The following is a 144,179-nucleotide window of genomic DNA, read 5'->3' as shown; positions in this document are numbered from 1 at the left end:
TGTTGTTAGTACCGCCCTTATTTGTTGTTTTCGAAATTTTTGTCAAAGCAACTAATTTGTACTATTTGGAAATGAAAGTTCATTGGGGCATACTTTATATCTATAAAGTCAAGACTTTATTTGATTGACTCTTTGAACTCGGTAGCCTTCATATAAATTACATAATGTTTACAAAATGCCTTACACTTCCGAGTTTTTTTTTCCAGCAGTAATTGTATCTTCTTATAGGCTTGAATTGAGTCTATGGTTGATAGCTCGTTTGGCAAATTAATCAAACTTACATAATCTTTCGACAGTATAAAGCATTTAAAGAAGCCTCTCACTTTGACAATAAATAAATAAAATACAATAAGTTTGTAAACCCAGTATTGATTCAAAACTAAAGGGATGCTTTGGCTTGGATCGGGAGAGTTGGTATGTGATAAGTGTCTGGAACCGTTCGTTAGAAAGATGGTTTTGAACTAGACTAACTATATTAATCAACCAATCAATCAATCAATTAATCAAAGGTCATTTGTACAGCGCCAAAACCAAGAGTTTGTTCTAAGGCGCTGAGGTACAGTTGAATGGTTAGTAAGCCTGCTGGAACAGTTTAGCTTTAAGGAGTGTCTTGAATGAGGTGAGTGAGCCTGTATAGGAAGCTTATTCCACATTTTGAGTGATCTCTTTGCAAAAGTAAAAGAGTACCTTTCACTTATACACATATAAATAAAAACGACAGTTTACTAACATACTGTAGCAATTACTTGTATTTTTACAAGCTACTGCATGAGGAGCTTGAGATTTTACTTGAACAACAGTGTTGCATATATGGCTCGGTATCGGGTCAGTATTAAAGTGTTATTTTTCCCTTGGTCTAATGATCCAACGATAAATGTTACTTATAAATTTGTTGTGTACTTTAATTGCTCTAAAAGAACCAATCTCTGGAGCGCTGGCGTGGAGAGGCTGGCTGTTTCCTCATCATAGCCACTGCCGCCATCAAAAAAATTGACTAAGTGGAAACTTAATGCGCCGTAGCACCTTGTAAACCCCTATAAGGTGCTAACTAATTGGGTCTCAAAACTCATCACTGCAATTACCTATCTTTCTGAAAGTTTGCATATTCTCAGCGCCTTGAGTACCTTGTTTGGTAGATACGTGCGCTATATAAGACTTCGATATTATATTATTATTATTATTACTCTAAATCTAGATTACGCATGAATTTATATTGATTTATTGACCAAAATGGGGTGTGAAAACCCTTTTTCTTACTTTACTAATTGGTTTCCTCTTTCCCTGATTATCCAGTCCCTGTTACGTAGGAAGATGTTTTCAAATAAATGAAATCTAAATTTATTTATTCCTTTCTTTACAACGCATGTCCTTGTCCAATTTTACTTCTCTTATTGTGTTTTCGTTGTTGTAAAACACAATGTTTTAAGTACAATTTCTAGCTTTTGCTAATAATAATAAATAAAACACATTCTCGAATTGATGCAGTTAAGACACATTTTTTTGTTCACTTCTATCAATGCCTTGGTTTATTGTTTGACAACTTCAGCTATTCAAATCATTATACTAAAGTAGATATCCAGACCGTGCAAGTTAAGACACAATTATATACAAATAATTCAAATAATGTAATCAAATAATCATTAAACTAATTTTACTCGCATGATTGCCATTTCTTAACTCAAAAACATCAATTAACACAGAGTGCCGTCCTTAACTGACCTCCAGTTCCCGCCGTAACCCCCAGTATCCCGACGGCTTTAAACTCACTGAACACTTTCAAAAGGATAGCATAAAATCAAGAATATACCAGCGCTCAAGAGGTCACGCTCCTGCACAAGGGCTCCATAAACCCCAATCCCTTGCCAGAGGGATTTACGTCTGAATAGGCAATGCGAGAACAAAAGTAGTCTGAGAGGGTTATTAGGTTTGTCAATTGTTAAGGGATTACCCTTAGTTGCAATGTATTAACAACATACTAGTGCTTGTCCAATTGATCATAGACTCGAATGAATGCAATTTAAACACAATGTTTTGTTCACCTTATCAATGAAATGGTTTATTGTTTGACAACTTTGGCTTTTCAAATCATTATGCTTAAGAAGATCTTCAGACCATGCAAGTTCAGGGCGTATTTGAAAACGTTTAAACTAATTTTATTCACACGATTGCCCTTGCTTTGCACACAAAACACATAATCAGACAAAATGCGGTAAACATAGTAATACGAGTCAATATATTCGAAAACATTCGAAAACGAGCAAAACTTGCACGGTCCATGACAATAAAAATCTATTGTATTATGCATTAAACGTCAGGTGTGTGTATATCGATAAGCTGAAAACAAATGTTTGTTTAGCAAAAAAAATATATATATTATAGAGCTAAGTGTTTGTGTACATTTCAAATTGACCTATTGCATATCAGTTCTCATGAGTGCCAGCATTTTGAAGAATAAGCCATTGTTTTTGGCCAGATTTACTGTTCTTGTTAATACACTAGACACAATTGTCAATTTTCAAATACCAGTCTTCTCAGTTGGTGTACTATGCATAAAATAACAAACCTGTGGAAGTTTGAGCTCGATTAGTCGTTGGAGTTGCGAGGTAACAATTAAAGAAAAAACACCCTTGTCACACGAAGTTGTGTGCTTTTAGATGCTTGATTTTCGAGACCTCAAATTCTAAATCTATGTCTCGAAATCAAATTCGTTGAAAATTACTTCTTTTTCGAAAACTACGTGACTTCAGAGGGAGCAGTTTCTCACAATGTTTTATACCACCAAAAGCTTTTCATTACTCATTGCTAAGTAAGGTTTTGTGCTAATATTATTTATTTTGAGTAAATGCCAATAGTGTCCAGTGCCTTTAAGATAAAGATGCATTTGAACAAGTTTTTGTGTACCACTCCTCCGTTACGCTGTAACATCATTCAGCAAACAGTGTGCTTTTAATTCACAACAGCAACAAACGTCAGCCTCATCATTATGTACCATCAAACTAGTTGGTAAAGAGGTGGCTAACAATGTAAAACGTCTTGTCAATATTACGTAACGCATTATTTTCCATCGTTCTCAATAAGGTCATGGATGAGGTCAACGTTTACTAGTGATTAATAGAAGTGTTTATTTTGTTTTGCATGTATCTAAGGCTAACACAGAACAATAAAAATCTTAGAGTAAGACAATAAAGTAAGATTAAAAAGTAAAACCTTTATCAAACTTCCATTCTTAAACAATCCGACAACAACACATGCTTAAAACTGCAGTCCGCATAGTTTGACATCCGCTGCATAAATTTAAACCACTTACATTCGTTTCCTTAAAACAAAGTGTTGTGTTGCACTGATATCCGCCTTCATTTCTTCTGATCCATGTATTGTCTAAACCTGTTGAGGTTATGTTAAATGCTATCAAAAAGTATTGTTTTTAATTAAAATTAAAACTAACAAGTAAATTATTTTGACAAAATGAGCAATTTATAAGAGAACCATCTACTTAAAGGAACACGTTGCCTTGGATCGGTCGAGTTGGTCTTTGAAAAGCATTTGTAACCGTTTTTTATAAAATGCATATGGGTAGAAAGATATTGAAAAAGTAGAATACAATGATCCACACAAACATGCCTCGAAATTGCGTGGTTTTCCTTTTAACTCGTCGACTAACACGTCGGCCATTTATGGCGGTCAAAATTTTGACTCCCATAAATGGCCGACCATGTTAGTTCGCACAGTAGAAGGAAAACCACGCAATTTCGAGGCAAACTTGTGTGGATCATTGTATTCTACTTTTAAAACATCTTTCCAACCATATGCATTTTATAAAAAACGGTTACAAACGCTTTTGTTTTGACCAACTCGTCCGATCCAAGGCAACGTGTTCCTTTAAAAAATAGCTTTCCTAAACACTTTCGCAGAACAACTGTTTGAATAAGCAGTTCACCTTATATTTGATATCCACCGCATCAAATTCAAACCACACCTTGAGTATTCCAAAAAGCAGTTTTGCCATTAATAATATACTCTGTATTCGGGAGGCTAATCAGACAAGACCTGAATTGCGCAGGACGCGGCTACAGCGTGTCAGAGAACCAGGCATGCAAGGGCCCATTTGGCAGCCGCATTAACCCATTAAGACCACTGGTACAGAGCACAGCCAGATATCAAAAGCGTTTGATTTTTTCAGAGGGAGGAAAACCGGATGGTCTGGAAAACCCTCGTGGCACAGTAGAGGACCACCGCACAACTCCTGCAGCCGATTTCACGAAACACTAGGATCTCGAGTTAGGACGAGTAACCCGTCCTGAAATAGGATGGGTGTATAATGCGTCCTACGTATTTGGATACGGAACGTTTACTGGTCCTAAGTCCTAAGATTAATCCTAAGTTAGGAAGAGTTTGGTGAAATCGACGGCTGGCCGGGTATCGAGCCTTGGTGAGAGGAGAGCGCTTTACGCACCAGCCAACCATGCTCCCTAGATACGGTACTGCTCTTTGCAAAACTTATACTCATCCGTTTGTTTGTTTGTTTCCCTGACTGGGTTAATTTCCAACAAGTCTGCTTTTAATAATTAAACACAGCAACATTTGAGTATTACAGACAACAGTTTTACTGTTGTACTGCTCCTTGCAATAATTTATTCTCATCCGTTTGTTTGTTTCCCTGACTGGGTTCATTTCGATAGTCGTCCAACAAGTCTGCTTTTCATAATTTAACACAGATAAGCATACGAATATTCCAACTAGGTGTAATTTAAAAGGACAAACTTTCGTCATTATTATCTTTCTTCAACATTCCGACAACAACAAATTTGGAAATTTTCAGTGGTATTGATACTTGCATTCATTTCTTCGGATCCATATTTGTTTTCTTCTTTTTTTAATCTAAACTTTACACAGGCAAATAATTACACGATAATAAAAATTCAGTATCTTACGATGAACAACCTTCTTCAACATACACTCTGCCAACAACAGCAACATTTGAGTATTACAGACAACAGTTTTACTGTTGTACTGCTCCTTGCAATAATTTATTCTCATCCGTTTGTTTGTTTCCCTGACTGGGTTCATTTCGATAGTCGTCCAACAAGTCTGCTTTTCATAATTTAACACAGGTGTAATTTAAAGGGACCAACTTTCGTCATAATTATCTTTTTCTTCAAATTCCGCCAAGAACAAATTTGGAAATTTTCAGTCGTATTGATCCTTGCATTCATTTCTTCGGATCCATATATATAAATATATATTTTTTTTTTACACTTAACACAGGCAAATAATTTCACGATAAATACAATTCAGTATCTTACAATTGAACAACCTTCTTGCACATACACTCTGCCAACAACAGCAAAATTTGAGTATTACAGGAAACAGTTTTACTGTTGTACTGCTCCTTGCAAAAATTGCTTCAACATTTTGTGTTTCCCCGGATGAGTTCATTTGTATTGTCATCAAACAAAAAATTCCTGTTCTTAATATCACACAGATTAGTAAACTTATAATACAATTCATATTATTTAAAAAGAATAACTTTCTTCAAAATGTACTTTCTTAAACACTCCGACAACAACAGATGCTTGAATTACCAGTTACACTTATCGGATACTCGCTTCATCAAACTTAAACCGTACTTGAAGTATTCAAAAACATGCTTGTTTGCTGCCTAATTGATCTTTGCAATCACTTCTTCGTAAAAAAAATTTTGCGGTGATAAGTACTTTTTTTTTATTGAATCTTATTCTTAAGAAATGCTCATTTGCAGTTTTCCATTCCTGTTAAAAACGACACAAATTCTGGCCCTTTTTAATGCATTTGTTGACTTTGTTTATGTTTTACACATCTAAGCAACAGTACAAACCAATGTACCATTGTCACTACGATCATTTTACACTAAAACGAAGCACATTAAAGGCAAACAAAAACATCACAAACAAAACAGAAAAACGGATACAACCAAGCAAAACAGACCTGCATGCCCAGCCTTAAAACACACCTAATTTAGTAAAGTACACAAATTGAAATGAAATGTCGAAAGCTAGAACTGTGGCAAATCATTTAAGTGTTATAGGGTAGCAAGCAACTGAATTAGTGTATATGAAGAAATTACAAACAATCCAAACAAAGAACAGACAAACACACTCAGTCGCACAACATCTGTAAACAGTACTGTCCAGTATTGTCGTGTTTAACACAACTTATATATAAAATAACAAACCTGTGAAAATTTAGGCTCAAGCGGTCATCGGAGTCGGGAGGAAAATAACGTTGAAACCCACCCTTGTTTCCGCACGTTTCGCCGTGTCGTGACATGTGTTTAAAAACATTTAAAAAGGTGATAATTTTAAATAGTAATGTAATGTTTTACTCCAAATTTTTTAACTATGTAACTGTTCATGTAATTTTGCTGCTGGCAGCGAATTGAATAGAATTTAAATAAACCATTGAATAAAAAAAAAAATAGAATAATAAGTGTTTTCATGTTTTATGTAAATCTGTGATCTTCACGATTTTTGTTTCTTACCAATTATGTAACGTTCCTTTAATTGTTTTTGTCACGTCATGTCCAACAACTATGTTACAAGCGAGCATCTGCTACCTCTAAATAGTTTATGTTTGTGTTTTGTCAATTGTATTTTACTTCGTCCAAAAAGTAATTAAAAGGGTTACGAAACTTGCCGTATTTTCATGGTACATTTCTTCAGTGAGTATCCTCGTTCTTTCCATGTGACCCACTCAATTCCTTTTGTACCGGAAATTTCTTCCTGGGGAAAGTATTTACCGTTCAGATGAGCATATTGGCAGTAACCAAACCACCATGCACCTTCATTTGACTGGGCACAATCGTTATGTTTGTGATCATCATTGTCATTATCTTTCGTTGAGAATGCTTTGCCATTATGATATGCCATTGAATCACCTGCTGTACTCCGATTATCGTAGGAACCAACATGGAGAGTGTTTATGTCTCCAGTAACAGCAAACTCACCATAAGAAGCCCAAGCTGTGTTGGACTCCCAATCTTCCATATCTACTCTGAGCTCCCATTGACCTGACCCAGTAAGGTCACGCAGTTTATCATTCCCCAACCAGAACTCATTCTGCAGATCACCAAACCCGGTTTGGTATTCGGCCCAGGTACGGTAAAAGTCAACAGAGCCATCTTGTCTCCTCTGGATCACGGTCCAGCCTCCTCCATCTGTCTCCATGTCACTGAAATCCTGTATCCCATCAGTCAGACTTGTAGGAAAGCTGCAATCGTCACGGTAACCAGCTTGATGCATCTTCTTACAACTGATGTTACTTTTACTGCTGGGTGCTGACAACGAAGTGTTGTTCACATTGTCATCATAGTAAACACTTCCTTGCATCTTCACAAAGTCATCTGGGTTGTAAGCTCTGGTGGCATTATTCAAAACACATACACGTTTTGTGATGTGATAGTTGAGTGAGCCACAGCTTGGGTTCATAGAGCATTCTCGCCCACAGATCACGGGTGAAGATACAATCTTCCGTTGAAATACGTGACTCAGTAACGCACGGTTTTCAGCCAAGTAGAACGTTTCCATGAACCGTTGTTGCTTTGCACATTGACAAAATTGTAACATCAAAATCGAAAACAAAATCGTGACAAAAACTTGCATGATGAACGTTACTGGTTATTCTCAATTCTCATAAATCTCAGTACAAAAGTCACTGGCGGTTAATCTTTGATTCAATTTAATGAATCCAACTAATTGAATCAATGGCAGCAACCACCTTTTGAATGCAGTAAACTCAGCAACACCGTATCCAAAGCAGTGAGATTTGAACGAACTAATGTTCGTGGATTTTTAAACTGGCAATACTTTACAGTAGAAAAAAAGTCAAACGACTGTTAATATTGGATTCAATGTAACCACTCAAACGAACCAACTCTGTAATTGCAGACAATTGTGTTGCAGTAAGCCCAACTCATCGACATCACCCTTCCATGTGTTCTCAGCAGTGAAATGAAAATGAGCGACCAAACCGTACAAACAGCAACATCAACTGTGGCGGGTTCTGATTGGGTGTTCTATTCTCGGTCTAGTTCGTTTAGTTACGTAGGTAGTGCATTTAGAATCAATAACACTTTCGCCCACTTGGCAATTTTGTGTTTGTAATTATTACGGCCCTTGGTCGGTACTCAACATCTATAGTGAGGGTAAATATCATTATCAAGACCTTCAAGTTGCGACGGTCGAGTGGACCACAATCGATACCAACAACTAAACAATATAGGCCTTGCGCAAGTCTCATATACGTTTTGCTATTTAAGTGCATTTTAGTTAAAAAATCTCCACACGACTTTGAGTTTACAGGCTGTCATGATGGAAATACAGCAACACACCCAGCCTGCATCGAACCACCGGGCCAGGTGTCGCAGAGTGGACCCTTCCGCCACTCTACTCAGACTAATATCATACACAAAACACAGACACAAGAATGGAACACAGTGATACCAGATTAGAAATAATAAAGAAACTACAATTTAATAGAAGTACCCCACAATAATTTAGCTTTAACAATCTTCCAGTTTTGCACCTTTACATTCTCCACAGCTTAGGGCAATCCGTACAATATGAATTTCATGCATAAGTAAATAAGTTTACATTCAGACTTTAATACAATGAAAGTTCCCCTAAATAAAAACACAAACAGCAGAAAGGCGACATAGACTTTGTAGTATTGCTAAATGAGTCTTGAGAATAAGTTCGCTCAGAAGAGTGGACCCCGTCCCCTTGTCACCATCGGTAGCCCCACGTAAGTCGTCCCGCTGAAGGTTGACCATGCCCCAGAGGACCGTTCAGACCAAGTTTGGTTTAGCTTCACGGGAACTTCTGTAAACGTTACATTAGGAAGCCCTTTACTACAAACAATTCTATTTAAACCCGGTAAAGCTACGGCTTCACAAATTTCACAATGGCCATACCCAAAAGATCAATTAAACAACAACAATATGCTTATACAACGAAAGTTTATCGATGAATCTTTTAGGCAAACAATAATCAACTCTTTAGGCAGACAATAGTCAATGGCTGCATGCATTTTAGAACAAGGGACATTTAGTGAATAACCCATGGCTTGATTAAATCCCAGTACAATTAGTTTACAAGTTACTCACAATGCCTTTGGCTTCGACACCGTTTATCATTGGGTCCGAGATTCCCGGGAGGATTTGCGTTGCTGATGGGCCTTAAAACACCCGCCGGACCCCTACCCATGATAGACGGGTCGACACGACACAGCCTCAACGCTGGCTTAGCTGTCCGCTGGTTCACACCCAAACAGTACCCTTCTCAGAACCCGCAACGCAAATCTCAACCACAATATAAAATTCCTTTGGTTTTATAGTGCGCTCTACGAAACCCATTACAAAAGCAGCCCAAATGCTTGACGGGACATTCCAACCATAGTGATCCAAACAATTGTCGCCCCTCCCATGTTATGCCTATAACAATGCACATTAACTATCCGCCATTTAAAGAAGTAATTTTCCCACATACTGTTAGTGTTACACCAGGGCTGGGCCAGGCCTTGCTAGACCTGGCAAGGGTTGGGCCAGCCGCGCCAACTTTGGACCATGCTGGGCCAAGGCTGGCATCGCTGTCTAAATTTATCAGGTATTGGCCCAGCCGCGCCCTCCTTGGACCAATGCTGGGCCAGGTCTAGCATCGCTGTCAAAATGTATCGGGTAGTGGCCCACCCGCACCAACCTTGGACCAATGCTGGGCCAGGGCTGGCATCGCTGTCTAAAATTATCAGGTATTGCCAGCTGTGGGCTGGAGTTTGGCCAGTCTTGGAACCCAGTGATTTTTTGTTCGTAGAGTAAGTGTGTTAAAAAAAATATATAAAATAAAACAGAACACGGGTACAGAGTGTAATTTTTCATTTTAGGTCAATTTATTTATAGCTCCGACAGTGACTTGAGTTCTGGATAATGATTATTATTAATTAACATCGGTTTACATAGCAAATACTCCTTTTTACAAGATATAATGCGGTCCCCGGCCACGTTTTTTTTTTTTTCCTAGGACGAACGTGTGCAATTAAAATAAAATGGGCGTGTTTTTGCCCCAAAAAACACTCTCGCGCATGCACGAACTTTAGTGATGACCGCAAGGGACATTGGGCCACTGGTGGTGGTACGTGGAATGAAAATAGTTGTGGTAAGTAGTAGTGTTACAGGAACGCCGACCGCATTTGGGTAGAGCAACGCGCCTACCGCAGAAAACGCCTACCGCATTTGGGTAGAGCAACACTGTGATTGCTGTACCCAGGTTGCCGAGCAATCGGTGGATTGTGGGGTGTGTTTGTGGTTATTGCCACGAAGTGGTGGGACAAAGGCGAGCCACGGAGTCACGAGTCGGCCGGCTCACGGCAGTATTGGGATAGGCCCGAAGGGTCGACGCGTAAACATGATGCGAGGCATCATGTTGCGCGGGGTAGGACACCGCAAGTAGTTGTCTCACGACAGTGTAACGGAGGGCAAACCGTTATCGTTTGCCCGCAGTTGTGACGGAGCGCCGAAGTCAATACCCCGCAGCACAAACGAGACGCAAACGTCTCGTTTGTATTTCCACGAAGTGCAAACAAAGGGGTCGATTCCTCTACGTCTGACAAGACGTAGCGGAAGAGATAAAATGGTGGGTGTCCTTTGTCCTTAGTCCAGCTCTGTCGTTTTGGGTTTAATCGAATATGTCTGCCCCACCTCGTTATGGAACACGTCCGAATACGTTTCTATTTGTACATGTTTATATCTATGTCTCATTTAATGGCAAAACGTTGGGTCGAGTATTTACTTATTAAATATATGTATTTTATATAGCACTCAGTCTGTACCGTGTGACCTTTGCAGCGTCACCCTAAGGTAGGCAAGAGTCGCGCGTGGGTGGTTTCTTTGTTGAGTTGTACCGTGTGGCCTTTGCAGCGTCACCCTAAGGTAGGCAGGAGACGCGCATGGGTGGTTTAAATACTGTGTGTGTACATTACAGTAATAGTATCATAATTGAATATAGTTAGATACTTTATTGGAAAATACGAAGGGTGCCGATTTTACAGAAGCAATTTAGCGTTGCAACCAAAGACCGACGATATATAAACAAGGTTTTTTTTTTTTTTTTTTTTTTTTATATATATTACACATACAATGATCTAAACTTTTGACGACAACACCGTTTACTTTTCATAAATAAGAGCCCCAAAGTGTGGGTACAGCCGAGTTAGCCATCGAGAAAAAGGAATAAATGCTTAGTTTGTTTTGCACTGCGCCCCCCCCCCCCCCCCCCCCCCCGTTTGTTGGTTGGTAAGCCTAAGCAGTTTGCAATACAACATATAATTTTCTATGCGTACGTTTCTGTACGGACTAATAAACTTACGGTGCATATCCGGGATAAAGGTATCTGCAAACGATCATATTACCATCGTTCTCTGCAAAGATTAAACGTTAAATAGAGTTATGGTGTCATAAAAGAATCTAATAATTACTATCCTGATCTGTAATTGCCAGTGGCCTTCACTTCGTGTACAAACAAAAAGACCGGTGCATGGTTTACGTGAAAACCTCAATGACCCTTGGTCACTGAGCCTTATCTGGTAGTTAATAGATGACGTCACAACTGATAGGTCTACCAGCCAAACGTGCCAGTTCTTGTTCCCCATACAGTGGAGCTATCTTTGTTTGTTATAACTCAAAGCCCACATCATGTACCACAATCACTCGGACACGGTATTATGTTCGTGTTTACCTTTGCAAAAAGGGGCTGCAGATAAAACGAGTATACAATGCAGAGGCAGAGTATTTGAAATCAAGTTGGCCAGACCTTCAAGTTGAGATGGTAGTGTGGATCACAAAATCAACACTCACTATGTACTGTTCCCTGTCTAGACAATTCAACTGTAAATGCAACAATGTTCGGTTTTCAGACTAATGATACCGAATTCTTATATATCGCACGAATCTACTAAACTAGGTACTCTAGGCGATGAGTATAATATACACATTTTCAGAATGATAGGTAATTTGTAGCAGCTTATAGTGTTATACAAAGTGACACGGCGCATACAGCAAAGAGTATAAAATGTAGGCTCTATAGGCCCATTCACACGAGCGCTGCAAACGAGGGTCCCGTGCGATTTCATAACATCGATGTTATGAAATCGCAAATTCACGTCGCGTGAATGCTATCTATGTTACGAAATTACCTGGGTCCCGTGTTGTTCATAACACAGATCGAGACCTCCTCCAAAAAATCGCATCGATGTTATAATCACGGGGAGCCATCGTCTGAACCGAATGCCTGCGATCGTAACGAGGGACCGCTGCGTCGACACGTGAAGAACTATGAAGGAAGAAATGGGCGAACTATAGCATGCATATACGGTACATGTACATGTACATACATGAACATGTATATCTGCTCAACGCTGGACTACGATCCGTTTGGCTGGTGGGTTTTGTTGCCGGATGCTAGACCAGCCCAAACCTTGAAGCAAAAACATCGTTCAATCGAATACGTCAGAATACGTCATTTGGCAAAGCTTTTCGATGTTTTAATTCACCATTTGTTATGTCTCATCAATAATTCCATCTCTAAACAACATTTTCATTCAACAATGTAGCGTTTTTAACGTCCAAAAATTTATTTGAATCGTGGAATTTTGTGTTTTTCTTCGACTCGAACATGACTCGACGTTGCTGGGTCGCTGCATTTCAAGACAAGCTCAAACCTTGAAGCAAAAACATCGTTCAATCGCAAGCAGAATACGTCCTTTGGCTAAGCTTTTCGATGTTTTAATTCATTATTTGGTATGTCTCATCAATAATTTCATATCTAAAAAGCATTTTTTATTCAACAATGTAGCATTTTTAACGTCCAACAAGCAACTTGAATCGTGTAATTTTGTGGGGTTTTTTTTCTTTTTTTAGCTTCGAAAATGTAACCCCCTTCCCGCCGGCCGCCGGGATGAGAGTTACGTTATCGCAAATGTTTTTAAAATATTCTATATTTTATCTGACTCAATTGATTTCAATGAAATTGATTTATTTTATTTCTTTTAACTGCAAGGTTTTTGTTTTAGCTCACTTGCTTGTAGACTTTTGTCCATGCAGTAGACCTACCCGAACGAGGGACGTATGTTTATATATTGTGTGTGTGCGTGTCGTGTGAATGCTCGCTAAAAAATGTGTAAAGGTGACAGACGGCTGGCGCCCTTAACAAGGGCCCCGCGTTTGCAGCGCTCGTGTGAAAGGGGCTTTTGTCTATACTCCTTCTTCATGCCTAGACAGAGGATTTGCCTCAAAATTTCAAGACTTTCAAGTTAAAATGGTCATGTGGATCATAAAACCAATGGTCACAATGTACTGTTCCCGGCCAAGACAAATCAGTTGCGAATGCAATTTCTTCAAATCCAGACTGACAACGCTGTTTTCTCTCTCTCTCTTGGCAACCTTGGCAGTAACGATTCTACAATTAAGGATCTCTGTTCGTACTTTATCTCCATGCCTAGGCAGAGTACTCGCTATCATATTACCCAAACCCTCAAGTTGCGATGGTCGCGTGGATCGCAAAATCAATACCCACAATGTACTGTTCCTGGTGTGGCGGTTTCAGTCTTCCGCCGTGTTCAGTTTTCCGGGTGACGTAGTCGGACATATCAGCACGTTGTTCGAACGGTTTTAGCTTTCCGGCGTGTTCAGTTTTCCGGGTGACCTGTCAGATACCGCCGTGAGTACCCTGGCGAGTTCTGTAGTTCTCTCAGCAGTGACCCCAAATTGTTTATTATTACGATTCCTTTCTGTATAGTCACATAATCTCTTGCCCCATCTGTACATGTATTAATGGGTGCAACTTTAGGCAGGTCACACTCTGCTTGCATAAAAAAAAAACCATACGATCCACGCGTTTGCCGCTAGTTGTACTCGACTCGTGGACGCCGCCATGACAGCTACCGAAGGGTAACGGATGACTCAATACGGCACTAAAAATGGACTACTTTCGCTTGCTGTGCGCAGGCATCGCATGACGTAATGCTATTTGGTCATTCGGAAAACTGAACACAGCGGAAAGTTGAAACCGCCATACCGATCTAGACCATTCAGTTGCAAATGCAATATCTTCAAGTCCGAACTAATAACGCTGTTCTCTCTTGATAACATTGACAGTAACGAGTCTACCATTTAGGATCTTTGTTTGTACTTCATCTCCATGCCTAGGCAGAGTATTCGCTATCGTATTACCCAAACCCTTAAGTTGCGATGGTCACGTGGATCGCAAAATCAATACCCACAATGTACTGTTCCCGGTCTAGACCATTCAGTTGCGAATGAAATATCTTCAAATCCGATGGTATACTCTAAGTTTTCGTTTGTACCCCCATATCGATGCTTAGGCAGAGTATTCGCCATCTTATTGCAAAGACCTTCAAGTTTAGTGGTCGTGTGGATCGCAAATTCATTACCCACAATGTTCTTTTCCCGGTCGCGATATTTTTTTGGTTTCAAGCTTAGTTGCGGCAGAAACAACAGGGTGCGCTGTTTGCGGAGGTTTCGTCAAAAAAACATGAATAATGCACGTTGAGCTATTTGTCGCACGTTTTCAATCCACCGCATGCATTGCCGCTTGTGTGTGGCTGATAGTGATAGCATACTGGCTGCTTATGGCAAGCCATATGCCCAATAATTCGATAAACACTGTTTATCACCGATAAACACAGTTTATCGCCGATAAACACAGTTTATCGCCGATAAACACTGTTTTTCGACCGATAAACACTGTTTTTCGACCGATAAACACTGTTTTTCGAGATAAACATCGTTTATCAGTTGATAAACACTGTTTATCGAAAAACTATGTTTATCAAGCGATAAACACAGTTTTTCGAGGTGGTAAATAGAGTTTTTCGATAAACACTGGTTATCAACTGATAAACAACAACGTTTATCAATTGATAAACACTGTTTATCGAAAAACTATGTTTATCAAGCGATAAACACAGTTTTTCGAGGTGGTAAATAGAGTTTTTCGATAAACACTGGTTATCAACTGATAAACAACAACGTTTATCAATTGATAAACACTGTTTATCGAAAAACAATGTTTATCAAGCGATAAACAGAGTTTTTCGAGGTGATAAACTGGCGTCTGCGTGAAACTGTGTTTATCACTTGATAAACACAGTTTTTCTCGATAAACTGTGTTTATCAACTGATAAACACTGTTTGTCGAATTGTTGTACATCTGGCGTCGACGTAAAATTGTGTTTATCGACCGATAAACACTGTTATCGAAAAACTCTGTTTGTAACCTCGAAAAACTGTGTTTATCGCTTGATAAACATAGTTTTTCGATAAACGTTGTTTATCGTCTGATAAACGTTGTTTATCGTCTGATAAACGATGTTTATCTCGAAAACGATGTTTATCTCGAAAAACAGTGTTTATCGGTCGAAAAACAGTGTTTATCAGTGATAAACAGTGTTTATCGGTGATAAACCGTGTTTATCGAATTATTGGGCATTTGGCTTGCCATAGCTGCTACGGAGAGAGGTGTTGTGTGTCGCGTGTTTGACACAGTTAATGTAAATGTACATTTCACTAGCGCACACACATCAACTATGGAGGAGTTTCTTCTCCATTGTGGAAATACACTCCGTTGGGTTTTTCCTTCCTCCCAGTGGCGTAACCAGAGGGGGGCAGGGGGGCCGGCGCCCCCCCCCCCCTCCCCCGCTCAGAACCCTTGCCCCCCCCCCCCTCTTGCCCCCCCCCATATGAAATCAGAGATAAGTATATTCTTATAGGCCTTATATATAAATCGTTTAAGGCTGCATAAAATGCTGCCGTAAAACGGAAAACTTTTATTCATTATCAGTAGGCCCTATGTGGACTATAACATGAAAAATGCGTGGAAACGTGCGCGCGATCGTATTGGCGGTAAATGTTTGTTGTGGTTTTGCGGTTACAGAGAGTGCAGGATGTGACAAAGTTCTGTTAAATACGTGGTGGTCTGAACGCAGACCAATAGCTCCGTAAACACAAAGTCAGATCATGGAGGTAGAAATTTCTACCTCCATGGTCAGATGCACTACAGAGAAATTTACTACAGCACAAAAATGGCCAGCGAAAAAGGTTGCTTAGACCATTTCTTCTCCTTTGAAGCAAGCGGTGCAATTGAGAGGTAGGCCTATTATTTTTAAATATCCGTTTCGTAACTAAAATGTGATTATTAAACACCCACAATTTCGATCCTGTATTTTTGGCTTACACTTGTTACAATAAGGCCGAGTAAAAAAAGAAACATGTTTAGTGTCTGGGTTTCTCAAAAATAAGGAAGGAGGAGGGGCTTTTTATTTTTTATTTCAAGATGGTCGCCATGAATGTCAAATATCAATTGGTTTTTTTCTGCCGCTGAAATACACAAAACATTAATGAAACAGTTTGGTCAAGGCATTCAGACAAGACATTCAGATTTTTTTTTTTTTGCTGAGATCATTTAAAATAACCCTTTTTCAACAAAAAATAGAAAAAAAAATGTGCATAAAAATACTTAAGAAAAAAAAAGAGGTGTCCTGTAAAAAGGAAGCGGGCGGGGACGCTTAACATTTCTATTTTTCTATTTTTACTTGGCCTAATATTATTATGTTTTGGGTATTTACACACCCACAAAGCCTAGTTGAGAATACCGTGTACAACTCTAAATTGGTACTTGTTGACCACAGTTGGTAATTTAATCCTTTTATACAGTCAAAAAGTTTTATCTTATACAAAATGACATGTTCTCTAAGATTTTGTTGTTTTCGCAATCTTTTGTTACATGCTGACTATAGACTGTTTTAGAACTGCATTGGTGTGTATCAACTATATATCAGTTATCATATTTAATAATAATCTTGCACTTCTTTGGCCCCCAAATTTAATCTTTGCCCCCACTTGCCCCACCAAATGAAAATGTCTAGTTACGCCACTGCCAAAAAGTTACATGGGACCAGTTTGGTTCACACCTACACTGGTCCACTGTCATCATCCGCGAGAATAAAGACATGTACTACTTTTTAATAACAAGTGATATCATTGTCATTATCATTATCAAAAGTGTCCACAAAATTTATCAGGTCTTAAAAAAAGTATTTTGTTTGTCTTCAGTATATCCCTACTACATACAACGATATATGTACGCGCAAACTCACATACGCCATTTCGCCAATTATTTGTGTAAGGTATGTGGGCCATTACAAGGTGTCGTTAAACGACCGCGGTAATAATAACAATTTATTGATCTTATATTGCGCTCTCTCCAGGACCAGCCTGTTCGAGGGCGCATGACAGTAAAAATTGCAAAAGATTAAGAAATGACATACAATAAGTGGTAAAAAATCGATGGAACTAGCTGAAACCAAGTCGAATATTCAAATTTTAATTGTATTTTAAAATACAGATCAACGGTGTGCCAGGTAATACACCAAATATTAGTTAAGATTAAAATTATTTTAAAAAACAATACAAAAAAGGGAAAAAGCTGTCAAATTCAATGATAAAAAAGAATTTTAGTAGTGGGTACCAATTTTTACACTGGTTCACGGTGCCACACTAAGTCAACATGACTTTACACGCATACTGCGAGGACAATTTTGCAAGCGTATCGAAATTAAGTTTTCACGAAGAGACATTCAACAAAAGTTTTCACGAAGGGACACGTTCAAACGGCAATATGGGCCACGTATTGATTTTCAGTTTTCACGAAGAGACATTTGACTTTATTAATTAATTACTCCTTAATTAGAAAGTGTATTTAATCAAGCTTGATATGAATGAAAAGCTGAACAAACAAATTTGTCAGAAATAAAAATAAAAAAGTAAAATACTTCAAGAGTAATGGCGAAAACTTACCTTTAAAAAGTGTGCGACTTAAAACTCGATTTTCTCGGGACATTTTTGTTTGTGGTGCATGGTGAAAATTGCCTCTTCGTGAAAACAGTGACGAAGTTGAAAATGACACTTTTCTTAATGCAAGCCCCAACAATGCAGCACAACTTTTGTCTGGCGGTTGATACTTGCATTGAAGCCATTATACTTTCGGTACAGAAACAAAAAATCTCAGATTTACAAATAATTTACAGGGTTTACAGAAGGTAATGGTGAAAAACTTCTCTTGAAATATTATTGTTCCACTAATTGCTTTACTTTTTGAGAAAACATTAAAACAATATCAATTCTTCGATAGCGAGAATTCCGGATTTGTTTGAAAAACAATGCCATGTCATGACACGGCGAAACGCGCGAAAACAAGAGTGGGTTTTCCCGTTATTTTCTCCGATTGAGCCTAAATTTTCACAGGTTTGTTGTGATATACGAAGTGTTGGACTTGGACAATACTGTTTTACCGAAAGTGTCTGGCGGGCCCAATGCAGCAAAATTTTTGCTGGCGGTTGATACTTGCATTAAGAAAAGTGTTATTTGTCATTTCAACTTGGTTTCAGGTGGTTCCTCTGATGTAAACCCAAGGGGTTTGGGGTGTCTGGCGGGCCCAATGCAGCAAACCATTAATTTGTCTGGCGGTTGATACTGCTGGTATTAAGAATGGTGTTTCAATAGGCACAATATGTCATTTCAACTTGGTTTTAGATGATTGCTGGCAGGCCCAATGCAGGCAAATTATGAATCTAGGGCCACAACTTAAATAGCATACACCTTTTCAGCCCTACAGCTGGTGTCGTTATTATTGTATGGGCTCATAAAGTATGAAAAAATACCACAACGACGCGCGGCGGTCGTCCAGGGGCGGAGCTCCAAAAAGGGGAGGTTTTAGCATATTTTAAGAGGCTGTATCTCGGAAACGATATGGAGTATGGATTAAATTTTTGATGTGTGTTTATTTGAGTCATAGTGGAACTGTTAGACGAAGTTTCGTGTAAATCTGAGCTGATTTGACAACTGGGTAATTTCAACCCGTAGGTTTGTACAGTAAACATTTGGGGGAGGGGGTGTCTGGCAGGCCTAATGCAGCAGAAGATTTGTCTGGCGGTTGACATTTTTTACTTACTATTATGTTAATGACTATTTCCACTTTGTTCATGTGGTACCTAGAATCTTTGATTCAGCCCATTATTTTGCCTCTTTGCTGGGGGTCCATGCGCCACACGCAGCAGGGGGTCCCCGGCAAACATCCATAGCCGACTATGTCAGGTTATTCACTAAATGTTCCTGTACTCAAATATTGGTACCTCGTTCCTTTAACCAAAGTGCTCTGGGCTGTCCCGGTCTATCCCTTCATTGCGAGATCAGAGGGAGATGAGATCCCACAAAGGCGATCAAGTGTGAACGCAGATCGAGATCGAGATCGCAATTTAAGCAACTCACATCCGGCCAATGCTGTGTAATCTAACTTCATGGTGCAATGTAAATGGGGATTGTATAAATCGTTTATGTGCACTCTATCGTGAACTGATCCCCGACCCCATAATTTGTATGACACTGGTAACCAACTTCACAACGATTGCTTAACTCACATGCTTTGCGTCCTCCAGAATTATCAGTACCGACCTTTTTTCGAGCATATTTTTTAGCATTCACACATTTTACAGTGTATTTTTGGTATAGGATAATGCCCGAGTTGCGCGCCATTCTTGGGTAAGAATGGCCCGAGGGCGAAGCCCGAGGGCCATTCGTACCCACGAATGGCGCGCACCTCAGGCATTATGCGACTTAACCCACACCTGGGACGTCATGCTATTGTTAAAATCGCTCCATTATTTTGCACAAATGGCGCGATACTGTTTAATTTTTAAGTCAATTGTTTGTATGTATTACGTAAGCTATGGACGAAGACTGACATTTAGGAAATACGCTCGTTCCTTCGATAGTGGTTTTTTCCTGACTCAAAGTAAATTTTGTCAAGTGACAGAAAGTAACGACGATACGGATGATGTTGTAGCCGGCTTGCTTGGTGAGCACTAACTTAATGAGCAATAATTTCAGTTAAATTCCTGTCATTATATAAAGATATTGAAAGAAGCATCTTTGCAAACTTAATTTTTACGGAGTTTACTCACTTACCATGATAAATTAAGCATTTGAGTTAATTTAACAGGTACTGGTTAAAATGAAATTGATTTATCTGTTTTTAAGACATGTTTACATGACTGTTGTATTTATCTAACATTTTTTAATATCTCAGCTAAATCAAAATGTAGCTGTTCACTTGTGTAAAGTCTTTACGATCATTGATAATTACGTAGCTCTAACCTGTGTATGGCGTCAATGACGTCATTTACTTTATTTCATAAATCTGTTTTTATGCACGACTTGCGCAATGGGGACAGTTTCACTCGTTTGCACAATGGGTGAATAGTTCTTTATGGTTGTACCCATCGCGCCATTCGTGCAAAATAATGGAGCGATTTAACAATAGCATAACGTCACAGGTGTGGGTTAATTACAGTTAACATAGGGAAGTTATTGTCAGTTTGGTCAGTTTTGTGTCTGAATTTACGTCGAGTTCCGTTTATTTCAGGGAATATGCGCGCGCACAATCAATGACCTAGCACAGTAACCTTTGCCGTCAGCTGAACTGAACTTCCGTTTAAAGACGCTGTATCGTCATACGCACGAACGAAAAATGCTTGCCAAGCATATTTACCTTTGACACAGTGCGACGATAGCTGTTACATTTACCATCCCCGGAGGGCGTAGTCTAAATATAGATACGTGCTATTGCAATGGCATGGGATTATACGCACGATACGTGCTATTGCAATAGCATGAGTTTATACACACGATACGCGCTATTGCAATGGCATGGGTGTATACACACGATACGCGCTATTGCAATGGCATGGATTTATTACACGTCGATCGTGTTTATCTGTTTCTAGAGCTTTTCGTCGTGTTTTCATGTTTGAGTGTGCGCAACCACCGCACCTTATCCGTAGGGAAAGGACCTGCGGGTGTATTATGCGTTTTTGACGGCGCATCAAAATGGCCATGAAGAAGAGGTGAGGAACAGGAAAGTTACCTGGGCAGTATCGGAATCTGCCAGCAAAAGAAGGAAATCTGTGCAAAACAGAGATTATCAGAAGGAAGTACACAGCAGGCTAGGTCAATCCAGCTGATGCGAATGATGAGTTCCAATCAATGCGAGAGCAGTGTAAATTCATTAACTCAAAACTGTCCCAGTTTGTCAAACATCTGATGACAGTCCTGTCCGCGATCTTGTTTACTTACTACACTGTTCATGTTCTAGATCTACCAGTAGACTTCTACTTGTGGTCAAGACCAGAGTTTACGACTAGAATATTCACCAGAAGGTAGGCTATTAAAGTTTTACTCGCATTTTACTCGCTCTCTTCACCTATGTATTAATTTTTGCTTCAGTTCATTGCTTTCGTTAGGTTAGGGGTCCATACTCTCGACAAGCTATGCTTTTTATCGGGCCCCCCTCCACAAGTGATGATATTACGAAAATAATGTTTAAATATTCCTTCTTTTTTGTTTTAAAGTGGATTAAAGAATTAATTATAATGAAACGGGCTTCTTATTGATCCTGGGTTTTTTTAAGAAAGAGCTTGGTTTCGGGGTTTTTTATTATAACTTTTTTGTACTAAAGAATATGCCTGCAAAATAGCTGGAAAGGTCTCATTGATTAAGTTTGTTTTCATTATAAAAAAATAAAATCTAAATAAACGGTTAATAAGGCCTATGTTTTCACACAGCATGGTCGTCACAGGCATGCAACTGTAACTTAAACAAAAAGGAGGAAATTACAAAATGTCACAAAATTTTGTACGATATTTTTCAATTGAAAGTACTGAGAATAAAAAAAAATTATATCAGCTGATGTAGTTGCATGCCTGACATCAGTGTGAAAACCCTTTTCTCCCTGGCATAGTCTAGGGACCCTCTAGAAAAAAATAAACAATACAACTGAAAATGGAGGGGAAAAACTTGGAAGAATAAATAAATGCCTTGTCGTGTAAACAAACGGTATCATAATTTATACTCATGGTCATACCATAAATGTGTTGTGTTTAATTTCACTTTTCAGTGATCAAGATAGTCTACTGGTGTCATCAACGCCAATAAAGAAAACCACAGCAAAGAGACTGTTTGGACCCATGGAGAAAGGAATGTCACTAGACCATGCAGACATTAACTCAGAACGGTTAGTAATAAAGTTGTCAAAGGTACAATCTTTCTGAAGGTTCTATGAAGAAGGGATGGCATTCAAGGACCTTGCAACTTGTCTTGTTTTATATATACTAAGGCTACTTGTGAACTGATCAACCACAACGACCGTGAATGCACAAAATAGATAATGGCCTGACGTTTCAACCCAGTCTAATTTCGAAGGCTAAATGCATACACTGTTAATTTTGTTTCTGAACAGACACAATAATCATAATTTGATGTTTGTTCACAAACGTCACTCATACAGGTTAAACAAGTCTAGTATCAAAAACAAAAATGGGCATGACAGGTTGTTTTTGAAAGAACATTTATTGTAACAATTAGGATGCCTTTTATTCCAAATTACGACTAAACAGAAAAACAGTTAAAACTTTTAACTTGCCAATAAATAGACAGAAAATGCCTTGCCTTTATGCACTGCAAAAACTGGGGTGTAAAAAATTAACACCAATGTATTTTCACTTTATTGAGACCCTAAAAATAACCCAAATTAAAGGAACACGTTGCCTTGGATCAGTCGAGTTGTTCTTTGAAAAGCGTAACCGTTTGTAATAAAAAGCATATGGTTAGAAAAATGATTCAAAAGTAGAATACAATGATCCACACAAATTTGCCTCGAAATTGCAAGGTTTTCCTTTTACTTTGCGAATTAACACGGTCGGCCATTTATGGGAGAAATTTGACGCCCACAGATGGCCGACTGTGTTAGTCGATGAGGTAAAAGGATAACCACCCAATTTCGCGTAATACTAGTGTGGATCATTATATTCTACTTTTAAAATATCTTTCTAATCATAATGTATTTTATAACAAACGGTTACAAACACTTTTCAAAGACCAACTCGACCGATCCAAGGGAACAATTGAGTGTTATTTTCATGTTGCTAAACACCCAATGATGTAAACAATAAGTTGTTGTTTGTACATGTATCTTTGTTTGACATTGATCTTGTGTCAATTTTAACACCCAAGTATGTGCGCGTGTATCCTTGAATGTTTCGTAAAAGTAAGCTGTTTCCAAAATCAGTTGTTTTTGTTATATCAACAAACTACACCTCTAGTAACTAAATAAACCTTCCAAAGGATATTCTTAGGAACATACATATTCATTTCAATCAAACTGATTTCAATACATCCTCTTGTAATAAAATTCTTCAATTTTCAAGAGCTCCAGAACACTTTAACTTGTCAAACCAAGGTGTATTTTTCTGATCTCATATTATTATTTCCCTTTCCCAGGTTTCCACAGGTAAAAGAAATGGTCAGCACATCCCAAGCCCAAACCGCAGCCCTGTAGCTACATCACAGATTCGATGGAGAGGATTGCAGCTAAAAGATCATAAGTGGGCGGGGCGGGTACATGGTTATTTATCATAGCATGTCACTTTTTACTTTATCTGATGATAATCCACAACGCATTTCTTTCACCATTGCAAAAGTGCCAGCCCCATCCATAGAAAAACTAGTCTAGGAGAGACTTGATGGGATGAACAAGAAGTAAAGAAATTGGAAATCTCATTCTTTTCACTTTGAAAAACAAAACCACTTGGCGTTACATGGTTTAAAACTATTGCAGGTTAAATATTTTGTAACGTCTGTTTTATAGACACTTTTTGGTAGTTGTTAAAGACCAGTTTTCTCACGTTGAGTATCTCAACATTCATATGCATAAAATGACAAACCTGTGAAAATTTGAACTCAATTGGTCATCAAAGTTGCGGTAAAATAATGGAAGAAAAAAATCCTTGTCACACCAAGTTGTGTGCTTTCATGTCTTGATTTTGAGACCTCAAATTCTAAATCTGAGGTCTCGAAATCACATTTGTGGAAAATTACTTCTTTCTTGGAAACTAAGTTACTTCCGAGGGAGCCGTTTCTCACAATGTTTTACACTACCAACAGCTCTCCATTGCTTGTTACCAAGTTTTTATGCTAACAATTATTTTGAGTAGTTTACCAATAGTGATCATCTTGAAGATTGTTCATATCAGCCAAAATCACAACTATCAGCCAAAATTAACTCCCACTTTAATTTCCTAAATACATATGTACCAAGTGGAAGGTCTCATTTCTGACTTGATCATTAAATTTAACAAGTTGAGGTAAAATGACGTGTTCTTGGATCATTTTCTTGTCTTTTGAGTATGTCCTTGTTATGAATGATACACCTTTGAATTAATGTAATTTCTTTATCCATAGTTTGTTTTTATTAATCTTATTCCTCATTTTGGCTTGACCCATATACATTGATGTGTCAATAGCATACTCAGTACTTCCACCAAATTCTGCGAAAAAAAGCAAGCATGTTACTCGGGTGGGATTCAAACCAATGACCTTTGCAATTCTAGAGCCAATTAGACTAGTTTCTATGACACTGCTCTAGAATTGCAAATAATAATAATATAATAACATGCATTTATATAGCGCTTAATACAAAGTTTCTAAGCGTTGCAAGGGTCATGGCTTCGAATACCACCCAAATAATTTGTCTGTGATGGTTTTTTTTCAAAGAAGTTCCAAAATACAGTGGCTCACACGCATCGGTTTATATGGGTAAAACCACAATAAATATTCATAATCCCTGATGCAAATAAAACATGTTCTAAATCTCATATTGTTGTTATACTTAATATTTTTGTGTGTAAAAAAAATTCACTATGTAGAAACCAGCTACATACAGCTGCTTATAACAACCCTCCTATGTATCGATTGCAAAAATTAATGAGCTGAGCTTATAAATTAGTGTGGAGACACTCATACTAAAATATGCAACAAATAACAAGGGGAACAGATTGTGCGAGTTTTAAAAGTAGTTTGGGTTTGAACAATGGAAAAGTAATTGGAGTGAGACTTGAACCAGCAATCTTAAGATTAGCGTACATGCACTCTAACAAAATGAGCTAGCCAGCACTATGTTGGCTGTGTCCCTATTAATCAATTTCTGATGACAAATAGGGACACCGCCAGCATGGGCTGGATAGCTCAGTTGGTAGAACACTTGTACGTTAATTCAGAGGTCATTGGTTCATGTCTCGCTGCGGTTAATTTCTCTTTTTTTCAAACTCAAGCAATTAAAATATTTTAGAACATGCTGAAAAATTGCAATATTATTTGTAATAAGAGCCTTCGAGGTCTGAACCCAATATAAACACCATTTGGTGCTAGAAACCTATCCCTTATTGATAAAACAAAACACATGGGATGAATCTACGGTTTATAGCACCAAGTCGCTCATGCTGCTAAAAAAAACATGCTGCCTATTATGCTGCATGCTGAAAAACTGTCATTATTGTGGATTTGCTCTGCTGCCAGCATGTCATCCCTGTAATCCATGAGCTGTGTGTGTGTGTGTGTGAGGCACCCATTTCACCTTCTAGTGCAAAACTTATTCTCCTCCAGCAGCGTTATATCCCTGCGATTTCTACATCTGCACCATGGCAATACTTCTTGAGGGGGAGCTTGGGGTTCATGGCTTGTGCTTGTTAGCTGCAGAATGCAATTGACATGCTGCAAGCTGCTGTCTCTACAGCTCTGCGGTTACATTTTCAACCTCCTTGGAAGAGCGTTGAGATATTTCTGAAACGGTTGACACACATTATTGTTATTTACATTCGGGCATATTCATCCTAGGCTGTTTGACAATGTGTTGCTCTTGGGAAAACCAGACAACTGTGATAAGTGTACGATAGCCTTACACCATGTGAAGATCAGCCCTTCCACTATCTAAACTATTTGTTGTTGTTGTTGTTTTCCAAAATTACCAGTATATCATGCCTGCACCTGCTCTAAATGTTTTATTTTATGTATTTATTTTGTATTTGTATATGCCCCTGTAAATATTTCCCTAATTTTTGGTTTGTAATTTTATGGTTTGATTCATAGTGTTTTTATGTGTATAAATATTATTTATTATTCTCCCCCTTGCCTTGCTGTCTTTCTTCATTCAAGTTCAGTTAGTTTTCCATTTACGTAAATATTGTTTTATTTTGATGAAATTCATCTATATATTTTCACAGACTGATTCAGGTACATGCAGCTCCTGTAAACCATATAGACATATTTTAACTTGTATTTGTACAAACAAATAATAAACATTCAGAATACCTTGATATTGCTTTCTCTTCTTGAATTTGTTTCGCACAGCATCAGATTTGCCTGTTCTCCCCTCGCCTTCAGTTGTTTCTGAATCCGACTCCTGAAAAAATACAGAATTTAATTATAGTGCCCTATGTGTTTGCCATAATAAATTGCTGTAAACAAATTGTTTTTGTTTTTTTGTAACATGTTTTCAGATTTACATTTAACTTACACATTTTGGGTAGTAAAAAGCTTCTCTTAAAATGTTACTTGCTGCAAAGTATTGAGGCATTTGGTAAAACAAAGTCACGTTTTAACACATCTCCGTTTTAGCACGCATGTAAAAACGTAATTACCAGTTATGCTATAAATACTAGTATAACTTACTGGTAACATATTTTACATGCTGTAATAATTGTTCGTCTCACCAGGGTATCAGCAAGTATAGTATTGTAAGGGTAGCTATCAGTATTTACCGTATAAGTTTAATGTAAATCTGTAGATTATAGACATTTGTGTTTTGTGTCCTGATCCTACAAGTACAATAAGTACTCAAACCGTTTGCCGTTTTCTCGAGAGAAAATGATGAAAATTCACCCGTTTTCCAGAACGGTGAATAATAACGAAAGTGACAATAAACACGATTGGATCGACTTGGATAAAACTGGGGTAACAGTAACACATAAGGCTAAAATAGTGGTAACGCTTACTTCATTATTGAGATCCCTGTTGTTCCTCACTTCCTTCCGGTCCTTTTGTTTGTCTTGTGCCACACACACTCGCAAAGCTCGTGGGAAAGCTCCCCGTGTTCCACTGTTTTCTGGCAAGTGTTCTTGCAACAAGCACAGAGTGATGGGCTAACCATGAACACTGTATCATCTCCGATTCCGCCATCTTTGTATTCACGACGGACTAACAGAGGGTGTAAGTCACCCTCGCAGAACAGCGTAAACAACTTTTATGAGCGAGAGGGCGCTATTGCAAAAACTGGTTTTTCTTTGACGATAGGGGGCCTTTAACGAGTTGGTCAAAACAAAAGCGTTTGTAACCCTTTTTTATAAAATGCATATGGTTGGAAAGATGTTTTAAAAGTAGAATACAATGATCCGAACAAGTTTGCCTCGAAATTGCGTGGTTTTCCTTCTACTGTGCGACCTAACATGGTCGGCCATTTATGGGAGTCAAATTTTGACCCCCATAAATGGCCGACGTGTTAGTCGACGAGGTAAAAGGAAAACCACGCAATTTCGGGGCATGTTTGTGTGGATCATTGTATTCTACTTTTACAACATCTTTCTACCCATATGCATTTTATAAAAAACGGTTACAAACGCTTTTCAAAGACCAACTCGACCGATCCAAGGCAACGTGTTCCTTTACATTTTGAGACTCTTGGATACAATTACAAGACTCGTGGTTCAAATTTATTTCCAAAGATACATAGGCATTAAAGCTACATTAGTGTTTCTCTCCACTAAAACACAGAGAAAACCACACTTTAAGCAGAATAGGTTGGTCACCGTACTGTTTGGTCTTATTTCGCACATTGCCTTCTCACATGTGGTACACAACTGTTGACTTTCACATCACAAAATAATTACTTTGAAAAAACATAACAACTGTTTACTCAAAATTGGACGGAGAAGTTTAAATGTGAACAAGCTAATACAGTCGTGACCATACCCCGGGCTTACTACGACTGTTGCATTTATGTACTATTGCACTGCGACTGTTGCATGCACGACAAGATGTTTGTCGTGGAGATGCATGGCGCTGGCAGACAAATAAACACTGTCTAACGACTTGCCATCAAGTTCTCTCATCATTGAATAAGACCACTAGTCTACCTATTGCCAGGGTACCAGTCTAGGTCTGCGAGGACAAAAACATGTACTGATTTTACAGAACCAGTGATATCATTGGAAGTATGACGTCAGATGTTCTGCCTATTATATTTCTTACTCCATCTTGGTCCAAAAACCTTCGTTTTCTGATTCTACTTTATTGACCCCACCCCTGAAGAGTGTGGCGAAAAGATCCAAACTTCTCGAGACTCTACAGTAATATAAAAGTGGTTGAAATTTAAACATATACATTGGTTTGATAATAACATATGGGGTTGTCGTACTTTTCATGAATATTGCCGTTGGATAACAACTAATTCAGGTCCAGAAATGATGAGTCATTAGGAAACAATTAGTGCCTCTCGTTAACAGGTACTGCCAATTTCAATGGTGATTGTATTAATATAGAATTTACCCAAATTAGTTTATGGCGGCGTTTTATCTGGAATTAAATGAACGAACCGATTAATTACAAACTCATTAGTCTTGACAGTATCACGCTATGACACGAACTGACATTGAAGCTCAGTTTCTCTATTGAACCCTTGAGTAAACCAAATTAACCGTGCACACGATAGCTTGCGTACAGTTTGGTCTTATTTCTCACATTGGCTTCTCACATACTATTGTAAAGGATGTATTCCCAATATTTTATCTCTAGACTACAATTCCCAAAATATCTTACACTTCAACAGGTGGCCCATATCCTCAGCCTGCCCATGTCCAGTATTAGCCCCCCCCCCCTCACATTCCTGACCACCCACCCTTACCCCCCCCCCTGTTGACCATTACGTCATATCACTTCTAAGTCAATGATGTCACCAATCTTATATTATTTCTGTGTGACATCATTTCTAAATTTAGAGTTCCCCCACCACCAAAATCCTATATAACCTCTGCCCAACTTTCACTCTGGGCCTCGACTACTCCTTCAACTTTCTCTTTACAAGAGACTCGCCTCTCCAACCTACTAGCTAGGTCCAGCACCTCTGTAACAATTGTACTGCTATAAGTCAACTTGAAAATAAACCAAGACCAGACCCAGACATATGTCTCAAGTGTTTTCTTCAGTCGTCGTCACTCTCTATATACTCCAGTCCGCTTGGAACACGTTTCATCTTCTTGTAATTAACCAGTCTTGCCATAATAATCATCTAAATCTCTGCGTTACACTATGAACATAACAACTGTTTCATACTTACTTAAAACAGTAAACATTTTTTTTTTCCGAAATGATAGTCCTCTTCTGTTTAATAGCTTCTGTCCCTCTATTGTCCTTTAAGAATGTTAAGTACATGCTTTACTGTTAAGAGTAGTAGGTTACACACACTCGAAAACCCGTTGGAAAATTGAGAACGTAGTATGGCCCAATGCTGAATCAACACTTAATTCGATATTATAGTTTTTGAAACCACTTGTTCGCAGTGCGAAACATAGAGAAATGAGATCGGTTTTTACTTAACTTCATTCGCTAAATGCCGCGGGCTTGGGTATGTCTACGCATTCAAACCGAGGACTTCGAGAAGGTTATAACAAAAGGGATCCGGAAAAAAAGTCACACCGTGTAAAAAACCAATGGGGCCGTCTGAAAAATAAGCTCACCAAACAATGGGATAACAAAGAGAAGTCCTCGGTTTACACCATAAACACAGCTGCGTGCTCTGGTTGTAGCTTCATAATTGGTTTAATATTATTTTCCCATTATAGTTGTTTTTTTTCTGGTCATTCTCTGAGCGCTTTGCAACCTTAGGAAAAGGCTCTTTACAATAAGGGAATCAATGTGTGGTGAAGAGGTTTTCAACTAGTGGTTTAATTCCAACGAGGCATGGTTCTTGATAATTTTACCGAGACGAAGTCGAGGTAAATTTTCAAGAATGAGGCCTCGGTTTCAACACACTTTGATTCCCATTCATAAATACCTTTTCGGTCAAAAGTCATCAACACTTTTGGTCAAAAAGTAAAATAAATGCAACAATTATAATTATTCAATGATTTCTTTCAACACAACACCCCTCCAGCTATGAAATGGTAAGGCCCTCCGCCGCCCTCGCGTAAACAACTCCTTATAAGGGAATGCTGTGGGCGTCGCGCGTATGCGTGATATTGCACTGTTTCAGCCGTTGCTCTCGACCAATAATAATAATGAAGAAACTGTCTTATTAGCATAGGTGCAAGCTCGCGTGTCACGCCCATGTTATAACACTTTTTACTGGTGTTATACGCCTCTGTTAATATTTATGCATGAGGTACATCACAATGCTAACTCAAACCGAGGTGATGGGGGAAGTGCGCCCATAGCCTCATGTTGGATAAGAATTATGACGTCATGCATAAGTATTAAGAGAGGCGTATATCATCCGTTCAAACAACACGTCTCGTGATGCCCTCTCGACCAATCAGAATGAATAAACTGTCTTAGGTATTTATGAATGATGCTTGTATAACTACATTTAAATGCCACACTCAAATATTAAACATAAATTGTTGATTACGTAACGTGTAGAAACCAAACATGTTAGGGAGGTTTTGCATGGGAACGGGTACGGTTAGTGCGACGGATACGCCATCATTATGACGTCATACGCAACTCGCTATCCGTCTTACGTGCAGATGACATTGATATCCTGCTTGTTACACGTGGGTAGGTTACGGGTAGCTAAACATAGGCGTATGCATATCATTAATACTCACAAACCAAGTAAACAAGTTGCAAACAACTAACATTTAGCCACAAAGGGCGATTCGAAAACGGGTTGTAAACGGGCTCATTCAAGGCCATTTGTTAAAACGTGCGGATCGCCAAAAAAACATGAACTTCATCGAAATAATTATGTACCTATACGGAATTGTCTTCAAATATGCGTAATTTTTGGGAAGAGACAATATTAAATATTATGTAGAATACTATACTAAATGAACACATTGTGCCGACTATTTCCTCTCGTCACAGTTGCTGTGAATGCTGTGATGATGATTGTACCCATATGCCTATTTTACTCCTGCCGATAGTTGGCGCTCTAATGAGACATTTCAACTCAATAATTAAGTTTGTGGGACAAGAACACGCACCCTCGTGTGAAAATCAGATAGTCGGCCACGGTGCGCATTGTTGCAGAAGGCCATCCTGTCATTATATGTATACAGTTTGAACGTTTGAAAAGCGGCGGGTGGCGAGGAGACCACGCAACACTTACCGACTATTTATATCCAATAAACACTAGCTCGTAGAATTCCTACCTATCGTAAGTTACGTGTTTCGCTTGGTTTAATAGGTAGCCTTGAAATCTTGTTGGTAAATGTTCCGTGGTCTCCTCGCCGCCCGCCGTTTTATCATTATTATCTCGCAACATCGACGACCAATTTCAGTTCAAGTTTTTCAAAGGTGTCCATTGTCTTTAAGCATGGGAAGTGATTTTGCAGCTTCTACCATATTCAACAACTTTTGTCTCATGATGTCATGAGGAAGAAACGCCAATCCACAATCCGGAGCCACGACAAGTCGGTCACTGGGGATGAACTGAAGAGCATTCTTTAGCCTCTCGCGTATTTCATCGACTGGTTCTACCTTGCTGCTTGCAATAGTCACTGATCCTAGGATGACTCTAGACATCTTAAAGTGTCGTAACAGACTCAAGTCGTTTCGGCAGTGGGCATCCTCGATGGAAACTGTTAACAAAGAGAATACAACATAATTAACGTATCAAAAGAGCTTGTTTTCGTGTTTTATATCATTTTAAGCAAATTAATGTATACACAAATAAGATGGTTCCATTTTAAATGAACACGTTGCCTTGGATCGGTCGAGTTGGTCTTTGAAAAGCGTTTGTATTCATTTGTTATAAAATGCATAACCATATGCATTTCATAACAAACGGTTACAAGCGCTTTTCAAAGACCAACTCGACCGATCCAAGGCAACGTGTTCCTTTATGATGACGTAACTTGTATACCCATACACCAGCCTGGCGAATACACATATGACTTAACTTGTGTTATAATTATATACTTACATAGCACCATGTAATGGTTGACTAGGTGCTGTGGCGCAATATGCAGACAATCAAACCAAGAACAACGGGCACACCTCGTTACGATAAATGTACTGTGTCCTTATACGTGCATTCACAACACACGGGACCAACGGCTTTACGTGCCGCCCGAAACTCTCTTGATTAAGGACACAAGTCACGACTGGGACTCGAACCCACACTCTGCTTGGCACAATTTCATGGAGCTGCTTAAGCAAACAATTTGTATAAACACGAAAATAGTCTTGGCCAGTAGTCTTTTTTTACTAAGCAAGGATTTGTTGGCCATGAAATTGAGCCCGGATCAAAAACACAAGCGTTTGTACTCGGTTATAGTACCTTCGTCAAATCCTGCTCTGTCGATGGCATCTGCAGTTTGAAAGTATCCATCCGGTTCAGCCTTCATGTAGTTTTCTTGTTCCTTAAAGAACCATCCAATAAGTACATTTGTTACATAAATAAAACACTGATACTTTTTGTATTTCGTACAATAATAATAAAAAAAATATATATATATATATTAAAATTAAAACAATTACTAAATAAATAAATATATGGCGAAATATGGCGAACTGTGTGAAATCAAACTCTGATAGCGCCCACTTTTGGAAAATGCCCCTTCACTTCAGCCCAAGGGGACATAGGCCAGAGATACAGGTCTCATGTTAAAGTTTTAGCTGCAAATTTTCCATGGCCATTTTCGAATCCACGGCTTCAGCTTTTGACTCGGCTTCAGGCTCCATCCTCTCGTCTGAAGCCATAAGCGTGTACGCAAAGAACGAGCATTGTCAAATCCAACGCAGGACAAAGCTAGCCGGAACCGAATCTAGAGCTGAAGCCGTGGTTTCGAAAAGAAACACAGTAGGGTTAAAATCATCAATAAGGCCGTCAATAGAAACTTATGAACGAGCAAGTAGTTTAGTCTCGGAATGAAAACAACTTACATAGTACTGTGGGTAACCGCAACACAGATGTATAGTCTTTGTGACGTCATTCCCAAGACCGTCGATACATTTCGATGCATGTTCAATCCCATAATCCAGACACTTTGTTACATCACGCATAAACACCGGTTCGTCAAGCTGTATGTGTTTGCACCCTAAACAAAACAACATAATGACAAAATAAATATAAAAATGCCTAGCTGTCAGTGTAATTAATATTAAAGAGCATTTCTAGTGGCTCTTAAATATTTTTTTTCTTTCTTTCAATTGGTGGAGTGACAAGAAACGGACAAGATACGAGTCCCTTAACTTAAGCTAAAACTATAACAATTTTCCTCGGAACACTCCCGGCCAAACATCAGACCGTGTGTTGCCGACCATGGCGTCAAGATGTCAATGCATATCATTATCATAGATAAACAGTTTTGACTCTTGGCTAAAAAAGCCGCGCGGAGAGGTGAATTTTGTACTGAACTTTTATTATTAAGTGCAAACTGTCAGCAACAATGTCTATTCGACCATTAAACGGTAATCTCAAGAAAACATAGAGATCATCCTAGAACCGCGGATTGATTTCTTATTTGAGTAGTGTTACAGTTGCCTCTGCAGGTTTTGATGAAAGTGCCTATAGAGTTGGAATAATAATACTTAAATTATTATCAAGTGATACAATATTTTGACATCTACATTTAAAAAGCAAGCACAAAAATGTAAATTATTGTTCAATGCTTACCGGCATCGGCTAGTCCTTTGATGACTTTCTGTATCGCAGTCACCAGGTCTAAGCTGAGTTGTTTTTCATCACTGTAAAACTTGTCTACACAGTACAAAACAACAGATAAACTGAAAGGAAAATAGTATTTGTGGCAGTGTCATGGTCGAGCGGTTAAGAGCACCGGATTCAAGCACTGGTGTTTGATCAGCAGAGTGTGGGTTCGGATCCCGGTCGCGACACTTGCTACATAAAATTGGGGAGGTATAGTGCTTTCTGCTCTACCGGCCAGGCTTCAAATTGATGATACCCAAGCCTACATTCGTATGGACTGTGAAAGGGGTAACCCTGTTTCAGCCCTAGGAGTAGGTGTTAAGGCCACACCTTGAAGTGGCCTTCAGGCCTTGCAATTGTGTGTCAGGCGACTTGCATAAAAAATAAAAAATAAAATAAAAACTGAGGTGGTCCTCGAGACCGACTCAATCTTGCCAATTTTGGTATAATTGTCAGTAAACGGACATAAGAAAGTGCAAGATATCCCAAACTTTTTTCTCTCTTTTTTTTTTTACAAATTCCTGGTTATCTGGTTAAGTTGGGAAACTGCTTGTAATTAGGAAGTGCTGTTTTTACAGCACCGATGACAAATTGTTGTTCTTTTCGAGCGTTTGATATCAAAGCAAGAGACACTCATAGAATGTCAAAAGATAACAAAGAGGTTCTTTAAGGAAATCAACTCATAATGGACTTTAAGGCACTGGCCACTAATGGTAAGTACTCAAAATATTTGTTAGCAAAAAAACTAACTTGGTATTAAACAAGCAAAGGAGAGGTGTTGATAGTATTAAACAAGTAATGCAAAAAAAAATTCTCGTTCAACTTCGATGACCAATATTAAACCCAAATATTCTCAGGTTTGTTATTTTTATGCTTAACGTTGGGATACACCAAGTGAGATTACTGATCTTTGAAAACACCAAAGGTGTCCAGTTCTTTTAAGGACTCAAATAATGTTGTTCCTTTCAAGCTTACTCTGTGTTGTCCCAATAATGGTGAACGGTCCTGGAATAGTTGCCTTCACGGGTTTGGATGAAATCGCCTAAAAAAAATACAATTGTAACTTAACAGTAAAACGTTGTTAAATTATTCCGCATGGGATTAAATATTTTAAAATCTACTTTTAATTAAGAAGTCAAATACGTGCGGAGTTTGTGTTGACCAAGGCTTCTATTCAAGTTGGGATGAAACAATGATATGTGAAATCTTGTCAGAGAATATAGGGTGCGTTCGTTTAGCTTCCCTGGGTCGACCCCGGTGTGTGGCGGTTTTTGTTTCCAGGACGAACGTGGGTAATTATCTGAACACGTTCGTCCTGGAAAAAGAAAACGCCACACACCGGGGTCGACCCGGGGGAAGCTAAACGAACGCACCCGCAACTGGCCAGCTGGTAGTCTGGCTTATACGCTTGTACATTAACAAACAACTATACTAAACAAACAAGGAGCAATGGGTGCGTTCGTTTATCTTCCCTGGGTCGACCACGCGGCGCTCACTCAGGGTGAGCCCCTGACAAGAGCTAAAATCAAACGATCACACTCGCCCTCTCGTGGTGACGGCATGCACCTCAGGTAAACCCCAAGTGACCCACTCCACAAGCAGGGCACTGAGGGCTGACCCAGGTGAGCCCGTCAAAGCTATTCGAACGAACCGGGGCACACCGGGGTCGACCCAAGGAAGCTAAACGAACGAACCCAGTGTTAGTGTCCGAACAATTTAAAACATGCATGATGTCAGGCAAGCAAACGAGGTGCCTGTTGGTCTAGCTAAAGCTATCAAACTTGATTGCTTGCTAGACCAGCGTGCACCTCATTCCATGCCATTCCATGCCATAAGGTCTATTGCATCCAATACAAAACCAACTACATAATTATGTCAATGCTTGTCCTTACCTGGGCTTCAATCCATTTCTTCACAATAATTTCACAAGCGTCACCCGCCTCTGCATTGAATGCAAAACAAACAGTTATTTAATTTATGTTCAAATACGATACAATTGAGGATAGTGGCAGCAGATTTATACCAGGTACTGATATTGTTCTCGGATTCAAAACTCCAGTGGAGTGTGGGTTTTAAGCAAGACAAGACACAAGTAAGACACTGAACCATGATGCTTCGTCCTTCGGACAGGAAGTAAAGCCGTTTTTTTTTTAGTATCAACGCACGTGGAAAAACCCAGTTCACTTGTCGAAAAGAGAAGGGGTTCGCCCGGTGTTCCTTTTTACTGGCTGGATTTGAAGCACATTCCGCCACAAAATCTTGTAAAATCAAGTTACATTTGGGTCATTTAAAGGCAATGGATACTATCGGTAATTACTCAATTAGCATAAAACCTTTCTTGGGGATGATAATTGGGGAGAGGTTGGTTGTATAAAACATTGTGAGAAACGGCTCCCTCTGAAGTGCCATAGTTTTCGAGAAAGAAGTAATTTTCCACGAATTCGATTTCGAGACCTCAGATTTAGAACTTGAGGTCTCGAAATCAACCATCTAAACGCACACAACTTCGTGTTACAAGGGTGTTTTTTCTTTCAGAGTTTTCTCACAACTCCGACGACCAATTGAGCTCAAACTTTCACAGGTTTGTTATTTAATAAATTATGTTGAGATACACCGAGTGAGAGAAGACTGGATTTTGACAATTACCAATAGCGTCCATTGTCTTTAAAGGGTCTATTTAACTTTTGTAGGACAACAAAAACAAAATGTCCACAGATTTACACTAAACTTACACAGTTTGAAGATTATGATAGTAGAAAGCTTCCCTAAAGATATTACGTGCTGAGGTGCTATCGTTTTGGGGAAACGAGTAAAACAATGTCATGAAAATCATTTACGTCTCATGAGACGAAAATTATTTTAATCATTTACAAACTTATTTTCATTACATTGTTTACTCATTTCTCAAAAACTACAGCACATCAGTAAGTAATATTTGAAGGGAAGCCTTCCACTATCATTATCTTCAAACTCTGTAAGTTTAATGTAAATCTATGGACATTTTAAAGGAACGTTACAGAATTGGTACGAAATAAAAGATCGTGAAGATTACAGATTTACACGAAACTTCCACGGTCTAATGATGATGATAGTAGCAAACATCCCTTAAAATATTTATGTCTGAAATTTCATATTTGATGAGAAATAAATAATATAATTTCGCGTTATCAGTTTATCGCTCAGTGAGCGTTTTATTCATTTTTGTTTTGGCATCGCTGCAAAGCAAATGTTGTATTCGTTTTTTTTGTTTTTTTTTACTATTCTCAGGTGACCGAAATAGCCGATCGATCTCAAACTTCTACAGGTTTTTCAGTTTATGTGTATTGTGGATTACATAGGGTGCTTACACTGCCAGCCGTCTTTTTGCTAGCAAAACCAATTCTGTAATTTTCTTTTAAAGGGAAGGTACACGTTTGGTAATTACTCAAAGTAAATATTAACTTAAAAACTGACTTGGTAACGAGCACTTGAGAGCTGTTGATAGTATAAAATATCGTGAGAAACGGCTCCCTCTGAAGTATCGCAGATTAAGAGACGGAGGTAATTTCTCACTCAAATAATAAGACTTCTAGCCAGAAGTCTTTTATTCCTATCCGAAAGCACACAATTTCGCCCAACAAGGGTGTGGTTCTTTTCATCATTTTCTCGCAACTTAGATGACCAGTTGGGCTCACATTTTTACAGGTTTGTTATTTTATGCTTATGTTGGGATACACCAATTCAATTGAGAAGACTGGTCTTTGACAAATACCATTTCTGTAACTTTCCTTAAATAAATACTCAACTAAAGCTATTAAAAAAAAAATCTTGATTTAGCTTTTCTGACAGAACAAGATTGTGATCTTACCTATCGGACCGACTACTTTTGGAAGAACGCCCACGCATGCTCCGTTTCGATAACTGCACTCCTCCAAGTTGTCAAAGCTGATTCCTCTTAAATGACGACTGAAACGAAATAATTCAAATTCATAATGAATTAAACCCTAATTGTTTGTAGCGATTTTCTTTTGCAACAATTGAAGACTGTTTGTTTTCTCGTTCTCGTCTTAGGCTATTGCTTATGGTAGTTCTCAAATGTTTTATAATTATTACTGAAGTTATTATCATTATTTGTATTATTATTGTTGATAATATTATTCTCCCTGTCTGTCTCATCATTTTCTTTCATTGTTCTTGTCTGTCGACCGTACGTTCTTATTCAGGTTTATGTTCTGTTTGTATGTCCATCAGGCATCTCACCACAAGCCTCGGCTTGTGATGCTTCCATGCTTTATTAATAATATATCTCTACTTAGCAACAATGGCGTATTACTTTCATTGTTCTGATGCAAATTCGATGACTAATTGAGCCCGAATTTTCACAAGTTTGTTATTATATCAAATGTTAGAATCGTCAAGTGGGAATACTGGTCTTTGACAAATTACATTTACTCGTTGTACCATATGACACAGTATAGAGTGGCAAACGTTCAATATCCATATTTCACGGTAAAACATGTACGAGAAATATATACGTTATTACATCTTTATTAACCTTGTGCTGTTTCTACTGTTTACCCAACCTTGTATACAACTAAGATTTACATGGGTGTTTGGTTTGGGCTCAATGGGGTGTACCTGTGTATGGCTTATAAGCTTTTCTTCTTAGTGAGCTCCCCTGCAGTATCATAAAAGTGTATTTATTTCCACCTGGCTTAAAACTATTATTTTAAACTTGTACACATTATTGTCTGTGTCATTGTTTACATTGAATTATATGGGTCAATAAACTTTTGATGGGAGGTTAATCTACATGTGGCAATCAGGTTTGTGCGCCATCCAAAGTCCACTGTTTGGAAAAGCAATTATATGGACAAAACTACACTTGTGGACAAGTCATTAAAATAGTCAGTTGCGGTGAAAAGCGATTCCGATCTCGCGACACCGATGGCGATGTCCTCGCGAGACTGCTGGCTCTGCGAGACTACTGCTCTAACGCGGCTGTGCAGTCTATTTTAAAGCCATTATACACTTTCGGAACAGAAAAAAAAAATCACAGATTTATAAATAACTTACAGGGTTTACAGAAGGTAATTGTAAAAGACTTCTCTTGAAATATTATAAGATCGTTTAAGATCCGTGTAAAAGGAAAACCGTGCAATTTCGAGGCATGTTTGTGTGAATCATTGTATTCTACTTTTACAACATCTTTCTATCCATATGCATTTTATAACAAACGGTTGCAAACGCTTTTCAAAGACCAACTCGACTGATCCAAGGCAACGTGTTCCTTTAATGTTCAGCATGAAAAGATGGAAATTGGTTTTCGCTTACCATAAATACCAGACGTAACTCTCTCGGTCCAGCTCACCGTCAGTAACGACATCGATCCCTATATCTGCTTGCTCGTTTAAAACATCAGTCAGAGCTCTGTGGTGGAGCTGCTGGAATCCTGAAAAGGGTGTTGTTTCTTTTTAAAGGCAGTGGACACTATATTGGTAATTACTCAAAATAATTATCATAAAATCTTCTCGGTGAAGAGTGGGGAACGGTTGATGGTATAAATTATTGTGAGAAACCACTCCCTCGGAAGTGCCATAGTTTTCGAGAAAGAAGTAATTTTTGCACGAATTTGATTTTGAGACCTCACATTTAGAACTTGAGGTCTCGAAATCAACCATTGAAATGCACACAACTTCGTGTAGCAAGGGTGTTTTTCCCTTTAATCATTATCTCGCTAGTTTGATGACCGATTGTGCTCAAATTTTCACAGGTTTGTTATTTTATGCATATATTGAGCTACACCAACTGTGAGGCTTGTCTTCGACAATTACCAATGGTGTCCACTGCCTTTAATTAGTGAATATCAATCAATCAAATGCAATTTTATAAAGCGCATAAATCAATGGTTTGCTCGAAAACGCTGCTGAGCCACAGGAGAAATAAATTATGGGATGGATGATAGGCCTCCTGAAACAAGTGGACTTTTATAAGTGTCTTGAACATGTCGAAAGACTGTGCGTCCCTGATGTGCTTTTGGAAGTTTATTCCAGAGTTTGAGCCCGTATACTGAGAAGGCTTTATCAGCAAAAGTGATGTGACTGGTTCTTGGCACTACATAGTATGGTAAACATGAGCCACTTGTGTGTTTCTCCCCCTGATATTGAATTAAGAGCGCAATATTATTAATGTTTCATCATAGTCATGGTCGTCCCCTAGATAAAAACTTCAAGGGATATGTTACCTTGGATCGGGCGAGTCGTTATATGAAAAGCGTTTGAAACATGTTTGTTTAAAATGCATTCCTTTAGAAAGATATTTTAAAAGTAAAATAATAAAATGATCCACACAAATATGCCTCGGAAGGTTTTCTTTGCTGAACTAAACACGGTACGCAATTTTGAGGAGTCAATATTTTGACTCCATCAAATGGCCGACCGTGTTAGTTCGCAAAGTAAAATTAAAACCACGCAGTTTCGAGGCATGTTTTGTGTTGATCATTATATTATACCTTTAAACTATCTTTCTAACCAAATACACTTTATAACAAACGTTACAGTTCGTATGATTATAAACCCAACCTGTGCCCAACTTCGTAAGCAGACAATATTGCTAAACAATTTCCTGCTAAACAGTTAGCAGCAAACCGGTCACAAATTATACATTTGATGTTGTAGTTTGGCTGGTACCATCATTCTGGTAAGCAACAATTTATTATGTTAGTTACTTGTTGCGCTTTGAAGCAGCTCTATTAAATTTGGCCCCCGTGTGCACTAGACCATAACACATTTGGGTTTTGTATTGCTTTTGACCCGAAAAGAACGTGAAGCCACTAACCATTATTGTTGCCATTAAAGGAAACGTCGCCTTGGATCGGTCGAGTTGGTCCTTGAAAAGCGTTCTGTAACCGATTGTTATAAAATTGTTATGGTTAGAAAGATGGTGTAAAAGTAGAATGCAATGATCTACACAAATATGCCTCGAAATTGCGTGGTTTTTTTTTACCTCGTCGACTAACACAGTCGGCCATTTATGGGAGTCAAATTTTTGACTCCCATAAATGGCCGACCGTGTTAGTTCGCGACGTAAAATGAAAGCCGTGCACTTTTTAGGATCATTATATTCTACTTTTATAACATCTTTCTAACCATATACATTTCATAAAAAACGGTTTCAAACACTTTGTGATGACCAACTCGTCCGATCCAAGGCAACGTGTTCCTTTAAACCTGTAGCATTCCTTATGTAGTTGCATTTTGTACACAGGTGATTTAGCGTGTAATTCCCAATGTAATATCCTCATGCACATTCTTAATTGTACACAAGCAATGGGAAGCCCCGTCTTACTCTCAACTGTCAATCACTTTAACCTTACTACCCACAACTCCTTATTTGGGTTATCAACTCGCCACGTCCGACGACCTTCAGCATTGCAGTCTTAATTCATTTCTATACTCCAGCTTTCTATAAAAGCCCAGGATTTTCCTCGTTCAGGGCATGTTATGATGTTGAGAAGTAACAACTCCAGACAATAATTCGATGTACACTCCGAATAAATGTTCCAACCACATTCCAGATATTATGTTCCAGATAATATAGTACTCCATAGACTCAGTACCTCAGTTCTCCTTTTATGATTAATGGCTTAAAAAACCTAATAGTAATTCTAGTGGCATTATTGCGCTACCACATCACATGCTGTAATGTCATCAGTGATTCAGCTGTAAATAAACCAGTTCATGTTGTCAGTAAAGTCAGACTCTTGCAACTTAATTATTGTCTTCCTCGTATGTGATAGGCCAGCACACTCGCCTCATGCGAGGAACGCAACAATACTAAATCAATTAACAATGTGTGTTAGCACTGTATGTACTCATACTTTCCCCAAGTCCTGTGATTTTGTTTATATTATATACCCCTACTGCACATCAAATACGAAGGGTGCGTTTGTTAGCTTCCCTGGGTCGACCCCGGTGTGTGGCGTTTTTTTTTTCCCAGGACGAACGTGGGTAATTATCTGCACATGTTCGTCCTGGGGGAAAAAAAAACACCACACACCGGCGTCGACCCAGTGAAGCTAAACGAACGCACCCACATAGTACACAATACCCTGGCCTTGAAAGAAGGTCATAAGGGTGCACCCATAGATTAGTTATTGTGGAACACGCAAGAGTTTACACACAATATGCACAGTATACCTTACCCGCTGTGCTTTCCGTGATGGCTTTAAACTGTCCATACTTTGCAAACAGTAAACTGGGTTCTTGTACGTCAAACCAGGATGGTACATCAAGGTATGGCGGCTTTGGGTAGCTGCCGATAACTGTAGTTTTGAGCGGCATAGTCACTTGAAGTAGGTGGTTGGTCCTCCGTACGTCCGGTAGCGGATATACTGAAGACTGATGAGCTGGCCGTACAATTGAACCAGTCACACTGCGCCAAAATAGGCAATGGGCGCTCGTTTTAAAAATCAACACTTCAATGTTTAATGTTAATGGTCCAGCGGTACGTTATAAAACAGAACTAAACTTTCTGTCAGCTAAGGGCATATGATTTGGCCAGTAGCTGGCCAATTTGGGACAAATGGTGGAATGCTATAAAAAAGGCCCACTGCAGCAAAAGTTGGGCACAACTCAAGAACTACACAACCAATTTTCTTTTCTTTTTTGTCCAGTTATATATTATATATTAAAATCAGACCAACTATATTCTTTTAAAGGCAAGGTACACGTTTGTTAATCGCCAAAGACAAGTTTTTTCACTTGGTGTATCCGAACATAGGCATAACGTAACAAGCCTGTGAAAATTACAGCTAAATTGGTCGTCGAAGTTGCAAAAAAAGGATGATAGCTAACATTTCCTGGCGAAATGAGCTATATGTGAAGGACAACAGTTTTTATTATGTTCTACAATCCTTGCGAAATTTTCGAGAAGGTGCAACCTATTTTGTATCTGTTTTAATTCTTCTTGATTTTATTTCATCATTTTTGTACTTACTTTTTTTTATTTGTTGATTTTTTTATTAGTTTATTTAATTTTGTAATTATTATGACTATTTGTTGTTATGGTTACTTGTTATTACTAATTGTAACTTCTTATTAAAATTTAGTTGTGTATTGTGTATTACTGTTTTGGTTTTGATTTAGTTCGTGTGGTTGGTGTTTCTGCTCTTGTTTGGCTATGCGGTGTTTTAAATGTTTCTAGGGTAGTTTCTGTCGAGAAAATTTGTGTACTTGCCATGATTTGTGTTTCAATAGAATTGTTCTTGTAGTTGTGATTAGTTACAACCACAACTCGATAGTTCAACCAACTACATTTTGTACTCTCATTGCATGTTGGGGTCGTGTGAAAGCTTGCAAAATCTCTGAATGTTTTCCTCCTGCGTGCTCCGCCCTCAGCCGCACTCTTTTTGTGTTTATTTCTTGCTTTTTGTTTTCTGACCTTTTCAAATAATTTAATTAAGTTAATTTAATTCAACCTTATCTATTATTTTATTTAATTATGTTTTTATTTTCCTTATTTTTTGCTTCTTTATAAAAAAAAAATCCCCGTTAGTGTTCTGTGTTGTGGTATTGTAACTTAATTGTTTTTTGAACCTTGCATTGGTCGAATAAATAATAATAATAATAGTAATAATAATAATAACAATGTGGTGAAACCGCTTTGGTAATTCTGAGGAGTTTTCCGGCACAGTTTCTCAAATGAATTTCTGCCAAGGTGTCGGCATTTCTTTTAAGCTTTTCGACATCCGAAAACTTGTTGTTAAGCACCGACCGACTAAAGGCAACAAGGTTTTAAACAGTTCACTATCTCAGTGGGTGAGAAATTCGCCTTCCGGTCTTTGCCTCCTACTCGCGTTGCGAGACAACGGTCTTTCTACTTACTTTAGTCTGGCGCTCCACGATAGCCAGTCCAGTCACTGTATAGACGATGTGACCTATGTTTACATTCAAACCGCCCTCTGTTGACAAAACACTCTATACGTCATGTTTCGCCGGGCACCGAGTTGCGCATTCACAGTAAGATTGCGTACACTTTCTAGCTAGCTGCCAAAACACAAAGGTTTTGCCCGGCGGTATGCGCGCGAATCATGTTATGGTTTTCGTGTGACGTCAGAGGTCACATCGTCTATAAGTACTCATTTTGGACGATGAGGTCACGCTCCAGTGGGTTACATAACAAATCCATGACTGTTCAGGCTTAAGCGCGTTCCAGCTTAAGAAGGCGTCACGAGAGGTTTAGTAAGTAACGCAGTAGTAAAGCGATAAGAGTGCTTCGAAAAAAAGTTCACAGATCTACAAATAATTTACAGGGTTTACAGAAGGTAGTGGTGAAATATTAGTCAATGCAATGCTTTACTTTTTGAGAAAACAGTAAAACAATATCAATTCTCGTTAACGAGAATTACGGATTTATTTGAAACACATGTCATGACACGGCGAAACGCGCGGACTGAAGGGTGGATTTTCCCGTTAATTTCTCCCGACTCCAATGACCGATTAAGCCCAAATTTTCACAGGTTTGTTATTTGATATACGAAGTGTGGGCCTTAGGCAATACTGTTTACCGAAAGGGTCCAATGGCTTTAAGTCTCACTAAGAGCCAAGTGAACGATTTACGAAGGTTTCATGAATACGGCCCCGGTCATTTGAGCCAATAACACTCCATTAATCTTTGTCAGCCCCCAATAGGGAGTATACTAAACAACCACATTCCAAGTTTCAAGACTCTTCTCAAATATATCTTTTCAAATCATCATAATACATACTTGTTATTTTGTTTCCTCTGAGCGGTGAACAGACTTGATTTTGGAGGTGTGAGGCGCTATAGAAATGCGATTCTGAATATTGTTATGTTCAGCAACATGTGGAAAGAGCTATTTTCCCATTGCTTGATGTACTGGATGTCATCCGTTCTCGTATACATCGGCAATTTATTGGAAGATCTAGCAGTGAATAGAAAGAAAAAAAACATTCCCTTTGGGGAGGCCAGGGTCCCGTAAGCTTCTTTTTTTTTTCTTCTTCCAGGACAGATGAGGCTACTTACCATAACTGTGCGTGTTTTACCTACACTATTCTGTTTCCAAACAGGTCAAATGTGGCCACTTAGCATGCGCCCATTATGGTAATTGGCCGGATCTGTCCTGGTAATAAAAAAATACTCTGCCGGTATGATCCAAACCACACCAACTGTTCTGAAAAGTAAAGTCTTGGTTCCACACTTTCACTCAGCTACTGCAATCCCTCGCTCGCTTCCTCCTCGCCGTGCTTATTACTAACGTCTTGCAACAAGACTACATTTTTCAGAATGTAGTGAGAACGAGTTTGGTGTGATGTGGGTGTGAATAGGGTAAGCCTGTGGGTTGCCACGTCTCGGACACCGATCTCAATTCATGTATATAGACGGATCATTCCAAAATGTTTCCCGGCTGTTTTGAACGCGTTTTGCAATTTTCAAAGGATACTTTCCGAGATGGTGGTCTTCACGGTTGGATTGCTGTGTTGTGTTTATTTACAACCAAAATGGCGGCTAATCTTTTAGTAAACTGCCTGGGTATGATGCTACCTACCCTACAAGAACAATTCATGACTTCGACTTGGTTAATTGGCTGGATGGTTGCTATTGTAGATGCAGCTTCACAATTCTCGGGTAAGCAGTTTATTTCGGTTGAGTTTATTTGGGTAATGATTATCTTCTAAAATCTCCACTGAGTCATGACTTTTATGTCGGTCTGTTGGTAAGTTGAACTCAATTTATGCCCCCACCTACAGAGTTAAAGGAAATTGACACTATTGGTAATGACTCAAAATAATTTTCAGCATACAAACTTACTTGGTAACGAGTAACGGGGTGAGGTTGATGGTATAAGACATTGTGAGAAACGGCTCCCTCTGAAGTAATATTGTTTTCGAGAAAGAAGTAACTTTCCACGAGTTTGATTTCGATACCTCAGATTTAGAACTTGAGGTCTCGAAATTACAACTTCGTGAGAAAAGGGTGTTTTTTCTTGTATTATTATTTCGCAACTTCGATGACCGACTGAGCTGAAATTTTCACAGGTTTGTTATTTTATGCATATGTTGAGATACACCAGAAGACTGGTCTTTGACAATTACCAATAGTGTCCACTGTCGTTAAAGGAATACGTTGCCTTGGATTGGTCAAGTTGGTCGTTGAATGAGCGTTTGAAACATCTTGTTATTAAATGCATATAATATATATGTCAGATGGATAATTTGAACGAAGATTATAATGAACTACAAAACCGTCCCCAGAAATTGCACGGTTTTCATTTAACGTCGCAAGCAAACACGGTCGGCCATTTTATGGAGTCAAAATTTTGACAAAATCAGACATGTTTGTGTGGATCATTATAATATTATACTTACTACCTATCTAACATTATGCATTTCATAACAAACGGGTTTCAAACGCTTTTCAAAGACCAGCTCGCCCGATCCTAAGCAACGTGTCCCTTTAAGCTAGTGGTATACTCAAAAATAATTGTTTTAATACTAACAAGACAGCTGTTGAAAGTATATAATCGTTATTAACAGCTCCCTCTGATGAAGTAATGTTATTTCTAATTCATTGAATAATTTCAACTGAAGCCTTTTATTTTGCATCTGAAGCACCCAAATGAATGCAACTGTGCTTTTTTTTTTTTTTTTCTTCTTTTTACAATATTCTCCTGCTAATTCGATGACCAAATGAGCCCAAATATTCACAGGCTGTAATCTCCAGAACCGTATTGTTCTAACGACAAAAAAAAAATTATATTTCCTAAAAGGCATCCTAGCAACGCCATTAAAAGAGAGATTTGGCGCCAGGACTGTGGTGACAATGAGTGGATTAGTTGCTGGTATCTCCATGATAACTGCGTCATTCCTATCCAGTTTATACGCCATAATATTCACCCTTGCAGGATTTACAGGTAAATACATTTCTGCGTGATGGTTACTTTGTACATATACACATATTGGGTGGCATGGTTGGCTTGTGCGTAAAGCGCTCGCCTCTCACCAAGGTGACCCCGGTTCGATTCCCGGTCGGGGCCATATGTGAGTTGAGTTGTGCGTTGGTTCTCTGCTGTGCCACGAGGGTTTTTCCAGACTATCCGGTTTTCCTCACTCGGGAAAAATCGAACACTTGCGATCTTGGCTGTGCTCCGTGCCCCATAATGGGTTGATGTGGCTGGCAGCTGAATGCGCCCTGGCATGCCTGCTTCTCGAACACGTTTAGCCGCGCAATTCAGCTCTTAGCTGCGAGTAAGGATGATTAGCCCCCAAATTATTACAAAAAAACTGAAAACTTGACGATTACGAAACAAGACCAGACCAATGCTTAAAACGGGAGACTAATGAAAGCCAAAGGCCTAGTTTCATAAAGAGCATGCCTTTCCCCCCCCCCCCCCCTTGAAAAAAAATTGGATTACCAACCAAATTTCTGTGTGTTGCAAACTTGTTACTTGTAATCAATTGTTATTTGCTTATCTTGAAAATGTAAAGAAGAACATTAACTTTGATGGTAATCCTGTTTTTGTCGAGGAAGAAATTTCGTGCTTAGCACTTTTTAGTGCTAAGCAGCTTTGAAACTGGGCCCTGTTCATTCTTGCGAATGAGAACCGAATGTTGTTGACGCTGTAATCTTAAAGCCATGTGACATTTTCTGAACGGAACAAACATTAGAGTTAACAGATTTACAAAAAAAACCTACAGGGCTTACAGAAGGTAATGGTTGAAGACTTCCCTTGAAATATTACTCCATGAAAAGCTTTACTTTTTTAAGGCAATGGACACTATTGGTAATTGTCAAAATTGGTGTATCTTAATTTATGCATAAAATAACAAACCTGTGAAAATTTGAGTTCAATCGGTCATCGAAATTTTGAGATAATAATAAAAGAAAAAACACCTTTGTCAGACGAAGTTGTGTGCGTTTAGGTGGTTGATTTCGAGACCTCAAGTTCTAAATCCGAGGTCTCTACATCAAATTCGTGGAAAATAACTTCTTTCTCGACATCAATATCAATTCTCTGTATCGAGAAAAACGGATTTATTTCAAACACATGTAATAACACGGCGAATCGTGCGGAAACATGGGTGTGTTTGCACGGGTTTTTTTTCTCCCGACTCCGATGACCGATTAAGCCTAAATTTTCACAGGTTTGTTATTTTAAATATAAGTTGTGATACACGAAGTGTGAGCCTTTGAATAATACCGTTTACCGATGTTGTGCGATTGCTTTAACAAACAGAAATGTGACGCAAGAGCTTTCGCTTCGCACAAACCAATCGCAGTAAATATAAACCGGCTTCACAGGCACATGACTATTTAATTAATACTCAAAGTAGATATTAACATATACTTGGAATTCGAGCAATGGAGACCTGCTAATAGTTTTTGAGAAAGAGGTATACTTTGTAATTATTCGAATCTGAGAAAGACCTCAGGCCTGAAGCCTTTCTCAGGGATCGTTCCACAAGGGTGCTTTTTATTTGTTGTTTTATTTCAATTTCAATGACCAATTGAACCAAAGTTGTCACAAATGTTTCCAGTATGCATTATGTTGGGATCGGATACACCAAGTTAGAAACTAAACTTGTCCACAGTTTTTTTTTTTAAAGGCCTGGACACTACTGGTAATTACTCAAAATAATTGTTAGCATAAAAAACTTACTATGTAAACAAGCAATGAAGAGCTGTTGATAGTATAAAACATTGTGAGAAAAGGCTTCCTTTTAGTTTTCGAGAAACAAGTTATTTTCAACTGAAATAATTGAATTTGACTTCGAGACCACAGAATAAAGTTCTGATATCCCGAAATCAAGTATCTTAAAGCACACAACTTCGTATTACAGGGGGTGGTTTTTTTCTTTCTTTCAGTTGAGTTCAAATTGTCACAGGTTTGTTGTTGTGTGCATATATGTGGAGAAGATACACGATTACCAAAGCGCCGTCTGTGTTTACTACGCAAGTCCCGGTAGGGATCAACCGATGTATGACATTGTAGGCCTCAATAGGATATAGGGGTTTGTTTGATAAAATAGGTCGGGGAAAAACTTTCGTTGAATGGTAATAATGGGAGACATTTGGGACGCTTGGTGGCAGCAGACTTACCAGGTAAAATCCATTGTTCTCGGCAAAGTGCGCACGCTCAGAACTACAATTTTATACGGTTTAGTCTGCTACCACCTAGCGTTCCAAAGTTTCCAATTGTACCACTGTGTTGTTTTCCTTAAACAATAGAAACATTCTAATGTATGTCGTATAGGTACTACATCAGCATCTACCTGATGTACTGCATGTTCATACAATGCTTCCATTGGCGTAGCTAACATCAAAAGCTCGTTAAAGGAACACGTTGCCTTGGGTCGGACGAGTTGGTCTATCAAAATGTTTACTCCAACAATTTGCCGACCGTGTTAGCTGACGAGGTAAAAAGAAAACCACGCAATTTTGAGCCTTTTTTGTGTAGATCATTGTATTCTACTTTTACATCATCTTTTCTAACCAATTGCATGTTATACCAAATGGTTACAGAACGCTTTTCAAAGACCAACTCGACCGATTCAATGCAACGTGATTGATGAATGTCTACTGGTGAAACGACTGTGTTTATGTATTAAAGGCAGTGGACACTATCGGTAATTACTCAAAATAATTATTGCCATAAAACCTTTCTTGGTGACGACTAATTGGTAGAGGCTCATGGCATAAAACATTGTGAAAAACGGCTCCCTCTGAAAGCGCCATAGTTTTCGAGAAACAAGTAATTTTCCACGATATTGGTTTCGAGACCTAAGATTTAGAACTTGAGGTCTCGAAATCAACCATCTAAACGCACACAACTTCGTGTGGCAAGGGCTATTTTTCTTTCATTATTATCTCGCTACTTCGCTGACCGCTTGAGCTCAAATTTTCACAGGTTTGTTATTTTATGCATAGGTTGATATACACCAACTTTGAAGGCTTGTTTTTGACCATTACAAATAGTGTCAAATGCCTTTAACGCGCTGATTATGTTTGAATATTCAGGACCAGCTATTGGCATTTCGTTTGTGCTAACGAATCATCTGATCGGATGTTATTTCACTGAATCTATCACAACAGCCTACGCCATGGCTTCCTTGGGCAACTCCTTCGTCTTCATGGCTGCTGTTCCCGTGTTAGAGCTCCTCCTAGATATATACGGCTGGAGGGGAACAATGCTATTACTTGGAGCATCGTTATTACATCTCGCTGTCATTGGAGCTCTGATTCAACCACCTGCCGCTAGAGGGGGTAAATATGTCTATAAGGCAGCTCTCTTAGACAAGGAGCAAGAGACCAGGGACGATGATGTAGTACCAAGCAACTGCTGTGGCTGTTCATGTTTTACCAAAGTCAACTCATTCACTAGGGATACATTCCAGCTTGGATTGTTCTCATCCTTATCATTCTGGCTGGTTATCTCTTCAGTCAGCATGTGGACAATGACGTATAATGCTTGGTTAATCTACTATGTGCAGTACAGTACCGAGTATAAAGAATTCACCATGGAAGATGCATCGCGTTTCCTCGTCGCTTATGGACTCGGGAGAACGGTATCTTGCTTAGTGATTGGTCCGTGTATTCAAACGGTTAATGATGTCAGCACATACACATGGGTTGCTATGGCTTCCCTTCTTCTTGCCATTTATTTTGCTGTCGATCCATGGTTAACATCTTTTTGGTTGATTACTGTGAATGCGTTCGTGTTTGGAAACGCTTTATCGATTGCTGCTATACTCGTAAATGTTGTTGTTAAAGAGACTTTTGGTATTGGACAGATGGGCCACGTACTTGGATGGATGGGAATGGCGACTGGTTTGACTCTACTTTTGTTCTTACATTTTCCAGGTGAGTTCAGTTGTTCGTTTTATGTTTTTTTTTTTTGTTTTTTTTTTTTTGGGGGGGGCGGTTGGGGGGGTCCCCATTTGATATGAAAACAACATTACAGGAACATCAGTTACAAGTAAATAAATTAAATTGTAAATACTAAATAAGAACAAATGGGGGTTGCAACCGGAAGAGGTATTACCCTTCTGTATTCGAGCACCCAAACTGCGGTAAACAAAATGTTGAAGTAAATTAAAGCATCGCTTAATAGTCGTCCGCAGCGAGGATACTACAACCAATTTTCTTGTAAGCACATTATTTATGGTAAATCGTAATTTTGAAAAGTGGAATCGTGTGGTAAAACCATATTTCAATCGTTGAAATCTCGCACCGATGTGTGTAACTGACGTCACTCGAAATCCATAAAATGATTCGCGCGCAAACACCGCCTGGCAAAACTGTTGTGTTTTAAAAGCCAGCTAGAAAGTGTATGCAATCTTACCATAACTACACGTGTTTTTTTGCCCGGCGGAACATGACGTATACAGTGTTTTGTCAACAGAGGGCGGTTTAAAGGTTAATATGTCATGTCGCCTATTACACAGGCTCTAATTGACAGGGCATCGGGGCCCAATTTCATAGAGCTGCTAAGCACAACAAGTTGCAAAGCATGAAGTATCTTCCTTGATAAAAACAATATTATCTTCAAATTTCCCACGTGTTTTTTTTAGGATAAGCAAACAACAGCTAAATACCAATAACAAGCAATATGCAACAAATGGAAATTTGGTTGGTAATCCTGTTTTTATCAAGGAAGAAATTTAATGCTTAGCAAACTGTGTGCATAGCAGCGCTATGAAATTTGGCCATGCTCTACTACAAAAGTCGTGGGTTCGAATCCAACCCAACTATCAAGCCTGTCATTTTCTGTTCTCACAGAACTAGGGGAACTACTCAGACACAACAGTTATTAACCATTTATCTTTGGTTCCTCCGTCGACGCCGGTGTGTGTTAGATCTGAAAATCTTCCCGAGTTCTGTGGGAATAAATCACAGGCATGTTCCTAGGATGAGATTCAAACCCACGACCTTTTGAAATTCACTCATATGCCTGAAATTTTGTTTCTTCACAGAACTCTTGAACGTACAGAGTATCATTCTTGACACATACATCGTTGGATATTGGTTAACAAAAAGTTATTTATCCCCAATTCAATTAAAGTTCTTTAAAGCCAATATATATAAAGAGGGGTGTTGTAAACACATTGACATTTTAAATCAAGTCAGCAAATAACAAGTGAAAAGACGTTAAATTTGTGTTGTCAATAAAGAATATTTATTTTGGTTCTATCTGGGTTGCTCTAAAAATCAAAGAAGTGGTGGCAGACTTTCAAAAATGGATTTCGTTAAAACTTTGCACAAGTGAAGGCCATCAACCAAAATGAAAAAATAAAGCATAAGTTTTGCGTTTACACTTTCGTTGCCATGGCAACGGTCAAAAGTAGAAAATTACCATATTTCACCTAATTTAGCTCTTTTTACGTGTAAAAATTACCCAAAGTTGGGGGCTCCACTGTGTAAAAACCAAATAGTGGACCTACCTCTCAGCTGGATGCGATAAATATGCATCAAAAATCTTTCCAAAAATGCATTTGACAAAAGTACAGTTAATTGTGAATGGAAGATTCCATTATTTCAAAAAGGGGTGTTTTGAGAAAAAGTCAATTTGGGAAATACAGGGGGTTGCTAAAATTGTCAGAAGTCCCAAAGTGGCATATTTAGGAAAGTTTCGCTTCCAGGCATGAAAGATAAGATACTGGTCTGTAAGAATTTCAAAAAAAAAATTGGTATTTATTGTACTGGGGAGCAGTGCTGCCATAAACTTCGTCCTTTTTGGGAAAAAAATGTGTTTATTTTCAAATTGTATAACAAAATAATATGAACTTTTGTTTTAATGGATTTTGTTTACTCTTTGCACATGGTAATTCCTTCAACCAAAGTAAAAAGAAAGCATAGTTTTTGCATTGCACTTTGGTTGCCATGACAACGGTTAAAAATAAGAAAATTGCCATATTTCACCTAATTTAGCTCTTTTCTGAAAATTACCCAAAGTTGAAGGCTTCACTGTATAAAGACCAAATATATTATCTGCCCTTCAACTAAATATGGTAAATATACACCCTTGGTCTTTCCTAGTCTTTCCTAAAGTGCACCTGACACAGGTACAGTCAATTGTGAATGGAATAATCCATTATTTCAAAAAGGGGTGTTTTTAACAAACTTCAATTTGGGAAATAGAGGAGGTTGCTAAGTTTGTCAGAAGTCCGGAAGTAGCATTTGTAGGCAAGTTGGGCTACCAGGCTTGAAAGATAAGATACTGGTCTGAAGGAATTTCAAAAAAATGTTTTGGTATTTGTTGAACTGGGGAGCATTAATCCATACATATTGATGAGTTGAATGTGAATAAACAGTTAACTAAGGTATTAAAAAATCAGTTCTTATGTTATTTACAAATTTGAGACTAGACCCCGACCCGAGAGGGGGCTGTTCGTGACGTCAATCAAGGCAGACTTTGCCTATAATGCGTAGAATAAACACAATTGCAAAGTACATGTACGGACCATGTCGTGAGTTTGTAAGTGTTTTTTTTTTTCTTTTTTTTCGGCAATGCCGACCAGGTGTATTGCTGCTGAATGCAGAAAAACCCTTGTTGAAATGTACCAACTCACGACTTGGACGTACATGTACTTTGCACGTGTGTTTACTATACGCATTGCAGACAAAGTCTGCCTCGATTGACGTCACAAAAAGGGTAGGCGGAGTCAGCCCCAAACAACTTTATATATTTTGTAAACATATAAATCGTGACAAACAATTACTAAAAAAATGTTTTTTTGTTCATAAGCATATACTCTTATGTTTAAAAGAAAACAAAATCTATTTCCAGGTGACTTTAAACAAAATGTTCAATTTTCTTGACAAAATGGACGTTCACAGCTCTTCGTTTGAACATCAAAAATGTCTAACACGTTCTTAACACTGCGCAGAGGCATCACATAATCAGTGACCGCGTGTACAATTAATGGTTACGTAAATCAATTAATTTCCAAGTTCCCTAACTAAACATAGCCGGATAACACTATTACCAGCCGAATTAGCTTGGGGTGAGTCTTCGAACTATACATTGTATACAGTTATATTTTTTATACTTCTAAGCTGCTTTGCTTTTTTCTTTCAATCAACATCATTGTTCAGCATAAATAAATGCCAATAAAGAGAATAAATTCAAATTTTACCATGTTGAGGCAGTGTCACTACATGGTACAGTTGCCTATTTGTGCTCCACAGACATGAAAACACAAATAATCGCCCAATCACAACCGAAATGGCAAATATTCCCTAAAAGTGACTGAAGACAGCACAAACCTTCCTACTATTAATGATGTGCAATGGAAATTTTAAAAAGGGACTTTCAACAAAGGAGGCGCTTTGTAATGCATTGTCAACAAAATTTGATATGCTTGGGGGCGGGGCATGCAGGGGAGGGGGTTGTATAAAATCCAAAACTTAGGTCATTAAAAATATTCTTGATCAATGTTGGGTAGTCCACAAGGCTACAGGGTGCTCATGAAAGGTGCCGGATTCATGGAAGACTTAAAAGTATTATTTTATTAGTGTTATTTATTCAATCTAAAGAAAACAAGTTAAAATGCATTTTTTTAGGCAGTACTGTTACAACAGGATACAATTGCCGAAGTTTTTCTCAAAATGGAAGGACCAATGTTGGCTCGAAATACAACCGAGAGGAAAATATTCTGAGACCCCTGGCAAATTGTCATTTTGAGGGCCAACAATAGGGTAAAAATGTTGATTTTGTAAATTTCTAAAAACACGCGCTAATGATGTTCTAAAAATAGCATTAGGGTAAAAGTTAAAGCAATAATTTTTTTTGTCTCAAGTTAAGCATAGGACGACTCAATGTATTGATGTGAAAAGTTTTATAAAAAAAAGAATGCACATTGGTTGGGTGGAGTTGCAAATAAAGTATATGCTAAAATACAGTTATTTTGACCCCAAAATTGGCAAAAAATAGCCAAACCACAAATGAGCTGTTACCATGGCAACGGGCTATAACGTGATTTCAAAAGTTTAGTTTGTTTTAATGCACCTCAAGTCCCATCCACCCTTAAGGTTAAAAAAAAAATTTTAAAAAATTAATAACTGATACTTTTACCTAATAATATTGTATAATTTGTTGCCATTTGTTGCGTTTTTGCCCTGCCAAAGTGCTAACTTTCTGGCAAAACTGTGTTCGCGCACTTAAAATACCAAAACATTTTATTGCATTTTTGTGTAGTTTGGTACCTTATCTTCCAACTATAAAAGTGTCATAATCCACAAAGCGCCACTTTCGGACTTATGGCCCCATTCGAGACCCCTATTTTTCGCTATAAGAAAATATGACAAAAACACCCCTGTTTCAAATAGTGGTTTGATCCAAAGTTGATCGCACACTTAATTTTTAAAAACATTTTCTGAAAAAGTAAACATGGTTGTGCAATATGTGTGAAAGAAAAACTTCAACGTTTTCCCATTCAGATGTACCAGTGCTTTCAATTTACCTATATTTTAACTCTTAAAAAGGGTAAAAACTTGGAAAATTTGCTGAAAATCTTATTTTGGCCGTAACCATGGCAACCAATGTCTGATATAACTTTTTTTTTCGATTTTTGTGTATTGTGTACCCATACCTACTCATACATGGAGTTTTGCCAAAATCCATTTGTTGAAGTCTGCCAACATTTTAAAAATATCTTTGATTTTTACAGCAACCCAGTCTTAAGTCCCCTCTTACAAGTTCGTTAGATGTATGCTCTACAATTGAATGCTGTGGCCCTGGTTCATTTTATTTTAAACATTGTATGTTTACTTTTTTCAGTTAAGGTTTACAGCTCTAGCATTTGGTCCCCCCTTCCCCCTCCAAAACCTGACAATTTCATTGGGAACCTTCATTTACTAATTTCCACCATTATCTAACACCAGTCAACTCATAAATCTCCAAAACACCAATAAAATGCGAATTACTCGTACATTGTGACCTCTTATGAAAGTGTTTATGTTCCTGTGTTTCTTACCTGTTGGTATAATAGATGTTAAGTTTGCATCGGGGATAAAGAATGTTAATGTTGGTTTTCCCCATACACCGATGTGTGTTAGCACTGTATACTCAGTACTTTCCCGAGTCCTGTAAAAAAAATATCACAGGCGTGTTACTCGGGTGGGATTCGAACCCACGACCCTTGCAATTCCAGAGCAGTGTCTTATCAACTAGACTACCGAGGTTGCCCGGTAGCTAGAGGCAGTTCGCATCCTATGTTTTGGCAGCGGGTACCGCAACGAAATAATACATGCAAAATTTGCATCGGGGATAAAAAATATTAATTTTGGTTTTTACCTAAACACCAATGTGTGTTAGCACTGTATACTCAGTGGCAAGGGTCATGGGTTCGAATCCCAGCCGAGTAACATGCCGGTGGTATTTTCTAACAGGACTCGGGAATGTTCTGAGTATACAGTGCTAACACGCAACGGTGTTTGGGTACAAAAATTTATAATATCACATTATGATCTGTTGTTTTTTTGTTTACCCTCCAGGATTGATTTACGACCTGACTGGAGACTACACCGTGGCTTTCAGTCTAATGGCCGGTCTAGAATCATTGACCGTTGTTGCTGTTCTGTGGTTATCCTGGAAGCAGAAGCGCCCTCACATTTATTAAGCTTCCCTTGGTCTACTCAGCGGTGCTCACTCGGGTGAGCCCCTTACAAGTGCTAAACGAACGACCACTCACCGCTCTCGTAGTGACGTCATGAACCTGGGGCAAGACCCCAAATGACCCACTCCACAAGCAGGGCACTGGGGGCTTGCCCGGGTGACTGGAATGACGTCAAAGCTATTCGAACGTATCGGGGGCAGTCCAGGGTCGACCCAGGGAAGCTAAACGAACGCACCAATTAAAATCGTCTGCAACTAGACTGGGCCCCTGTCTTATCCGCATTGGATAAAGACAGGTCCCAGCTTCTCATATCTAGTGATTCCATTGGATACAATATTATTGGATAAACGTGCATCCATTATGCAATAATGTCCGATCAGACGGTTTTTCATATGCAATCGTGGCTTCCCGGACGCTGCTGCATGATGCAATTGTGTCCGCCCGGACGCACTTGCATATGCAGTTGTGTCCGCCCTTGTGCAAAACCGTCCTTGCAGTAAATTAAACGCCCTTGGTCGACGGAACATTTTTTTTTTGTTTTTTTTGTTTTTGTTTTTTTACAAGCTAATTAAGTGCATGTCATGTGTGACATTGAAATGTTTGGCCGTTTGGGAATTAGCTGCGATCATAAGATACGTCAATATTCATGCTGCATACATAGGTTCAGTGATTGCACGGTCGCTTACGCGCACAAATACTTCTACAGTCATGCACATGTACGGTTTATGCATAGACCGGACACAATTGCATATGCAAAGGTGTCTGGAACGGACAGTACTGCGTGGCGGACTCAATTACATCTGTCACCGGTGTCGTTATTCACGAACCTCGAAGTGTGACGTCAGATAATCAGACGAAATGGGCCGTCAGCAGTGCTCCGACGACGAGTCGTGTTGGTAGCCTAAAACTTTTAAGTGCAAGGATACGCATACGATGACTACAAGACTTATCTAAGAACGAAGTCAAGCACTTTTCTTCGTGAGAATACTGCTCTTTGACAATTTCCAACATTGGTACAACGAGCGGCGAACGCGTGGATCGTATGAGAGAATTTGGTGTGAAGACCAGGCAAATTATCCTGTATTTAACTAATGGTACAATTACCGAAGGACCGTCAGATAATCAAACAAATTATTTTCTGGTTTAGTTTATTAAAGTTATTTATTACCTTTTTTATTTTTTTATTTAGTTATGTATTTGTTTTTATTTCACCTACCTGCAGTACTCGCCAGGTATGTTTGTATGGCTACGTCACCCGGACAACTGAACACCCCGGCAAGCTAAAATCGTTCAAACAACGTGCTGAAATGTCCGGCTACGTCAAACGGAAAAACTTATTTACACGGCGGAAGACTGAAACCGCCACGTACTCCACGTTACTAGGCTTTCTACGCTTATAAGGCTAGCGCAGAAATTCGGCGCTTGCAAGTAAGCGGGGAATCGCGATCGTAAGCACAGAATTCGGCGGTAAGCAGAGCCATGAAATATTTCCTTCCCATGAAATATCACTACATATTATATGTAGTGATTGTAACAACAATCCCGGGCGCTATGATCGTGTGTAATCCCGGGCGCTATGACCTCCCAGCTTGTGGGTTTCGCCGCGAGGTTGGGGTTGGGAGCCAGACATCAAAGTACATGTTTGTCATCGTGGGTTTGTCAGTCGGTCACCTCGTGTCGATTCCGTTATTTCTTATGATTGCAACGTTCCAATTTACGCTATGTTTTTTTTTCATGGCTTCTAACTTCTTTTTGTTAGGAGATTTTAGGTAATTAAAAAAGATTTATGATGTCAAAACGTAGGAATACGGCATTTTGTTATATTGACAGTGTTATTGTGTGAGTAGCTTAAAAATGTTTTATGAACAAGAAAAGGATAATAAAAACGGAGCCCCCGATCGTAACAAGAACAGGTGAATAAGAAATTTGGATAGAATTTTGTATAAAAGGTTGAAACAAAAATAACGATTAAACATAAACAAATTTTTTTTTATGTGAATGAAGTGTTATTTTTGAGATTGTTGAGGTATTATTTGGTTATGTTCCAAGCTACGCAGATACTCCTTCAAGTTACCCTATAATATCAAAAGGTACGTTTTCAAGCCTGAGTCAAGCTACACTTACGTTCCATACGCAGCTACACTTACGTTCCAAGATACCCAGCTATACTTACCTTCCAAGATATGCTTACGTTCCAAGCTACGCTTACATTCAAAGTTTTGCTTACGTTCCTTCAAGTTACTCTATAATTACAAAAGGTACGCTTTCAATCCTGAGTCAAGTTACGCTTACGTTCCATACGCAGCTAGATACCCAGCTACGCTTACGTTCCAAGATATGCTTACTTTCCACAAGATAAGGTAACGTTCTAAGCTACACAGCTACTAAGCTACGCTTACATTACAAGCTACGCTTACATTACAAGATACTCTTACGTTCCTTCAGTTACGCTATAATAACAAAAGGTACGCTTTCAATTCTGAGTCAAGTTACGCTTGCTTTCCATACGCAACTACGTTTTAATATTCCAAGATACCCAGCTATGCTTGTGTTCCAAGATACGATCCAAAGGATAGTGTTACGTTCCAAGCTACGCTTATACAATCCAAGACACGTTTAGGTTTCAGTTACGCAAAAATCAAAAGATACGCTTTCACTCCAGAGTAAAGCTAAGCTTACGTTTCAGAATTTGCAGCTAAGCTTACGTTTCAAAATACATTCTCACAAGGACGCTTTAGACCCCCTCAAGATTCCCTTCCCCGATATACGCTGGCCTTTTACCGCTTTGGGGTTTTTTAATCGTTTTTGCTAATTACGTGACATTTTGATGATTTGTTTTTTTATAGCAAGTATCTTTAAAAACATTGTTTATGCTTCTACACCCCTTAATTGCGTAAACGGTGAGCCGATGTGCTCCTTTAATAAGCTTCTTATATTCCAAACTATGGACCATTATAATGGTCTACGCTTCCGAGACGGGAAACAGATGATATTTTAAAAATACTCAAGCCCTACCACCACCACCACCACCACCGCCACCGCCGCCGCCGCCGCTGCCGCCGCCGCCGTCACCGCCGCCACCACCGCCGTCACCACCACCACCACCACCACCGCCACCACCACCACCACCACCACCAACACCACGAACACCACCACCACCACCACCACCAACACCACCACCACCACCACCACCACCATCACCACCACCACCACCACCACCACCACCACCACCACCACCACCACCACCACCACCACCACCACCACCACCACCACCACCACCATCACCAACACCACCAACACCACCATCACCACCAACACCACCACCACCACCACCACCACCACCACCACCACCACCACCACCACCACCACCACCACCACCACCACCACCACCACCACCACCACCACCACCACCACCACCACCACCACCACCACCAACAACACCACCAACACCACCACCACCACCACCACCAACACCACCACCACCACCACCACCACCACCACCACCACCACCACCATCACCAACACCAACACCACCAACACCACCATCACCACCAACACCACGACCACCACCACCACCATCACCACCACCATCACCACCACCACCACCACCATCACCACCACCACCACCACCACCACCACCACCACCACCACCACCACCAACAACACCACCAACACCACCACCACCACCACCACCAACACCACCACCACCACCACCACCACCACCACCACCACCACCACCATCACCAACACCAACACCACCAACACCACCATCACCACCAACACCACGACCACCACCACCACCACCACCACCACCACCACCACCACCACCACCACCACCACCACCACCACCACCACCACCACCACCACCAACAACACCACCAACACCACCACCACCACCACCACCAACACCACCACCACCACCACCACCACCACCACCACCACCACCACCATCACCAACACCAACACCACCAACACCACCATCACCACCAACACCACGACCACCACCACCACCATCACCACCACCATCACCACCACCAACACCACCACCACCACCACCACCACCACCACCACCACCACCACCATCTTGCAGTGACGGCATAATGGAGTCAGGTTTTATTGAAGCAGTCAATTTTTTTCATGGACATTACTTCACATGAATTATTCCTTAAACTAATTTACAACCACTCTACCTTTGATCGGGTACCTTTGTTTCCCAGTTGTAATAGCCTGCAAATTTCACGGGAGTCGCAAAACCCTTAGTACCTTCGTCTACCGGTGTATAATAATAACAATAAAGAACATTTAAAGGGGGCCAAAATCCACCAAAACAAGTTGCTAAAGGCGCACAGGATGGGAACCCACACACAGGGAAATAAGACAAATAGACCAATTACAGGCGAGATTAAACAATGTGGTTTTCAACTTAATCTTGGAAGTATTGAGATTAGAATTGTTGCGGATTTGAAGAGGTAAGTCATTTCAGAGTGTGGGTCCAGCATGGGAAAATGACCTATCGCCCCATGACGTACTACTCTTACACCGCGTTTACACTAGATCCTCCTACAATGATCCTAGGAGGACCAGAGCCCGAAAGGGAGATCAAGCATTTTTTGTGCCGCGTTTACATTTGAGTGTGATCTCAAATTGATCTCGCATAGTTAAACGGAAGTTCAGTTCAGTTGACGGCAAAGGTTACTGTGCGAGGTCATTGATTGTGCGCGCGCATGTTCCCCGAAATAACCGGAACTCGACAAAAATTCAGACATAAAACTTACCAAACTGACAATAACGTCCCTATGTTATAACTGTATACAAAATATTTTGAAAAATAATGTGTTTGATTGTTAAAAAGTATGCTTAGGCCCTACGTTAGATGATGAACGAAAAAAGGTCCGTACTGAAAATTCTTGATCTCGCAATAAACGGAGGTCAAAAAGGAGGATCTGATCCCGATCCTGATCGCGTTCACACAAGCCGGAGATCTCCCTTTGACCGCCCTTTCAAGATCAGATCCTCCTTTGACCCTCCTAGCAGGATCAAGTGTGAACGCGGTGTTGTAGCATGCATTTATTGGAAGATTTGAGGAAAAATAGCTGGCAGAATTCACCGGAAAGGCAAAACCTTTTAATGCTATTTTAATTGTCAACACTACACGAATGGCATAGTGTGCAACATGCTAGGAAAACGTGTCGACATCATTTGCCTTGATGAGTTCATCATTTTGGCAATGCTAGTATGATTTTTTGACGCTGCAGAGATATTTTATCAAAATAAGAATGTCAAATAAGTAGGTTGGGTGGACATAGCTTTTGATCCAAACCGGACCTTCGTTTTAAAACATTTCTCTCTAACAAGAGTGGTGAATCTTGTTTCTTTACAGTTTGGAAAGGACACAATCGTTTAACAGGTTACGTTAAATGCAAAATAAATGTTTTTAAACACGTTGACACCACATGTATCAAGGGGTCAATTAAAATAGGAACTCAATTCATTGGTGACAAAGCTGGTTAAAAGCTGAATTTAGTCAAACCTTAAAGGCAGTGGACAGTATTGGTAGTTACTCAAAATAATTATTAGCATAAAACCTTTCTATTATTTTAGGCATATGTTGAGATACACTAACTGTGAAGGCTAGTCTTTGACAATTACCATTAGTGTCCACTGCCTTTAAGTGCAGAACAGAGTAAGGGTAAGAGCATCAAATATAGAAACTTTACTGCCAAGGTTTCGAAACAGCAAAGTAATTAAGCTGAGAAATTAATGTTTTTCGAGACAGCAAAGTAATGAGGCTGAGAATTTAATGGAGTTTGACTAAGTAATGTATAAGGCCACAATGCGGCCAATGAAAAGCCACCACATAGGATTGTGTCTTATAAAACCACTTGTTTGTTTGTTTATGTCTCATTTCTGTGGAAACCATGACGTCAATAGGTAGAGCTTATTGCAGTAAAATACAATGCGACCAAATACTTGGTGTTTTGATCAGTTGCATTGTATCACTGACTAACTGGCAATGTAAGGATATTTTGTTTACTCTGGCAGTTTAATGGGAACAACTAACTGTACCTTAACTTTTCTCTGAAACTTCAGAATTTAGATTAACGAATGTTCAACATGGGAGTTATCACAACCTTCTTTTTGCTATTGATGGTAATAATCTGCCACAGTGAAAACCCACAAGGGATCGGCCAAACATTCTACGTTGCTGAAAACCGAGCCTTACTGAATCATACGTTTCACTTGAAGACTGTAGCATCTCCTGTCATTTGTGGGCGAGACTGCTCTGCGGATCCACAGTGTGTGTCGTTCAACTACAAATTCACAACACGTGTCTGTGTGTTGAATAATGCCAGCAGAGCCCACAGCCCAGATGACTTTGTTAATTTGAAAGGAAGTCTGTATTATGATGACAATGTGAACAACACTTCATTTTCAGCACCCATCATTGAAAGTTACAGCAGTTGTCTGGAATTGTATCAATCTGGTTACAGTGACAATGGCATATATACCATCTTTCCTACTGATATGACTGATGGGTTACATGTTTACTGTGACATGGAAACAGATGGAGGAGGCTGGATTGTGTTTCAGAGGAGACAAGATGGCTCAGTTGACTTTAACCGTAACTGGACTGAATATCAATCTGGGTTTGGTGATCTACTGAATGAGTTCTGGTTGGGAAATGATATCCTGCGTTACCTTACTGGGTCAGGTCAATGGGAGCTCAGAGTAGATATGGAAGATTGGCAGTCCAAGACATCTTTGTCTTCTTATGGTGAGTTTGCTGTTAAAGGTAACAAGTACAGTCTCGTGGTTGGTTCATATGATGCTCAGAGCACAGCAGGTGATTCACTGACAACAGTTCACAGAAGGCGAGCATTCAGCACCAAGGACTGGGACAACGATAAATCTGCTAAAAACTGTGCTAGACTTTTTAGAGCTGCATGGTGGTATCATAGCTGCTTTTCTGCTAATCTGAACGGTGAATACCGCCATGAGCCAGACGTGTTGTATGGAGAGGGGATACAATGGCATACATTCAAAGGTCAAGATTACTCCCTCAAGAAATGCAGCATGAAAATAAGGCAAGTGATATAAACTCTAAAGCCCGGTGTGGCGGTTTTAGTCTTCCGCCGTTTTCAGTTTTCCGGGTGACGTAACCGGACATAGAATGAACTACTCTCTCTTGCTGTGCGCAGGCGTCGCATGACGTAATGTTACCGTATTTGGTCATTCGAAAAACTGAACACGGCGGAAAGTTCAAACCGCCACACCGGTTCATACTTCCTGCGAATGCGAATGCCAGGCGAATTTTGGTAACGCAACAATCGGTTTACGTGCTCAATTTTTCATTGTGAAGCAATGAAATTCGCATCGCACGAAGCATTCGCAGGAAGTTTGAACTTTACTAACTGAGGTTGTGTATTTTTTGAGAAATGAGTAAAACAAGTCACAATTAATTTTCAAAAAAGCAAAAAATAGTGAATGGCCTGACGTTTTGACCCTAGCAGAGTCTTTCTCGAAGGCTAAATGACAACACAACAAACATGAACAGGTAACTAAGTGAAACATAAGCAGTGAAGTGGAAATACATGAATGGGGTTAGAAAGCATACATAAAAAAGCAGGGGGTAAACAATGAATAGGGGGACAAAAAGGGGGGTGAAGAGAAGGGACTGGCGTGACCACAAGTAAGAAGATAGAAACACAAAGGACAACATCAAGGGTGGTGAGGTTGGGTAAAAAGAAATTTATTAGTGAATGAGGCTCAGGCTAAAAGGCTATGGAGAAAAAAGGAGACGGCAAAACAAAAGGTTTATTAGTCGTTTCCTTATTGGATGTTCAGACCATGGGGTTGAATGGTCTGGAGGCGTCTAATCCAGAGTTTCTCCCTACTCAAACGCACAGTCTCTCTGTGGTTGCCTAGTGCCTCTATGCCCTGTAAAACCATGTCAGAAATGAAGTGATTAGGAAGATTGAAGTGATGACCTACAGGTGTATCTAGGTTTTGGGTCTTGACTGTAGATCTGTGGCCGTAGAAACGCCTCTTGAGTGTAGTTCTTGTTTCACCTATGTATTGAACACCACAGACTCGAAAATTATTTTAGCATGTAAAATCCCATTGACCAGTTATGATATTATACCAAAACCATATCATAGCTGGTTAATGCGTTTTTACTTGCTAAAACCTAGACGAAAATTATTTGTTTTACTCATTTTTTAGTAAGTAAAAATTCAAGGGAAGCTTTCTATTATCATAATCTTCAAACTGTGTAAGTTTAATGTAAATCTGTGGACATTGTGTTTTGTTTTCGGAAAAAGTACATAGACCCTTTAAAGGGAAGGTACACGTTTGGTAATTACTCAAAACAAGTGTTAAAGGCAGTGGACACTATTGGTAATTGTCGAAAACTAGCCTTCACAGTTGGTGTATCTCAACATATGCATAAAATAACAAACCTGTGAAAATTTGAGCTCAATCGGTCATCAAAGTTGCGAGATAATAATGAAAGAAGAAAACACCCTTGTCACGCGAAGTTGTGTGCGTTTAGATGGTTGATTTCGAGACCTCAAGTTCTATAAACTTGAGGTCACGAAATCAAATTCGTGGAAAATTACTTCTTTTTCCAAAACTATGGCAATTCAGAGGGAGCTGTTTCTCACAATGTTTTATACCACCAACCTCTCCCCATTACTCGTCACCAAGAAAGGTTTATGCCAATAATTATTTTGGGTAATTACCAATAGTGTCCACTGCCTTTTTCATTTTCTCGCAACTTCGATGACCGATTGAGCCAAAATTTTCACAGGCTTGTTATTGTATGCACTTGATGGGATACACCAAGTGAGAAGACTGGTCTTTGACAATAACCAAACGTGTACCTTCCCTTAAATGGAAACAACAATGGGTAATATGAGTCATTATCTTCAAGTACGCGCTAATCCTCCAATCAGATTCGCAGAATGGAGTGGTGATAAAAACCTTTATCTTCAAGTACGTGCTAGTCCACCAATCACAAGCTTTAACTACTAGGGGGATAACAACATATGCTACGACCTCTGTTTTATATCCTACTTCCTCTGTTTTTATTACACAGTGCGTAATGTGAAATGTCATTTTGTCACGCTCTGTATACGGACAGTGCAAAGATTACATTCTAAACTTTGTGTGCGTGAAATAATGCTCTGAAATTTCAAATTTTGCGCATTGCAAGTGAGACTGGAAGATAAATTCGTTATCACACGCGCGCTCGTGAAATACGAAAAAAAATAGCGCTATATAGAGATATCTCTATTTAATAGGGATATCTCTATTTAATAGAAATATCTTTATTTAATAGAGAATAGAGATATCTCTAATAACAATAGAGATCTCTATTATTGGATTAAATGTTAAGAATATACTCCATAAGCGCCTAAATCTATGGTTGACTCAAAGGCACAGGGGGGTAGGTTGGGGGATGCCAACCTCGCAAAAGTTGTCTGATGTTTAGGCGATGGGACTGCAAAATAAAAGGACCGTCACGGGACTGGGACTTGAATCACTAAACTCTCCGTCGTGTGTGCCTACCGTCGTCCTGAGAAAACTCGCTAATGCCGGTCTGAAGGAGGCACGAAGCGGCCATACAATATTGAAGTTCGGAAGCAGGGATTTGTCAGCAAGAATTAATAGCACAATATTGTTATTGTTTCATCATAAAACTTCAAGGGACATGTTGCCTTGGATTGGGCGAGTTGGTATATGAAAAGCGTTTGAAACATGTTTGTTGTAAAATGCATACGGTTAGAAAGATGTTTTAAAAGTAGAATATACTGATCCACACAAATATGCCTCAAAATTGCGTGGTTTTCCTTTGCTGAACTAACACGGCACGCCGTGTTTGTTCGCAAAGTGAAATGAAAACCACGCAGTTTCGAGGCATGCTTGTGTGGATCATAATATACCACTTTTAAACTACCTCTCTAACCGTATGCATTTTATAACAAACGTTAGTTCGTATGTCTATAAACCCAACCTGTGCCCAACTTTGTAAGCAGACAATATTGGTAAACAATTTTCTGCTGAACAGAAATCAGCAGCAAACCGGTCACAAATTATACATTTTTTAAAATGTTGTAGTTTTGCTGTACCCTCATTCTTGTAAGCAACATTTTATTATGTTAGTTACTAATTTGTTGCACTTTTAAGCAGCTCTATTAAGTTGGCCCCCGTGTGCACTACACCATAACACATTGGGTCTTTTTTATTGCTTTTGATCCGAAAAGTACGTGAAGCCAATAGTCGTTTGTTGTCATTAAACCTAAGGCAACGTTTGAAGGTTAAATCGCAAAGTGCAATGTGTCACATTGCAAACAAGACATGTATTACAAATTATACATTAAAGGCATTGGACACTATTGGTAATTACTCAAAATATTGATTAGCATAAAAACTTACTTGATAGTATAAAACATTGTGAGAAACGGCTCCCTCTGAAGTAATGTAGTTTTCGAGAGAGAAAGACTTTTCCACGAATTTGATTTCGAGACCTCAGATTTAGAGTTATTTTGAGGTCTCAAAATCAAGCATCTCAACGCACACTACTTCGTGTGAAAAGGGTGTTTTTTCTTTCATTATTATCTCGCAACTTCGACGACCGATTGAGCTCAAATTTTCACAGGTTTGTTATTTTATGCATGTGTTGAGATGCAGCAGGTGAGAAGACTGGTCTTTAACGATTACCAATAGTGTTCAGTGTCTTTAAGTCGACCAGACTCTGTGATGTACAAGGTTTACAAATAATGGACGAAGAAGCTTTAGTTGTCGTGGAACACACGAGTCTTGTTCTATGTCATGACATACGCTAACTGTATCAATAACACAGATTGTACAACTACTGACCATGTACAGTTACCTCTCGTTTTGTAACAAGATCACTGGGACAGGTCAAACTCCTCTTTATAATAGGAACGTTTGTATCAGAGAACAGCAACACAAAGAAACAACAAAACAGAAATGAAATGTTGGGACATTAGAATGTAGATGTATAAAAGCAGAACTTCGAGCAGTGCTCTTTGTTAAAGGGAAGGTACACGTTTGGTAATTACTCAAAACAAATACAAACTTTAAAACTAACTTGGTGACGAGCATTGGAGAGCTGTTGATAGTATTAAACATTGTGAGGAACGGCTCCCTCTGAAGTAGCATAGATTTTGAGAAAGAGGTTTCTCACTAAAACAATAAAAGACTTCTTTCCAGAAGTCTTTTATTTCTATCTGAAAGCGCAAAAAAATCGTACAACAAGGGTGTTTGTTCTCTCATCATTTTCTCGCAGCTTCGATGTCCAGCTTAGCTCAATTTTTACAGGTTTGTTATTATATGCTTATGTTGGGATACACCAAGTGAAAAGACTGGTGTTTGACAATTACCAAACGTGTATAATCCTTTTAAGAGGGTTGATTGTACCAAGTTTCTGATGTTGGACAAACTAATTATTAATGTATATATTATAATAATAATTTCTTTTTAAATATCCTTATTGTTAATGTATATTTGATGTTTTGTTTTAACTACGAGACAAGTTTAATAAACCATTTTTGAATTGAACAAATACAAACTCATTTTTAAACTGATATCTGTGTATTTGTTAATGATGTTGCAAGACATTAGGTAGACTTGGAAATATTGGTTCAGCAGTTTTGTTTTCAAATCTTAAAAAAAAATGTACAAACAAAATATTAACTCCATTTATGTATTTTAGAGCTGGGTCAGCTCACACTCCCGTCTCCACCAATCAGCATGTAGGAACTACATCATGTGCTATGGCCGTATCCGAAACGGCGACTTCGGCTAGAGCTACGGCTAAATCGCGCGTTAACCATGTGCTGAAGAATGGGAGACTTTCAGGACGCTTGGTGGCGGGAGACTTGCCACGGGTAAAATCCACGGGTAATGTGCGCACGCTCAGAACTACGTAAGCAATGGAAATTTACCTGGTAAGTCTGCTGCCACCTAGCGTTTCAAAGTCTCCCATTGGCAGACACGTGAAGATTGCGGCTACATTCTTCTTTTATTCCAAGTGTTGTCCTCGGTCAATGATATTACGGCTGAGGTTTCTCCAGGTCTTCCTGTCCCCCATGCAAGTGGATACTTTTTCTAGCTGGCACAAATCCAGTGTCCTTTTTCAGCAGATTGACCTCTTTGGGCTTGACCTTGCTTGGGCTCCTAGAGCACAAGCTTGCTGGCTGGAAGCTCAGGGTGGCGACAGCAGTGCGCTGCAAACCTCAGTCTTCTAGCGCAGATTTTGGCGCTAAGCTTGGGGAACCCGAGATAGAGGTCTATGTTTAGTATATGTTCCTCGCTCCCGACACCAAGCACCTGGCGTAGCATTCTGGTGCAGCAACCGTCAAGTTGTTTTTTCTAGAACAGATGGTAATGTCCATGCTTCGCACCCATAAAGTAGCACTGATTCAACAGCGGCCACGAAGAGCTGTACTTTCAGGTGTTTACTCATCTATGTACACCATACATTTTTCATGCTGTGGAGTGCTTTCCAGGCCAGAGCTTTCCTAACGTTGATATCCCTGCTTGTGTTGTCAATCCATGACCCTAGATATTTGAAGTCAGCCTGTCTTACAAGTTTGTCCCCATTGACTGCTTTTAGAGGACCAGATTTAGAAAAAAAACATGTTGAGTCAAACAAATTGCAGAAGTTTGTTTTATTGTAGATTCTTGTTTATTGGGTAGTTATTGATGACATATCCAAAATGGGACAAGAGTTTCAACCCAGAAGTGACCTAATTTGCATTTTTAAATTAGGTCGTAATTATCAATCTTTGAGGTCAATTATCTCTAAAACTATCCATTTTTAGTGCAAATGTTGTGTTACAGGTGAACAGAAACCTGACCCTGAGAATCTAAAAAACATATTTGTAAACTAGATTGACACCTTCCTAACAAGTAGGTCAAAGGTCAAGGGGTCAAACATATGTTAACTTGGTTTTCTCCACTCAAATGCATTGTTACATGGCATACTATCACAGTAAAATTAAAAATGAATGTGTTCTTTGGTTTAAATGATTAACCTTTATCAATGACATTCAATTAAATCAACTAGATTCAAATGACCTTTCTAAACAGCTAGGTCAAAGGTCAAGATGTCAACAATACGTAAAAATACAAAACGAAAGGTGTGATGGGCCTTAATACTAAATAGTACAGCTAGCTTTGTTACATCGCAGTTTATTAGTATCTGCATGAGTAAACAGGAAAGCGGAGACTGTCAGAAGTGTACCAGAAGTTTGCCAGTGTATTTGCATTTTATCTTTGGTGTCAAGGAACTCATCAACAAGTTGTATGAGAAAGGGCTTTGTCGATTCTATAATGAAGGCCCGCTATTCAACGGGTATGTAGCAAAACACCAGGGTGATAGCCTCTCTGGTAGCTTCTGGGAGCGATAGCTTCTATTGATCTTCTTTGGAATTGTGCTTCATAACAAGAGAAATACCAACAGGTAGTTATAAACAATGCCTTAAGAGAAGTTTATTGAGGCAACAACAATTACAGGCAGCAACAACGGAGCACCAGCTGGGAGGCAACAGCAGGGAAGGCAACAACTGGGGAGGCAACAACGGGGGGAGGCAACAGCAGGGGAGGCAACAAGGGAAGAGGCAACTGGGGAGGCAACAACTGGGATGCAGCAAAAGGGGAGGCAACAAAAGTGGAGGCAGCAATATGGGGGGCAACACCGGGGGAGGCAACAGCAGTGGAGGCAACAACTGGGGAGGCAAAAACAGGGGATCCGGGAGGCAACAACAGAGGAGGCAACAACTGGGGAGGCAATAACTGGGATGCAGCAAAAGGGGAGGCAACAAAAGGGGAGGCAACAAAAGTGGAGGCAACAACTAGGGAGGCAATTGGGGTGGCCACAACTAGGGAGGCAACAACTAGGGAGGCAACAACTGGGGTGGCAACAACTGTGGAGGCAACCATAAGGGAGGCAACAACTGTGGAGGCAACAACAAGGGATGCAACAACTCGGGAGGCAACAACATCGGATACAACAACCGAGGTGGCAACAACCGAGGAGGCAACAACCGAGGAGGCAACAACTTGAGAAGCAACAGCTGGGGAGGCAACAACTTGAGAAGCAACAACTAGGGAGGCAACAACTTGAGAAGGGACAACTGGGGAGGCAACAACTTGAGAAGCAACAACTGGGGAGGCAACAGCTGGGGAGGCAACAACTGGAAGGCAGCAAAACGGTAGGCAACAAAAGTGGAGTCAACAACTAGGGACGCAACAACCGGGGAGGCAGCAACAGGGGAGGCAACAAAAGGGGAGGGCAGGAACTGGGGAGGCAACAACCAGGGAGGCAGCAACTTTGGGGGGGGCAACAACTTGGGTGATGCAACAAGTGGAGAGGCAACACATCCTACCAGTTGTTGCCTCCCCAGTTGTTGCCTCCACTGTTGTTCCATCACCAGGCAACAGCAGGGGAGGCACCAGGTGAGGAGGTACATGTACCAGCGGGGAGGCAACAACAGAGGGGGCAACTGATCTAATTATCGAGAGCAACGTAGAATCACACAAAGACGGGAGATGGATGAGGCACAGCGGACGCTGTGGCTGCTGACGATGCCTGAACATGCTCAGAGAAGCTGAGTAGCTACAACAACGCAACAAGCTAAATCAAATACGGCAAAGACAGTCATTCTCGAGTACCTAGAATCACTGTCTTTAAGACGTCATCAGGCATCGCATCAAATAGTGTGTCAAACGTCTGTTCTTCATAGTTTGCCATTGACACAGGGACAAACATACCGACAGATAATCAACACATACATCAGCATCGTGAAACCAAAATAATGTGCAAACCCTTTTGCAGTGATCGGGAGGGTTGAGGGCAGTGTGAATCTTTGCTTGCTACCATGGCTACCATAGAAAATGTACAACAATCCAGTCCCAGAGGATTATTGATAATAAATGGGTTCAATTTGCACCTATTCGCTTGGAAAATGACTAAAAGAAGGCATTTGCACCAGGATTCCATCGGATGAATTTTGATTATTAATTTCTTTGATTTTTATTGAATGTCATCAATAAAGGTCATTTGGAACAGGCTGAAATCATTCATCCCAAATAATAATTAATTCATTATTAATTTCACTTTAATTGGAAGCCATGTAATGATGCATTTGAGTGGAGAAAACCAATTTAACATATGTTTGACCCCTTGACCTTTGACCTAGTTGTTTGGGAAAGGGTCATTTGAGTACAGAAATATGTTTTTTAGATTCTCAAGATCAGGTTTCAGTTCACCTCTCACACAACTTTTATCCTAAAAACTGATAGTTTTAGAGATAATTGACCTTAAAGTTTGATAATAACGACCTAATTCAGAACCACCCCACTCATTTAGAGATTGTTATTACATGGTGTTACCGCAAACTCTTCTATATAGACCTAATTTAATTATGCAAATTAGGTCACTTCTGGGTTGAAACTCTTGTCCCATTTTGGATATGTCATCAATGACCACCCAATAAACAAGAATCTACAATAAAACAAACTTTTGCAACTTGTTTGACTCAAAAGTTTAAATCTGGTCCTCTATTTGAGGCATGTACCCTCCTCATCCGTATTGTATGCCATGTACTTTGTCTTCTTGATATTAAACTGCAGTGACAAAGATCGGCCCTAGCTGTAGCCAAAGTCGCCGTTTGGACACATGTATGCTCTTTTACCGATATTATTTTGATTATTTTCAGCATTCTTTGCGATCTGACTGTACTACACAAAATTAGGCCCCAAACCTTTAGGGTAATTTGACCTAGTGTATTTTTTGGTATACCCATTATTGTAAATTGGCCTATTGGCTGGGTTGAAAATGTGTAAGACAGAAATAATATTGTTTTTCGTTTCCTCTTTAAGCCAAATTTGATGATGAAAATTATTTTCAAACGCAAAATGGACGATTTACTCATAATCTTAGCAATTGCTTTGGATATGTTTCTGAATTAACATCTAAACACTGAGAAACTACAAAAATTCAACGAACTGTACCGAGATGGCGCAAAGAAAAGGGAACGGGTTTGTGTTGTTCTTATTTTCCTCACCTAATGCGTTTTTGTAAAAATCAGTGAGAGTGTATGAGTGCATAAGTTATTTCATTTAAAGACACTGGACGCCTTTGGCAATTGCCAAAGAGCAGTCGTCTCACTTGGTGTTTCTCAACACATGTACAAAATAACAAACCCATGAAAATTTGAACTCAATTGGTCGTCGAATTTGCGATATAATAATGGAAGAAGGAAAAGCATTGTAACACAAAGTTGTGTGTTTTCAGATGCTTGATGTCGGAACCTCAAAATCTAACTCTGCGGTCTCGAAATCAAATTCGTGGAAAATTACTTCTTTCTCAAAAATCTTCAGAGGGACCCGTTTCTCACTATGTTTTATACTAATCAACAGCTCTACATTGCTCATTACCAAGTAAGTTTTTATGCTAACAGTTATTTTGAGTAATTACTAATGGTGTCCACTGAATTTAAAAACTATTGGTTGCTACATCGGTAAGTCAGTAAGTCTTGTTCAATAATGTTATCATAGGTACTACTAAATTGTTGTTTATTCATGTGTTTGACGATTTCAAAAGAGGGGAATCTTAACAAACCGGGTTAAAACCAAGCTTATTTGAAGTTTTATCTGAGTCCCAACGCTTCAACAGTACTGGACGAAAGCACCTACCTCGGGACAGTTTTGTAATAGCGCCCTCTAGTGCATCAGAATGTAAATTGTTTTCATGATCATACTATTGCTCGTCCCCAGCGCCTTGCCTTAACCAAAGGCGCTGGGATGGGCAAACGTATTATGCACTGTCATAAGTTTAATAATGCGCAGTCCCATCATGCATCACACTCAAACTCCACCATATTATTTCTATGCACTGTGTGCGCATGACGTACTTCCTGAACAAGAATCTGTGAGAGCGGATTAGCCCATCCCAGCGGTCCTGGGTAGTCTGGGCGCTGGGCCGAGTGAGATCAGACCAATGGCCATTTTCGAACTCATAATTCTAAACTATCTCCGTAAATTCATCAAATAACTCCTAAATATCCTGATCAACTTAATATTTGAATCATCCCCATTAAAGACACTACACACTATTGGCAATTGTCAAACACTAGTCTTCACACTTGGTGTATCTCAACATAATGCATAAAATAACAAAGCTGTGAAAAAATATGGCCCCGACCGGGAATCGAGCCGGGGTCACCTTGGTGAGAGGCGAGCGCTTTAAGCACAAGCCAACCATGCCACCAGTGAGGAAGGAAGAGAAAGAGTTCGAACGACCCGTCAAACCGCAGAATAACAAGTTAAAGGCAAACCTGACAATGCCCCTGTCTGACCGGTGGGAAAGGATAGGAGGCCTCCTGCAGCCGATTTAACGAAACTTTACGCAACTGCGTAAGTCCATAATAGATGTTAAATTTGCATCGGGGATAAAGAATATTAATTTCGGTTTTTACCCATACACCGATGTGTGTTAGCACTGTATACTCAGTACTTCCCGAAACCTGTGAAAAAAATATCACAGCCATGTTACTCGGGAACCCACGACCCTTGCAAGTTGGTAAGACACTGCTCTAGAATTGCAAGAGTCGTGGGTTCGAATCCCACCCGAGTTTTTAACATGCCTGTGATATTTTTTCACAGGACTCGGGAAGTACTGAGTATACAGTGCTAACACACATCGGTGTCTGGGTAAAAACCAAACTTAATATGCGTAAGTCTAATTGCGCAACGTTTATGGCGCAACTTATGCCACAAACGTTGTTCAAGTGGACTTACGTAAACGCGTAAAGTTTCGTGAATCGGCTGCTGCAGGGCCGACCGATTAACGAGCGCGATTAGATATCTTTTTACGGAACATGTGGTACCGCAACTCTGCTTGTGCCTAAGGCGCTCGCCTATAACCAAGGTGACCCCGGTTCGATTCCCGGTCGGGGCCATATGTGAGTTGAGTTGTGCGTTGGTTCTCTGTTGTGCCACGAGGGTTTTCCAGACTATCCGGTTTCCTCCCTCGGGGAAAAAAAATCAAACACTTTCGATCTTTGCTGTGCTCCGTGGTCATAATGGGTTGATGTGGCAGCTGAATGCGCCCTGCTTCTCAAACACGTTGTAGCCGCGTCCTTCGCAATTCAGCTCTTAGCTGCGAGTAAGGATGATTAGCCCCCCAATTATTATTATAAATTACTAAAAGAAGTAGGAAAAATGGTGGCTACCTGTCTTGACCAGTATTCCGAAGAATGGCCACCAGTGGGAGAGGGTATGGAAGATACAGTGCACATTCATTGGTATACAGGTACTTATTCCAGCACGTGGCATGCCCTAACTATTCACGAGAACGGCAAAACACACGAATGGGCAGCGGAAATTCAAAAGTCTGATATAATTGGAGAGCCTTTTGCTCTTACCAAATGGAGCAGACTTCCTGGTGACGCTGTTAAATTTATGAAAACTAAATTCAATGAAATGTACACATAGCTTTGTTAAACTCCCCACTAGCATAAACGGTGCACTCAACAGGAATAACGCAGTTTGTGTTATGTTATCGTTAATTGTCATAAAGACAGTGGACATTATTGGTAGTTGTCAAAGATTAGTCTTTACAGTTGGTGCATCTCAACATATGCATAACATAACAAACCTGTGAAAATGCAGACCGAAGCGTCGGTCGAAAATTTTAGGTATGAAATTATTTTCAGTGTTGTGATCAAGAGTTGAACCAATTTGTAATTGTGAACCTGTTTAATGTTTGGTTATTTTTTTTTTTAATTTACAGCACAAAGTTGTCATGATGGTCTGAAAAATTCTCTCGAAACATGATTTTAAAGCAACAATCTTTCGTTTTACCGTTTCCTCCCCCAAATTGTGAAAAACAACATTACTTGGCCACGAGGCTTGTAAAATATTTTTATTTATACTATTTATTTTCACCTTGTCATTGACTCCATGTGAAAAGCATCGTGACAAATTTATATTCGTTTCACGACCCGTGGTTGTGCTTCGGTTGACCAGGTTATTTTGTTTATCGAGTTTCCGTGTGTATTTTGTGTTTATCACAGTCATACCCACAGCCCAGACAAAAAAAAAAAAAAAATTAGACACTTTGAGTGTACTTCGTCTTTTGTTAAGGCGATACTAGATCCCTTCTCGACTGCATACATGGACAACACATTTCCTGTTCAAAGAGTCCTGTAAATATTATGTTTAATGTGTGTAGTATAACTTTGTACTATTTTACTTTTTACATGGTTACTAATGGTCAAATCAATTGAGTTTGTCTCGCTATTTATTTTGTGTAATGTAAGAGCATAACGAGCAGGCTTGCTAATAGTGACTACATGAATAAATGACATTAATTTCAAAAACCTTTAACAAAAGTGTGTTGTCAAGTAATCAATTTGTGCATTTAAATTGTGTTCGTAAAACTTAAATAAAATGTCGCTGTAAGCTAATCAATAGGTGGTGATAAGTTTTACAAATAAACAATTACTGTACCATAAAACTTGTTGACGAATTTTGATTAATTATTATCTCACAGGGACTTCTGAATATCAGGGACACTATTATCCCAGGTTGGCTGTCCAGCATTGATAATATTATCCCAGGTTGGCTGTCCAGCATGGATTAATTATTATTCCGAGTTGGCTGTCCAGCACGGATAGTCTCACAGGGATTTCTGCAAACCATGGATAATATTATCCCAGGTTGGCTGTCCAGCATGGATAATATTATCCCATGGTTGGCCGCCAGCATGGATAATATTATCCCAGGTTGGCCGCCAGCATGGATGATATTATCCCAGGTTGGCCGCCAGCATGGATAATATTATCCCAGGTTGGCTGTCCAGCATGGATAATAATTATTATTCCGAGTTGGCTGTCCAGCACGGATAGTCTCACAGGGATTTCTGCAAACCATGGATAAAATTATCCCAGGTTGGCTGTCCAGCATGGATAATCCCAGCTTGGCTGTCCAGCATGGATAATATTATCCCAGCTTGGCTGTCCAGCATGGATAATATTATTCCAGGTTGGCTGTCAAGCATGGATAAAATTATTCCAGGTTGGCTGTCAAGCATGGGTAAAATTATCCCAGCCTGGCTGTCCAGCATGGATAATATTATTCCAGGTTGGCTGTCAAGCATGGATAAAATTGTCCTCAGTTGGCTGCTCACCTCGGATAATATTATCTCACATGGATTTATGCAAACCATGGATAATATTACCCCATCAGGTTGGCTGTCCAGCTTGGATGATATTATCCCAGTTTGGCTTCCCAGCATAGACAAATTATCTCACACGGACCTCTGCAAACCGACTTGGATACTGGATAATATTATCTGAAAAGGATTTAAACACACCATTAGAATAAAATAATCCCGATTTAGGTGTGATAATTTGATCTTGTTGGAAAGCTGTATCGATCAATCTGAACTGACACTCGAAGGTTCAGCGTGTAGTTTACACATTTAGAAACCAAATCGATATTCACCTTTGTCAGCCGGAGAAGAATTGGTTTATGAGAATCGTGAGATACTGACGGTCTATCTTCTATTTCAAGAATAGCATCCCTTGATTTCTTAGCTGTCACTTAGGTTGGAGAAGCATAGCTGCTGCTAAAGGCTGTTTCGTGAACGATACATGTTTATGGTCCACATGGTCCAATACAGGCGGCACGCACAACCAGTTGACTTGTTTCAACACTAATTTCAAATTTTTTAAGTTGTAACTTTTCGACATAGAATATATCATAGTGTTTCAACATTTCAATTTTGTTTAAAACCAAAGAGTAGTATCGTGCACGCAATTTCATCTAAAATCTTTGTTCCTTTTATTTAAACGTTCTGAGATTTGTTGGAAATTTTCATTAATATAGCCAAAAAAAGGAACTTGTAACAAATCTTCAATTTCAATGAAAAATCGTAGTTCACATTAGTTCATTTTGGAAGCACTGGCTGTTTATAACCTTTCTTGGAACTGATCAGTGTCATAATCAAAATCACTCGTGGGTGACTCTATCTTTCTATTCTTGTGGCAGGTGTGTCTGCGGGCGGCTGGACGTAAATGGTAGTTGTAAAACAAACTGAATCCTTTGTTAAGTGCCATTCAGCCATGGCAGACAGCTTGACATCAGAAGTATTTACTAGTTCATTTCAATACATTTATTGCGCCTTCAGCACCCAGCAGGGTGGATACGTGCGCATTACAAGTCTTATTATTATTATTGTTACTAAGAGTGGATTTTATTAGTAACATCAGGGTTCGATACAACAACAAAATGATTGTATTATGTGACGAAACATTTTCATTTTGGAAACACTTTTATTTGGGTTGTCGTGGCCGAGCGCTTTTAAAGGAGGACCGCCACTTAGCTCAAGCTCTGACCCATTCAAGGGACACATGTGGGTTCGGGAGTTGTGACACTTGTATCCTAAAGCAAGACACTCTATACCACTCAGAGCATCTGGCAGCACACAACTGCGTGTGACAAGGGTGTTTTTTTCTTACATTAATATCTCGCAACTTCGACGACCAATTGAGATCAAATTTTCACAGGTTTTTATTTATGCATAAAAATGTGAGATACACCAAGTACGAAGACTGGTCTTTGACAATTACCATTAGTGTATAGTGCCTTTAAAAGCTACATCGTAATCGAGCACATTAAGTCACGCATGAATCATTTTCAATGGTTCTTTCATCCACATGAAATGGGCCTTAACCTATTGTAGGCCTAATGAAAATGCAGCATGCATTTTCAAAGTGCATGTCTTTGTCTACATTGTACATCGATATTGGATATTGGACATTGCTATAGGTTTGTACAGTGAATGTCTACCTTGTAAATCTATATTAGACTTTGGATATTTCCATGGGTTTGTACAGCGAATATCGATGTTGCTTTTTAGATATTGAAAATGATGATAAGATACACCAAGTGAGAAGACTGGTCTTTGTCAATTACCAATAGTATCCACTGCCTTTAAATTCCCCCAGAGTATAGGTGACTTGCTACGTGTTTTTTTAGGTTTTTTTTTTAAGATCTTTATTTGCATGGTTAACCGAGAACACCTACCTTTAGGCTGTAAAGCTTTGAATACAACAATTTTTTGATCATACTTATCTCTAATTTGTATCCTTTCGCGCGAAATGGTAGTTTAAAACATCACTTTACTTACAATTCGTTTTTCAGACAACATCTGTGTTGTCAACATCTGACTCATTTTCGTGTAGCTAACCTTTGACATTGAAACTGTCTGGCCCAGACAGTTTCTCTGTCATAGCGACCTCGTTTTATGCTTAAACTTTTGAACTTTTAATTTGCGCTGTGTACGTGCTGATATAGTTGTATTTGGTGTAGTAGGACAAAAAAAAACAATGTCCACAGATTTACACTAAACGTACACAGTTTGACGATATTGGTAGTAGAAAGTTCCCAGAAAATATTACGTGCTTAGGTGCTGTAGTTTTGGGGACATTAGTAAAACAATGTCATGGAAATAATTTTCGTCTCATGAGATGAACATTATTTTAATAATTTACAAACTCATTTTCATGACATTGTTTTACTCACTATTCGAAAAGTTCAGCAACTCGGTAAGTAACATTTGAAGGGAACTTTCCACTATCATTATCTTCTAACCCTGTAAGGTTAATGCGAAGCTATGGACATTTTGAAAAGGTACCCAAAGCCTTTAAATTAATAAATGGAAATATTAGATTGACTTACCTTCAATATCAAACAATATTCAAATCAAGCACCCGCTACGTGAAAATGAGTCCCATGTTGACAATTTCAAGGATTGAGCTATATGCATGGCTGAAAAGAGCACACCAACACCAGTAATTTGGTATATGTCTTAGCTTCGGGGTGTTTCGCGTTGCTGAGTTACTTTCGTTTGAAATTAGCCAATACAAAATTACTTCTTTCTCGAAAACTATGGCACTTCAGAGGGAGCCGTTTCTCACAGTGTTTTATGCCATCAACTTCTCCCCATTACTTGTCACCAAGAAAGGTTTTATGCTAATAATTATTTTGAGTAAATAGTTTCCACTGCCTTTAAAGGAACACGTTGCCTTCAGATTTCACAAAATTTCACGTTTGAGAGTGTTCCTTATACTTATTAAGAGTTGTTCTTGCAATAAAATACATTTAATGTGTTGTAATTAGTGAATGATAATTAAAAAAAACAAACACTGACCTCTGACCCCGAAACATGGCCCGCGAAATATATACGTTTTTCAAGCCGTCAAAACGATCGTCCGTTTATGCGCGATGCACAGCAGTTAGGCTGGCGCCGTAGCCAATGGCCTGGTAAACCTACCAGAAGAACACGAGGTAACATACCGTTCTCTACCATACGACGTTGTGTGAAATGTAAACACACCATTTTGCTGTCAAAATGGATCGCCGAAAAACACAGATTCAGCTCATTGCTCTACGCAAAGAGATGATTGAAGACACGTCCAAAAAGAAGGAACGGACACCTCGCCAATCAGGGTAAGAATAATGTAGTGGGACATGGACTAGCCGACGAGAGAGAGAGAACGGACCGTGATTGTTTATACCCAATGCAATGTTATTGTTAGTTATAATTGTGGACATGACACGTAAATTCACAGCCATGACAGCCGCAGCACTGAGTTGTGAGAGTACATAAATGTACATGTACTATGACTAGTTTACATGTAATTTTGTAGATCTATTCACTCGGTGCATAGATGGGGGTCGGGATTTGAATCGAGTGTCCAGCGTCCTAATGACTTGGTACATTTTAAAAATAGTACAGATTTAATAAATGTTTTTTGTATATTTTTAACAGTTTACCCAAAATATTGTACCCAAGTCAACTCGTACCCAAGTCAACCCGAATTCTTTCAAAGAAGTGTGACCTTTCAAACAATAAAAAATAAAATTGTCGAGAACTAATAAGTTATATCAATGGTTATGAATTTCTTGTTGAAGGTACTATGTGAGCAGATGCCAGGACTTGGCGTAAACATCTTGGAGACCTCATCAAACCCAACCAAGCTGGTGTGTTTGTACCAACTGTAGGGAGATGCCAACACAACAGGAGAGGTCATGCTGCAAACAAAGGCCGGATGAATGCTTCTCAAACTTGGCAGTAAGAGACTGATTATTTCATACTGTCAATGGCATGTGCATGTATAACAATATACACATGTACTGTCAAAGCAGTCCAGTTTTGTTACATATTTTGATCTGTCCGCCCCCCCCCCCAAAAAAAAGGAAACAAAGTAAATGTGTAAACAAACATTTAATAAGGAAACACAAATTTAAGCTTTCATTCATTGTAGTTACTTGTAAACAGCCTCCTTCGCCAACGTTGCATTACCAAAAAACTTTACACTGAACAGCCACATCCCAAATTTTAATAACATCATGTCTTTGACCAGCAGCCGATTTCACAAAACTTTACGCAACTGCGTAAGTCCACTTGTGCAACGTTAATGGAGCAACTTGCGCCATTAAAATTGCGCAAGTGGACTCACGCAGTTGCGTAAAGTTTCGTGAAATCGGCTGCAGGTAGGTAATATTTGCAAAAATGCCTTTTTAATGAATCAACATCAAGTGCATGGGTTTTATATTCCATATACATGTACAAATAACCAATATTTATTTTGTTAATTGTTTCAAAAATGTTTGTGTTTATATTTGAAAAGATCTTGAGGCACCTTGTTCTGGACCACCATAAGAGTTGGCACGACATCACAGGAATGACATGTAAACCAGGGGAACATGATGTACACAACAAATGACTTTGCCACCCAGCCAGCCTTCACAGACAACATGTGTTGTGTCAGAATGGTACTGGAAATTGAGTAACACTACCGAGTTACTGTTTGTAAAATCAGGGATATATTTCAACTTTCATGTACACATGATTTATGCAAAACAGGTTTTACAAATGGCAATATTTCCTGTTTTCAACAAGTAGATTCTTATTCCTAAATTAACACATAATGTCAATATTTCAACTTATTATTTTCTTTTGCACATTACTTATGTCAACAAATCATTGAATGTGATGTGAGCAGAGTTTGTTTTCATCACATCACAACGACATAATATGATTAAGTTTAATTTGAAGAACATGGCCAATTGTTTATACAATCAGCATATTTATTGTATTATTTATTTGAGATTTCGATATTTTGTAACAAAAAACACACTAGAACAATAAAATGCAAAAACATAAACAATTTGTATTCAAATAAATTTATCTGAAATATCTTTATTCTGTATTCATAAAGAGACATGGATCATAGATGCAACAAGTTTGATAAACACAGTGCCATTTCAAACTTTTAACCTTAACCCTTGCAAGTATATTTTGATTTCAACCACATGCCTGTTATGAAATGCATGGTCAGAATGATGTTTTAGAACTAGTCATATTGTTGACTAGCAGACCATGTTAGTTCGAATAAGTAAAAGTTTTAAAGGAAAACCACCCAATTTCAAGTCATACTTGTGTTGATCATTCTATTCTACTTTTAAAACATCCTTTCTAACCATATGCATTTTACAACCAAATCACTCGATCTATAGCATTGGTCTCTCTTAAAGGGACTTTATACCTTAGATGTTGGTAATTACTAATTTGTGATCATAAAACTCACTTGATAAAGTGTACATGATGAGAGGCATGTCAAAGGACTTGTTTCTATACTGCAATGGTGTTTTTCTTTCACTGTTTCTTGCAGCTGATATTGCCAAATTTAGCCCAAATTGTCACAGGTTTATTATTTTATGCATAAATATTGAGGAGATACACCAACTATTACTAAGGATACTGCATGGGACTATAGTGTTCTTTGGCAAAGGACAAATTTAATTAATGTTTGCAAATACATCGTGTACTGCTGTGAATTGTAAAAACATTCAATAAATTGTCCATATTTTTTTATAAAGTTCCTATAAATTTGTGACAAAGATTCTCTTTGATTACATACAAACTCTAGAACTTGCCAATAATGCTAATAATGCACTGACCTTATATCTTATGCACACCTGTACAGACAATTTTGTAGCCAAATTGTGGAAAGTTACATGGAAATTAAATTTAAGAAGTGGAAAATCTGGATTTGTGTTTTGCAACAAGTTCTTCTGTTGGTAGTGGTGGTGGTGGTATTGGGGGGGGGGGGGATGGCGGCTGCGGGTAGAGGCCATCCTTGCACCATTAGCGGTAAGCTTGGGCGACTAGTGTCGCACTCCAACTATTGAATCCTGAGTCGAGTCGCGACTATTGTTTTCAACTATTCGGTTAAACGTGCTACAAAAATAGTTTAAAAAAAATTGCGTCTACCTGTTTGGTGAACCAATTTAGTCGCTCATGACTATTCATGACAACATAATTTACTTACAGAACACAGTCAGACATCAGTGACACAAATCTTCAATCTTTTCCGCTTGAATTAGACTATATTGTGCTTGCGGCACACATTGCCACAGTGCATCGTGATAATTAAAATTCTGTTGCGACTAGTGTCGTAGTCGCAACTATTGGATGGAGGTGCGACTAGTCGATTAGTAATTTTCACTGGTCGCCCAGGCCTAATTAGCAGAGTTTTCCTGTCCTGCGAAGAAGCTGGTTATCATCTAACCGTGCTTGGAAAACTTCTTTGATGTACGTTTACTCTTTCTTGTCCATACCGGCTTCAATAATCACATCACCACCCAACTTTCACTGTGACCTGGGAATCAAGTATCAATACAAAAATGTTACAAAATAATAAAATTGTTCCCCATTTCTGATTTTGTTTTGTAATTTTTGAAAAGAGTTCTTCTAGACTATGGCCCTTTTCGAAACCACGGCTTTGGCTTTGGATTCAGCTCGGGCGAGCTTGGCCCCGCAGATGTTTGGACAATACTGAGCGTGCTTAGCGTACGGATTCAGACAAGGGGACGGAGTCTGAAGCCGAATCCATAGCCGAAGCCGTGGTTTCGAAAAGGACCTATGGAAGCTTCATTTTTGTGGACAAGAGTATTAATTTACTTTAGCTCTCCTTGCCAACTACCATTTGCAGTATGTGCTCCCTGTTCAGATGCATCGCACCGTAAATTTTGCTGTCAAATGATTCTGAGCAATGTAAACAGGAGCTACCTCAAATAGTACCGTCCAAGACCAAGGTCAAGGAATTACATCCCCATAATAGACATAAACATTATTTTATAAAATAATGAATGTATACCCCGAAGAAAGGATCATGTTGGCAAATAAGACAAGTGACATCATCTATCCTATGACGATGGACTAGGATTAGTAATGGACACCACTTTCCTGTTGCCCTGTGACTCTACATGTACATGCAAACAACATAAAGAAAGGACAGAGAAGTAAAGTCCCTGTAATTTTGTATCTAAAAACGAACTGTGGGGTATAGGCCTATGTGACTCGCAATTGCATACTATACTTACGCGGTAAACACGGTAAACGCCTCTGACATGTCTGAGCAGATGTTTTATTGAGAGGATGAATTCTCTAGCTGTAGTTTTGGTGTGGGAGGTCATGACACGTTCATTTTCAACTCCACTCGCTAGTTAGTATACGGGTACTAGACATTCTTTCGTGTACAAAGTGTTCGCATTACTAGACTGGCCCCGCTAAAATCCTACATCGTACGAGCAAGAACGGGGAGTTCACTGCGTCTGGGGAGGTCTGGCCGCGGGGGATGATGGCCCGCTGGACGGCAGCCGCTTGGCCCCGGGACGTGGGCTGAACTTGCTGCTTAGATAGAATAATAAAAAGTTAATTCAACGTAGGCCCTTTTATTTTTGTTCATGAACTGTTTTGTTGTTGTTGGAGTAACCATGGAGGAAGAGATAGATACAAATGGGTTCGTAAAATTGTTAATAATTGCTCAGTCGTATAGTTCAACGGCTGCGACTGGAAATAAGACTAGTGAATTTGGCGGCCATTTATGGGAGTCAAAATCTTGACCCCCATAAATGGCGGAGCGTTTTGTTTCGAGAAAGTTAGCAAAAATGAAGCAATTCTAAGGCATGTTTGTGTAGATCATTATATTCTACTTTTTTAACATCTTTCCAACCGTAATCATTTTACATCAAACGCTTGTCATAGCCCAAAAACGCCCAACAAAGCGCAGCCCGAAGGCAACGTGTTCCTTTAATACTGCACAATCTGCACTGGACACAAGTGATATTTACTCAAAATATTTGATTGTTAGCATACTAAAAACTTATAACTTGCTAATAGCAATGGGGAGAGCTGTTGATAATTTATTTTAGAAAAAAATATTGTGATAAAAGGCTTCCTCTGAAGTTACGTAGGTTGTTGTTTAATTGGTAGTTTCTTGCTTAAAATTTTGAATTGAATTGGAGAACTCTGCTGAGGTCTCGACTTGTCTAATCTGTTATGACCAAGTCCATTTATTATATTCTTTAGATATGGTCCTTCTTCCTTTGGACGTAAAGGTTAACATAGGGTCACGGTAAACCAAGGCTAGTATTAAATGCTCAAAAACTATATACTGAAAAGAATTGAAAATTTGTAAGTTCTTGGGTAAAGGCCGGTTTATGTTCGATCGCGCGATGGAAATCTTGCGCGCGATCCTAAGACTGAGGCCTACAAACAGTGTCTTTTTATGATCTCACGTCAAGGTTTCCATATCGCGACCATCCGGCGACCGACTATAACTCGGCCTTTATGGTACAACTTACGGTTTACCTGGAAGTTCGACACGGGATCGTGGTAACCTTGTCCAATATATGACGTCATTCTTCGAGACTCGTGAGTAACGCACATTCTACACCAACATTACTAAGCAAGTACCGTATCCACCATGCATGAACTGTATACATTATAACCTACACGTCAATGCACGTGAATGCGGACGGCCGAAAGAAAACTTTCCATATCCGTGTTTTGATTGGCCAACCGAGGTGAGCTCAGGCCAATCAAAACAAACCCAGCAACGGTAGCTTTTAGTCACTGAATTTATGCAATGGTATCATTGTATCCAATGAAATTACTGGATTTGAATAGCAGGTATCTGTCTCTATCCTTGCGGATAGCGCAGGGGCCCAGTCTAGTCCATCATTGTGCATTTGTTTAGCTTCCCTGGGTCGACCCCGATGTTGCATATTTTATTTTGTCCAGGACGAACGTGGGCACACAATTACCCCACGTTCGTCTTCGAACCAGGAAAACAGCCCAGACACGTAACCACGTGAGCCTTCCCGTGGTGATATCAGTGCACCTCGGGCCAGCCCCAAGTGACCCTATCCACAAGAGGGGCTCTTGGGGCTCGAGATGAACTGACGTCACCACGATTGACGCTCGGACGTTTTGAAAATTAGACCTGTGAAGGGGTGTTTTTACTTGGAGGGAGAATAACTCGACGGGCCCAGGGACTCCCCATATAAAATTGAGCAGAGAATAAAAGTTCAAGAGTCAATCAATAATTTTCCGCTTCGAGTTAAAAGCTGTGAGACTTTTAAGCATTTTTCGTGTATTTTTTGAACATTTAGCATTTTGCACTGTTTGCTATGGCAGATTATTTGGTGGGGTGCACCCTTATGATTGTGCGAACAACGCCCTCATTTGAGCAAACAAAATGAACTTCACCTATGACATGTAGTAGAAACAGTTCATTACAGTGACAATTTCGGTGTGGTGGGGTGTGTCAATCGTTGCTTGCTTTCAGTATCAGAATAAGGATGATTACTAGGAGCTGAATGTAAAATACATGTGTCCACGCTGGTCTAAACTATCCGGAACTTTGCAAATCGTCTATCAAGGTAAACCTACTTATACACAGCATGAATTATTAGGCAGTTGACGTGTGAGGAGCCGTTAATCATAGATGGGGAATTCACCGTTCACACAAAGGCGCCGCTTCTATACTAAAATGGAAAAGTTTGCCGAGGGGTGGCCAACCGCGGGCCAATCACGGGCCAAAGGTGGGATGCCCTAGGTCGGGAAGGTGTACTCTCTCACCGCGCTTTTTTTGTACATGTTCAAAATAATCGTTTCCTTGTCGTATCATTCATACCTCGTCGTTCACACAGCTCTAACGTGTATGCAAAGGGAAAACCAGAATCATACAAGCAGCGCGGTAGCATAATGGTGAGATCTCTGTATACTCGTAATGAAAACGCAGCACGATATCGGCAACCATTTCGAATTAGAAACAACCGCTTGATCGGCATTGGTCTTGGTGTACACGTAGTTGCATCATGTCAGCATATTTGACCTATAGTCTAGACAAGATTTCCAAAAAGGACTCTAGTTAAGGAAGTGAGCGGCATTTTTGAGTAAAAGTTGGTTCAACTAATTTGGGGGTGTTGAATCCGAAAATGGTGGATACCAAGGCTAATTTTTAGCCCTTCCCGTGAAAAACCAAATTAAAACTAGACATTAAGTGTTTGTGAACAAACACGAAGCTGTTCCGTGTTGTTTTGCTTGGATTATGTGCTTCATTGCCCAAGGAATATATAACTGAAAAAAGGTTTCAAAAAAGTTGTGTAGCTCTTGTTATAAAGTTTTACTCCCCGGTTGACACGTAAGTAAAGGTCAACATGGGCCCACAGCTACCAAAGATTAATCTGCAATGCCAAGGAGACTATAAAATCGGTTGTGTAGATTTTGATATATAGTCCCACTTCCGGTTGACCCAGAAGTAGAGGTCGACTTGGGGTCACAGTTTTCCAAAGCTAATATTTATTGGCTTAGAGTCTATAACTGAAGTTTGAACATTAGCTTTTTACTTTTTTAGATATGGGCTCACTTCCGGTTGACCCGGAAGTAAAGGTTTACGCCGTACCCATGATCTTTGAAAACAATTCCCTGGAAATACAAGTTTTTTTAAATAATTACACTGTTTCTATAAGTTCTGATGCTTTTAGAATGACCATCAATAAAATATATCCTAATCTAGAGCAGTTTTGGGAAGTGTACAACATGTAATTTAATTTTAATCCAATAAATTATGTTTCGGAAAGCTGGGTTTGTTTACACTTCAAGAGCCATTGTGTTTGTGCACAGACACAAAACGTGCAATACATGACGTCATGGTGACGTCGTCGAGAATTTTATGTCAAAAATCACATAAACAGGACCTGACTAGTGTATAGCTGTACAAAGTTTCAGGATCGGCAGTCTACTTTTTGAGATATGGTGTTACCTAGGTTTGCTAATTAAATATTCATAAGCTTAATTACGGCTTATTAATTAAAAAAAAATGAATATTTTTTTACGATAAGAATTAAGCTTATGTTCTAAGCTTCAATTTGGTATAATAAACTCATTCTTTCGTATTATGGTTTAGGAGATTAGGCTGCCACAAAAACGTGTACAAACGCTTCGGGATTTAGGGGAGAAACAAAGAATAATAATAAAAACAATAACAATCTAGACGAAAACAATACCTGTTCCGACGGACGGTCGGAACAGCTAACAATACAGAAAACCTAGCAGACAACGGACTTCTCAGGTGAAAAATAGTCAGGTTCGTGGTTCCATATTGATGTTGTCAGATGATACCATACGGGTCAGGTGCCCGGGTGCAGGTCAGGTATCCGTAACAAACCTTTGATTGTACTGGATAGATATACAACCAAATTGCACTTTCAGAGGGACCAACAGGTGTTTTGAATGTCAATTTGAAAGTATTTTAGTTGGTGTTTTTTTCGAACAAAGAGTTATTTATTATTTGAACATAATTTCTCTGTTGTTAAAAGCACAAACCGTCGATTTTTTTCTCTTATAATGTAGGCCTACACTACTTAAACAGGTAGGCCTACCAGGTGTAGTCTAGACTCAACAATGATACAGAAAATTGTACTATATATCAACTTTTCAGTGCTCCCTTTTTTTGATTAGGTTAGCTTTAAGTGTTCACACTCAAAAAATTTGAGTTTAGAGGATTTTAAAGTAACTCATTTTTCGATTACTATTCTCCCCTGTTAAGGCTCACAATTGAAAAAATAAATTCCAGTTTGTTTGTTGTGAGTATAACGCATTGTTAGTCGTGTTGGTACACAAACAGACGAACTTCACACAAGAAAACGATAGTAAGATTCCGAAACAATAGTGTTTTTCCTAAAATTAAGCTGATTTTATGTTATGTTATGATAATTACTATGTTATGTTATGATAATTACTACGTTACTTTAGATACTACGTTACTTCAGAGGAGCTGTTTCAATTATCTACACACTGTGCAAAGGAGCTGGGAAAAACAACGTTTTATGAACTATACCTGGGAATGCAGGTCATTACGTGACCTTTGACATGAGCTGTATGCAAATTAGACAGTACTTAATATTTATGAGCTGGGTGTAACCAAGTGGGGCAAAGCAAATATATCACACTTTTTGGATGTTTTTCTGACATTGTTCTCTTGTGAATCTTATGACCAATAGTAGGCCCGAATTTTCACAGGTTTGTTGTTTTATGCATACAAATATTGTTGTATCAATTCATAACTTCAACTCCCATATTACCATTAGTGTCCTGTGAAAGATGCGAGATAGTAATGAAAAGAAAAAAAAACACCCTTCAAACGAAGTTGTGTGCTTTCAGATGCTTGATTCCGATACCTCAAAATTCCAAATCTGAGGTCTCGAAGTCAAATTCGTGGACAAATATTTCTTTCTCGAAAAACTACGTAACTTCAGAGGGAGCCGTTTCTCGCAATGTTGTATACTATAAACCTCAACCCATTACTCGTTACCAAGCAAGGTTTTATGATAATTATTTTGAGCATTTACCATTAGTGTCCACTGCCTTTTTACCAGCAGAATGGATTCTACAACTCCAGTATTCTCAATTGAGGAGAAGAGGGATCCATGTTACGGGAAGTCTGCATTGCCGTACGAAGAGCAACGCAAGATTATGGACGATTTATACCGAGAGTGGATTAAGGACGACTGCTACGAAAAGGTTAAACCCCTAGAATTTATTTAACTAAAATAAAATAATAAATTAAATAGTATAATTTATTCTTTGTTTTGTTTAGCGCTATCAATTACTAACATTAAAATGTACTAAGGAAACAACATCAAAATTACTTTAAAAATTGACAATTAAGTTTAAGATTAAGAAGATTACCCCCCCCCCTCCCTCCTCCTTTGAAAACTGACAAAATTTAATGTGTACTACTTTTGCTTTTTTGAGGCGCTCATTCTGATATGGAGTTAACTTTTGGGGTATGTCATGGCCTAGCAGGAAAAGCACGGGATCCGAGCTCTGCTGTTGAAATAAGACCAAGTGTGACAATACACATATACACTTCTAAAACTAAAATTGACGTGTTCATAATATGAGGAATCTAAAGATGGATAGTACTTTGTAGGTACAACCATGTGTAAAACCATGTGTCAAACTTCTCCTGCTGACATACAAATCTCTTCACCAATCCGCACCTCACTATCTTCAAGATCTCCTTCATCCATATGTACCTCATCGTACCCTCCGCTCCAGCTCTACTTCTCAACTGGTCCCATACATCACTCGCACAAAGTCTTATGGCCACCGCTCGTTCTCATATTCTTCACCCTCACTCTGGAACAACTTACCGCACAACATCAACACTGCTCCGAACGAGAACATTTTCAAACATCTGCTGAAAACTTACCTGTTTACTCATTAATTTTTGTAAAGCGCTTCGGGACTGTTGTGTGAAGCGCTATATAAGTGCTGTTCATTATTATTATTATTTCATTTTATCACAGCATGCAAAAGAAAGATCTCATTTTCTTTTGTGCCGGTAACTCCTCGAGTCGGGCTACGTCCCGTAGCCTTAGATCTCAAGGGTCTTTCTCAGGATCCTCGCTGTTCCCAAAAGCGCTGCCTACTGTAACAGATCTACCCTTACATTTGTCCCTATTTCATCTAGATGTTTCCCCAGTGCTTTGGGAATGGTGTCAAGTGCTCCAACCACCACGGGGACTACTTTTACCTTTACATGCCAAATATTACGAAGTTCGATCTTTTCTCTACCCTCTTCCCCCTCTTCATGGTCATTGAAACACATTTCTCCAGACCGAACTGCATCCCAATGGCATCACTGAAGATACTGACGGTCTGCACCAAAGAGTCGATCTCGGCCTCATTCTTCGCAAACAACTTCAAATCTTCCATAAAAAGCAGATGGTTGATCTTACATCCGTCCTTCTTCATTACATAACCTGCACTCACCTTCCTTAGAATCATCGACAGGGGCACCAGTGCAAGAACATACAGAATCGGAGACAGAGAGTCACCTTGGAAAATACCTCTTCTTAAGCATACCTTGCCCAGAATATCATCGGTGGCTGTCAGATTTTTTCGCCACGTCTTCATGCTCTCATCTAAAAGACGTTTTACTGCATCAGCCACTCCAACCATATCCAGACATTTCATTATCCATGTGTGCGATACCATGTAATACGCCTTCTTGTAGTCAATCCACGCCATTGCCAAATTAGTCTTTCTGCTCCTGCAGTCCTTCAGTACAGCCTTATCGACTATTATTACTATTACTGTTACTGTTACTGTTACTGTTACTGTTACTGTTACTGTTACTGTTACTGTTACTGTTACTGTTACTGTTACTGTTACTGTTACTGTTACTGTTACTGTTACTGTTGATGTTGATGTTGATGTTGATGTTGATGTTGATGTTGATGTTGATGTTGATGTTGATGTTGATGTTGATGTTGATGTTGATGTTGATGTTGATGTTGATGTTGATGTTGATGTTGCTGTTGCTGTTGCTGTTGCTGTTGCTGTTGCTGTTGCTGTTGCTGTTGCTGTTGCTGTTGCTGTTGCTGTTGCTGTTGCTGTTGCTGTTGCTGTTGCTGTTGCTGTTGCTGTTGCTGTTGCTGTTGCTGTTGCTGTTGCTGTTGCTGTTGCTGTTGCTGTTGCTGTTGCTGTTGCTGTTGCTGTTGCTGTTGCTGTTGCTGTTGCTGTTGCTGTTGCTGTTGCTGTTGCTGTTTCCGTTTCCGTTTCCGCTACCGTTACCGTTACCGTTACCGTTACCGTTACCGTTACCGTTACCGTTACTGTTACTGTTACTGCTAATGTTACTGTTACTGTTACTGTTACTGTTACTGTTACTGTTACTGTTATTAATATTAATCTATTTTGTTTGAGTGTTGGCTTTTAAAAAAGCCGGTGTGGTCTGACGTTTCGAGCAGTGAGTTTACTCTACTCGTCTTTAGTGACACAGATTGACTTTCACTCTCAAAAGAGCGAAAACTGACACCACTCGGACAAGAGAGTGACATGTTCACTCTGTTGAAAGATTGTTGTTGAAAGATTGTTCTCATATATTTGCACCCATTGTTGCGGAGATTGTTAATTTGAGTATGAACAATGGTGTTGTTCCTGCAGCTCTCAAGCTAGCCCACGTTCATCCTACACTCAAAAAAATCGTCTTTAAATCCAGAATTGCTCAAAAACTACCGTCCTATCTCAAATCTGCCGTACATATCCAAGGTACTCGAACGAGTGGTCTTCTCAAGACTGTCAGACTACCTCCGCGAAAACAATCTTCTCGATAGTCGACAGTCTGCGTATCGGGCACACCACAGTGTTGAGACACTCCTCGTGAACTTATCTAATGACATTCTCATGGAGATGGACCTTGGGCGGATAACTGTCTTAGTTTCGTTAGACCTTTCATCCGCTTTCGACACTGTTCATAATGACATTCTCTTAAATATTCTCTCATCCCTTGGTATTTAAGACGTTGTGCTAGATTGGTTTAAATCCTACCTGACTGATCGCCAGCAAGTCATGTACGTAAATGGGACTCAATCTGATCATATCTCCTTGAACTGTGGTGTCCCACAAGGTTCAGTTGGTGGGCCAATGTTATTTTCTATATATTTGAGTGAACTCAGGGATGTTTTTGATCGCCATCACATTAGATACCATTGCTATCCTGATGATGTTCAAATCTATGTTTCTTTTGTTCCTAATCAACAGAATGCTTCTAGTGCCATCCACAAACTAGAATCATGCTTAGTTGATTTTATACAATGGATGGGATCCCATTCACTCAAGTTAAACAATGACAAATCTGAAATGATTTTACTTGGTTCTGTAGCTCATCTGGCTAAGGTCAGAGTCTCTCATATCAACATTGGTAATTGTAAAATTAAGCCTTCTGTAGTCTGTAAAAATCTAGGTGTTACATTTGACTCTGCTATGTCTATGTCTAACCAGGTTTCTAACATATGTAAATCAGTTTGGTATCAATTAACAAATCTGGGCTTTATCCGTAAATACTTAACTCGTTCTACCACAGAAAAGATTGTTCATGCTCTGATTTCTTCCCGGTTTGATTATTGTAATTCTCTCTTCTGTCTTCTACAACAGAATCAAATCTCTCGTTTGCGACAAAACACTGCAGCTCGGCTGGTCACTTTGTCCTCCAGCAGAACCCATATCACTCCGGTTTTAAATGCTCTTCACTGGCTCCCTGTTCAATATCGCATTCAATACAAATTACTTCTGCTTGTTTTTCATTCTTTACATGGTTCTGCTCCTCAGTATAATTGTCCATTAATTACCCGTTACAATCCTTCCAGATGTCTTAGATCATCCACTTCGTCATTAATGGTTGTTCCCCACACCCACAACAATTGGGGTGACAGGGCTTTTTCTCATGCTGGTCCTTTACTTTGGAATAATCTGCCTCTTAATATCCGTAACATGTCCTCTATTCATAAGTTCAAAGAGGCCCTCAAAACCTGCTTTTCATTAATTTTGTGTTTCTTCCTTGCGCCATGAGCATCACTTGTGGTGGATACCGGCGCACTATAAGTGTTCATATTATTATTATTATCTTTTACATTGAAGGCATTGGACATTATTGGTAATTACTCAAAATAATTATTAGCATTAAACCTTATTTTTAGGTAACGAGTAATGGGGAGAGGTTGATAGTGTAAAACATTGTGAGAAACGGCTCCCTCTGAAGTGACGCAGTTTTTCGAAAAAGAAATAATTTTCCATGAATTTGATTTCGAGACCTCAGATTTAGAATTTGAGGTCTCGAATCAAGCATCTGAAAGCACACAACTTCGAGGGACAAGGTGTTTTTATTTTTATTTCATTATTATCTAGCAACTTCGACGACCAATAATTGAGCTCAAATTTTCACAGGTTTGTTATTGTATGCATATATTGAGATACACCAAGTGAGAAGACTGATCTTTGACAATTACCAGTAGTGTCCAGTGTCTTTAAGAGAGTGAAACATATTGACACCGCCCCACCCCCCCCCCCCCCAACCCATCTTTCTCTCTTTCCAATGGACCCTGAATTATACCGTTCCGCGGTCCATTCCCCGGAAACAACCAAACTGTGATTTAAGGCCCTGTCACACAGGCCCCGATAAAGAGAACGAAAACGATATCGATAAAAATGCACGCCCTCGATTGGTTGAATGAGCGTGGGCGTTTTCTGCGTGGAGCAATTCAACCAATCGCGAGCGTGCATTTTTGTCGTCCTCGTTTTCGTTCTCGTTATCGGGGCCTGTGTGACCGGGCCTTTAAAGCTTCACCACAGACTATAAAGACAAAACAAAACTAAATTTCATCGTGTGATGTGTTTACCAATGATTTTAGCCCACCAGGGTGCACCCCGAACAGGAGAACACAGAGCGTCGATCTCAAAATTTTCAAAATATTCTATAACAGACAGATTTGATTGTAAAACAAATTGCCCAAGCCTGGGGGTTGTTGACTTGAGGTATTTTGGATGACATAGGCCCTGACATAATTTTTGGCGGGAGGTAAGGTGTATAGGGACACCTTCAAAATACGAAGTCTCTAAATCAAATTCGTGGACAATTACTTCTTTCTCGAAAACTATACATCACTTCAGAGGGAGCCGTTTCTCACAATGATTTATACTATCAACAGCTCCCCATTACTCGTTCCCAAGTAAGGTGTTATGATAATAATAATTTTGAGTAATTACCAATAGTGTCCACTGCCTTTAAAAGGAAATCAGGAAAAGTAAAACGGACATCGCACATACTATTCGCACAATAAATAAATTATAACAAAACTATCGCCAACATGAAACAGACTTGGAACAACAACTACGTGGATTGTCGAATATTGAAACGTTTGACATGCCATATTGCCAGGTAGAGTTTGTTCTTTAGAAAACACAATGTCCACAGATTTACACTAAACTTACACAGTTTGAAGATACTGATAGTAGAAAGCTTCCCTGAAAATGTTACGTGCTGAGGTGCTGTAGTTTTTGGGGAAATGAGTAAAACAATGTCAAGAAAATAGTTTTCGTCTCATGAGACGAAAATTATTTTAATCATTTACAAACGTATTTTCATGACATTGTTTTACTCATTTCTCAAAAACTACATCACCTCAGTAAGTCATATTTTCAGGGAAGCCTTCCACCATCATTATCTTCAAATCCTGTAAGTTTAAAGTCACCTGGAAGTGGTATTTTTTCAAAATAAAGCTTTTGTCACTATTATATGTGTTTTGATGAGTGGAATGTGAATAAACAGTTAACTAAGGTTTTAAAAAATCAGTTCTTATGTTATTTACAAATTTAAGTTAGGAAATGCATTATGGTTTAGAAAGATTTTTAAAGTAGAATATAACGATCTACACAAATATGCATCGAATCTGCACGGTTTTCCATTTACGTCGTGAACCAACACGGCACCCTATTGTATGGAGTCAGACCGACCATGTTAGCTCGCAAAGTAAAACGGAAACCACACAAATTTACACATTATTATCTTTAATCGCAAACGGGGGTCACAGGAAAACACTGCTACGGATATTGTTAAATGTGTGTCCTCATAAGGACTTTATGGAGGTCGAAAAGTTGACATCTGCTTTTCAGCTTTCTAAATTGAAAAAAAAAAAAAAAAAAAAAAAAGTTCTCGGTGCACTTTTCTGCTTTTCGTTCCCCATGTAAAATAGATTAAACATTTTCGTAGAATTCCATTTTTTCACCTTTTTACTTTTCAGTTTCACGAAAAAGCAGATTTTACTTTTTCACCTATACACTAATGGTCGAAAAATGAACATTTGCTTTTTGGGTTTCTCAGAAGCAGAAAAGCAGATTGAACGTTTTTAGATTTAAAAGGAAAGGTACACGTTTGGTAATACGTTTGGTATTAACTTAAAAACTGACTTGGTAACGAGCTTTGGAGAGCTGTTGATAGTATCAAACATTGTGAGAAACGGCTCCCTCTGAAGTAGCATAGATTTTGAGAAAGAAGTAATTGCTCACTAAAATAATAGAACACTTCTAGCCAGAAGTCTTTTATTCCTATCTGAAAACAAACAAAGTTTGTCAAACAAGGGTATTTTTTCTCTCTCATCATTTTCTCGCAATTTCGATGACCAATCGAGCTCAAATTTTCACAGCTTTGTTATTTTATGCTGTTTTTGGATACACCAAGTGAAAAGACTGGTCTTGGACAATTACCAAACGTGTACCTTCCCTTTAATGTAATTCGAACTGTTCTGCAAGCCGTGACATGGAACGCTAGTCGTACAGTACACACGAGCAAGAGATTAACGGAAGGAATGAACAGATGTTAAAGTCACCTGGAAATATAATATTTTTTTTTTTCAAACATAAGAGTATATGCTTACGAACAATAAAACAATTTTGTTAGTAATTGTTTGTCACGATTTATATGTTTAAAAAATATATATAGTTGTTTGGGGGGCTGACTCCGCCTACCCCTTTTGTGACGTCAATCGAGGCAGACTTTGCCTGCAATGCGTATAATAAACACACGTGCAAAGTACATGTACGTCCAAGTCGTGAGTTGGTACATTTCAAAAAGTGTTTTTCTGCATTCAGCAGCAATACACCTGGTCGGCATTTTTTTTTTGAAACGTACCAACTCACGACTTGGTCCGTACATGTACTTTGCAATTGTGTTTACTCTACGCATTACAGGCAAAACTCTAATTTTTTTTTTTTTACAGGAACACAAGAGTGTTGGCTATGTTGCACACATTGAACTAGCTCAAGAGATATTGAAGTGCGTTACAGACAAGACTTCACGTATACTTGATTGCGCTTCTGGAACTGGCTTTCTGGGTGAAGAGGTAGGCTGCACACTATAGACCTTTATCACACTGTTACCATATTGGTCATGTTCCCTGTTTCCAGTTAGTAACGCATACTAACATTCTTTGCGCAAACACGGCACCAGACTATTTTTTCGTCCAGCCTCAGTTTGGTTACAATGCGAATTGGAATGGAGTAAAAGCAGATTGTAACTCATCACATATACATCGCAAGATGGTTTTGTTTAAGGATCGTTTGTGTATTCGATAATAGCAATGAATGCTAACATTCATTGCGCAAACATGGCACCAGACTATTATTTCGTCCAGCCTCAGTTTGGTTACTGCGAGTTTTAAGGTCATACAAAACTTGTTTTAAGTTTTATTATTGTTATTGGAGTTTTTGTTTACCCTCCGAGCTGCCCGAAAAGGTTAGTAGTATACAACATTGTTGAGAAACGGCTCCCTCTAAAGTGACGTAGTTTTCAAGAAAGAAGTAATTTTCCATGATTTTTATTTCGAGACTTTTAGAATTTGAGATCTCGAAATCAATCATCTGAAAGCAAACACCTTCGTGTTCAAAGGATGTTTTTTCTTTCTTTAATATCTCGCAACTTCGACGACCGATTGAGCTCAAATTTTCACCGGTTTGTTATTTTATGCATATGTTGAGATACACCAAGTGAGAAGACTGGCCTTTGACAATTACCAAAAGTGTCAGTGTCTTTAAATAATTGTGTTTGTGGCAATATTGTGTTCTCGTTATACGGGTCTGAACATTAAGTTGGTATATTGTTTGCACAATAATGTTGTAAAACGGGAAAAAATTTATACATGTTCCAAATATTACAGTTAAGGAAGGTACACGATGGGTAATTGTCAAAGACCAGTCTTCTCACTTGGTGTATTCCAACAAAAGCATAAAATAACAAGCCTGTAAAAGTTTGAGCTAACTTGGTCATCGAAGTTGCGAGAAAATTAAGAGAGAATAAACACCCTTGTTGTAAGATATAGAAGAGTTTGCGGTAACACCATGTAATAACAATCTCTAAATGAGTTCGGGTGGTTCTGAAAAGAACCGTTGGGTTAACTCGACGGAGAATGCTGGATGCTGATGCTGCATGCTGCTTAAGTACTAGGCGGTGGATCAGCGGTGATGCACGAAGGCGGGAAATGTAGGCGGGAAGTGAACTCGATGATGCGTGGTGAAACCTGTTATGGAGCCTTGGGTGTTGTGTGGGGGGTGTGTGCTCACTGAACCGTGTCAGTAGGAACAGGCACAGGGGATAGTGAGGGTGTGGGGTGACTGAGGGTATAGATGACCCAAAGCAGTCTAATAGTTGGGGCCTAGGGGGTGACCGTGGATATAGAAGATCCATTGGTCGGGAGAAGGGGGAGCCAGATGTCGCTGATGTGGAAGCCGATGTCTTTGGGTACGGTGTCATGCTTGTGGATCTAGATGGCCTCTCTAATGCGTCTAGGGTGCCACGCCTGGATGGGAGCGATGATTTCCGCAGCATCCCATTTCATTCGGTGGTCAGCGATGTGGGAATGCTTGACGATAATAATAATAATAATAATAATAATATGAAACATTTGTATAGCGCTCTACGGAGAACAGAGCGCTTTACATGAGACTATGACAACAAAACAAAAGAAAAACAAACAAACTAGGATGGGTGGGGAAAAAGAAATGTCTTGAGGAGGCTTTTGAATACAGGCAACGAGATCGCCTCTCTCAGACCCGCGGGGAGCTCATTCCATAGGCGAGGGGCAGCTATGGAGAATGAGCTATCCCCAGCTTTCCGTCTAGTTCTAGGAACGGAAAGCCGGGTCTGATCAGCTGATGAGCGGAGTCGTTGCCTGTATTCATCAGCAGTATTGGAGTTTTGGGAATGAACAAGTTCAACCAGATATGATGGAGATTGGGTGTGGAGGATTTTGTATACATGAGTGAAAATTTTGAAGTTGATACGTTCTTTAACAGTTCTTTTGTCAAGCAACACCAAGAGAACAGCTTTACTTTCATCAAGGGAACGAAGAATGTCATTTTTCACCCGAAGGAGGGCAGTCTCAGTACTATGAAAGCGCTTGTAAGCAGACTGGAACTGTTCCCCAAGTGTGTAGCTGTCCACATGGTTAATTACTTGACATGTTGCCGACGGATTTATCGAAGTCCCCCCTCCTTCCGTGTGCTCGGTGTTCCTTAAGTCTAGTGGGAAGGTTACGCCCGGTTTCCCCGACATAAACCTAACCACATTCGCATGGAATGCGATAGACTCCGGCACGGGCGGAGGGGTCCTTCTTGTCCTTGTGCGATTGGAGAGAGCCATGGACAAGGAAACCGGGCGTAACCTTCCCACTAGACTTAAGGAACACCGAGCACACGGAAGGAGGGGGACTTCGATAAATCCGCCATCGTCAAGCATTCCCACATCGCTGACCACCGAGTGAACTGGGATGCTGCAGAAATCATCGCTCCCATCCAGGCGTGGCACCCTAGACGCATTAGAGAGGCCATCGAGATCCACAAGCATGACACCGTACCCCAAGACATCGGCTTCCACATCAGCGACATCTGGCTCCCCCTTCTCCCGACCAATGGATCTTCTATATCCACGGTCACCCCCTAGGCCCCAACTATTAGACTGCTTTGGGTCACCTATACCCTCAGTCACCTAGGCCCCACACCCTCACTATCCCCTGTGCTTGTTCCTACTGACACGGTTCAGTGAGCACACACCCCCCACACAACCCCCAAGGCTCCACAACAGGTTTCACCACGCATCATCGAGTTCACTTCCCGCCTACATTTCCCGCCTTCGTGCATCACCGCTGATCCACCGCCTAGTACTTAAGCAGCATGCAGCATCAGCATCCAGCATTCTCCAGAAGACGATCAGAGCATACTGATCGAAACGTCGAGTTAACCCAACGGTTCTTTTCAGAACCACCCCAACTCATTTAGAGATTGTTATTACATGGTGTTACCGCAAACTCTTCTATATCTGTGAATTTGTGTGATTTCAGAAAGAATAAATAACTTCTAGCTAGAATAGCTAGAAAGAACAAATAACTTCTAGCTAGAAGTCTTTTATTATTTTAGTGCGAAACTATCTCTTTCTCAAAACTATCGCGAAACTATCTCTTTCTCAAAAAACTATGCTACTTCAAAGGGAGCCGTTTCTCACAATGTTTTATACTATCAACAGCTCTCCAATGCTCGTTACCAAGTCAGTTTATATTTGTGTTGAGTAATTACCAAACGTGTACCTTATGCCAGGTGGAAATAAATACACTTTTATGGTACTGCAGCTTACAAGCGTGAGCCCCAAACAGGTACACCCCTTAAGCCCAAACCAAACAAACACTGAAGCAGTCTGAAATGTGAAGGAAGCAACATGTATTTAAACGATTTCAAATGTATTCAACGAGTAGTATGCACACAGTAATTTCCGTGCACATTAAATAGGGTCCACAAGCATGACTCTAGCAGTCAGGCAGGGGTCTATCGAATTCCTTGTACTTGTGGTAAAGTGTACCTCGGCGAGACCGGTAGAGACGATCACTACCAGGCTGAAAGAACACGGCGAAACGTGCGGAAACCAGGGTGGGTTTTCCCGTCATTTTCTCCCGACTCCGATGACCGATTGAGCCTAAATTTTCACAGGCTTGTTATTTTATATATAAGTTGTGATACACGAAGTGTGGGCCTTTGAACAATACTGTTTACCGATGTTGTGCGATTGCTTTAAAGGGTAGTTCAAAAGAAAAATCTGCGGAACTGGTCCATACAAGTTGTATTTATTGAAAAGGTATAAAAAAAAAAGTGTGAAATTTTTGACTTCCATAAATGGCCGACCGTGTTAGTTCACAAAGTAAAGGGAAAACCACGCACATTCGAGGCAAATTTGTGTGGATCATTGTACTGTACTTTTAAATCTACTTTCTAACCATTAATATGCATTTTATAACAAACGTTACAAACGCTTTTCAAAGACCAACTCGACCGATCAAAGGCAACGTGTTCCTTTAATGATATAGTATCTAATTTTTTCCTTTTCCTCTTTTTGTTTAACAGCTGCAAAAGATTGGCTTCACAAATTTGGATGCCCTAGACGCATCGCAGGAATCTCTCGATTACAGCAAGAAGAAAGAGATTTATCAGAACTACATTTGTGGACTTCTCGGACCAAAGAAAATGGAAATTGACAGCGGTATTCAATTTATTTATTTAATTATTTCTCTAGTATAAAACACTGAGAGCAACGGCTCCCTCTGCATCAACGTACTTTTCGAGAAAGAAGTAATTTTCCACGAATTTGATTTCGAGACCTCAGATTTGGAAAATGAGGTCTCGAAATCAAGCATCTAAAAGCACACAGCTTCGTGTGACAAGGAAGTTCTCGCAACTTTGACGACCAATCGAGCTCAAATTCTCACAGGTTTATAATGTTATGCATATGTTGAGATACACCAAGTGAGAAGACTGGTCCTTGACAATTACCAATAGTGTCCATAATCTTTAATATTCGTCTAACAGACCTTGATGTCATATCAGTGGGGCACCCTCACCCAGAGGTAAAAAAGCGGCCGTTCATTGGCCAAACCTGTGCGCCGCGCGTACAAATCTGTGATGTTTGATTGTTTCTCCATCGTTTTACCTCTAAGGTGACGGCTGGATGACGTCATTGCATATAGCTGGTAATAGTTATTGTTGAAGTCTGTTTTTATTTTGTTGTGTTCCCCAGACGTGTATGATGCTGTTGTGTTTTCAGGATGCTTTGGGAACATTCACACACAATCGGACTGTTTTCCGGAACTTATACGAATCACTAAACCAGGTAGGTCTATCGCTGTAGAATTAAGAATGTCCGTGCTATAAAGTTGTCGATAACAAATTCAAACAAAGTATCCTGTGGGGAGGTAGTGCTGTCTGCTCTACCAGCCAGGCTTCTGCAGAAAAGCGTCAATGTGAGAAGCGTAACATGTGCTAACCACTTCCGCATCAAAGCAAAAGACATGTTAGTTCATTTCAGAACAATAATATAAGAAGTCATCAATAGCCCTGGGCAACAAGTGAAGTTTACAACTCATCTAGTATCAAATACATTGTAGTCACGACCTTGCCACTAGTCACGGCTAATTTTAAACTCCTAAGATACATTGCGACAAGTTGTTTGCCACAGGCCCAATAAAGTAAAATTTGTGCTTAAAAGGATTGAAGTTGTTGGGAATAGTCAAGAGCGACACAATTGGTTCACCAAGAAGTAGTCGCGACTATTTTTGTTGTAGTCATGATGGTACCACGTCGACTATCTGAGTAGTTGAACATTTTTATTTGTAACTCGACTAGGCAATCAAAAGTCGCCACTTCGACACTAGTCACACTAGTCGCTCAGGCTTAGTCATCGGTAGAGGAAATATCACCTGTGATTCAGCAGAAGAAACTTCACCAGTGTCGATTAAGATATAAAGCTCAATTCTAACTCTGTAAAAGTAACTTATAGCAAACTGATATGTCCTTATTTGCTCATTTTCACTAGAAACTAATACAGGTTAGAAACAGCTTGACAATTCTGAAATACTAACCTAACAGTGCAATGAGTGAGTTAAATACACTGAATTTTCCCAGTTAATATTATTGTGGTTTTTTTACTTACTTGGGTCCTCAACCACAACAGCTATTACAAAGATATGCGACTCTTTATATCAGATATCAAATAATAAACCACAATGGAAACTGACTGGGTACATTTTTAAATGATTTTGGGTTGAACAAAGAGCTATCTAGATTTGAACCAACGACCTCCGGTTTAACGTGCCGGCGCTCTACCAACTGAGCTATCTAGCCCTATGTTGGTGGTCTCCCCACTTTGTCAATATCTTTGTTCGGGGGGTGCCTGTCAGAAGCCATTCAACCGCAAATTGCCGTGTAGCCAGGGATCACACCCGGGTAACGATACAACCTGGGAAGCGGCAGACATATATATATATATAAATGATTTAGGATTTAACAAAGAAAATTGACTCGAGCAGGATTTGAACCAACGACCTCCGGTTTAACGTGCCGGCGCTCTACCAACTGAGCTATCTAGCCCTATGTGGGTGGTCTCCAGATTTTGTCAATATCTTTGTTCGGGGGGTGCCTGTCAGAAGCCATTCAACCAGTGGCCGTGTAGCCATTTTTTTTTTTTTTTTTTTTTGGGGGGGTGGGGTTTAGTACTTACGTACAAAGTGCAAACACACATCGATAATATTTATCCCCGGTGCAAATTTAAAATTTATTTATAATACTAAACCATTTTGAGTTTTACCAATATACACCGATGTGTAGCAGTGTAAACTAAGTACTTGCCCGAGTTCTGTGGGGAAAAAAAATCACAGGCATGTAACTCGGGTGGAATTAAAACCCGTAACTACTGCGATTCTAGAGCAGTGTTATACCAACTAGACCAACGAGATTGCCCGGTAGCTAAAGGCAGTCCGAAACCTGTGTTTTAGCAGCGGGTATGGAAACGACAATAATTTAAGAAAAATTACAATATTGAGAAAAACATGACAAACGTGACATGTGTACTTTTCTAGGTGGCTATATCATGTTCACCGTACGACGATCAGTTCTTCTGAAGGATGAGTTGTGCAGTAATGGTGCGTTGGATGCAGACATTCATGATCTGGACCTCAAAGGAAAATGGAGATACCTCTCGAAAACGCAGAAACTCTACATGACAAATCAAGACCTCAGAGGGAAGAAAGAATACTGTTATGTTTTCGTTTGTAAAGTGCTTTGAGAATAATCGATTTGGTTTCATAGTAAAAAAGAAAAAACAGCCCCTTGTTAACCATTCCAACGGTGTTATAAATTAGCCCAGACATCAATTTCAGGACGCTTACTGCCAAGATTATGAGCTTGCCAAGAAAGTAGCAAGCTTGCAAGCTTGCATGAAGACAAACGTGTGGCATATAAGCTTGCTGCAGGCAGCTGCAAGCCTACATAGGCTCGCAAGCTTGCAAGAAGCTGGTAGCTAGCTTGCAGAAATCATCGCAATCTCACTTGAGCTTGCAGCCAGCTCGCTGAGATGACCACAAGGTTATAACTAGCTTGCCGTAAGCTTGCTGCAAGCTTGATTTTCCGTAAGGGAGGTCTCATACTTCTAACGTAGCCCCACATCTTGCAGGAAATACTGTATGCTGAAGCGCCAGGAGCGTTAAATAGGAAGTCATACACTTGTATTATTCCTATTATTATTATTGGAAAACAGGGTTTACATTTTTCATTAGCATGACTATTCATTAGCATGACTTTTCAGTAAGCTTTGAACATTATTTAGTACCTATCATGTTTCGGCATTTTGGAAACGAAAAACAAATCCAGATTCATTGAGTTAGGACTAGTCCTAACTTAGGACTAGTCCAAGAAGATAGTTAAAACGAAGGTTAGTCCTGTGTAGGACGAGTGACTCGTCCCAATAACATGAGAAAAGACTTGTCTTAACTTTTTGTGAAATTCACCCCTGGACACGTTTGGTAAATGTCAAAGACCAGTGTTGTCGCTTGGTGTGTCCCAACGTCATGCATACAGATAATTAATCTGTGAAAGTTTGGACTAAATTGGTCATCGAAGTTGCAAGAGAACAGTCAAAGAAAAACACCCACAAAGCAAAACTTTTCACTTAAAAGTTTGAGATTGATTTAGAGACCTCAGAATTAGATTTTGAGGTCTTGAAATCAAGCATCTGAAACCACACAACTTCGTGGAACAAGGGTGATTTTTCTTGTATTATTATCTCGCAACTTCGAAGACCAATTGAGCTCAAATTAATGTTCACGGGTTTGTTATATTGTGCATACGTTGATAAGTGAGAAGACTTGTCTTTGACAATTACCAATAGTTTCCAGTGTCTTTAAGGAGCTTGAGTCACTTGTGTGTGACGGTCAGTGTAAGGTTCGTATTTAAAAGGTTATAACCAGTTTAATTCATTGATTTTCCTTTTTACTGCAGTGGAGTGTCTCTTTTGTGTTTATGTTTTTGTTTTTTCAGGCCAAGATCTGCTTTTCTTAAACTATTTGGTTTTGCTATTTACGTGTACTTTTTAAAGGAACGTTACAGAATTGGTTTTAGTTAGAAAAAGAGCTGCTGGTAGTGTAAGCACTTTATGTAATCCACCTGTAGAAGTTTGAGATCGATCGGCCATCTGGTTCACGAGAAAATAGTGAACGGCCATCTGGTTCACGAGAAAATAGTGAAATGCGATTAACCATTTTGTATGACATTGATACATTGATACTTTTTAAAGGAACGTTACAGAATTGGTTTTAGTTAGAAAAAGAGCTGCTGGTAGTGTAAGCACTTTATGTAATCCACCTGTAGAAGTTTGAGATCGATCGGCCATCTGGTTCACGAGAAAATAGTGAACGGCCATCTGGTTCACGAGAAAATAGTGAAATGCGATTAACCATTTTGTATGACATTGATACAAAAATAAAAATTAATCAAACACTCACTGTGCGATGAACTCCAAATGCGACATTAGATTATTAATTTCTCATCAAATAATGACATTTCAGACAGAAACATTTCAAGGTATCTTTTCTACCAGAACAAATCTGTGAACGTTGGAGCACAGTTGGTCGTAGAAGTTGCGAAATAATAATTTAAAAAAAACACCCTTGTCACACGAAGTTGTGTGCTTTCAGATGCTTGCTTTCAGAGGGAGCCGTTTCTCACAATGTGTTATACTACAACAGCTCCCCATTTCACGTTACCAAGTTAGGTTTTATGCTAATAAATATTTTGAGTAATTACCAATAGTGCCCACTGCCTTTAAATTTGTGATCTTTACGATGTTTCTTATACCAATGATGTTATGTTCCTTTGATTATTTTGTACACTATATATAGTTTTAACTATTGTAATGACTCTTTATTTTGACCTCTGGGTCTGTCAATTCTAATAAAACTGAAATTCGGGTAAATAAACGTCTTACTTATAATTGATCTTATTGCTCGATAAATACAATACCTAAGGATATTACAATCTTATCGCAAATATAAATCTTTCACTATTACCAACAAATTTCAAAAAGTAAAGACAAAATAAATGCAATACTTTTATCAAGTTTAAATGAATGCCCTTTCACTATGTATTTTAAGTTAAAAGATTTTATTTTAAAGGCAGTGGACACTATTGGTAATTACTCAAAATATTTTTTTGCATAAAACCTTTCTCGGTGACGAGTAATGGGGAGAGGTTGATGGTATAAAACATTGTGAGAAACGGCTCCCTCTAAAGTGCCATAGTTTTTGAGAAAGAAGTAATTTTCCACGAATTTGATTTCGCGACCTCAGATTTAGAACTTGAGGTCTCGTTATCAACCATCTAAACGCACACCTTCGTGTGACAAGGGTGTTTTTTTCTTTCACTATTATCTCGCAAGTTAGATGATCGATTGAGCTCAAATTTTGCATATGTTGAGATACAGAAACTGTGAAGGCTAGTCTTTTACAATTACCAATAGTGCCTTTAAGAAAAAAAACAATTAAAATTAAATATTTTACTATATGCTAACCTCTCTTTCTTTACTTTATTATTGTGAGTTTAAAATTGTGTTAAAATTGTAACCCTTCCTAAGGGTTGCGGGTTTGTTCTGTTTTAGGAATAAATCAATACAATACAATACAATTTGTGTGTGTACATATATTTATATTTTCGTTTAGTTCGGATGTATTTGAAACATGCAGAAGTTATTTAGCTTCATCAACAAAGCATGATCCTGAAACTAAAACTTTGCCTAGGATCAGGCGAGTTGGTCCTTTAAAGGATTCGGGTACTTTTTCAAAATGTCCACAGATTTACATTAAACTTACAGGGTTTGAAGATAATGATAGTGGAAAGCTTCCCTTCAAATATTACTAACTAAGGTTGAGTAGTTTTTGAGAAATGAGAAAAACAAGTCACAAAATAATTGTTGTCTCATGAGACCAAAAGTTTTAGCATGTACAATCCCCTTAACCAGTTATGATATTATACCAAAAACCATAGCATAACTGGTTAATACGTTTTTACATGCTAAAACTGAGACGAAAATTATTACTTTTACTCATTTCTCAAAAACTACAGCACCTCAGTATATACAATTTCAGGGGAAGCTTTCTACTATCATAATCTACAAACTGTGTAAGTTTAATGTAAATCTGTGGACATCGTGTTTTTTGTTGGGAAAAAGTACATAGACCCTTTAAAAGCAGTTGAAACCGTTTGTTAATGATTTCAGCTGAAGCCTTTTATTATGCATCTGAAAGCACACAAAGTAAATTTAACATCTATTATATCGCTGCGGTACCTGCTGCCAAAACATATGATTCGAACCAAAGATTATAGAGCGCAAGATGCGGAACTGAAGCTTTATCTATTGTTGGAACGTGAAATACGCATGGGCGCCATTTCAGCAAGTGAATGTTTTGTTTCCCATTGATAGGAATGGTCATTGTCTGCACTGAACTGCACTGATCTATTGTTGTATCGAAAGAGTTACTTGCCGAAATGGCATCCAGTGGGATTTCACATTTCAGCTTGAGTTCCGCATCTTGGCGCTCTCTAATCTTTGATTCGAGAAAAAGCTATTGACTCTCATAAGTATCAGTCAGTAATCCACAAACATGTTCTTCCTTTCTAGTTAAGCTTCAATCGCCTACCTGTACTTTTTTTTTCGGGGTGGGGGGTTCCTTTGAGGTTCCTGGTTTCACTAGTTTTGTTGCAATATTTTAATTACTGTATTTTTCTTGGCTTTGTAGGAAAAAAGTATTGGGGTTTAAGGAGATTTGTAGGGAATTTGATTGGCTTCCTACCTTTTTTGAAAGGAGCGAGGATGCGTGGTCTTCTGGTTGATCTATATTTTTCTGGTATATCTATATATTTTTAATGTATTTTCTACAGTTTTTCTATATATTTGATTTGGTATTTGATGTGCAATTTTTATGTCGTTTTTGTCCTTGTGCCCTTTTGTGCCTTTGTTATTTTTATTGTCTGTATCGCCTTTAGATAGTGATTATTTTCGCTTTTTGGTTATCCGCAGGCTTGTTCTCTGTGTAGTCTTATTTTTTATTGCCTATTCTTTGTATGTACTGTTTGCCTCGAAATAAATAAGTAAGTAAAATAAATAAATTCGAACTGCCTCTAGCTACCAGACAACCTCGGTAGTCTAGTTAGTAAGCGCTGCTCTAGAATTGCAAGGGTCGTGGGTTCGAATCCCACCCTATTTAAATGCATCTGATATTTTTTTCACAGGACTCATTTTGAGTAATTACCAATAGTGTTCACTGCCTTTAACACACATTGGTTGTATATGGGTAAAACCAAACTGAACCTTCTGGATCACCGATGCAAATTTAACATATATTAATTTATTTGTATACAGAAGTCGGGAAAATACCGAGTATACAGTGCTAACACACATCAGTTGTTTATGGGTCAAACCAAGATGAATCCTTTTTTATCCCCTAGACAAAATATTGTGACATATAGTCGGAAAGTACGTACCGAGTATAAAGTGCTATTGTACCAAGTAAACAGTGCTAACACACATCGGTTTTTGTATTATGGGTAAAACCAAAATAGTATATTAAATAAATAAATAACTTTCGATTTATATAGCGCCTAATAATTAACACTTAATTCTCTAAGCGCTTTACATTAGTGCCCTGGTCATAGGGCCAATAACATCCCTTTTTTAATGTTTCTCAGCTCCCTTGGGAGTATACAACCTGGGCAACAGTTTATATCGCTCCAAAGGCTTTTTCATTCACAATATCAACCTCTACCCTCGCAGGTACCCATTTATTCCCCTGGGTGAAGAGAAGCAATTATAGTAAAGAATCTTGCTCAAGGACACAAGTGTCACGACCGGGATTCGAACCCACACTCCGGTGAAAACGCACCAGAACTTGAATTCGATGCTCTTAACCACTCGGCCATGACACTCTATATTAAAAATAATAATTGTTGCTGGTCTCACGTTTTGACAGTGAGAAGAAACGGATAAATCAGGCTTTCAGTTCAAGGTTGTTGTCGCCACATCAACAACCTGAGTTTCAGCCAGACATCAAAATAATTGAAGGGAGTGTAGTGACAATACACACAGTGAAACCATCGACGCATTGGTTAAATTGTGTACACTAGTTAAAGACACTTGACACTATTGGTAATTGTCAAAGACCAGTCTTCTCACTTGGTGTATCTCAACATATGCATAAAATAACAAACCTGTGAAAATTTGAGCTCAATTAGTCGTCGAAGTTGCGAGAAAAGAAAAAAACACCCTTTTCACACGAAATCAAATTCTTGGAAAATTACCGCCTTCTCTCAAACTACGTTACTTCAGAGGGAGCCGTTTCTCACAGTGTTTTATACTATCAACAGCTCCCCATTACTCAACACCACGTAAGGTGCTAATAACTATTTTGAGTCGTTACCAATGGTGTCTACTGCTTTTAAAGAGACACGTTGCCTTGGATAGGTCGAGTTGGTCCATGAAAAGCGTTTGAAACCGTTTTGAATTTGATATGATGGTTAGACAGATGTTTTAAAGGTAGAATACAATGATCCACACAAACATGCCTCGAAATTGCGTGTTTTTTTTTACTTTTACTTTGCGAACTAACACGGTCGGCCATTTTAAGGAGTAAAAAACTTGACTTCACAAAATGGCGTGCCGTGTTAGATCATGACGTATACGAAAAAAAACACGCAATTTCGAGGCATGTTTGTGTGTATCATTAGGGATGTTTAGCTGCACGTTACGCGAGCCAAAACGTAAACTGTAAAACGTAAAAATCTCACGTTTTAAATATACTTTAAGTAACATGTGTTCACGTCAGGTACACACGTGCAGGCAACAAACGTGAGCATGCAATAAGCCCAAAGTGGTGACGTCAAATAGAAACGACACAATTTATATAACATCTTTCTAATGGGTTCGTATCCCACCCGAGTAAAATGCCTGTGGGTTTTTTCACAGGACTCGGGAAAGTACTGAGTATACAGTGCTACACACATCGGTGTATGGGTAAAAACCATAAATTATTATTCTTAATCCCCGATACAAATCTAACATATATCACATGCATTTTATAACAAACTGTTTCAAATGCTTTTCTTTGACCAACTCGACCGGTCCAAGGCATCGTGTTCCTTTAACATCCAGTCTTGGCCAGTCAGTGGAAGAACGGCCATGTGCGTTGAAGCGCAGTGAAGTTTAAGTATGCCTGGCGCTATTGTTGGTATAACAATAAGTCTGGTGCAAAGGCGTCAACAACCATAAGGGACAGGGGTACACAACACAAAAACAACATGTTTTTGACCTCCATGTTTTTGTGGTACATCCCCACTTTGTTTGTTAACCCCCACCCCTCGAAAAAAAATTGTGTATATTATCTGATAAGGGCATGTTGGGAAAACGGCTTTACCTCATTTGCAATAATTATTTCATACTTTTCCCAAAGATAATAATGCAAACGTTGCCTAGATAGTTTGTAGGAATTGTAATAAATATTGATTTGGTTGTATCGTCATTTAACCTTCGAGAAAGACTCTGCGTGGGTCGAAACGTCAGGCCATTTACTTTTTTTTTGCAATTTTACCATCGGTCCATTTGGTTGCAAGTTGTTTGCAACAGCTAATTCTGTTATATACACTATGGAACCACAGTATGTTGTGCACAAGCCTATTATGTAGACATTATTTTCTAACCGAAGAGTCCGAGTCAAAGGGTCATACTGCTTGTCAACCGGGCCTTTGGAGGATATAACTTAAGGGTACTGGACACTAGTGGTAATTACTCAAAATAATTGTTAGCATAAAACCTTACTTGGTAACGAGCATTGGAGAACTGTTGATAGTATAAAACATTGTGAGAAACGGCTCCCTCTATGTTGCGGGCTAGGCAACGTAATTTATTCATGCGTGACGTCAGAAGCGTAGAATTTTCTTGGTCAAATGAGGGCGCTGTTTTGCATCTTTCGCCAGGATCGATCATAACATTCGTCACTAGTCAGTCATACTTTCGCCAATATTTTGTTGATATTGGATGCGCCCAATGTTGTGAGTACAAAATTAGTTCAATCAAGTTTAAGATTATAAGTTTAAGTATACTCTGCATCAGGGATTGTTGATAATAAGCGGGTAATTAGTGTAAAATTTTGATTGTAAAAATGGTTAATTTTCTAAGCATGTCGTCAGTTAGATTCACGTGGGTTGCATGTACATGTACGTGTACTGTGTACGTTGGGGTATTGTGGCATACAGTACACGGTGGTGTGTGTGGATACGGGTCAAAGGTCAAAGTTGGAATAAAGTTTTGAGATTAAGTTAAGTCACTTGAGTTGAGGCAAAGGGGAATCACACACACTTGGCACACATTTTGTGGGTAAATAGGGATTTAATCAGTTGTTGTAAATACATAAAATTGGGATTTGTTATTGTAATTGCTGTAAATCAAATGTTTATAGTGTATTGGGTTCATTTGATTAATTGCAGATCGAACCATCATCACACGTTGCTACAAGCAACTGGTATCGTAATAAAGGGTTGGACATCAGTAAATTTTGTCATTGGTGAAAATATTTGAGTACACACGTCACACTCTAAACTAACGTAGTTGTTGAGAAAGAAGTAATTTCTCATTGAAATAGTTATTTGAATTGATTTCCAGACCACACTCTGGTGACTGCACCAGAACTTGAAGTCGATGCTCTTAACCACTCGGCCATGACACTCGACCATCTGCAGATAAAAGCCAAACTATAATTGTCCGTGTACCTGTTGCTTTACAAAAGTGAAAGTGTAGTGGCCGAGCGGTTAAGATCATCGAATTCAAACTCTGGTGTTTCTGATCAGCAGCGTGTGGGTTCGAATCCCTAGCCGTGACCTTAAGCAAGACACTTAACCGTTGTTTCGTCCTTCGAAATGGACGTTTAGCTATTGGTCCCGTGTGCTGTGTAACACGTGCAAAAGAACCCAGTTCACTTAACGAAAAGAGAAGGGGTTCGCCCCGGTGTTCCTGGTTGTGGCTGCTGTACTATGCGCCGTGCCATCTTGCAAACATCACCTAATCTGAAAGTTTGTATATCTCAGCGCCTTGAGTACCTTGTTTATACGAGCGCTATATAAGACTTCGATATTAATATATTACATAATACAAACAAAAGAAAACATTACGAAGGAAAACAATTAATCTCACAACATTATAGTTCGATAGCCTTTAATTTGTTTTTACAAGGTTAACAAAATTGTTGTTTATTCTCATTTTTAAATTTTTTTGAAAATCACACAACAGCTTTACATTAGACTACACGTCATTTAAAGGCAGTGGACACTATTGGTAGTTGTCAAAGACTAGCCTTCACAGTTGATGTATCTCAACATATGCATAAAATAACAAACCTGTGAAAATTTGAGCTCAATCGGTCATCGAAGTTGCGAGATAATAATGAAAGAAAAACAACCCTTGTCACACTAAGTTGTGTGCATGTAGATGGTTGATTTCGAGACCTCAAGTTCTAAATGTGAGGTCTCGAAATCAAACTCGAGGAAAATTACTCCTTTCTCGAAAACTATAGCACTTCAGAGGGAGCCGTTTCTCACAATGTTTTATACCATCAACCTCTCCCCATTACTCGTCACCAATATTGTCCACTGCCTTTAAAAGAAACAACTACACAGTAAGAAGAAAATGTTATTTTGGTTTTTCCTTTACAGAAATCACAACATGCATGCTTTGCTTTGTTTTAAAAAAAAATCAAACTTCGCCGCCAAAGGCTGAATTATGTTTAAAACACAGAGCTTTGTATAAAAGAGACTTTTTTAAATTACAGAAAAACATCAATAAACATGGACAAAAATGTAGCGTTTAGGCTGGGAATCTCAAAAAGACAGTTGGGATGGTTTTTACCCCAATATAGGTCGACTGACCTTGTATGCTCAATCGGTCAACTGTTCCCGGTCTTTGACAAAGGGACCAGAAGTTTACGTCTTTCATTTCCATGTAAAAATAAAAGCAAAAACATACGGGTCTGCATTGACAACAATGAATTTGATATTTGGTTATCAGCTCAAATTATGGTTCTGCTTCAGTTTGACTAACTTTGGGGTAAGTTTGACCCAGATTCCTGGTCAAACTGCAGGATCTGACTCCGGTTTATGATTCTGATCCACAAGTTTTTGTAATAAACTATTAGACAGAAGGGATCACTTAACAGTTGATAAGATGTATTCAACATAAATGAGTCATGTACACTTGGATAATGGATATGGGTCATTTTGGATAAAAACTGGTGTTTGAGCTCACGCGGAAAATACACAAAACAATTATCAATCAAATCTTGGCTAGAGGCTCTGCTAAACTTAAGTCACCTGGTAATAAAAAGAACATTCTTCAAACATTAGATTTTATGTTTCTGAACAGTAAAATAATTTTTTGAGTAATTGTTTTTAACGGTTTGTTTGTTAAATAAAAAATAGATAAAGTTGTTTGGGGGTGACTCCGCCTACCCTTTTGTGACGTCAATCGAGGCAGACCTTGCCTCGATCGAACATCGAACACACGTACGTACAAGTACATTCAAGTCCTAGTCGTGAGTTTGTACGTTTCGAAGCAGGTTTTTTTCTTGCATTTTTCCGTCAATGTCGACCAGGTGTATTGCTGCTGGATGCAGCAAAACAACTAAAGATGGGGTTAGATTGCAAGTCTTTTCCAGCGCTGTGCAGCACTACACGTTTTGACAAAAAGAGAAAAGTTCTTTTCTTAAACATGACGCCATCCCAACAATTTTTCTAGTTAGTAGGGAAGTCGAGGAAGGTACATGAAAAACGTAACGAACCTAAAGGAGCATTTGCCTAACGTGAACAAAATCAGGTGTTGTTTCAACTTTGAGGGCATGTTTTTAGCTTGCGCCCAGCGTCACTATCTTGTGTTGGCACTGCATGCGATTCACCGCGCCTCTATCGACGTCACGAACAGCGCCCTCTCGGATTGGGCTTATTTTCAAATTTGTAAATAACATGGAAACTAATTGTTTTTAACCTTAGTCAATTGTTTAATTATATTCCATTCATCATAACACATATTTTAGTGACAAAAGCTTTATTTTGATAGCCTTTGGAGAACAAAATTATCGCACAAATCTAGAACCACAACTTTCCTCATATAAGTCGCTTACAAAACATGTACAAATTTTTACTCAACATACTTAAACAACAATAACTCACTTACGCAAAGACAGGTTGGTTCTCAGCTTACAATAATAGTAAATAAATAAAGTAAGTTTTATAACAAGCAGAGTCCGCGTAGAGAACGCAAAAGTCTTAAAAAACGTCATCTGATGTGCACTCCTGACAATGCTCATAAAAAGAGCACAACTTCATGTATATACTATACAAACACATGTGGAATCAAAAATTATAGTGAAAATTAGAACAAACGATGGCAAGCAAACGATGTACAATAACCGTACTAAAAGTAAGGCCCCTTATTGTCAAATATAAGCAGAAACACCAACCAGTGGAGATGAAATTGGGGGAAAATAGTAAAGTAAGTATAGCCTAATTATAGTAAAAATGGTAAAATATATATTTTAATTGTTATAATAAGCTGATTATTAACTAGTTTTCGGCCCATCTGGTACAAATTAAGTAACATATGGAACAAGAAATGAACACCCAGGACTAACGATAAAAACACAAGCTATACCACTTTGTAATAATTGTTATGGAAAATCGCATATTGTATAACTATGTAAAAAGTATTTTGGTTTAGCCTAGTCTCTATTTTGTTTGAATAATTTTGAAGATGTGAACTGAACAAGTCATCTATCCTAATGGGGCCTGTTTTCAGACACAGTGGAATTCAACGTCTCCATGGATTTAGTCTTCATTTCAGTCGTTACTGACTTTGACATCTCGGTATTTAAGTTCTTCGCATTGCGCTGTGCTGAGATTGTCGTGTACAGCGTGTAGAGATACGGATTTAAGGAGGAATTAATGGGCAATATGAAGACTACAATCCAAGCATAGATGTCTGAGCCTATTTCCACCGCCCCCGTCTGTGACAGAATCCCCATTATTATTACCGGCATCCAGCATGCGAAGTCAGTCCCAACAATCAGCGCCATCTTGACCGCCATTTTGATTTCGCGAGTACGGTGCGCCGTGACGCGAACTTTACTCGCTGTGCGTTTGACCTTGATAAAGATGGCGACGTAGCAACAGAAAACGATGACGAAACAGAGTAGGTTTACCCCTAGAAACAGAACGATGGAGTAGATCCACGCGGGTTCTTTCCCCTCGGCAACAGGGATTGATATTGTGTCAAAGTCACCGAGTGGGTTCATAATATAACTGGTTTCAAGGGAAAACCCTGTTGATTTTGTTATCAACGGTAGCCCGATACAGACATCAGACAGTCCGTACACATTCGAATCCCCGTCGCCAACGGAAACCGTTGGTCCAATGCTAAGACCAATAGCGGCACACCACATCACAGCAACGATGATCTTACTTGATCTTTCTCTGAGTTTAATCTGACTGAAAGGGAACACAATGCAAAAGAAACAATCTAGACTTATGATAGTCACAAAAAACACCGAGGCCTCACTTGATACGACCGACAGTACTCCGGCGATCTTGCAGACCACACTCGATCTCCATGCGTGCGCCTGCCGCGCGTATTTCTCACCGAAGTACACATCAGCCACGGCGAGAATCAGCATATAAACACCCATCATGAAATCAGATACGGCTAAATTCAGCACTAGGAATGAATAGGTCTTCTTCCCGCCTCTCTCATTACCGTCTCTACACCTCCAGACGATTACTATGATATTGCCGATGAGGGCGCTAAGTCCTAATAGCCACATCGAGACGCGAAGCAGTGGGTTCTGCATCAGGCTGCCACAGAGGCTGAGCGGTGGCTGTAACTCGGTGGTAATGCACTGCGAAACGCTTAGCTTTATTGCAGAAAGAAACTCACAGCAGAGACGGTAGTCATCCACGTAGCTGTAAATCAAAACAACAAATCAATCAAGGAAATTAGTGAGTTTTAAAACGCATGCATACAAAAGAGAACTTTAAACCTAATAATACCAGAGAAAGTTCTTTTGTAGCGCATTTTACAAAAACTGTCTCATCAATGCGCTTTTTAGTAGTGCGGGCCGATTTCACACAGACACAAAAAAAAACAGCGCAAAACAAACTGTCAATACTACCATTTCAATATGTACTGTGACATGACACTTTACTTTGCCAAAAAATAACAAAAACGATTAAGTTGCATTTAAGAACAATCTTAGCTCTTTGTGAAATAAGCCCCATGAAAATGTACTATTTTGAATTGAACTGGATTGAAACGGATTGAATTGAGTACTGAATATTGAATATTGAATATCGAACATCGAATATCGAATATCGAATGTCGAATATCGAATATCGAATATCGATACTCGAGTATTGAATATTTAATTGAAATGATGAATAGCACTTACAGCAAAGATAAGCTCTTGAGGTCACCGAGTGCACCCTCACGTACATCCACTGGATCATCACTCGGCAAACCGCCCCTCAGAAGCATTCTAACAAATGAACATTATCATAGGCATAATATCAGTTCTCTTTTTCAAGTTGTAACATACACAACAGGGCCAATTCCATACCGCTACTAAGCACTTAACTGTGCTTAGCATGAAAACAAATCCTTGATAACAACAGGTTTACCTACCAAATTTGTTGCATATTGCTTGTTACTGGTATTCAGCTGGTGTTTGCTTATCAAGAAAATCATGTGTAAATATGGAAGGTAATCCTGTTTTCATCAAGACAGAAATATCAAGCTCAGCAAATTTCTGTGCTTAGCAGCTCTATGAAATTGGGCCCTGTTTACCAACGTTTTACAAATCGGTGCAAGTCTCTTGTGTGCAGGAGTGTTGGCTGTGAAAAGAGCCGATGTGGTCTAGACGTTTCATCTTAAAGGGTCTATGTACTTTTGTAGGACAAAAAACACAATGTCCACAGATTTACACTAAACTTACACAGTTTGAAGATAATGATAGTAGAAAGCTTTCCTTTCTACTTATTTAGGTGCCGTAGTTTTTGAAAAATTAGTAAAACAAATAATTTTCGTCTCAGTTTTAGCATGTACAAACGTATTAACCAGTTATGCTATGGCTTTGGTATAATATCATAACTTTTTAATGGGATTTTACATGCTAAAATCACTTTCGTCTAAGACGAAAATTATTTTGTGACTTGTTTTACTCATTTCTCAAAAACTACGCAACCTCAGTTAGTAAAATTTAAAGGGAAGCTTTCCACTATCATTACCTTTAAACCCTGTAAGTTTAATCTAAAACCTGTGGACATTTTGAAAAAGTAGAACAATCCTTTAAGCAGCACAGTATTTTCGAAACGTGAGACCACACTGGCTGTTGGCAGAGTAGGTGGCAACGGCCCCTTGGAAAACAAAATAATTGTTGCCCACACTTTTTGTGTCTGGAGACTTTCATACAAAGAACGTATTATACGGTGGCTCATATTCACCAATTCCTAGAGAGCCCATGTTTCTACGGCGGTATATGGCCGTACTACGGCGTTAAGCCACTTGTATGTCGATATAACGCAATAGTACGGCGATATAACGCAATAGTACGGCGATATAACGCAATAGTACAGCAATATAACGCAATATTACTGCGATATAAAGCCGTAAAAAAACATGGGGTTCTCCGTGAATTGGCGAGTGTGAGCCACCGTAGTATAGACCTTGAAGGTGAACAGGGGTAATATTGTCGGAAGCGCTTTGAGACGCCCTCCGGCGTGAAAAGCGCTATTTAAAAACGGTATATTATTATTGTTATTATTTAACATATCTTACAAGTTTTGCAAGTGCACCAGTCCATTGAAACCGTTGGTGTGTATCGTGGTCAGGGGAACATTCTTCGCGACCCTGCAGAAAACAAACATTTAAATAAACATTATATCGATTAATAAACAGTGCATGAGAAGAAAACAAAGCTATGTTACTTTAAGTGAAAGATGTGGATTCTTTGATAAGAGAGTTAGAATCGAACCACCGGCAGCAACGTTCTAAAAGGATACTATCTCAAAGTAATTGTTAGCTTAACAACTTACTTGGTAACAAGCAATGGAGAGATTTTGATAAAGTAAAACAATGTGAGAAACGGCTCCCTCTAAGGTAACGTAGTTTTCGGGGGAGAAGTAATTTTCCACGGATTTAATTTCGAGACCTTAGAACTAGATTTTGAGGTCTCGAAATCAAGCATCTGAAAGCACACAACTTCGTGGAAAAAATTTGTGTTTTTTCATCATTATCTTGCAACTTCGGCGATCAAATGATTTCAAAAGTTCACAAATTTGTTATTTTGTGCAATGTTCAATACAACAAGTGGGAATGCTGGTCTTCGACAAATACCAATAGAGTCCAGTGCCTTTAACACATTGAAGATAGCAATCCATAGACCAATTAATAGTAGTGGTGTTTAGTTTAATGGCTCACTGGTCAAGTTGATTAAAGTGCACCTGGCTATAAGTTATTTAAGTAAAGTACTCTCTTAATGTAAAAGAGTGAAAGACCACTTGTTTTGTCCGCCACACCACTCTTGCGAAGAGCCATATACGGCGAAAACAAAACTTTCTAGAGTGAAAGACTACTTCTTTCAACTCGATTTACAGTGAAGTTCGTTCCAATTTCACTCAAAAAGAGTGACGCAGATTGACTTTCGCTCCCAAAAGAGCGGAACTGACACCACTTGGACAACACAGTGAATATTACATTAAAAAAATAATAATAATAATATTTATTATTCAAATATTGAGTGGCTCAGAGTGGAATGGGAGGAATATTATCGCAAGGTAAAATTTTGACTGTTCCATTTACCGAGCGATAATATTCCTCCTATTCCACGAACTAAAGCCACTTAATATTTTGTTTTATATATTTGACATATAGATCCTTGTCATTTGATGTATTTTAAAATTATAACATTATGAAAAATCACACAAATTACTGACAACCAAAAATCATATAGCGCTGCGTATAGCGGCAAGAAAACAAATCGGATCACAACCTTTAGCACAGGTGCTCCTTTGTTTTAGCAGCGGCGCGGCGGCGCTGTACTGCTGAAAAACATTGGAAACAAGGATGACCCTGACTGTTGAATGGGTCTTTTTGAACGCCGGTGCGGATAGGAGTAATAGTGAATGTCACGTGAAGTAAGTTCCACCTGATTGGTGGAACTTACTTTACGTGACAAGGATCTGTATGTCAGTTATATAATTCAGTAAATATGGCCCATTCAACATTGACCCGTTGTCTTTTTTCTTCGGGTGCCCCACCGAGTCACCGGTGTATTTGGGTTTATTGTTCGGATTAAGTGTATTTTCGGATTTGAGTTGTGTTTGAATAAAACACCCAGTTGTATCTGGCTACTGCGTTTAAGAAGAAACGTCTAAACTGTGATTATTGTTTGAGTTTCGATCCCTTTGGCGGGATGGCTAAAAAGACTACCGTCCATAAGAGTTTACAACCGCCAAAACACAGCAAGGTTTAGCATTCAATGAACAAACAAGTTCACAAAGCCGCAGTACTCATTCAATACTGTAACAGCCAGCAAAAACGGCTGGTTAAAGGCAGTGGACACTATTGGTAACTTCTAAAAATAATTATTGGCATAAAACCTTTCTTGGTGACGAGTAAAAGGGAGAGGTTGATTGTATAAAACATTGTGAGAAATGGCTCCCTCTAAAGTGACATAATTTTTGAGAAAGAAGTGATTTTCCACGAATTTGATTTCGAGACCACAGATTTAGAACTTGATACGCACACAACTTCGTGTGACAAGGGTTATTTTTCTTTCATTATTATCTGGCAACTTCGATGACCGATTGAGCTCCAATTTTCACAGTTTTTTTATGCACATGTTGAGATACACCAAGTGTGAAGGTTAGTCTTTGACAATTACCAATAGTGTCACTGCCTTTAACAATTTAGTTTCAGTGTAGCCTTGGTCGTCTATAAATGAAATGCAACGACTGATACAAAACTGAATAATAAATGGACAGCCAAATCGTGTGGCAATGAAAATTAAATTAAATTAATTTATCATATTATACCTGACGAATAGACCATTCAATTCAATTCAATATTGTATACGACTGCTCGTAATGATGTGCAATGGCGCCGATAATAATGCGAATGCCTTGAGCGAGGCTATAGCTCTATTAAAGGAACACGTTGCCTTGGATCGGTCGAGTTGGTCTTTGAATAGCGTTTGTAACCGTTTTTTATAAAATGCATATGGGTAGAAAGATGTTGTAAAAGTAGAATACAATGATCCACACAAACATGCCTCGAAATTGCACGGTTTTCCTTTTACCTCGTCGACTAACACGGTGAGCCATTTATGGGAGTCAAATTTTTGTTTCGTAAGTACTCGTATTTAACCTTGCGGATAAAGACAAGGGACCTGTCCATTATTACGGTTACTTGCGCAAGGACACACGTGTCGCAATCCGAAACTGATCAATTCCAACAACGCATCGGAATAATGATTCAATATCAACAACAGAGGGCGCCACCATCATGAGCTTTACGGTGCTGCAGACCGTTTCGCAAATACCATTACGCAAGCGCAGACTGTTAAATGAGGTGCATTGTGGGATAGATATGGATCAAATTTGATCAACAGCTTGACCACAACGCAAGCTTTACGCGCGCGCCTTAGTATTAACGTCGGTTCATTATTTTATTAGTTGTTTGTAGCCCTCAAAATATTCTATTGTAGACAGAAATGACACTGCAACCGTGGGGTTGTTGACTTCCAACTTAGGGCATTTTGGGTGACATGGGCTCTTATTCTTAAAGGGTTGTGTAAGGAACTTTTTCAAAATAAATGCTCAGACGTTTCGAAAAATACATGGGTTTTGAGATGCTTTTTTCGGGTGAAAAACTCGACGGGCACTTAAACTACCCATTATTGAATAAAGTTCAGCAGTTAGTTGAATATTATCTTCATTAATATGTAAAAATCTGGGAGACTTTAAATGGTCTGAGTGCTTTTTGTAGTACACAACACACAGTGTCAACAGATTTACATTACACTTACAGGGTTTGACAAGGGTACTTTTTTAATGAGCAAAAGACGTCACGCAAATAATTATCGTCTCAGGAAACGAAAATTTGGTGTCATGAAAAAAGTATGTTCATGACATTGTCTTTTACTCATTTCTCCGAAACGAGCAGCTAATATTTTGTTAGAAGCCCTTTAATATCATTACCTTCAAACTGTGTTTAATCTAAATATGTGGACATTGTGTTTTGTGTTACCAAAAGTACCCGAGTCCTTTTAAGTATCGTGTATCGTTTTTGAATTGTAAGCATTTTGCACTGTAAGCCCCATTTCATTCCATTACATAACATTACATTACATTACATTACGTTACGTTGCGTTACGTTACGTTACGTTGCGTTACGTTACGTAAAGTTGTGTTGCGTTACGTTATGTAACATTGTGTAACATTACGTTACGTTACGTTATGTTACGTTACGTTATGCTACGCTTTGCTACGCTACGCTACGTTACGTTACGTTACGTTACGTTACGTTAAGTTAAGTTAAGTTAAGTTAAGTTAAGTTATGTTATGTTATGTTACGTTACGTTACGTTAAGTTACGTTACATATGTTACTTTATGTCACGTCACAATACATCTTGTTTTGTCACATTATATGTTACGTTATGTAGTGCTACGTCACGCAACATTATGTTACTTAACGTTACATTACGTTACGCTGTGTTAGTATTACAATACTATTATTAAAAACACATCATTATAATTTAAAAAGAATTATACAGTGCATTTCCAAAAAAGACTAATGCGCTTTACAAAAAAAAATAATAATACAAAAGAAAGTAAAAGACCACACACTCAAAAAGCACAATTAACGGCACATTGAGGAAGTGTATAAAAATTTAGCAAAAATTTAAAACCTACGGGAAAAGCATTTCCTTATATGACAGTATTAAATTCTTGAACATTTATTGATTCATACAAGGTTTTCAAACTCCGGAGGTCCGAGAAGCTGTTCGGGGCGATGCTGGAGATTTCATTGTTGGAAATGTCCCTGCAAAGGATAAACAGAGAACAAAATCAAATTTGTTATATATGAATAACGATATTGTATGATAAACTAATAAGCCACTGTGTATCTGGTCTTCAAATGGCTACAATTTGTTCGTGTAGTTAATCAACGGCAAATTGCACATCACACGTCGGCAAAATGAAGGAACAGCTCAATAAACTGAGTACAAAAAAATTACCAATTAGCTGTCGACCTCTTGCACATGTTTTGATGCAGAGGTTCAAGTACCGTAATCCTTGTCTGTTCGTGAAGAATATTGGATATGCCTTTATTAAGTGAGGCTTGAGAACGTTAGGGGCAGCAGACTAACCAGGTAAATTTCCTCTGTTTACGTCGCTCTGATCACGCGCAAAATAACCATTAGCAATGGATTTACCTGGCAAGTCTGCTGCCACCTAGCGTTCTCAAGCCTCCCTTAGGCCTTCTGTGCCAAAAGTCCCCCATTACTAATTTTGAAATTGTCTACATTTGAAAAGTGTCATTTAGACCAATTCACACAAGTGTGTATACGCCTGCAACGTTGGACCTACTGTTGTTCCTCCTTTGTTTATAGACGATTTGACCTATGTTTACATTCAAACCGCCCTCTGTTGAAAAACACTGTATACATCACGTTTCACGGGGCAAAAAGACGAGTAGTCATGGTAAAATTGCATACACTTTCTAGCTGGCAGCCAAAATACAAAGACTTTGCCTGGCGGTATGCGCGCGAATCGTTCGAGTGACGTCAGGGGTCACATCGCACAAAATCGTCACAACAGCTCCCATTGGTGTTGTACACGTTTTACAACTGGGACCTTTCCCAAACCGTGGACCCTATTGTCCCCTTTTGTAGTAGGTCCCCGGTTTGAAGGTGTAATACTCCCCCCTTCCCCAATCCCCCCATAACGATATTGTCAAGTTTGAGACACCACTAAAAGATAGCTCAGTTTGTACGGCATCGACACGTTAAAGGATTTTAAAAATGTCCACAGATTTAAATTAAACCTAAAGGGTTTGAAGATAATGATAGCGGAAAGCTTCCCTTCAAAATTACTTACTGAGGTGCTGTAGTTTTTGAGAAATGAGTAAAACAATGTAATGAAAAAAAAAACGTTTGTAAATGCTTAAAATAGTTTTCGTCTCATGAGACGAAAATTATTTTCATGACATTGTTTTACTCATTACCCAAAAACTACAGCACCTCAGCACGTATTTTTTTCAGGGAAGCTTTCTACTATCATTATCTTCAAACTGTGTAAGTTTAGTGTAAATCTGTGGACATTGTGTTTTTTTGTCCTACATAAAGTACATACAACCTTTAACCCGGAGGTAGCAAGTTCCAATCCCGTTCTGGTCAATTATCTGTTCACCCAAAAACTGTTTTGGGTTAAGGAATAAACTTACAAGAAGGTTAGATTCTGCAGATCGGAAAATGTACCCGGCAGAATCGAGTTGATTCCATTTCCTATCAAATATCTGTTGAGAATAAAAACAAACTGATTAAAAAAAAAACGAGGTACTCTGCGTTCCGTCTTGCCCTTTGAATCGCGATGTGTTGGTTTTTGAGAAATTAGTAAAACAACGTCATGAAAATACGTTTTTACATGCTAAAATAATTGTCGTCTCATGATCACTGAGACAAACATTATTTTAGCATGACATTGTTTTGCTCGTTTCTCAAAAACTACAGCACCTCAGCAAGTAATAATTATTTTCAGGGAAGTTTTCTACCATCATTATCTTCAAACTGTGTAGGTAAGGTTTTATGCTAATAAATATTTTGAGTAATTACCAATAGTGTCCACTGCCTTTAAGGTGGAAGTGAGTACCTTGTTTGGTAGATACGTGCACCATGTAAGACTTTGATATGGTTGTTATTATTATTAAGGAGTCCGTTAAACTGAATCGTTATCAGGTCCCAATTTCAAAGAGCTGCTTAAAGGAACACGTTGCCTTGGATCGGTCGAGTTGGTCTATAAAAAGCGTCCGGTAACCGTTTGTTATAAAATCGATATGGTTAGAAATATGTTGTCAAAGTAGATTACAATGATCTACACAAATATGCCTCGAAATTGCGTGGTTTTCGTTTTACTGCGCGAACTAACACGGTCGGCCATTTATGGGAGTCAAAACTTTGACTCGATTAAATGGCCGACCGTGTAAGTTCGCGATGTAAAATGAAAACCGTGCAAGTTTGAGTGATACTTGTGTGGATCATTATATTCTACTTTTAAAACATCTTTCTAACCATATGCATTTCATAATAAACGGTTTCAAATGCTTTTCATAGTCCAACTCGTCCGATCCAAGGCAACGTGTTCCTTTAAGCACAAAGTTTTGCTTTCAATTGTTGTGGTAAACAACAGCTAAATACTATTCACAAGCAATTTATATGCCATGAAATTTTGGTCAGTAACATGTGTAAAGTAAGCGAGATATTTTTGTGCTTAGATAAGCAAATTTGTTGCTTAGCTCTATGAAACTGGCCCCAGATGAATGGATTACACATCATTGAGAATTAAAGTGACTTACAGGGCTGTTAGGAAGGAAAATTCCTTGAAGAGACCGATTTCGAGAACGCTGATGTTTGCATTGGACAGATTTCTGCATAAAAACAAGAACACATGTCTAAACCTTTTTGATTCGCTTTTAATGCGCATTAATAAACGGACATAAGGGTTGGCTCAACCTTTCATTATAGGATTAAATTCATGAACCCAGGGAGAGTAAAAAAAAAAAACATTGTTTTTTATTTAAGCCTCAAATTTCTCCCCGGCCCAAAAGAGTCGACCTGACCGGCCCGCATTTTTGTTTCTGCACTATACTTTCGTATAATAGTGCTTTCAAAGGGGATTTTGTTTCTAAATCGATTAAAAAAAGGAATCCTTAAAGATAAATCAGGAATTTGATTGAGGTGCAATTATAATGTGCGGACAAAATTGCCACCTGGTGTTAGAATGTGCGATGTGTGTTCATGCATTCCTTCACATTTCAAAAGAGAAAAAAATATAGAGCTAAAATGGAACATAATGATTACAAAGTACGGAAGAACAGGGCCCAATTTCATAGCGCGGCTTAATGGTACACACATTTTGCATGCTTACAGTAGCAGAAAACTTTGCTTAAGCCTTAGCGTATTTCACAGGTTAGCAGAAAAAATGGGCGGCCATATTGCGTGTTTACCGTTGATTAGCATTGTGACGTCATTTATTTTAGTGCGGTAAGCACCGGAAGGTTAGCATGCCTTTTCGTGTGATTACGGTAAGCAGCGCTATGAAATAAAAATTGCACAGTTAGCACAAAATTGACCGCTAAGCAGCGATATGAAAGTGGGCCCTGATGACAATAGATTGCCAATTTGGACTCACAGGAGTTTGGTTCCTTTGACGATACCAGCGATAGTTGTGGCATTCCAGCCGTGTAAACATTGCACGATAAGGTTGCCTTTGTTGACGTCGCATTCGCAATCGGGCGGACATCGACTTTCTAATGAATCGAAAGTGAATGCAAATCATGTATGTAAAGGTTGATCGTTATTGCGATAGAGGCATTGCTTTCACAATCCGGCGGGCTGTACAGTTATGCACCCTCTCTCCCTCTTTTCGGTTGTAAAGTATGGATTTTGAGCGTCCCTTCAGTCACTCAATTTGTGGATTTTGTGGTTGATTTAATGACGTCACCCTCAGACGCGATTTGATAGTGATTGGTATAGTTATAAAGAATACTATATTTTTTGGGAAAATAAAATATGGCTCACGTGTCATTGTAAAATGAAATTCAAATTTTGTCCTACAAAAAATAAGTCATGATTAAACAATTAAATCGTATTTTTGAAGTTGCTTTAAAAACCAAATGTATAATAGGTCTATAAACATGCTCTCAATAAAAAATGAATAACATAAAAACAAAAAACAAAAACGAAAACGAAGTTGAACTAGTGGTGCTGTAGAAAATCATCAAAAGTCACATCTGGCGCACCATTTACAATTAGGCAATTCGAAAAGCCTACAAAGCATATTCTCAGAATAGTTGGCCCTTTTCGAAACCACGGCTTCGGCTCTAGATTCGGCTCAGGCTAGTTTGGCCCCGCGGTTGCTTTGACAATAAGTGTGTGTGCTTTGCGTATGCGCACTCAGGGCTTCAGACGAGAGAACGGAGGCTGGAGCCGAATCCAAAGCCAAAGCCGTGGATTCGAAAAGGGCAATATTGTTGATAAGTAAAACATTGTGAGAAATGGCTACTTCTAAAGTAACATAGTTTTTGAGAGAGACATAGTTACTCACTCAAATAATAACAACTTCAGCTGAAGCCTTTTATTATGCCTCTGAAAGCATACTAAGTTGTGCAACAAAGTTTTTGCAACTTTGATGATCCTTTTAACAGCCCAAATTATTATAAGGTTTATCTTTTTTTGGATACACCAAGTGAGAAAAGTGGTCTTTGAAAAACGTGTCCACTCCTTAAAAAGGATCGGCCGCAGACAATTCTCAGTATTAACAACTGGCGCATCATTTGCAATTTGGCGATCCAAGTTTGTTTGCAGGTCCCTAATGGAAAACAAGTTATTTTTACTGATTTGGCTTACCCTTGGTAAATAAAGGAAATAAATAAAATAAAAAAACGGCGACAATGGGTTACTTTCTGAAACGTTGTGAACTCATTACCACATGTCAGATTGGATTCGTCGTCATCAAATGGACAGTCCGATTTACCGTCACACACTAGTGTCCAATGGATACACTCAGACGAAGCCGCACATCGGTAAGACGTCGGGCATTGTACATCGGCTACAAGTAAAATAATTACCATCTGCATAATTACATTTATACATACTTTTTTGTTTTTGCAAGTTCGCCAAAAACAAGGCTCATGTAGCCACTCTAGGTGAAGGGGTACAAGGAAGAAAACACAATGCAGTAACTCAGTGGTGCCGAAGGTAGGAATTGCTTACCCTCTTAAAAGATGGAAGATCATAAGATATTATAAGCGCCTTTACATCTACGATTGAGAGCAAACTTTCACAGGTTTGTTGTTTTATGCATTGTGTTGAGATACGCCAAGTGAGAAGACTGGTCTTCGACACTTACCAATAGTGCCCAATGTCTTTAAACCCTTAAAGTTTATCCTCAGACAGTCCAGATCGACACGGCCTATGTCCCTTAGATATCTCCAGTTAGGAAACACTTAAACACTGAAGTTTTACAATGTAATTATATTTTAAACACCTGTCTGAAAAGTATGTTGCAAAAAAAAAAAAATTAAATCAAAATTACAAACGAGCTACCCTGTTTTCAGGCAGTGGGGCATCGCAGAGTTGTAACTAATTGATAGAGGACTATGCAAAAAGTTAACATTAATAACATCATTTTAATTCAAAGAGTAACACATTTTTTGTGCTTTTCATGATGGTGACGATGGACCCAATTTCATGAATGTGTCTATAAATGAATTAGGACCCGAGTCAGTCATAGGGTTGAAATGGCGCATAAAGGCATGCAAGCAGGGCAATGAGGGTGAGTCAGCTTATCATCCATTACATTCATGTTATATGGGTGCGTTCGTTGAGCTTCCATTGGGTTTACCACGCGGTGCTCACTCGTGGGGCCCCAGACAAGAGCTAAACGAACGATAACTCACCCTCTCGTGGTCACGTCATGCACCTGGGGCCAGCCCCACGTGACCCGCTCTACAAGCTGGGCACTGGGGGCTGATGATCGGGGTGAGCCCCTGGAATGACGTCACAGCTACTCGAACGTACCGAGGTCAGACCGGGGTCGACCCAGGGAAGCTGATCGAACGCACCCTATATTTACTCAAGGGGAACTGCTTGGTAAATATTGAGATAATTTAAAGTATCTAAATAAATTGCTTACAGCACCGATATTCATCCACTCCATTTTCTTCGCAGTCTCTAAACCCGTCACACTTGGCGTCTATTGTTACACATGACCCGTCTCTACAACTGAACAGATCATCTCCCTGACAAAGTGATTCATCTGAGAACAGTAAAAGTACAAGTTGCTATGATCGAAGCGTGAGGATAGTAACAAAATAATGTTCGGAAATCAACCCATTATGACCACGGAGCACAGCCAAGATCGCAAGTGTTTAGTTTTTCCCGAGGGAGGAAAACCGGATGGTCTGGAAAACCCTCGTGGCACAGCAGAGAACCAACGCACAACTCAACTCACATATGGCCCCGACCGGGAATCACACCGGGGTCACCTTGGTGAGAGGCGAGCGCTTTACACACACGCCAACCATGCTACCATGCCACCGTGCCACCATTATAAAAATGATGTTAAAGCCATTATACCCTTTCGGTACAGGAAAAAAAAAATCACAGATTTACAAATAATTTACAGGGTTTACAGAAGGCAATGGTGAAAGACTTCTCTTGAAGTATTGTTCCATGAAATGCTTTACTTTTTGAGAAAACATTAAAACAATATAAATTCTCGTTAGCGAGAATTACGGATTTATTGTAAACACATGTCATGACACGGCGAAACGCGCGGAAACAAGAATGGGTTTTCCCGTTATTTTCTCACCACTCCGATGACCGATTGAACCTAAATTCTCACAGGTTTGTTATTTTATATATTAGTTGTGATACACGAAGTGTGGGACTTGGACAATACTGTTTACCGAAAGTGTATAATGGCTTTAAGCCGTACGCTTGAAGTCTTTGAAAATGTTGTCTTTGTAAAGTGTATGGTTTTCTGTGAGTGCAATTTGACGTCGGTAAAAGCAGTAATGAGTCAGAGTAATCGTATTAGACAGTATAAAAAAGAACTCACAAAAGTCAGCGAAAATATATATTCATATATTGAGACTTATCAGACGAAACATAATAGTCTTGCACAGCACATATTAAAATGATGGTTCGTAATGGACAGCACATACTATATTGAATCACATTGGACAGTACACACAAAAAAATCACTTACTGAAACCAGCGATTGGTTCATACACACTTAGCTGTAGTTGAAACCCCTTGAATGAAACCGTTAAGTCTGAGGTAAACCTGATGAAGACCGGACGTTTCTTATCAAAGACAATGTATCTCAGCTTAGTGGTACCCTGCAAGAAAAACTTCAACTCCAAATCAAGAATTAAAGAAAGTCCTTCGATTTGAACCACATCTCGGATACTTTCAGTTTCGAATTCCACAATATCGACGATAATTCCATGAGCGACGGTATCAGATTTGAATTTCCAGATGCAGTCGATCCCTGGTAGGTAGTTGCCAGGGTAACCTGGTGACGTCAGAGTTTGGCCGTCCTGCTCTATTGAGTATCCACGAATACCACAGATGTCTTTGAAAACCAAGAAATTAAGAGAGAAGAAAATTAGTTAATTGCAAGAAGATTTCAAGGGAATGCACATTATTGGTCAACACTCTTAAAACTGATGGCACTACAAAATTGGGGTGGTCAAGAAAACAGCCAACTACCCACTTGCTGTCAATCAAACCATAGGCTTACCCTATTAAACCAGCTATGTTAAAAGCGTACATTGACGTCATGTGTGAGATGTTGCATTATTATAGACATCCATTGTAACAAAGCGGGAATACAAAACGGAGCCTTCAAGTATAACTTTACCCGAGTGATGAAGTAACAGGGCTTTTTTAGAATCAGTCTTAAAAAGCACAGGAGAAGGATGTTCAAAAAATTTGTTTTCATATAATTAAAATCTCATGTGAGCTCGACTTCTTTATTTTAAACCCTTTTGCTGTTTCCGTTGGTAGGTATTCAAAGGCACTGCATGGACACGTTTGGTAATATTGTCATAGACCAGTCTTCCCACTTCGTGTATCGAAACACATGTACAAAATATAAAACCTGCGAAAATTGGGGCTCAATATTGGTCATCGAATTTGCAAGAGACTTATGAAAAAACACCATTGTTGCATTACTTTGTTTGCTTTCAGATGCATAATAAAAGACTTCAGCCGAAGTCTCGAATGAGAAAATATTTCTTTTTCAAAAACTACGTTACTTCACGTCACAGAGAGCCGTTTCTCACAATTTTAAAACTTACTTCGTAACGAGTAATGGATAGCTGTTGACATAAAATGTTATTTTATGTCAACAGCTATCCATTGCTCGTTACCAAGTAAGTTTTTATGCTTACAATTATTTTGATTAACTACCAATAGCGTCCAGTGCCTTTCATAATCGAGTTGAAATTTGAAGTACATAAAATATTAACCTTGTGAGCACACCGCATCTGATGTGTCGTGTCTGACGCAGACGAGGTCTTCTATGTCGCAAGCAACTTCACTGTATCCACATTCAACTGGCAAAAATAAAACAATCATTTGGCATGGCAATCTAAAAGATTATGTCCCCCATTTTTGGACAATTAAAAGTGAACACAGTGTAAACTACTTTGTTTAACTGGTGTCTGCTGATTTATCGTCCGAGTGATTCACTGAACTATACAGTATACCTTAGAACAAAATTTATCAAAAAAATTGTTACATAATGTGGTAAAAAATGAACGGAGAATATTATCTGCTTCCACTCTAAAAGGAACACGTTGCCTTGGATCGGTCGAGTTGGTCTTTGAAAAGCGTTTGTAACCGTTTGTTATAAAATGCATATTATGATTAGAAAGATGTTGTAAAAGGAGAGTACAATGATCCACACAAACATGCCCCGAAATTGCGGGGTTTTCCTTTTACTCGTCGGCTGACACGGTCGGCCATTTATGGGAGTCAAATTTTGGACAGTAAAAGGAAAACCACGCAATTTCGAGGCAAACTTGTGTGGATCATTGTATTCTACTTTTAAAACATCTTTCCAACCATATGCATTTTATGAAAAAGGTTTACACACGCTTTTTATAGACCAACTCGTCCGATCCAAGGCAACGTTTCCCCCTTTAACCGCTTGATCACGAAAGAGGGCTTCCTAAATATTCACATGGACCTTATAGCTATATCTGGGGTGTATTGCCCTTTATCAACTTTAGGCGAGAACCTGCACATTGAAGTTGTAGAATCGTTCTCCGATATTGTATAGGGCAGAGCTGTGTATCGAGTATTGTTGCAACATGGAGAGACCAGTTTTCTTTGGTCACGTGGTTGCTGGACGCCATGTTGTCTCCAAATGCAGCACAACCCACAGGCCCAATGGGCAGACTAGTCTGGCACCCCGTGTTCGCCCAAGCGTTTCTTGGAGAACAAAATGGCTTCTAATCGCAAGTTATCGTAACTCTCCCATTATACGGCTCTGGTATAGGGAACCCAAGTGCTCCCTCAGTGTTCACACTGTAGCAAGTTAACTTTGGGGTTGCGACCTGTAGATTCATGTGGGTTTATTTTTTCTTTGGTAGCTTTCGGCACGAGAGAGCACCGTAATTTCTCCCTGCATTCTGTTCTCTGTATGTTGTAGGGAACATGGCTCCGGCCACGGTCCAAACACTAGTTATAATTGGATTGCCCTCTTAATATTTTACATGGACCTACATACCTGAGTTGTGTTTCTCTTGAGTAACCTGAAGTGAGAAGCCGCCCATTGAAGTTGAGGAATCGCTGTCGAATGTAAGAAACATCACGTTGTCCCTTGACGCCACACTCAATGGATACTGTTTCCTACGCCAATTTACAATTAAACAACTGTTTAATTAACGGCTGGATGAACTAGGCTTTTGTCACAATTAAGGCAGTGGACACTATTGGTAATTACTCAAAACAATTATTAGCATAAAACTTTACTTGGTGACGAGAATGGGCCGCTGTTGATGGTACATTGTGAGAAACGGCTCCGTCTAAAGTGCCATAGTTTTCGAGAAAGAAGTAATTTTCCACGAATTTGATTTCGAGACCTCAGATTTAGAATTTGGGGTCTCGAAATCAACCATCTAAATGCACACAACTTCGTGTGACAAGGGTGTTATTTCTTTCATTGTTATCTCGCAACTTCGACGACCAGTTGAGCTCAATTTTTACAGGTTTGTTATCTTATGCACATGTTGAGATACACCAAAATGAGAAGACTGGTCTTTGACAATTACCAATAGTCTTTAAGTGCCAAAATACGATCATTCATTAATGGTACTGAACAAAAAAAACATAAAAACTTACTTGGTAACGCGCAATGAGAGCTGTTGATAGTAATAAACATTGTGAGAACTGGCTCCCTCTGAAGTATTTGAGAAAGAAGTAATTTCTCACTCAAACGATAAAATACTTCAGGCCTGAAGCCTTTTATTCGGCATCTAAAGGCACCCAAATTTGTGCAGCAAGAGGGTTTCTTCTTTCATTATTCTGTTGCGATTTTTGATGAACAATAATGAGTGAAATTTTTCAAAAGATTTGTTATTACTTTGCATAGTGTCCAGTGCCTTTAAGTGCCAAAAGACAGTCAAATCAACCAAAGGGAAGCAATTTTTTAAGAGTATACCTTCTTTATTTTGACAAAGTCTCCGTGTTAGCATTGTATATCGACATTAAGAAAGAAAATCAGATAACATAAAAGGACAGAGGAATATAAACTAGACTTACCCGGTCAACTTCAGAAATGGATCTGCAAAGGTATTGCCGTTTCCAAATTTGAGAAAATCGAACTTTTCCTCTAAGTCCATCATCGTGAACGTGACAACTACTCTGTATCCCACTTCTGCCACTAGTAGCCATAAGCAACGAGCTTTGTTTGGATATTGCTCATCCGGCCAGCCAGGGGAAGGTATTGTTCTCTGGGTACCTGTGCTAACGTTGATAAAGCTGGCTCCACAAGGCTCTGGAATAATGGAGAAGAAGAACCATTCAATAACCATGTGGAGCAAGAGCTTTCTAAAATAAACATTAGGCATGTGTTGAAGAAATTTCATGTTCCCCCCGCCCCCAGTTATGCTTCAATGTTCCCACACCAAGGGCACGCCCTCCACAGTCTAGTGACAGTTTAGCCTGCACAACTGACGTCACGCTTCGTGAATTACGCCAGAGATCTACGTCAACTCTCGCCTATAATCAACTTTCACCTATATTCATGTCACATGGAGATACGCAGTCAAATCCTATGTACATATAAATTAGTACATAATGTACAAGTGCACAACCATGCAGACGAACTACAGTTAGCTGTGTTTTGATAAGTCTGAGTTGATATTATTATTGCCAGCTGCACTGTGCAACTAACAAACCATCACCTCGGACCAATCAAAGCACAGACATTGAAAGAGCTTATACGTCACTGCACGTTTTTCCAATGAACTCATTATAACCAATGAAATTGATGGTTCTGTTAAAAAAAAAAAAACCTGTCTTTATCATTAAGGACAGGGGACCAGTCTAATGACAGTGCAAGACTCACCACATTCAAACTCATCCGACGAGTCAGTGCAGTCACTGAACCCGTTGCAAATCAGGTAACTGGAAACACACTGTTGTCCCGATCGGCAAGAGAACTCAAGCTCAGTGCAGTCACCTGTGAAGGCAAACATTTTCATAGTGTAATAGAAGGCTTATCTACAGCCAATGGAGACTTTGGAACGCTAGGTGGCAGCAGACTTACAAGGTACATTTCCATTATTTAAATAATTCTGAGCTTGCCCAGAATTTTGAGAACAATGGATTAACCTGGTAAGTCTGCTGCCACCTAGTGTCATAAAAAGTCTCCATTTAGTGGCGTAAACCAGAGATGGTCAGGAGGGAGCTCAGGACTCGCTTGAACTTGGTATTGATTGATGTTGCTCATTTTGTTAAGGTAGTAGGCGATTCGCAGCACGAACAATTTCCGCCACACGAAGTTATGGGAGAGATATCTGTATCAAAAAACATCTTGGTGAAGATAAGATGTGTAGACTTGCCCCAGTGTATCCGAGTCGGGCTCTAAAACGGCCGATGGGGCGCTCTCTACCGTTGATTGATACAAAAACGGGGTATCCAATCAAAACTTGCCCAGGCCCTACCTGTCACCCCGCCCACCTCATACTAACAGCACTGTAAACGAAGCAGACCAAACCAATGGTTGGTAAAACGAAGAGAACCTTACCGCAACCAATCTCATCGGAATGATCTGGGCAGTCTGTTACTCCGTTGCAACGAGCTGTTTTCTGAATACAAGCAAGACCAGATGCACAGAGAACTTCTTTCTCCGAGAGACACTCTGTATATAGACCAATAGTGAGATAGCGTTGTTGCATTGTGTATCATTATTAGATCAAAAATTAACACTCTCTACCCTTCCGAGTCAGACTTGACCCGAATCAAAGTCCTTTGGGCTTGAACCAGTTCTTAATCAGTGTGACCCGTGATATATGTTTAATTGACTCAGAAAAGAGTCGAAATGAGACAGAATCGGGTTATCTTAACCACCCGGTCAACCTGACCCGGGTATGGTTCGGATCCGGTTTGACTCGGGATCCGGGTCAATTATACACTTTACTTAAGTCCCAATCCATTGCCAGAAAACTTGTTTTGTGGTGCTCTGCATTCCCCAACGGGTTCATTCTCGGGACCACAATAGCTACATTTTGACTGCGGGTATGCTTGTGTGCTTAATGAACTCTCGCACGAGAACGGGACTTGAATCAAGTCTAGGTCAATTATAACCCGGGAGTTTAGAGAGTGTATTATTCAGTTACACTTTTAGAATAAACTTACACACAAGACCCCCAAAATATTTACTCACCAATGTTGTTATATTGTGATATTTCTAGTAGCAATTGACTCCTCATTAAATCCCATCGACATTGCAATGTGATCCACATAGATCCATCAGCGGTAATCGAAGACGGGTACATCAGTCTCGTGAAGTTCAATTCAGTAATAATCAAGTCTTTGTCATACGAGTAGTAAACTAAATCATCACCTCCTCCGAGGAAGGACATTGAGCAAGCGGGAATCTCTAGAAACTTGGCCCGGATTCTGGAGCCTGGCTCGGCGATGATGAACCACATGCACGCTGCAGACTCATGGGTGTACTCGATCAAAAGGCTGACGTCAGGGCGTGTGTATAATGTGTCGTTGCCACAGTATCCTCAAAACAACAACAATATGATTGTAAGTAGTAGGACTAAAATACTTTGTTATGGTTTAAGTTAAAGGAACACATTGCCTTGAATCGATCAAAAGTTGGTCTTTGAAATTAAAGCGTTTTTAAACGTTGTTATCTAAAAATGCATATGATAAGAAAGATATTTGTAATGTAGAATATAATGATCCACACAAGTATCACTCGAAATTGTGTGTTACCTCGTCGACAAACACGGTCGGCCACTTATAGGAGTCAATTTTTTACTCCCATGATGGCCGACCGTGTTAGTTCGCAAAGTAAATGAAAACCACGCAATTTAGAGGCAAGTGTGTGTGGATCATTTTATTCTATTTTTAAAACATCTCTCTAACCATAATTATACATTTGATAATAAACGGTTACAAAAAATGGAATGCATTTCATATTTCTGTATTGAGCTAGCTGTTGAGTCGGCTACCTTGTCCGTACAAAAGAGTTACCTCAAAACCTTTAAAAAAAAACTCTTGTTTTACCAGTGATCAAAAACGGTAGTAATAACTTTAATATTGCAGCCGACACTTGTAGCTGCCTTTTTTTATTCCCAAAATGCGTTTCAGATTTTCACCTTGAAGTTCAGACTAATTTTTGTATATTATTATTAAATAAAAAAATAATTATTTCAAGCGCTTTGAATGATTTTGTGTTGGAAGAAAAGTTATATCGTCCGCAGTCATTTACTTATTTCAAGCACACGAAGGTTTTTTATACAACTTTTTTTTTCTTTACAACTTACCACACATCCATTCGTCCATAAAGTCAAGACAATTCGCAAAACCATCGCAGACTTGAGGATTCGGAATACACTCACCGGAAGAACACTCAAAATACAAAGGGTCGCATCGCCCTATAAGACAAAGGAGAAGATGTTTGCTCTTAAAGGCAGTGGACACTATTGGTAATTACTCAAAATAATTATCGTCATAAAACCTTTCTTGATTATGAGTAATGGGGAGAGGTTGATAGTATAAAACATTGTGAGAAACAGCTCCCTCTGAAGTGACGTAGTTTTCGAAAGAAGTAATTTTCCACGAATTTGATTTCGAGACCTCAAGTTTAGAATTTGAGGTCTCAAAATCAAGCATCAGAAAGCACGCAACTTCGTCTGACAAGGGTGTATTTTCTTTCGTTATTATCTCGCAACTGCGACTACCGATTGAGCTCAAATTTTTACAGGTTTGTTATTTTATGCATATGTTGAGATACACCAACTGTGAAGACTGGTCTTTGACAATTACCAATAGTGTCCACTGTTTTTAACAAAAGGTGCATCATCGGAATCTACGTAGATATTACGGTATACCCCACAACTCTTTCGCACTACGTTCTGAAAACTGTAGTATTGGTGTAAGACGTTGTTATCAACACGATCACTCAACTATCGCGATCCCCCGCTCGCTCCATCCTTGCCGCGCACCAGTATAGTGTCCTGCACCGAGACTACAATTTTTGTCAGAACGTAGTGAGATTGAGTTCGGTGTGATGGGGGTATAACGGATCCGGTTTGTGTAGTCCTGCTATTGTTGTTCAATTATTCCCTTTTGTACATAATTATCTTGTGGGGTCTAAGTTGAACAAAGATTTCCCTTGCGGGGTCCATTGTTCCATGGCATAAAAGACCCACACAATTGGGCACTCCCGTAACACCCTAACAACAACGCACTGTTTCAAACTTACAGTAGTTTTTTATAAGTGTTTACAATGGTAGCTGGTAAATAAACACAACCCTTTTCAGAAAGACACTTTAAACAAAATAAAACAAATTCAATACATCAATACGCCACATGGAAGATATAAGCGATTTGCAACCAGGCGCTTTTAGCAATGATCTAAGAAACTTGTGCAATTAGGCCGTGTCCGAATTGGCGACTTCGGCTACAGCTACGGCTAGGGCGCGCGCGTCTGCCATTCTTCAACACTGACAGACGCGCTGATCTAGCCGTAGCTGTAGCCAAAGTCGCCAATTCGGACACGGCCTTAGAATACTTTTAGAAACCCTAGAGGAATGTCAATGTTTGAGGAACACGTTGCCTTGGATTGGGCTCTTTGGGCTATCTATAAAAAGGTATTTGCATGCAGACGGTCCTTAGTCAAGCTGAGAGACACTAATCGCAGCGGACCAATGGAAATAGATATGGAAAGCTGACGTCATAGCACAATTATTCTATGAAATCAATTGGCATGTAAGACAAGTGCCTATCTTTCACATGGGCCCGATTAGCCTGGGCATCTGGGCCCAATTTCATAGAGCTGCTAAGCACACAAATTTGCTTAGCATGACATTTCTTCCTTGATAAACACAAGGTTTAATACCCAACCCAATTTCTATATGTTGCATATTGCTTGTTACTGGTATTCAGCTGTTGTTTGCTAACCCTGAAAATTAGGTGGAAATTTGGTTGGTAATCCTGTTTTTATCAAGGAAGAAATTCCATGTTAAGCAAATTTGTGTGCTTAGTAGCTCTATGAAATTGGGCCCTGATGTCACACTTCGAGGCTCGTGAATAACACCAGAGACCAGCCTCAAAACCGGCGTGTATATTAACCTTTGACCTACAATCATTTCACATAGAGATACTCACAAATTCCACACCAACATTATAAACAAGTACTTCCACATGCATGGTCTGTATAATACAACACACGTGGCAAATGCAGACGACCGAAAGTGAGCTTTCCATATCTGTGTTTTGATTGGTCATCCGAGGTGACCTCAGACCAATCAAAACCATCACTGCTATAATGGTAGCTTTTAGTCACTGCATATATCCAATGATATCATTGTATCCAATGGAATCACTGGATCTGAGGGTCAGGGACCTGTCGTTATCCTTGTGGATAAAGACAGCGGCCCAGTCTAGGGCTCAGTCTATGTTTACTCCTTACCGCATCCCAGTTCGTCCTCGTTGATGGCGCAATCCCTCCGTCCATCACACACGTAGGATTGATTCTGCAGACAGTCCAGACCATTCGGACATGCGTACTCATCTTCATCGCATTCTAATTTTCATAGGAAAACATAAAAATATGGAGGCCGCGATTTCAATAAGAAAAACATAGATAGATACTATGTGAATCGTTTACTCTTGTCCAGTTAAAGACACTGTACACGTTAGGTAATTGTCAAAGACCCGTGTTATCACTTGGTGTATCACATCATCAGAATAAAATAACAAGCCTGTGAAAACTTGGGCTCAATCGGTCATCGAAGTTGCGAGAAAATGATAAAAGAAAAACGCCCTTTTTTGGAAGATTTCGTGTACTTTCAGATAGGAATAAAAGACTTCTAGCTAGAAGTCTTTTATAATTTTAGTGAGAAATTACCTCTTTCTCAAAACCTACGTTACTTTAGTGGGAGTCGTTTGCCACAATTGTTTTAAACTATCAACAGCTCTCCAACGCTCGTTACCAAGTAAGTTTTTAAGTTAGGCTATTTTTTTTTATAGTAATTACCAAAGGTGTACCTTCCCTTTAATGCAACAAATAATGTGTATAAATAGAAATTCGCATCGGGGACAAAGAATATTTATTTCGGTTTTTACCAAACAAAAACACACTTTTTCTTTTATTTTTTGAGCGAGAAATTTCCTCTTTCTCAAAACTACCTTACTTCAGAGGGAGCCGTTTCTCACAAGTTTGTTTTTTACCAACAGCTCTCCTTTGCTGATTACCAAGTAGGTTTTTATGCTAACTTTTATTTTGAGTAATTACCAATATCTGTCCAGGAGTCGATTTCACAAAGAGTTAGGTATAGTCCTAACTTAGGACTAGTCCTAGGAAATATACAAATTGCATTGATAGTCAAAGTTAGGACGAGTAACTGGTCCTAACTTGAGATAAGACTAGTCCTAACTCTTTGTGAAATCCACCCCAGTGCCTTTAACTCTGTAGGAGATGAGAGCATGGATTGAGTTCAACTTACCTACTACATTATACGGTGTGAACAAAAGCCTCAATCTTGAAAACTGCCCTTTGATCTCAAGCTTGATCCAAACTTCGGAACTAATTGAAAAGGTCGTATAGGGCAGTACAGTACGGAGAGTTTGGGGACGATCCGTGTTGAACATTGAAACAGGAACGCTGAACGGTTCTACTCCATCCCCAATGGATACATTCGCGCCTTGTCCATCAAATTCCAGCACTTCGATCCGAATTCGGGTTCCGAGTTGCTCCGATAGTCTCCATATGCAATACTGAGGCAACACTGATTGATGCATCGCGATGACGTCATATAATGTAGCATTGGGGATTGACTCGGATGTTCCGGGATAAAGAACAAAAGACGATTCAAGTTGGCCGGAGTGGCTTTGGAATAGCATCGTGGAAGTTTCGCTCCTTCGCAAAGGAATAATTTTGGTACCACAAATATCTGAAATAAAATAGCAGGGCGTCAAACTGTATTGTTGAACAAAAACAAATTTAAGAAATAATGCAAGACTGTACACTTAATCCCGTCCTCTAGTTATCACAACATATTCTATCGTAATTAGTGAGTGAAAGCGTCATCCAAATCTGTGGTAAATTTCACGTCAGAACAGGGTCCGCCATTTTGTAGGACCAAATTTTCGCTGATTGTAGTTCCAGAGGAAAATGTACACTCTCTTTAATTGATCACCACTCACTAATTACAACACACTGTGTGTGGTAGAGCATTTCCAAACTGCAACATTCTATAAGATTTCAAAGCAATGTCCCACTTTAAAGTGACGTTGTCTTGGATCGGGCGAGTTGGTCTATGAAAAGTGTTTGAAATAGTTTGGTATGAAATGCATGGTTAGAAAGATGTTTTAAAAGTAGAATATAATAATCCACACAAATAATATGCCTCGAAATTGCGTGGTTCTCCTTTTATTTTGCGAACTAACACGGTCGGCCATATTGTGGAGTCGTAAGTTTGACTCAACAAAATGGCGTGTCGTGTTTGTTCTAACGTATAAGGAAAAGCCTGTAACTTCGAGGTATTTTGGTGTGGATCATTTTATTCTACTTTCAAAACATCTTTCAAACCATATCGTTTTAAACAAACGGTTTTCAAACGCTTTCATAGACTAACTCGCCCGATTCAAGGCAACGTGTCCCTTTAATATGAGTGCATTGTAAAATCGAGCTCTCTAAATGCGCGAACCAGGTTCGGATTTAAGCAGCCTAAAATAATCGACACTGAATTTGTTTTAAAGTCCTCTTTGGAATAACCACAGTATTGATACTCACCACAATCACTCTATTTGATAGTATCGATACTCACCACAATTACTCTAATCATAGTATCGATAATCACCACAATCACCCTAATCACAGTATCGACACCGACCACAATCACTCTAATCATAGTATCGATACTCACCACAACTACTCTATGAAGGATCGATACTCACCACAATCACTATATTCATAGTATCGATACTCACCACCATCACTCTAACCCTAGAATCGATACTCACCACAACCACTCTAACCCTAGAATCGATACTCACCACAATCACTCTAACTCTAGGGTGGATACTCACCACAATCACTCTAATCCTAGTATCGATACTCACCACAATCACTCTAATCCTAGTATCGATACTCACCACAATCAATATAATCCTAGAATCGATATTCACCACCATCACTCTAACCCTAGAATTGATACTCACCACAACCACTCTAACCCTAGAATCGATACTCACCACAATCACTCTCGTCAGAGTAATCGGAACATTCGACAATGCCATTACAGACCAACGTCTTGGATAGACACATCAAGTTGGAGAGACACAAAACCTGCTCGATGTCGCAATCAACTAAAACACAAAAGGTAGAAACGTGTTACTAGTGGTGTTTTTTGTTGGGTATTTTTTCTGTCGGACCTCGGGATATTTTGGGCGGAAAGTAAGGTTGGTGTCTACACGAAGTCGACCACGTTGTTCAGATGGGTATTTAAACAGATTCAGAGACGGTGTGGTGTAGTTTCCATGCTGTTGCTTGCTTAAAATGACAGGGATCTATGATTGTGTGAGTTATACAAAATAAAAGTTGAATCATTTTGTTTGTGCATTGTCGCAGATTTTAAACATGGCCTGTTCATTTTACTCGGCTTCGTCTCCTGAAAAGGAACAGTCGAAATTTCACCCGGGGATTATGTTCTGCGGCAATGTGTACACCAAACTATCAAAAACAAAAATTGTTGTCGACGAAAACTTCATGAAACTGATGTATTTGCACACTTTTGACACATTATTTTTTTCGGTTGACTTAATTCCAGAAAATGTTATCCCCAAAACTGTTTTTAATTTATAATAAAAAAAAAATTAAAAACATTACCTTCTTCATTATTTGAGTAGTTCTGAGACCGGAGACGAACCTCCAGAGAACCATTAAACGACAAGGATTTAGACCACGACGCTCTCATCCACAAGTTAGTCTCAATGACAAGCAGTGACGCCCCACCTTTCCGTAGACCCGGCCTATCCAGCTCGTGTATAACTGATGAAGGATTCTCGCTGTAGTGCCCTCTGCCGACCTTGAAGTTGCCCCCTCTGGTGAAGACGTCATTAAGGATATCGATGTAAGTGACTGAACCGGGGTTGGTGGAGACTAGCCACACGCAGTCCTGGTCACGGTGAGCACGAATCGACACGTTTAGCAGGTATGTGTCCATCAGATTGATTTGTGCCGGCCCACAAAGTGACTCTGCTGCAAAAAAAGTCAAACCATTAGCTTTAAAACTGTCAACTTGTTCCAGTTTTGAAGTTCTCTCCCAAAACAATGTGTAAAAAGGTGAATTTTAATGGTGAGGTATTCAGGACACTTTTTAAGAAAGAGCGGACTAGACAAGCTCCACACAACATTGTCCAACGAGTCCAAACCACGCCTTTCAACGCCCTCTTTGATAACAAAGAAAGTTTACTTAAGGCAGTTGAGCGTTAATTTGGACATGGTCACCAGTATGAAGTCTGAAACGTAACTAAATAATTTTAGTTAATACCTTGGACGGTTTCAAGTCTCTGATTGGTCACAACTTTGACCCCAGTGAGGGCGCTGAACAAACCGTTATTTAAAAGAGTCACTGGTCTCAACGATCAGTAATGTGATAACGCACGAAAGAGAAGGGAACCATCAAAAGCTCAAAATGGCCCCTGAACATTTTTGGAAGTATCGCCGAGAGAAAAGTCACAAAATTTGGCAAATTTTAGCAGTTTAATTTGTTAAAAAGGTATTTATTAATGGGAATAACAGTGCGAGGACCCGGTCTTCACTGTGCGGTAATGACCTTGGTTGGTGGTTGGCGCTGTTAACGGACCTACGTCGCCACCGACTAGGTCCGTTAACAGCGCCATGCCAGCCACCAACCCGATTATTACCACGCAGTGAAGACCAGTTCCTCGCACTGTTAATCCCTAATTAAAATTAACATCTTTTTGTTTGGATTAAATCATGAAAAAATGGATGTTAAATTTGCATATTAGTTTTGGTTTAACCCTTTTACACCGATGTGTATGCTGTTTACTCAGTATTTTCCCGAGTTCTGTATACAAAAAAACTCACAAGGGTGGGATTCCTCGAAACAGTGTCATACCATCTATATTTGGTTTGCAGTAACACCATGTGTGTATCCCAGTGCCAGGTAGAGTTTGTTCTTAGAGAACTGTCTTGCTTAAAGGCAGTGGACACTATTGGTAATTGTCAAAGACTAGCCTTCACAGTTGGTGCAAACCTGTGAAAATTTTAGCTCAATCGGTCATCGAACTTGCGAGATAATAATGGAAGAAAAAACACCCTTGTCACACGAAGTTGTGTGCGTTTAGATGGTTGACTTCGAGACCTCAAGTTCTAAATCTGAGGTCTCGAAATCAAATTCGTGGAAAATTACTTCTTTCTCGAAAACTATGGCACTTCAGAGGGAGCCGTTTTTTACAATGTTTTATACCATCAACCTCTAGTCTCCCCATTACTCGTCACCAAGAAAGGTTTTATGCTTATAGTTGTTTTGAGTAATTACCAATAGTGTCCACTGCCTTTAATTATACTACCGCGGAGTAGATTGTTCGGGTGTTCGGGAGACTTCTCAGTTCTGCTTATTAACTATTACATGGGCGGATGGTAAAGAAATAGGCTGGGACTATACTATTTTAGCTTATAGGATCGTTATTAACTGTACTACCGCGGAGTCAGTTCTTGGGTCGGTCTCAACGTCTCGACTAGCTTGCTCTAGCCATCGTCATACCAACTAGACCACCAGATGAACTTAAAAAATGAATAATTTGAGATTGTAACGTTTATAATTTGAAAACCTTACTACCAGACTCATACTTGCAAGTGCTTATTGCTTGTCTCACAACTTACAGGGCTAGTTGGGGAAAATATTTGGGAATTGCGGGAATTGTGCTTCTTATGGTTCTGTTCACGCACACTCAGAGAATGTCGTGAAAAAGATAGATTTTAAAGGGACATGCGTGGCAAAAACGTTTGGAAAAAATTTGCGTGCGAAGACACAAAATCTGCGTGCGATTTTGCCAGCATGTATTTTCTTGTTCCTTTGGATCTAACGAAGGTATCTTGCTATGTGGCATCTTCTAATCATCAAAAACCCACGGGAGTCCATGAGCTCCCTGACTAGCCTATGGCCGCTTTTTAGTGCTGAATGCAGCGTCGTCAACAAAGGCGCACGTGCGCGGGATTATGTTTTCATTCGCACGCAGTCTTTTTTCGTTCGCAAGCAGATTTTTATTTTTTTTTTCATTCGCACGCAGAACATAATTCCAAAGTTTTTTTTTAACATGTCCCTTTAAAGGCACCGTACGCCGCAGATGTGTCCTTGGACAAAAATATCAGAAGATTTACATTCAAATGGCAGTGGGTTTTTTTTTGGTTTTTTTTACTCAGAATATTTTTCTCATGACATTTAAGCACTGATTACTGTGCGCTAATGCTTTTAATCAAAGGCACGATTCCATTACCTACAAATCTTTCCCTTTCACTTTTGCCTTAAACTCCGTCTTTTAATGGCGACAATGCCGCTATACTTCAAGTAATGCCGAGTTGAAGGTTATTGGTCAATTCTTCTTCTTCTTCTCCTTCTTCCTTTAAAGTGCTGCTTCAGAAAATTTGAAGATTACCGCACTGTGGCTGGGCGCACGCGTGAAACCATGGGACCGAAAGCCAATCAGATGCAAAATATACATGGTGCAAGTAAAAACTGGCAGGCAAGATTACTGACTTGGTGAGACCCTCAGTGCATTCTTGAATGCATCTAGAGAGGGTGAGAAGGCATGGTCCGTCTTCAAGCAGTTCCAGTCCCTGATTGTGCGAGGAAAGAATGATGAGACGTAAACCTGATTGCTGTAGTGCGGGATGTAGAAGCGAGATCCATGTCCTCTAGTCAAGAGATAGCATTTTTATTGATAGTT

At 39.2% G+C, this 144,179-nt stretch overlaps 6 protein-coding genes, 2 long non-coding RNA genes and 1 pseudogene across 9 annotated transcripts; 5 read left to right on the top strand and 4 right to left on the bottom strand.

Annotated features, from left to right (window-relative positions):
* Nucleotides 1-6,659: 6,659 nt before the first annotated feature.
* Nucleotides 6,660-7,562, bottom strand: LOC139942669 (microfibril-associated glycoprotein 4 pseudogene; annotated as a pseudogene).
* A 13,304-nt stretch (nucleotides 7,563-20,866) lies between these two features.
* Nucleotides 20,867-24,303, top strand: LOC139943244 (uncharacterized). The gene is made up of 3 exons (XM_071940068.1): nucleotides 20,867-21,315; nucleotides 22,053-22,169; nucleotides 23,435-24,303. The coding sequence occupies exons 1-3, from the start codon at nucleotides 21,143-21,145 to the stop codon at nucleotides 23,490-23,492; spliced, it is 348 nt and encodes a 115-aa protein (XP_071796169.1). The 5' UTR covers nucleotides 20,867-21,142; the 3' UTR covers nucleotides 23,493-24,303.
* Nucleotides 22,486-27,006, bottom strand: LOC139943245 (uncharacterized). Its single transcript, XR_011786789.1, has 3 exons — nucleotides 26,983-27,006; nucleotides 26,300-26,390; nucleotides 22,486-25,771 (listed from the first exon to the last, which is right to left on the bottom strand). It is a non-coding gene; the product is annotated as an uncharacterized lncRNA (long non-coding RNA).
* A 1,902-nt stretch (nucleotides 27,007-28,908) lies between these two features.
* LOC139943293 (5-methyltetrahydropteroyltriglutamate--homocysteine methyltransferase-like) lies at nucleotides 28,909-42,325 on the bottom strand. Its single transcript, XM_071940120.1, has 9 exons — nucleotides 42,037-42,325; nucleotides 39,168-39,285; nucleotides 37,702-37,799; nucleotides 35,747-35,796; nucleotides 34,830-34,896; nucleotides 33,822-33,905; nucleotides 33,089-33,243; nucleotides 32,484-32,565; nucleotides 28,909-31,782 (listed from the first exon to the last, which is right to left on the bottom strand). The coding sequence occupies exons 1-9, from the start codon at nucleotides 42,173-42,175 to the stop codon at nucleotides 31,493-31,495; spliced, it is 1,083 nt and encodes a 360-aa protein (XP_071796221.1). The 5' UTR covers nucleotides 42,176-42,325; the 3' UTR covers nucleotides 28,909-31,492.
* A 2,925-nt stretch (nucleotides 42,326-45,250) lies between these two features.
* LOC139942668 (monocarboxylate transporter 12-like) lies at nucleotides 45,251-56,473 on the top strand. The gene is made up of 4 exons (XM_071939490.1): nucleotides 45,251-45,482; nucleotides 46,624-46,767; nucleotides 49,872-50,714; nucleotides 56,349-56,473. The coding sequence occupies exons 1-4, from the start codon at nucleotides 45,251-45,253 to the stop codon at nucleotides 56,471-56,473; spliced, it is 1,344 nt and encodes a 447-aa protein (XP_071795591.1).
* A 6,111-nt stretch (nucleotides 56,474-62,584) lies between these two features.
* LOC139942667 (ficolin-2-like) lies at nucleotides 62,585-63,568 on the top strand. The gene has a single exon (XM_071939489.1). It carries the CDS (start codon nucleotides 62,585-62,587, stop codon nucleotides 63,566-63,568), a length of 984 nt encoding a protein of 327 aa, XP_071795590.1.
* Nucleotides 63,569-79,635: 16,067 nt separating this feature from the next.
* Nucleotides 79,636-82,626, top strand: LOC139942932 (uncharacterized). The gene is made up of 3 exons (XR_011786716.1): nucleotides 79,636-80,020; nucleotides 80,486-80,645; nucleotides 81,205-82,626. It is a non-coding gene; the product is annotated as an uncharacterized lncRNA (long non-coding RNA).
* A 3,542-nt stretch (nucleotides 82,627-86,168) lies between these two features.
* On the top strand, nucleotides 86,169-106,294 carry LOC139943322 (methyltransferase-like protein 27). 2 transcript variants are annotated; one of them, XM_071940146.1, is made up of 6 exons: nucleotides 86,169-86,305; nucleotides 89,309-89,450; nucleotides 96,491-96,613; nucleotides 100,656-100,791; nucleotides 101,326-101,418; nucleotides 103,163-106,294. In XM_071940146.1, exons 2-6 carry the CDS (start codon nucleotides 89,310-89,312, stop codon nucleotides 103,366-103,368), a joined length of 699 nt encoding a protein of 232 aa, XP_071796247.1. In that variant the 5' UTR covers nucleotides 86,169-86,305; nucleotide 89,309; the 3' UTR covers nucleotides 103,369-106,294. The 2 variants fall into 2 exon arrangements, with proteins under 2 accessions (XP_071796247.1, XP_071796250.1); XM_071940149.1 differs by having other exon boundaries at nucleotides 86,176-86,305; nucleotides 89,306-89,450.
* A 7,993-nt stretch (nucleotides 106,295-114,287) lies between these two features.
* Nucleotides 114,288-139,004, bottom strand: LOC139942666 (uncharacterized). The gene is made up of 19 exons (XM_071939487.1): nucleotides 138,710-139,004; nucleotides 137,674-137,787; nucleotides 135,524-135,634; nucleotides 134,407-134,754; nucleotides 133,768-133,881; nucleotides 133,087-133,200; nucleotides 132,279-132,513; nucleotides 131,245-131,366; nucleotides 129,980-130,066; nucleotides 128,713-129,081; nucleotides 127,636-127,758; nucleotides 126,427-126,549; nucleotides 125,131-125,248; nucleotides 124,295-124,366; nucleotides 123,167-123,238; nucleotides 121,691-121,762; nucleotides 117,496-117,567; nucleotides 116,111-116,197; nucleotides 114,288-115,625 (listed from the first exon to the last, which is right to left on the bottom strand). The coding sequence occupies exons 1-19, from the start codon at nucleotides 139,002-139,004 to the stop codon at nucleotides 114,446-114,448; spliced, it is 3,828 nt and encodes a 1,275-aa protein (XP_071795588.1). The 3' UTR covers nucleotides 114,288-114,445.
* Nucleotides 139,005-144,179: the final 5,175 nt, after the last annotated feature.

Source organism: Asterias amurensis, chromosome 10 (genome assembly GCF_032118995.1).
Source record: "Asterias amurensis chromosome 10, ASM3211899v1".
Taxonomy (NCBI): domain Eukaryota; kingdom Metazoa; phylum Echinodermata; class Asteroidea; order Forcipulatida; family Asteriidae; genus Asterias; species Asterias amurensis.
The sequence above is the reverse complement of the archived record's forward strand: the minus strand, read 5'-3'. Positions and strand labels throughout refer to the sequence as shown.

Bases quoted from the DNA above. Each gene is read 5' to 3' on its own strand.
- LOC139943322 (XM_071940146.1), top strand. From the start codon at position 89,310: ATGGATTCTACAACTCCAGTATTCTCAATTGAGGAGAAGAGGGATCCA. The intron at 89,451-96,490 runs GTTAAACCCCTA...TTTTTTTTACAG, and splicing joins AGGACGACTGCTACGAAAAG to GAACACAAGAGTGTTGGCTA. The intron at 100,792-101,325 runs GTATTCAATTTA...TGTGTTCCCCAG, and splicing joins GAAAATGGAAATTGACAGCG to ACGTGTATGATGCTGTTGTG.
- LOC139942668 (XM_071939490.1), top strand. From the start codon at position 45,251: ATGTTTCCCGGCTGTTTTGAACGCGTTTTGCAATTTTCAAAGGATACT. The intron at 46,768-49,871 runs GTAAATACATTT...TTGAATATTCAG, and splicing joins CACCCTTGCAGGATTTACAG to GACCAGCTATTGGCATTTCG. The intron at 50,715-56,348 runs GTGAGTTCAGTT...TTTACCCTCCAG, and splicing joins TTTGTTCTTACATTTTCCAG to GATTGATTTACGACCTGACT.
- LOC139942667 (XM_071939489.1), top strand. From the start codon at position 62,585: ATGGGAGTTATCACAACCTTCTTTTTGCTATTGATGGTAATAATCTGC.
- LOC139942666 (XM_071939487.1), bottom strand. From the start codon at position 139,004: ATGCATCAATCAGTGTTGCCTCAGTATTGCATATGGAGACTATCGGAG. The intron at 135,635-137,673 runs GTAAGGAGTAAA...TTTGTCTTATAG, and splicing joins CGAGGACGAACTGGGATGCG to GGCGATGCGACCCTTTGTAT. The intron at 121,763-123,166 runs GTAAGTTTATTC...TATCCTTTGCAG, and splicing joins CTGCAGAATCTAACCTTCTT to GGACATTTCCAACAATGAAA.
- LOC139943293 (XM_071940120.1), bottom strand. From the start codon at position 42,175: ATGCCGCTCAAAACTACAGTTATCGGCAGCTACCCAAAGCCGCCATAC. The intron at 33,906-34,829 runs GTAAGCTTGAAA...TGTACTGTGTAG, and splicing joins CATTATTGGGACAACACAGA to ACAAGTTTTACAGTGATGAA. The intron at 33,244-33,821 runs GTAAGCATTGAA...TGTTTTGTTTAG, and splicing joins CAAAGGACTAGCCGATGCCG to GGTGCAAACACATACAGCTT.
- LOC139943244 (XM_071940068.1), top strand. From the start codon at position 21,143: ATGCGAGAGCAGTGTAAATTCATTAACTCAAAACTGTCCCAGTTTGTC. The intron at 21,316-22,052 runs GTAGGCTATTAA...TTCACTTTTCAG, and splicing joins ACTAGAATATTCACCAGAAG to TGATCAAGATAGTCTACTGG. The intron at 22,170-23,434 runs GTTAGTAATAAA...TCCCTTTCCCAG, and splicing joins GCAGACATTAACTCAGAACG to GTTTCCACAGGTAAAAGAAA.